Genomic DNA, 108,435 nt, shown 5'->3' with positions numbered 1-108,435 from the left:
CGGGCAGGTGAGAATGTTGTTACCTGAGCTGCAGATATAGAAAATCTTAGTAAAATTAGACTGATAGAACTCATAAACGCTAAATACAGTATGCATCTTGGCACAACAATAAGACGGACATGGATTCAAGTCCCAGTATCAACCTCTTTCAAAGAACGAAAAAAAAGTGATGAAGATATAATCAGTTATCACCCATTTCAATACAAAAATAACATGATGAAGATAAGATGTTAGGATAAGATAAGCAGGAGAGAAGCTGAAGACCGTACCTCTTACTGTTGGAAGCAGCAGCATGCTGATGCTGTACACTAATAGCCAACATTCAATGATGTACCCATAGTACTAAATTGTGTTGCGGCCAATGCGTCGCGGTTTCCGTTGTTGCGGACGTTACAGCATCCTGCAAACCGCAGGAAATGGAAATTTGAAGGTCACCGCGACAAGCACTTCTCTGGAAATTTGATATTCGGGAGATGACGTCCTAAAACTATTCATTGCAAATGTTAAACTGTTTTTTTAAGAATTTCTAAATATGTAAACTCTCGGCCAGTCAACCTTTAGCATAATCAAGAGAATGTGAAATAGCATCGTCGTGTTTATGCTGCTTTAACCTCTTAAACTTAAAATGCATAATTTACTCCCATGAACTTGACATTAAAGACTAAATTATGCTATTGGCCTAATATGAATATATGATATACAAATGAGCAGCCTCCTATTAACGTTTCTATAAAAGGTTATAGTTAGCACGCAAACACAAACACCACAAATGGATTTAGATTCAAATATGGCGAAAGGAAATGGAAATTTGAAACTGTCAAAAGGCCTTGAAGAAACTTCTCTGGAGAAAACGTTATGATGGAGTTGCAGAAGTGAGTTGTGCCGTGGTGGCATGGAAACAAAAATTATCCTTAAAAACCTAAGAAATATTGGAAGTTAGAAAGTTTGTGGGTAAATTAGATATAAAATCATTGTTCAATAATTTATTTGATGTTTTAGCAGTAGTTTAGAGGTAAAATTAAATATTAACATTTTTGTTAATGTTTACGTCATCAATTTAACAGAGATGACGGTGGAATAACCATTTTTTACGAACTGATAATATTAATGACTAATTTGTTACTTTAAAAATTTAGTAGAACAAACGAAAATTTACTCAATATTAATGACCATTAGTGTAGTTTACCCTAAAAAAAATTATTCTCAATCATTAAATTAATCATTAAATTTATTTAATCTCACAATTTAAAAATAATTAAATTTATTTAATCTAACAATTTAAAATGTGTAAAACTTATCTATATAGTGATTTTAATTCTATCTGTATATATAGAGTGATTTAGCTCGTGGATGACTAACGATGGTTTGGTCCTCTTAACAGGTTCAACGATTGCATTCTCCTAGTTACGCTGTTCCAACTCACGAGATGAATTTTTTTATAAATATAAAATAATTTTCTTACAGAAATTAAGTACCAATGACGCATTATAAATATAAAAAGATGATAATTATTTTTAAAATTACTTATCTAAAAATTAGAATATAAGAAAAAATATTTTTAATTCTAGATTTTTTATTGTAAGATAGTATTTATAATTATATTTTTAATTATAAAATTAGAATTTTAGATAATGGTTTTTGTATTTGAAATTAGAATTAGTTAATAAGATATAATTATATTATATATTTGAATTTGAATTTAAATTTAAATTAAATTATATATATATATATATATATCAATAAATATAATATGCGAATATTTTACTTTTTTATAGTGAAACTTTATGTTTAAGTTTGCATGATTGGGGAACTATGGCTATGGAGATTTGGTAATGATTCATGGAGTTTGTGGAGGAAAGTAATCTTGGGAAAATATGGATATGAGCGTAGCTTTGATTCCCAAATCAGTTAATCCTAAAAAGTCCTCTTGGATTTGGCGTAATATTTACAGCCGATACTTGAAGCTGATGATATGTACATGCGTAATATTTGGTGCGAGTTAGGGGATGGGTGTGCAATAGATTTTTAGGAGGACCATTGGACAGATTGTAAATCGCTTAAAGTGGGTTTTCCTCGGATTTTTGCTTTGGTAAAAAAGAAAGTCGGAAAGGTGTGTGGCTTCGGTGTTAAGGCGAATGGGAGGTGGATTTGGAACATTGAACTGCGTAGGGCCTTTTTGATTGGGAGAGAAACATGTGAGAGGATTTTGTGAGGACTATTTTGAATGTTGGTGAAGGTGGAAGAGATATTGATAAGTTGGGCTGGCTGGCTTCGAATTGTAAGCAATATAGTCCATCAATTTCTGTGAATAGGTTGTTTGTTTGGGTGGTGAGAAAGACCGAATTTGGGAGCTAGTATGGGCTAATTTGCCCCCACCTAAGGTGGAGGCATTCGTCTGGAGAGTTATTCTTGGTAGAATCTCCACATTTGTAGAGTTAGCAAAAAGAGGAGTAAAGAACCTTGAGCCATTCCTTTGTGTGTTGTGTGAGAGGAGAGTGAGACGATTGACCACTTTTGTAGACGATTGACCACTTGTTGTCTTTGTAAAGTGGCGTGGAAGCTTTGGCAAAGTGGTGCTGGTGTGGGAACGTTAAGTTAGTGATCCCAAGTAATGTAAAAAGCCTACTTTAGGTATGGGAGAGTCAAAGATTGAGAAGTGGGGTCAAAACAAATTTGGACCTTGGCTTTCTTGGAATTATCTGGTCTATTTGGTTATATAGAAACGGTAGTATTTAACAAGAAAACTTGTTGTGAGAATCAATTAGTTGAAATCTCTTTGCTTAAGATCGAGTTGTGGTGCAAAAGCAAATGGCCATCTTCCTTTCCAAGTGTTCTTGATTTCATTAGATGTCTAAATTTCTTTGTTGTGCCTAAGTAATTTCTGTTGCTAGTGTTTAGTGTTTGTTGGTTGGGGATATTGCTGGTGTGGTTGTTTTGGTTTTCAGGGCTAGGTTGTTGGAATTGTGCATGTCTTTTGGGTTCTTTTTTGTCAGGGTTGTTGTGTGTAATGCTGTTTTGGTTGTGATATTTCCGGATTTCTTGTTGGTATGTTTGCAGGTGATCTGGTTTGGTTGTTAGCAATGATGTAGGCCTCTGTGGGTTGCTGTGTGATGTGATGGTTCGTTGGGTTTATTGTTTGCTTCTAGTGTTGTAGTAATTTTGTTTTTGCGGGGTGCGGTGTGGGTAGGTGTTGTTGGCTGTGGTCAATTCTGGTTTTCTTTTTTTCTTCTGGTTTGTTTCTTGGATTAACGCAGGGGTGTGGGCTGGTCGTCAAGCGAAGCGTTGCGTAAGGCTGTGTGGTAGACCTTGGAGGGGCTGGTGTGCGTGCTGTGGTGCTGGAACGTTGCCCTGTCCTGTCCAGCAATCGGCGGTGTCTTGTGCCTCCTGTCTGCTCTTGGAAGAGCTTGGTGATGCGGTTCGTGCGAGGGTAAACTGATCGGGCTAAACTGATCCCTTTCTTTCTGTTCTGTGCATTTTGTTGTAATGTCCTGGATGATGTGAGTTGTTGATAGTGTTCTTCTCTTTGACTATTATTGTGAGCGGATCGGGCTAAACTGATCCCTTCTTTTCTGTTCTGTGCATTTTGTTGTAATGTCCTGGATTGATGTGAGTGTTGTGATAGTGTTCTTCTCTTGACTATTGTGAGCGGTTTTTGTCTTGCATTATCGTCGTATAGGTGCATTCTTTTCTTCTAATTAGGAATAGAGAGATTTTTTAAGGAGGTCCGTTTTATTTTGTATGATTTGACAATAAAATTCATATAAAACCTTTTAAAAAAGTTTGTATGATTTAATTTGGGCTTTTTCATATCTATTTATAATTATGCAAATGTTATTTGTTACTTTAATTGATGATGTATTAATAATTATAAAAGCGTTATTTGTTACTATTTAATGATGATGTGAATTATTTTTATTATATTGATATATAAATTTATTATTAATTTGACATGATTAATTAAATTTTCATAATTTTGATTATGCAAAAGTTCACATTATCAATATTATGATTTTACACATCCTTTCTTTCCATTTCGTTTTGTTATTTTCATTTTAATTTTTTTTTTCTCGAGTGCCTTATATTAGATCTCTATCGCTGCTTTCTTTATTTCTTTTCCTCATTTCTTCAACGAAATTCAATCTTCGAGATTTTCAACTGTTCTTAATCTCTGAATCAGATCTCCTTAGCATAATTTTTTTGCTCGTTTCTTTCTCAGTTTTTCATTTCTACTTGCAATTCTAAAAGACTCAATCTCTGTCGTAAGATCTGCTTCTAATTCGTGAATCTTCAACCGTCGATCTGAGCCACCATGGCGGCCGCCAACGCTCCCATCTCCATGAAGGAGATCACGCTCCCATCTCCATGAAGGAGATCTTGACTGTAAGTCTTCACACTCACTCACTCCTCGTTTCGATTCAATTGATTTTTATAGCGAATTCATTTCACTTAGCGAATTTTTGGTTGTTAAGCTGAATCTAATACTATGTTTAAGCCTTGTTAGGCCTGATATCTGTAAGACCTACTTAGATCTGTATGGAACTTTCTATTTTTGTTTTGAAATAGTGAGGATTTTGAGTGACCTGAAACGATTTCGTGTTTTGCAGTTGCCGAGCATTGGTATTAGTCCTCAATTTATCACATTCACGAATGTTACTATGGAATCTGAGAAGTTTATTGTGTGAGAGAAAACGGCGCCGCAAATAGTGTTGTGATCATTGACATGAGCAGCCGATGCAGCCGCGAGACGACCTATTACGGCAGACTCTGCTCTTATGAATCCGAATTCTAGAATCCTCGCTTTGAAAGGTTGATTTTCTGACTATAAGCAGAAGTTTAGTTAATCTGGATCATGTGAATTTGATCTTTTAATTGATTGTCTTATTTATTGGATGGATGTATCTCAATGTCTGTTCTGTGTAGTGCGTTTTGTATCGATCTTGTTAACTTTTTCCTTATGCGCACTCTAGTTGTATAGGAGTGGTTTTCCATTGTGGGGACTTGCTTGAATTATACATAAAGAGTCCTTTGGGTTGTTGGTTTGCTACTTGCTTTTTGGTTTCTGAATTGAACAATGAATGTGATAGGAGTTAACTGTAAGGACCCTGCTTATGACATTCGGTGTTGTGACTACAGTGTTTTAGTTGCTTAAATTTTTTATTTGACTGTTTTATGTATATGTTGCTTGCATTTCTGCATTTTCCCAACTTTTTGTTTAAGTTTCAGCAACAGCTAGCTAGCAACTTAGCACTTAGCAGTGATAAGTGCACTTAGTTTCTTCCCACTGCAGAAATTGCTTCAATTTCTGTCCAATGAAACCCAAAAAAAAATACTTGAAATTCTAGTCATGTGCTTAGCATACTTGTAGAGATAGTATTTTCAGTAGGAAAAAAGTTCATTATCTTTCTTTTCTTAATTATTATTTTTGTATCCTTGATTTTTGTTCTTTATCTATTGCTTATACTCATTTGCTTTGACATTTCTTTATAGCTCAACTTCCAGGAACAACTCAAGATCACTTGCAAATATTTAACATAGATGAAAGCAAAAATGAAATCACATCAGAGCCTGAACAGGTGAACTTTTCTGCTGTCTCTTTTTTTCTTCTTCTTTTAATGGTTCCATTTTCTGTCATTTTCTCTCAACCTTGTTGTTCCTCAATGATAGTTGATAGTGAACTTGATTGCATGAGCTTAGCAAACTGTTGTTGGTTCATGCTCAGGTTGTATTTTGGAAATGGATTAGCCCCAAAATGCTTGGCCTGGTCACACAGACCTCTGTGTATTGGTCAATTGAAGGTTAGATGTTATTCTATTGCCTATCTAGTATCACAGACAGCTGTGCTTTATCAGTTCTAAAAATTCATCTTTTTTTTTAGTGTTCTTTTATCTATTGTATAAAATTTCTTTGGTGTTATTTATCTCATTGCATCTTACTCACAGGTGATTCTGAGCCAGTTAGATGTTTGAGAGGACAGCTAATTTGGTGAACAATCAGATAATAAACTATAAATGTGATCCTTCAGAGAAATGGTTGGTTTTGATTGGAATTGCCCCTGGTGCACCTGAGGTATGTGGTTGCCCTATTAATTCTTTTTTAGGATGATTATTTTTTGATGTGACGAGGTTGTTTCATTATAAGTTTTAGGAATTTGAAATTGTGAAATGTGTATTACGTTTTGTAGTATGCGAGAATAAAGAGCTTTGGAGTATTATTTTCATGATATCCATAAACTAAGTTTGTGTTGTTGTTATGTTTTCTATGGTTCAAACTGCTGTAGCGAAATCCGTGAATCAGTTTCTTTTGTCTGTTGTGGTATCCTTTTGGGTTTGCACCTTAACTACCCTTTTTATTTTTCTTTTCCTTTCTTAATTCTCATTCTGTCTCTCTACTTTTGGAAATATTATTTTTATTTGCAGTTATTATTAGTTATAAATTCTCTCTTTCAAAAACTACCTCTGCTGCCACTGTAAAGTTCAGATTTGACTTGTGTGTATTGTTTCATTTAGAGGCCACAATTGGTTAAGGGGAACATGCAACTTTTCTCTGTTGATCAGCAGCGTAGCCAAGCTCTTGAAGCACATGCTGCTTCATTTGCAAAATTTAAGGTAAGGGGATTTCTTGTACTTTACTCTATTTCACCACATACTATACGCTGATCTGACAAGAACCTTATCATATATGCTTGGTTCTTCTGAGCAGGTCCCAGGAAATGAAAATCCTTCTATTCTTATTTCGTTTGCAACCAAGAGTTTTAATGCTGGGCAGGTTACATCTAAGTTGCATGTAATCGAGCTGGGTGCCCAGCCAGGTCAGTTTGCTATTCTTTCTGTTGTAATTTGCTTTCTTGTTATATACGAGAGTAAACTGAAGCATTTTTAATGAATAATAAAGAGTAAAAGGATTTTCCATAATTCTTTTCCAATGATGGAAAAATCAAAAGTCCAATTGGAATATGCTTCAAGTTCTGGCAAGTTAAGTTGGGACTACTTTGTAATATTTAAAATCTTAACTCAGAAATTGAATCTTGCATCTTTATTTAGTTTTAAACCATGATCAAGGCTATTCTTAGTTAGAATTTTTAATGGTTTTCTGTTTAAGCATTGGTTATACATTCTCAAATCAACATAGTAGTTATAATATTTTTTTTGTGTCTTTCAGTGATATTTCCAATCTTCTAATAGAATGTATATATTACAGGTAACCCGTCGTTTTCAAAGAAACAGGCAGATCTATTCTTTCCACCAGATTTTCAAGATGATTTTCCAGTTGCAATGCAGGTAGCATAAGATCCAATATTTGTTTATATTTTTTTCATTTGATTATTTGTGCCAATAATAACACAAGTTTCTGTTATTTTGCAGATATCCCACAATACAGTTTGATTTACGTCATCACCAAACATGGGCTGCTGTTTGTTTATGATCTAGAGACAGCGACTGCTGTATACAGAAATAGAATCAGCCAGACCCAATATTTTTACCTCTGAAGCTTCAGCAGTCGGAGGATTTTATGCCATCAACAGGCGAGGTCAGGTGTTGCGGCTACTGTAAATGAAGCAACAATAATACCATTTGTCAGCAGTCAGTATGTTTTGTGTTTCTTCTTCTTTTCTGTTTTCTGGTTTCACTAGAACGGGACATGCTGGCTAATGACTTGATGTGGTTGTTTTTCTATTCAGTTAAACAATTTGGAGCTTGCTGTCAATCTGGCTAAAAGGGGAAACCTTCCTGGTGCAGAGAACTTGGTAAGTGGATTGATTTATATATTTGCTGGTCCATGGTTTGTGAGTGCTTTTGCATAGGGATGATAATCAAGGAGTAAGAGCCTGATATTATCAAATTTTAGTTGACATACATTAATATCCAAAAGAAGTATTCTATTTTAACTGGGAGGGATACTTTGTGATAATTTTCTTTATGCATGTGGGATTTCTTCAATAGCTGAGACTGAAAACATGCAGTCTTTTGTCTTGATTCGCCCAAATTTTTTATTACATTATATTGCATGATTAGATTTGTGTTGCTGCATATTTGTTAACTGTAATGTCTGTATAAGGTAATTAATTTATCTGTTAATTTGTTTAGATCCCAGTTCTAGATGATTTTGTTCTTTCTGTAGACTAGGATGTTGACTCTTTGGTTTTTGATGTCTCAGGTTGTCCAACGTTTTCAAGAATTGTTTGCTCAGACCAAGTATAAAGAAGCTGCTGAGCTTGCTGCAGAGTCTCCACAAGGGATCCTTCGCACTCCAGATACAGTTTGTGAAGTTTCAGGTCATTTTTCTTTCTTAATCATGTAGATACTTGTTTCTGTGTTGTGTTGATTTTGTGTAAAGCAGAACCGTTTACCCGAAATCTGCAGAGTGTTCCTGTGCAAGCTGGGCAGACTCCACCACTGTTACAGTACTTTGGTACACTTCTAACAAAGGGAAGCTCAATGCATTTGAATCTTTAGAGTTATCCCGGCTTGTGGTAAACCAAAACAAGAAGAATCTTCTGGAAAATTGGTTGGCTGAGGATAAATTGGAATGCAGTGAAGAACTGGGAGACCTTGTGAAGGTTCGATCTGTACCCACTAAAATATTGAGATGATTTGACATCTTTTCTTTTTGCCTTTTTCTAATTATCACTTTGTTTTTGTTGTAGACTGTGGAAATGATCTTGCCCTGAAAATATATATTAAAGCTCGGGCAACTCCAAAAGTTGTCGCAGCTTTCGCTGAACGTCGGGAGTTTTGACAAGATCTTGATTTACTCAAAACAGGTGGCTGTTACTTTTTCTCTCTCTCTCTCTTTTGCATTGGCATTTTCTAGTGCGATGCTCTCCGATCTCCCTTTTCACTGCCCCCTATCAAGAGGGGGAGTATTTCCTCAACTTGTTCTTTACATTTTGGTCAATGCATGTATCAAATATTCACAACTAAACTGTTTCCATAGGTTGGGTACACTCCTGACTACTTGTTCCTTCTACAAACAATTCTTTCGGACAGATCCACAGGTTCGTTTCCGTTTTCTGCAGTCTATAGTGTTGGAGGTGTTAAAAACATGTAAATCATATGAGCAATTGATAATATTGTCAAATGTGTTAAACCCCTTCATTAAAACCTATTAGGTCAATGTTTATGAATATTATGGTTTCTTATTACATCAGAAGTTTTTGTTGTTGTTTGCCTACCAATAGATATTATATGGACATTTTGATGTGATCGGATCTGTATAATTTTCAAGTAGTAAACTACCTTTTCGAAGGGGGGTCAGTTAGCAATTTTTTTTAATTGCAGGGAGCTGTTAATTTTGCATTGATGATGTCTCAAATGGAGGGTTGTCCGGTTGATTATAACCCATCACTGATCTTTTTCTTCAGGTTTGATGCTTATGGAATTGTTTGAAAAAAAATAACACTATATTTTCCATTCAAATATATGAGATTGTTTTCTTTGGGTTTCTCCCTTTTATCTCCAGAGGAACTTGATACGGGAAGCTACTGCTTTTCTGTTAGATGTTTTGAAACCAAATCTGCCAGAGCATGCTTTTCTTCAACGAAGGTTATTTCTTTAAAATGCTGGTTAAGCTAATCTAATTTTGTTTGTTTTAAATAATATACTTATTTTACTAACATTCTTTTCTGCAGGTCTTGGAAATCAATCTAGTAACATTTCCAAATGTTGCTGATGCCATTTTAGCAAATGGAATGTCAGCCACTATGACCGCCCCCGAATTGCACAACTTTGTGAGAAAGCTGGTCTGTTTGTGCGAGCTCTACAGGTGATCATCTTATTAAATTAATACCTTCTGTATTGTCTGATTATCTACACTGAATTAATTGTATATCCTCAATTTAATGTAATGCCTTTTCTGCAGCATTACACTGAGTTGCCAGATATTAAACGTGTCATCGTGAATACACATGCTATTGAGCCACAGGTATGTCCACTATCTTCATCTCTTTGTAAAATTAGTGCAGAAACTCCTGACATGTGTTAATAATACTTCTGTTCCAGTCGCTTGTTGAATATTTGGTACTCTTTCACGTGAATGGGCTTTGGAGTGCATGAAGGACCTTCTGATGGTTAATCTTAGAGGCAACCTTCAAATATTGTGCAGGTAAAGGTGTTGTCTGATTGCATGCTATTTCTTTATATATCACCAAAGGCTAAGTTCTGTGTCTGTGCAGGTTGCTAAGGAGTATTGTGAGCATTGGGTGTTGATGCTTGCATAAAATTTTTGAGCAGTTTAAGTCTTATGAAGGATTGTACTTTTTCCTGGGCTCTTATTTGAGCTCAAGGTAAGTTATTCAGTAAACTTGATTTTCTTTGTTTGATGGCTAATAGCAGTCATTTCTGAACTCACTAAGCTTATTTCTGATTATGGACAGCGAGGACCCTGATATACACTTTAAGTACATTGAGGCAGCCGCCAACTGGACAAATAAAGGAGGTTTTTCTTGTTTGATGGCTAATAGCAGTCATTTCTGAACTCACTAAGATGCTTATTTCTGATTATGGACAGCGAGGACCCTGATATACACTTTAAGTACATTGAGGCAGCCGCCAAACTGGACAAATAAAGGAGTTGAGCGCGGACCAGGGAATCAAACTTTTATGATGCTGAAAGACGAAGAACTTCTTGATGGAGGCCAAGCTTCCGGGATGCTAGCCACTTATTAATGTTTGTGATCGATTTGGTTTTGTTCCAGATCTCACTCACTACCTCTACAAATAATATGCTCCGTTTACATTGAAGGTTATGTGCAGAAGGTTTGTGATATTCTGCCTTATTTATATATTGGTATACTGCATGAATTTAATTTAAACTCAAGTAATTGAGAGCTTGTTTTCTTCTTTTGATAGGTGAACCCAGGGAATGGTTATTTCTTTTCCTGTATTCTTGACCTTCTTTCATTACTATGTGATTCTCATTTTTCGGCTTTTGGTTTCCAGAAATCGACTTCGTTTACTACACAGTTCTGGAGCATCTTGTGAGTGAGGGAAGCCAAGATGTGCATGTCCACAATGCTCTGGGTAAAATTATCATTGATAGCAATAACATCCAGAGCACTTCCTCACAACCAACCCTTACTATGATTCTCGGGTTGTTGGTAAGTACTGTGAGAAGCGTGATCCCACCTGGCAGTTGTGGCTTACCGAAGAGGCCAATGTGATGATGAGCTTATAAATGTCACAAATAAGAACTCCTTGTTTAAATTGCAGGCTAGGTATGTAATTTGATAATGTATTTATGATAATTTGATAATGTATTCGATATTATTTCTTAAAGTGGCTTATCTGTCTATCATCCTTTGATCTCAGGTATGTTGTTGAAAGGATGGATGGTGATCTTTGGGAGAAGGTTCTCAATCCTGAGAATGAATAGAAGGCAGCTAATTGATCAGGTAGTATCGACTGCTTTGCCAGAAAGCAAGAGTCCCGAACAAGTCTCTGCAGCTGTTAAAGCTTTCATGACAGCTGACCTTCCGCATGAACTGATTGAACTTCTTGAGAAGATTGTACTCCAAACTCTGCATTCAGTGGGAACTTCAATCTGCAAAATCTACTTATTTTGACAGCTATAAGGCAGATCCTTCTAGAGTATATTAGAAGTATTGATCGGGCTGTGGAATTTGCATTCAGAGTCGAAGAAGATGCTGTTTGGAGTCAGGTTGCAAAGGCTCAACTGAGGGAGGGGCTGGTGAGCGACGCAATTGAATCATTTATTCGTGCGGATGAGCTACCCAGTTCCTCGATGTTATCCGAGCTTCTGAGGATGCTGATATCTATGATGATTTGGTGAGGTATCTTCTGATGGTTAGAAGGTCAAGGAGCCCAAGGTGGACAGTGAACTTATTTATGCCTATGCAAAGATTGATAGACTTGGTGAAATAGAAGAATTTATTCTCATGCCAAATGTTGCTAATCTTCAAAACGTCGGTGACCGTTGTTTGATGAAGCCCTATATGAAGCTGCAAAAATAATATTTACATTTATATCTAACTGGGCCAAATTGGCTGTTACATTGGTGAGGCTTAAACAATTCCAAGGTGCTGTTGATGCAGCGCGCAAAGCAACAGTGCAAAGACATGGAAGGAGTTTGCTTTGCTTGTGTTGATGCGGAGGAGTTCCGACTGGCACAGATATGTGGTCTTAACATCATTGTACAGGTGAGTTTACTTTTATGATGAATTACAAGTTTTAGGAACAGTTGATATTTTTGCACATTCAGTTCCCTTTTTCTTCTTATGTTGTGTATTGAAGACCATTTGTCCATGGTTATTTTGATGTTGTGTTGTTGCTTTTTTTAGGTGGATGACTTAGAAGAAGTCAGTGAGTACTATCAGAACAGAGGATGCTTCAATGAGTTAATCTCTCTCATGGAGAGTGGTTTAGGACTCGAACGTGCACATATGGGGATCTTTACTGAGTTGGAGTTGTATGCCAGATATCGTCCAGAGAAGCTTATGGAGCACATTAAATTGTTCTCTACTCGTCTTAATATTCCCAAGCTGATAAGAGCTTGTGATGAACAGCAACATTGGAAAGAACTTACCTACTTATACATCCAATATGATGTTCGATAACGCTGCAACTACTGTTATGAACCACTCTCCTGAAGCATGGGATCATATGCAGTTCAAAGATATCATCGTCAAAGTTGCTAGTGTTGAACTTTATTACAAGGCTGTCCACTTCTACCTGCAGAACACCCTGATCTCATAAATGACATGTTGAACGTGCTTGCACTTCGTGTGGACCACGCTCGCGTTGTCGATATTATGAGAAAGTTCAATTTTGTCTGGATGTTGTGATCTTTTTCTGAATATAAATAGAATTGACTTACTTTAGTATTATTTTAATGTATTTTGGGTTGACAATTGTTTCCTGGGATTTCAGGCTGGTCATCTACGACTTGTGAAGCCATACATGGTTGCTGTTCAAAGCACAATGTGTCAGCTGTAAATGAGGCTTTGAATGAGATTTATGTAGAGGAAGAAGATTATGATAGATTGAGAGAATCTATTGACTTGCATGATAACTTTGATCAGATTGGCCTTGCACAGAAGGTGAAGTACTTTCTTACGTTGTTTGTTTACTGTTAGGTCGGCTTCTGATTCTGTTTACAAATTGCTTGTGTAGATTGAGAAACATGAACTGCTTGAGATGAGGCGTGTTGCTGCATATTTACAAGAAGGCGGGCAGATGGAAGCAATCCATTGCCTTGTCAAAGAAAGACAACCATTACAGAGATGCAATGGAAACAGCTTCACAGTCTGGTGATCGTGAACTTGCCGAGGAGTTACTTGTTTACTTCATTGAACAGGTATCAGAACTCATTATGGCATTGCACCTTGTTGGTCAACTAGTTGACCTAATTACTAGACCTAATTACAGTTTGCTCGATTCCACCTGTATGACTTGGAAAGTGAAATTCTTAACAGATGATTTCCTAGTGCGATATGGTGGTGCTCTTCTGTTGTTTTGGTATTGTTGTTTTTCTCTGAATTGGATGTAATTTCTAAAGTTGATGTTCATTTTACAGGGAAAGAAGGAATGCTTGCATCATGCCTCTTTGTTTGTTACGACTTGATTCGAGCAGATGTTGTTCTTGAGCTAGCCTGGATTCACAATATGATCGACTTCGCATTCCCATATCTGTTGCAGGTGATTGCTTTGATGCTTCTTTCACTTATCTAACATCATTTAATTGGGGATTTTATTAGCTAGGCCTAGGTTTTTACAAGGCTTCTTTGACTGATCTTAATGTGCCTTCTATTTGGTTTTGAATTGTTTCTTATGAGTCCGTATTTTTTCCAGTTTATTCGTGAATATACCGGCAAAGTTGACGAACTTATCAAGGATAAGATCGAGGCTCAAAAGGAAGTAAAGGCTAAAGAGCAAGAAGAGAAGGAAGTGATTGCACAGCAGGTAGCAGAAACATTAAAGTCGAAATGATAACCATGTTTTGGCAAAGATGATTTTATCTACCCTTTCTCGGATTACCTAGAACTTCAAAATAAATACCTTTGTTTTTATTGCAGAACATGTATGCTCAGTTGCTACCTCTAGCCTTACCCGCACCACCAATACCGGGTATGGGAGGAGGTTTTGCTCCACCACCGCCGTCGTCCATGGGAGGAATGGGAATGCCTCCAATGCCACCTTATGGCATGCCACCAATGGGCAGCTATTGAGTCGTACTAGGTTTGTTCTGATTGAAGATCTTTATTTGCCCAAACCATATTTGTTGCTCTGAAGGGGTAAAGTGGGGGACGTACTATTATTAGCGAGCATTTCATTAGGCTTGGACACCTTCGAATTATAAATTACTATTAGTGTTATGAATTTGGAATTATGGTATTTCTGTGTTTTTAAAAGGGTGTGATAATGTTCTGTAATTTTGTAGCAGAAGAGGCATTTTTGGGGTGCTGGTACACTACTAAAGACAGGGGGATGGTCGTGCTTAGTTTGTATTTTGGTTTCCTTCATTACCATCTTGGAATTGACCTCAGTATATATATGCAAAGGAAAACACTCTATCATGCCCATCGTCAAATTAGTTTGATATATGAATATTGGTTTATGATACAGAAATTCTAAATTAACCGATTTTTTTCAAGGTCTTCGATGTACTCCAAAAAGATAATTTTTTGGGTTATTAATCATACAATTCATTCTTTATACTTTAGAATTTCAATTTTGATACAAATAATTAGTTATTCATATGATTAACTTACTACTTGAAGTGATCAGAATAAACTTATAATTTAAGCACAGTAAGATTAATTGTAGAATTGATTTATTTAATATATAGGTTAATGTTTTGGTTAGAGTATGAAATTTTAAAAATATAAATATTAATAACCATTAAATTATAATAGTAACTAATTTCATCAAAGACCGGACTAATAAAAAATTGTGAACATGATCATATTATTTCAAAAATTTACGTGTATACTTGTATATTCGATCAGAATAAAATTAATTTTAAATTTTGTTCACATTTTTAATTATATGATGAAAATTGTCGAAATGGTTCTTAAGGTGTTAATTCGAGTAAAACTGTCATAAACCTTTTTGTCTAAGTAAAGTTGCGACTCGTCAGTAAATCTATTAATCTGAGTAAAGTACTTGAAATAATATCAATCTAAATGAACCACATCTTGGGTAACTTGATTCATAGAAAATGCTACATTTTTTATGATTTTTTTTCTATTTTAAATAGTATAATAATTGTTTGCATTCGGATTCTAGAGTGGATACTTATCCATCCTCACACCTTAATAGTTCTGCCACTGATAGTAAGTGAAATGTTCATTACATGTTTTGTGTGGTCACATGCCATCTTTACAAGAATCATGGAGCAAAAGATTGGTAGCTGCCGAAAGGGGGCAAATTATATCTATCTAGGCCACCTTGCTGGTCCGGAAGGCGCAAAAGAAGGCGATTGCCGGTGCCAAAAGGCATGGAATAGCTGACTCGGTTGCCTTTCTCCTTGGTCTGCTTGCAATTCTAGCCTCCATTCCACGTAAATACATGAACACCACATTCCTTTACCATGATACAATCGTTGTTGATGTGGAATTCAAATAATTCTTCATCATAATCCTCGTCTATTACAATCAGATCCTCACTAAACAGAATCGTCACATGATCACCCTTGTAGGCGCATGGGTTCTTATCAACAATGCTGCACCTGCCAGTGAACTTTGTGCCGCTGGCAGCTCTCAGTAGGTAATTACAGAAAAATACAACACATTGGTTTCCAGGCGTGAGATGAGCCACAAGATTAATAGCAAAAGCCAAGAATCTGCTCCCACTACACTCATTTTGAGCTAGCTTTAAGGTTAATGAAGAATTAACACTTGGATGCTCAAAACTCATGTGCTGCAATTCATTTCCCGGGAAACACAAGACAATTGATTTCGACAGAAAAACCTATTATAATCCTGTCCACGTCTCCCTGTCCTCTTTATCCTCCCCTCTTCCCTCCTTGCCCATCTCTGTGCTAAAGATTGAATTTGAAGCACCGCATTTGCCTCTATGCTTTTAATTGAATCTTGATTCAAGCTTTTGCAATTACAGAATAACAAGAAACCGCCACCATCACCATCATCCTCATCTAAAGAATCAAATCGATATAAGTTATGATCATGAACGATACTTTTTTCTAATGATGTGCAATGACTTGCATCCAATAACCACTATATCGTGGAGGCTTTTGCAACTACCAAGATCCAGCTCACGAATAGATTCCAACTTGAAATATAGCTCGATACATTTTTTACCTTTGAGTTCCTCAACTTCAACATTTTAAGTCCGACCTGATGCTCGATCGAATCAGGCACCTCTTCTAAACCCATGTCTGATAAATCTAACTCGGAAATGACATTTGGGAGCTCAGGAAACTTCTTGAGTTTATAACATCCCCAAAGTTAAACCCTTTAAGTGATTTCAAAGGATTGAGGCAAGGAAGTTCAATTAAACTTTACACCCTATACACACAAGGCCTTCAAGGTTGATAGCTCTTGATAGATTAGGGATCTTCCTTAATTGCTTGCAACAAATAAGGTCAATTGTCCTTAAATTAACAAGATCCTGCATAATGAAAATGTAAAATAACCACATTATTTCATGGCATTATCTACTTATTTTCAGTCGTATAAAATATAATATACCTGATTTTCTTCATTCCAAAGTGTTCCATGTGACCATATGGTAATCTCGACACAATAAGATTCTTTGGATTAAAACTCGGTGATAAAGATTGAAGGGGTAATATTGCCAACAAAGACACCTTAGCTCATCAGGACGTGATGCACTATCAACAGCGTCATCTGCATGTATCTTCTCGTTCCAATCACACGACAAAACCCCATTAACATAGTAGTATATCTAAGATTAAGCATGTTGTCAAAAACAAAAGGTCATAACCATAGGTTTTAATTCTGGTCATGTCTAACTTCATTCCTTCAATTAAATCTGTCCCCTTATAACAAAAAATATTTTACCGAAATTCATAGGCATTCCATTAAATCACTCAGCATATCTGAGAACTAGATACCATTAGCACTTACTTATATTTGAGCACTTGATACACATCTTTGGGACTCCATAACCTACTGTGCTTTCTAGGGTCTTTAGATTCTAGACGAATAATGCTCTTGCCCATCTCTTCAAGCATATCATGCATAGAAATACTTCCAAAATATCCGATATCAAGTAGGCACTTGTCGACCAAATTGTTTATTCCACTTGCTGCACCTTTATAGTAACCAATTAGAATTGCTTCTACAGTACCCTTATGTTCCCAGTTAAAGAAGCATGCTATATCAAGAAATATATTCTTGTCTAGCTCATTTAGCCCGTCATAGCAAAATCTATGAAATCTTTGGCTGTGCATACTCCTTTAGTTTATGTACCTCGCTTTCCCAATATTTCCTGCACTTTTTGTACAGTTTAGAACCCAAGATTTTAAGAGCAAGTGGACTGGCTTGGGCGTACTGAACAAACTTGTACGATAGATCTTGGAAATCAGCAGCAGGATTCAACATCTTGAATGCAAATGAAGTAAACAGTCCAAGAGAATCATTCTTGTTTAACTGTTTGCATCGTGTATTTCGTCGGCTCCTCCGCTCTTAAGCACTTGTCTATCTCTGGATGTTACAATAATTTTACTTTCTTGGGCAAAATGTTTAACACCATGAGATCTTTTTGGTCTGAATCATTAACATCATCAAGGACTACAATTGCTTTTATGTGTTGAGCCTATGTTGGGTTAAATTGACCCTATGGAGGGGTCGTTATACAAGTTTCTGAGTTTAATAGTTTGGAAAGAAGTTCATTTCGTAAAGGTTGTTTCTCTATTTTCTCTCTAACATTTTGCAGGAAGAAACAACCTTGAAATGTAGGAGAGATTTCATTATAGACAGCCGATGATTAAAATAAAATTGGAATTCATAGATTTGATATGAAATATCATACACAATCCCAATTTTCATTCGAGATACAAACGATGGCATAAACATAAATATATCCAAATAGAGCATCTAACTTCATTGTACCAAAAATAAAGAAAAAATGGTTCATAGATAAGGGTACATAAAGCAAAAACAGGGCATGTTCCACCGCCCCCAACTTCTTACAAATTATATCAATTAGATCACTATTAAACATTGAATCCATGATTGAATAGTAGGAGCTCCCAACAATCAATTTTTTCCACATGTATCTCCGCACAATCCTCTTGTTGTCCGTTTCCAACAAGCATTGCACTTAATGCTTATGCCAAAGGATGCTCCTTTTCCAAAAATCGGATCCAGCACAGATTTTGTGAAAGACAAAGTCGGATTTATAATAAAGAGAATCATCGATCTAACTAAATACTGATTATATTATTATTATGTACTTTATATATTTAATAATAATTACTATAATACTTTTCTCTATATAATTTTAATCATCTCCCTGTCTTATCCAAAGAAAAAATTAAATATTTGTATGTATCTTACCAAATCATTTTTTACCCAAACATTCAAAGTAAGTAGAACAACATAAAACATCAAAATCAAATAAAGTTTTCTTTAATTTTTAAATCATGATCAATGTGCTGACCCGTTTCATCCATGTCCAACATCGTACCTATAAAAGATTAAAGGTCAAAAGAAAATTGAAATCCTTGTTGAAATGACAGCCGTCAAATGTCCAACACATGACTTTGGTTTGACCAAAAAAAGTTAAAAGAAGAAATCACAGCAATCAGCATCTTGAATATGAACATCACAACCATTATTAGCTCAACCAACAGTGCCTCAATCATAGACGTGCCTAATAAAAATCGACCCACATCTCCGCATTGTTGCTTCATTAGCCTAAATGGAGAATTGTTACCAAACCTTGCCTTGCTCTGCTTTCAATGATGCAATAACTTATCAATCTTCTTCTTCCATAGTCCCATGGCCAATTGACCCTCGTTTCTCGCCTTCAAGCTCACCCAGTGCCACGGTTTCTCTTCGTCGGCGATAACTGATAAAGCTACAATTGTTTCCAAGAGCCATAGCAAAGCTGAGAAGCGGCGGAGGGATCAGATTAATTCACAGCTTGCAGCTCTGAGGAAACTGATCCCCAAGTCTAACAAGGTATGGTTTGCAGTAAATTTTGCCTATTTGGAATATTGGAAACTGATACTTAGATCAATTCTTTGTTGTTGGTCAATTTTTGTTTTTGGTCCCTATACTATGCTCAATTTTGTAATTTAGTCTATTTAATTGAGTTTTTTGTACTTTTATAGTATCATAAGTTAGTCCAAATAGTTAATATTGTTATTAGAATACTAAATATTATTATTTTTATTTATTAACTATTTGGACTAACAAATGAAACAATAAAATAGAGAGGACAAATTAAAATATATGGATAGAATATCAAATTTGAGCATAGTAGAGTAACTAAAAGCATAATTTGATATTCTTTTAATGTGCAGATGGATAAGGCAGCGTTATTAGGAAGCGCAATAGAGCAAGTGAAGGATTTAAAGAGGAAAGCAGCCGAAATCACAAAGTCTTCACTATACCGACCGAAAGCGATGAAGTAACCGTCGACTGCAACGTCCCCGAAGACAAGATGTTAATGAGGATGAGGGTGTCGGTTTGTTGCGATGATCGGCCGGAAGTGCTTGCGGAGCTCATCCGAGTGCTCAAAGGGCAGAGGTTAAGCATTGTTAATGCTGAGATTTCAAGTGTACGTGGAAGAATCAAGAGTGATTTGATCGTTTGTGATAATAACAGTGATAAAGAGGATGTTTCGGCTTCCATGAGTACTTTAAAACAGCCGTTGAATGTGGTTGTAAACAGGATTCATGCTTTATCATCGGATGCATCGAGATCCAACTGTCCGATAAGAAGCAAACGACAAAGGTTGTTCTTGCCTTCTCAGTTTTCTCGATGAACAATATATATAACGATGGTAACAAACTTCGAACCCGATAACTTCCGACTTGATCTATTTCTATAGGATACGGTTTTTCTTAAAAAAAAATGATTTGAGTCGTGTGTGGTAAAAAGGTGAGATCGTATTGAGTTCACAATAAAAATATCATCGATTCGACCCAAATAATAATAATTTTTTTTATATATTAGAATAATTATTATAATACTCCTACATATTTTATTTTTAATTAAATCTCTATTTTATCAAATAAAAAATTATTAAACAAATATTTTTATCCTAAATTTCAAGTCAGATTTCGAGTAGAATAATCTCCATGAACTTGAATTGAATGGAGATTGTATGCTTCTCATTCACCAGTTGCCATTCCTACGTATGCACACATTCCATTCCCAGATAACATCAATGCAAGTTTGTTCTTTTCTGTTCATTTTGATGATTTGTTCTTGTGTTGATTAGTTTGTAGGTTCAATGTTAGTTTCAATTGTATATAAAGTATGGAGTACATTTTATATGAATTATAATTGCAAAAAGTCCCACATCCCTAGTTATTGTTTGGCTTAATTACAAACGATACTTAACTATGCCCTTTTTTTATATTGGTACTTTAACATTCCATATGAAGAATTATTCAATGATTTTACCAAGCAATTGCAACTAGCAATCAAAAAGGCCATCAAAAACACAAATCTTCAAGCAATAAAGCTCCGCGCTTATCAATAAAATGAAAAGTTCAACAAAGATACAAGAAAACTAAGGTATGAAAATGAAAAAGGCACCATTGATCCATTAAAACAAAAACCACCCATCAAACAAGCAGCTGTGACGACAAAAATTAAAAGGACTACTTAGATCTTTGCCTCATCTTTCTCCTCTTCCTCTTCAACCTCCTCATACGCTTCTTCTTCCACTGCCAATGACACAAAACAGAAAACATTTATCAATATCTCAATAAAAATAATTAATAAATGTGGTGATGTTTTCTTTTACCTTAGCTCTCATGGCTAAAATGCTCCCAAATTGGTTTCTTTGCAGTTCTGATATATGGGTTTCTGTTCTTCTACAGGGACAGCGGCGAGAATGATGTTGAATTAAAATTTTAGCTTTCAGCTCTATGTATATCGGCGTAAAACCCTAAGGCTTAAAGGCCTCTACACAATTGGCAAAACCTTAACACTTGGGCCACTAATTTATTTTAGGTTAAGCTAGCTTAGGTCCAATACCTTTTTTTTTATCCAATTTCATTGATTTTTCGAAATTGGTTATGCAAATTAAAATAATTTTAATACATCAAATTATATTATTAGTCGATCTATTATGCTTAAGTGATGAATTAATTCTCTATATTCATTATTTTTTTAATTTAAATTTGTATTTTTGACACAATTAGTTCATAAATAATATAAATAAATTATTAGGACTTAAAATAGTTAAATTAGTGAACAAAAACTAAATGAAAAGTTTATACATGATTAATAGTATAATTTAACTTAATAAATTTAATAATTACAATTTCAATCAGAACTACAAAAATAATTAAAATTAAATACATAAATTAAATTTATAATTTATACATAATAAAATAAATTAATTTTTTTAACAGCATATTAAGGTTGTAGTGACTATGCCTATTCGTGTTCGAAGATGGACTGGTTTCGGCAGCCAAAAACTATTAGTGTAGCAAGAGGGACCTGCCCTCAATTTTTTTTTTTTTGCGTAATTACCTTTTAAGTTCCAACAATTTTCAAGTTAATTAACTTAAGCTTTCTCATCTTCATTTTTTTTTTTACAAAAAGATATAAATATTAAAAATATTAGAAAGCCAACAGTAGATTGAGATGGCCAATGTATCATAGAAATTAATTGTCCAAAAAAGAGTTGAGAATCAAAACAATGACCACAAGTTTCTTGTCTACGAATAGGGGACACATTTTAATGGGCTGCATAGGATTCTCACTTCTTTAATTTATAACATCTCCCACGTGTACTAAAAGTATTGCTTAATGGTTAAGTGTTTAAATTATTATTATTTTTTATTTTATACATGTAGTAAAGTGCTTCTCAAGCTTCAAGTGTGCTAGTCATTTTCATTTTAACAAATATTATTTTGAAAGGAAGAATAAGACTATCAAAATCAGAATTTAATGTTAATATTATAAGTTTAATGGATAAAATAAAAAATTATTTGTATTAATTATTAAACTAAATTTAATATAATAAATTAATCAAATATCAATTAAATTACTAAAAATTTAATTTGAGTTAATTGTGTGATTAAAGGCAAAGTTTTGGTTCTACTTTAGTAAAACAAAGATTAAAAGAGTTGAATATTTTAAGATTGCCAAATCAGAACTCCACCATGCTCCGTGTGTTGTTGAAAAACTGAAAAGAAAAGAAAGCAGTCTACTCTCTTTGTTGAATGCTTGATGAATTAATAATCAGATAAGACATGTATCGGTCCAATAGATGTTTGAACTACCCAAAAATGACATTGTCTTCCTTTTTATGTCTTCTGTTCGTGTCCAATGTCAACAATTAATGGACAACTTTTTCATTTATATTTGCTTTTTAGTTTTTATTTGTTAGTGATATTTTATTATTTGATCCATTAATAGGATGGTTAAATATTAATAGATAAAATAATAAGACAATTAATAGTTTAGATATCAAAACAAAACAAAAAAAATACCAATATCGAAAAACAGAGATGATTAAGAAAGCACTTGCCACACAACAATTAGTGTGAATAGGTGCCTTACAACAAGGACCGGCCTCATTTACAAATACAATTAGGACAAAAAAGTATTAATTTAATCTTTTTGGCGCTGTTGTTGTTATTGAGTTACAATAACTTGAAGCTGATCGGACTCAACTCGGAGGGAAGCTCTACAAAGCGGGCAACTGGACTCACTGCTGAGCCAATGATCAACACACTCGGGGTGATACGAATGGTTACAGTGCGGTAAAACCTTAACTTTCTCCCCATCTTCGAACACTCCAAGGCAGATACAGCACTCGTCTGAACATCCCATCGAGCGTGAACATAGTTACCGGCAAGGAATTGATGGTAGCAGGGTCGAGACCTCGAGCTGAGGATCTGGAAGCTCGTGGGACGTAGGGGACGGCGCGTTTACGATTGAATCTGCATGCCCATCGGGCGTAAACGAAGACGAGGGCGACAATAAGTGTGACGAGGACGAGGACGACGATGAAGAAGAGGGTTCGGCCATGGATTGGAAGTGATGGTCTTCGAGCTCGGCATAGTGCCAGTGGAAGGGTGGGAGTGTTGGGAGAAGCCATTAAGGAGAAGGAGAAAGTTTTGCTTTTTTTCCCCGGTGTTTTATAACGGTGGAGGTTGAAGCATGTCTGGTAGTTGGGGGGAGTTGAGGGGGAGGATCTTTGTCCCAAATCTTGGTTTTATAGTTGTGCTTCTGGTTTTTTACGGCTGACCTAAATTAGTAAATTTCAGTAAGGAAAAAGTTAACGAAACCATGTAATGCCCCCTTTATCTCTCAAAAGTTTAATACAAATATATAAATCCTCTCTATTTAAATACAAAGATACTTATATTTTATTATTGTGTGTGTTTTAAATTACAAAATAATAAAACTTTAATTAATTAAAATTAGGGGGAAATATTTAAGAAAAAATTATTAGGAAAGAAGTAAAAAATATAAAATATAATGTTGGTCCCTAATTTTGTCCATAAGCATAGTAGAAGAAAAAATATATATAAATTCAGTTGGGCAAAAGTACATATGTAACACAATCCACCAGAAGAATTGATTTGGTACTCATTTAGTAGGCATGAAACTAAAGGAAGAAAGACACTTTAATCCTTGATTAATGAGATAACATCATGTTAATCCCTACTAATATTAAAGTTCTAATTTAAACTATTTAATGCATTAGTTAAATAAAAATGAAACTTTTAATTAAGATGAAAATGAACAGAACGTTCGATGAATTATGCGTGAACCATTATTTAATGTTTGTTTATTTTCATTTAATAAGTCAAATAAACGAGTATGAAAATATTTTATGTTTATTTAATAAATAAATACAACAAAAATATATTCAATTCATTTATATTCAAGAATAAGCTCATTTATAAACCTATTTATATGTTGTTTATATGATTCTTATTTTTTTCTTTTTTTATATTTAAATATTGATAAAGGTAGAAACTAAATTGAACAAGGTAAATTTGAAGTTATAAAAATTATAAGCTTAAGGACTGTGGCATAGTTCACTATTTTTCTTTGATTTGCAAGTAAAAGAGTAGAAGTACGGGTGAGCAAAATTGGACTCGATTCATAAAATCATTTTTTTTCAATTTCGATTTATTCAAGTTAAATTACTCGAATTATCAATTTAGTTTTCAAGTTCGAGCAAAGTTAAAATTAAAATTTTCGAGTAACTCGAAAAACTAAAAATTTGGATGAGTTTTGACATATTGAGATTTAGTCCCTGATTTCCTATTCCTCCCTCATTTTAAGTCAAATTTTAACTAAATTTGAACCACATGCTCTTAAACCATCATAGAAAACATATGAATTTTCATTTACACTTTTTAATAATTTTTTATTTTTTTCAATTTAGTCCCTCAATTTTGCATAATTTCGTATTTCTTCAATTCATCCTTTATTTTAATTACATTTTTGACCAAATTTAAATCACATGCTCCACTACCACTATAAAATACCAATGTAACTTCAATTCCTATTTTTTAACTAAAAATGTACTCTCTTTTTTAATTTTCCCCCTTAACTTTGCATTTTATTCAATTTAATCTTTTAATTACAATTGTTTACAAATTTATTCACTTCAATTCTTAGTCTCCTTTATACTTCCATCAATCTTTTATCCTCAAAATACATTCTTTGAAATATAATATTGTAAATATATTTTATAATTTTAGATTGTATGTGATATAGTAAATAACATTATAATGTAAAAAGAATATGAAGATACGTACATATATATATATATATATATATATATATATATATATGCTTAGAGAAAGTTGAAAGTTTAAATCAATCCGTGCTATAATACGATGAATAATTACAAATAAATTTTGTATAGAAACTCAAACAACTCGACTCGAATTTCTTAAACTCGGCTAAAAAAATTTTAAGTTTAGTTCGAGTTATAAAATACAACTTGTAAACTCGAATAATTCAAAAAAAATTACTTGACTCGACTAGAATCAATCAAATGCTCACCTCTAAGTAGAAGGAGAGTATTGGTTGTTGGACGCTAAACAAATATATTTAATAATGTTAAACAAATATGTTTACGAGAGATAAAACAAGACATTAGGAAAATTTCCGGTCAAGGCAAATTTTCCTTGAAATTTAGCAAGACTGCATAAAGGCCGAAAGTTAAGTGCTTTCCAAGTCCAGGTAAATTTTCCTGGTGCAGCCGAGAGCTTAAAATAACACAAGTCATATGAGAAGGTATGAAATATACAAGAAAATAGAAGTGAATCTATATTCACAACTCCCGTATAAATGATATTGAGTATGAAACGAATCTAAACAATAAGATTTCAAAATGAAATCACTAAGATAACATGAATTTATTAAATATCAAATAAATCAATCTTTTAGTTAAGCAAATAAGATTAAAAACTGTACAAAATGAAATATCAAACGAATCACAGAATAAGATTACAAAATGACTCTAAACAATTCCAGCAAATGTTGAGTTTAGTAGTATATCACATCGAAAATTCAATATTCAAAGCTTAAAGGATAACATTATTAGAAAAATTAATCACAGCTCCATCTAAATGATACTAGATTTTTTTTTTTAAAAAAACTGAAGTTAAAATTAAATCATAAAATAATCTTGTATCCAATTGATAAGAAGGTTAAGAAATTAGAAATCTCACGCCCAACTTTATTGAATTAGGGTTAAACCCTAAATGAAAACTCTTCAACTTACCTTGCACCAAAATCCCACAATAAAATATAACCTGGCTTTTGCCTTGTATACCTTGAAAATCTCTCAAACTAACATCCAACATTTTTCCTCAACATGCAACTGTTTAATATAATGAAAATAAAAGACAAATCTTTTCCTTGATCTTTGCTCTTTGGGTAGTATTGTAGTTATATAGGAGAAACCCTAGATATTCATATTACCCAGACAATCAATTCTGCTCCTTCGGATCTTCATCTTTCAAAAGAGTCCAACTCTTGAGGATACATTGAAACTATGGAGAAAAACTTGCATGCATAATTGCAAGAAAGTCCCTCAAAAATCAAGAATGAAACTAGGATCCATGTAATCCCAAATGAAAGGTGGCGGATATTCATCGATATCATCTGTTAAGGGCCCTATTGATGGAGATCCGGGTCCAACTGTCAAACCCGTATCCGGACCCGCTGATGCAACCGATGACAATGACAAGCTCGAACCAACAGAACCCACCAGGGAGTTGAAATATTCGTACAAGGAACCTTGTTGGTGATGATCATGGTGTTGTAGTTGTTGATATGTGTACGAGGTTTTCAGTGTCGGGTCACCAGTGTTGACAACGACACTTGGTTCGGTTTCTTGCACGGTGTGAAACCCTTGCTGTGGATTTTGCACCATGGATGGATAAACCCCATACGGCAAAACCCTAGATGGAACACTTAAAGAAGCTTGGTGAGTAGTACTAGGGTTCGAATAACTAAACGAAAACCCGGAAGGAAAAGGAAGCAAAGGCCTTAAAGTTTGAGTCGACGATGACGATGAAGAGACCAAGGGTTGAAGATTGAGCTGAGCCTTGGAACCGTAGAGTATGATAGCTGCACGATCATAGGCTCTAGCTGCTTCCTCCGCCGAAGCGAAAGTGCCGAGCCATTTCCTAGAATGTTTCCAAGGCTCACGGATCTCAACCACCCATTTACCCCAACCCCTTTGCCTCACACCTCTATATCTAAACTTGTTATTACCCGGGCCATCTTTGCCTTTACACTTCCTCGTAGTGGAACTATTTTTGTTGACCCCCCGGTGGGTTGGTATTGGTGTTTTCAGACTCGGAGCTTTTGGAGTCGTGGTCAGTGATGGTGGTTTTAGCGGTGGCAATTATATCTTGGGGAAGGCGAGACAAAGAAGAGTGGTCCATAGAGAGATGATTTAATGGAAAGAAAAATCCTGCCTCGTTCTTTGGTGTTGATTGGTCGAGCAGTGAGAAAGAGCTAAGCCTGTGGTTTGGTTTGAATGTGAAGGCTGTTAATGGTGGATGAGGGCGGTGGCTCTTTATATGCTTAAATATTTGGGGGGGGGGGGAGAGAAAGATTGCTCATTAGTGAAGGAAGTAGGGCATACGTTTTTTTGTTTGGGAAATCGGAATCATTTAATTTGATTTTTTATTTAGGGATTTCTCTCTCTTCTTTTTGCAGGTTTCATTTTAGGGGAAAATATTGAGTTTTTGGTTAAGTTTAGAAAGCCTTCTTCAATGAACTTTCTTGGAATAATATATCGTTGATTCTTGGGTTGACTAATAGTTACGAGCTAGGTCTCTTTGTTTCCTTGTTATCTTTTCTGAAAAGTATTTCCTTTATTTTTCTAATATTTAGTTTAAATAAAATAAATAATTACTATAAAATTCATTATAAATCAACGGAAAAAAGGTTAACTTATGTTATTGTAATATAATTTATATATTTTTGATAACTCATTTTTTCAATTTATTCATTATATTTCTCAATTAACTTATATTATTGTAAATAAGTATGAGGGAAAAAAAAGACTATTTTACATCATTATAAGTAAGTTAATAATATTTTGCGTAAGCTATATGTATGATCACTTCGTTATTATTATTTTTATTTTGACTATTAATTTTTAAATCTTATCTATTTAAATGATATTAATCAAATAACTTACTATTAATGTTTAACAAAACGGTGCATCTCAGTTATATGGGCCTCGAGGTGAGGCGTGACCTGCTCCTGTTGACACGACTCTTCAATGTTGGATTAGAGGTCATGCATGCATGTTTTATTCTTCAAGATCAATGTTTATGGTATTCTAATTGAGGAAATTGCCTACAAAGGTTGTCAAAAGCTCCATAAAACATCAGGAATGATTGATAATTTATTGGGTTGTTGATGTCTTGAGGCGCCTCTTCGTTATAAATGGATTCAAGATATCTTTGTCCCGAGAGGGTCATTGCCCCCTCTATTTAGGACTTTAAATTTTAATTTAGTTTGATTTTACTTCTCTTAATTTTTATAGTTAATTTTACTTTATTCCCTTATTTTTTATAATTAATTGTACTTTACTCCTTGAGTTGGAATTATGGCTGTCTCTAGATTCAAGGAATGGTACATTTGAAGTATTCAGGGGGAAATGGGAAAAAAAGTGATCTTGGTCGTTTTGATTGTGGGGATCCATATTTGATTGATATTTGAAGATCAAAAGTAATCCATGTTCACTGCTTTAATTGTTGATGGGAACAAATTTGGTTCATCGATTGTGAAGGGTTCACCCCTTCTGATTATGGCGGAGAGTCGTAGTCGATGAGGAAACGATCGTTAACTGATCTTATTTTGTAAAAGATAAGGAAACATCGAGTGTAGAAGAACAAGAAGAAACACCCTCTTAGTCGAGACTAAGAATATTTATAATGACTCTAGTTGATTGTGTCATGCATAAGATAATTATGATTATTTGTAGACTAAACAAATTTGATAATTTAATCTTTGGATCTCGTTTCGATAAGTTATTTAACCTGTCATTCTCTTATTAACCCACTATAGTTGATTTGAAAAGTTGTTGAGAACTCTAATGAGAGGAGATATAAAATATGAAGTCCTAGGAGGAGGAGGATTGATAACCTCCGGAGATTATCTTCGAAGATATATATAATAAACTTAAAGTAATTGGTCAACGAATTAAATAAATACCTAATAATTATGATTTTTAAGAAAATAAAACTACAAGCTTGGCCCTAATCAGCTGCTAGCAAACTAGAAACCAAATTAAATAGTGTGGGAGTGGTGGTTTGTGGTCCTTGTTAATATATATAGTGTGAGGGATTTTAGAGTGTTAAAAAGGTTTGATCCTGGATGGACCTAAGGTACTTGCTTCTTCATGAAGTAATCCTTCACATCGATGCAGTATATAATTGGATGAATTAGCGTCATCTTGCTTGTATGCGGCAGATAAATGCTTAAAAACACACTTCCAAGATGGGAGGAACAGTTTGGTCACAAATATTGATATTATATATTATGCTTAAAACCAGCTATATAAATTTGATGCACGTTGTGAAGTAATTGAAAGAAGCTTATTTAATTGATAATATATAATTTGAAAAGTAAGTTAAAGAGGACTTGGTTGGTATGGCGGCAGAAAAGTAGAATGAATGTAGAGGTCGAGCATTGATAAAAAAAAAATAGAACTTTTCATGAGAGTTATGAGGTGTCTTCACGCAAGACGACCAAAGAGTAGCGGTTGAGTTGATCAGTGTTTAACATGTTTGTTAAAAATTTATTATTTGACTCGACTCGTTAAATTCGTTAAAATTTTATTCGATTAGTTACTTGTTAAGCCCATTATAATTTTTGGATAGGATAATTAGGGTTTGATTTTTAAATTTAATAAATAATTTAATATTTTCTTATTATTTAGTATAAAATTATTATATTAGTAAATTAATAGTAATTATTAATTAATAATTTACATATTTCTTATTATATTTATGTAAATTAGTAATTGCGGTTGAGTTGATCAGTGTTACTGTTTGTTAAAATTTATTATTTGACTCGACTCGTTAAATTCGTTAAAATTTTATTCGATTAGTTACTTGTTAAGCCCATTATAATTTTTGGATAGGATAATTAGGGTTTGATTTTTAAATTTAATAAATAATTAATATTTCTTATTATTTAGTATAAAATTATTATATTAGTAATTAATAGTAATTATTAATTAATAATTTACATATTTCTTATTATATATTTATGTAAATTAGTAATATTTAGATTTTTTAAATGTATACTTTTTAAGGTAATTACTAAAAAAATTAATGAACTACTCGTGAATTTTTGAGTTGAGTTGGATTTTGTCGACTCAACTTGTTAAGGTCTTAGTCGAGCTCAAGTTCAAATTAAGTAAATCAAATCGATTTGAGTTTGAATTACTCACAACAACTCAACTAATTCACTCATAAGTACTCCCAAGTGAAGAAGTGCTTTCAAAGCAAAGCATGTGGTGGGGTATTCTACTCTAATTAAGTTTTGGTGAGTGATTGTTAGAGGTTGTGGAGGGTTTTACTTTGATCTTGAGTTTTTCTTGGCTTTAAGAGGAGCTGGAGTAGTTGTTTTTTAGCATTTAGTGTTAGGTTTTTAGTAGGTTGTTTTTGTTAATCTGTATTTCTGTGGCTCTAGTCTTATCGGTTGCCAATCTGTTTTTTGGGAATTCTTCAGTTATTTGTTTTCTGGTTGGTGGTGGTTGTCCAGTGGTCTGTGCTTTGTGGGTAGTTTTGTCTCTTGTTTTCGGTGATCTGCTGGTTTGTTCGTGTGTTGTTGCTACGAAGAGGCAATAGTTATGGCCAGTTAACAGAAGGGGTGTGTCCAGTTAATAGAAGAATGTGATAGTTTTGGTAGGACGGAGCTTGAAAATGTTGCGGTGGCAATGTTTTGTGTGGGGTAAGGCAGAGGACGATATGCAGTGATTCAAGTTCAGGTGATTGAGCTCTCGAGCTAGCTTTCTTTTGAGAAATAAGGAGGTTGTCGGAGATGGTGCTCTGACATGTTGGTCCTCGCGTGATGCTCTTCTTGTGGAAATTAGGAGTTTGACTGCAAGCTCCTATTCGAGCTTCAAGGCTACTTTTTTTTGTTATGGTAACATGTCATGTGGCTGATTTTAATATGGTTATTCCATTGCTTCGCTATGCCAGATGAACGTTAAAGCTAGTGTATTGGAGACATCTTGTATGGGTAAGTGGAATGTGAGGTGAAGGGTGATGTTGCCATATATAATATATATATATATATACCATTTTATATTGTATTGGTCCTATATATATATACCATTTTATATTGTATTGGTCCTAATTTCCAGCTTGTGATGATTGTGGTGGGCTCCAGGTGCTTAACGGTGTAGTGCACGAGGATTTGGTTTTTGTGTGTGAGGAACTAGGGTTTGTTTCGAAAGTGATGGTGTTGTATAGTTTGGAGCAGATTGAGCTTTCGGATTTAAAAATATTGTTATAGGCTTAGATCAATCTTGGTACGGGTGGTTACCAACGACTATTTTTTGGTGCATTTCCTTTATTTCGTTGCTCGTTGCGTCTGTCCCAATTCGTATGCTTCCCCATGTCCCAGTGTTGGTTCTTCGTTTCATGTTCTGGGTGTTGTTGAGTTTTTCTTATGTACTGGTTTGGGAATTACTGAAGGCTGGGGTTTGGTGTGTATGTTATAAGAGTTTATGTGTTCTATGTTCCTACCACCTCAAGGTGCACTCTTTTTCCTCCATTTAGGATTAGAAGTTTTTTTAATGAGGTCCTTGAGGTGGTGTACTTTGTTCCTCTTAATACAAAGTACCGGTTCCAAATGTAACATCTAGCACTTGATTCATATACATTAGTAGATGATAGATAATGACCTTGACCCCTAAAATAAAAAAAAGTATTAAAAATATTATATATTTATAATTTAATCCAATGTGCAACTGAATATCAACCTCTAAATATATATAATTTTATTATAATTTCTTTTTAATACAAACCCTGACCCCGTTATTATATATAAAATATTTGTGATTTGTTTTAGTGGTTGCATGTATGAGTTCTTCCATTATTCAGAAATAAGTGTGTTTTCCATCGTTTGCATTAATCAAGTGCCTCAGGCTTCAACTCTTACATTTGTTAATCCAACACCAATTCATTCACTAAATTTTCTTTAGAGTTATTAATCGACTATGTAAAGGTTTGATTTCTTTTAATATTTAAAGATTTATTGGGCGTAAAGAGATATGTTAGGCGTATGTATCCCCACAGCACATTCTAGACCTTCTATTGGGCTTTAAGTCTAGAGATTTTCCTATGAGATTGGTTCCATTTTCTTTATTGGAAATGTTCATAGGCCTCGTCCTATTGGCAACTAAGATTTTTTCCTTTGATGCCATTTTTTTTAATAAGGTAAACTACACTCAATTATGGAGTTAGTAACAATCATGACACTCTTCCTTTAAAAGTTATAAACATGCCTTTCAATTAAAATATTATTACAAACATATCACTGCAACGTTAAACTTGAAACAAGTGTTTATTATGACATGTTATAATAATATTTTTATTGCCTAAACTTATACATTCTATCAATTTTGTCATAATTAAAAAAAAATAAATTTAACCTTTCGTATTTAAATATTCCATCAATTTATTCTTTTTTACGATATTATCAAACCAAATGAGCCCATTAGATTAAAGCAGTGGTTGGATGTATTCTTCCAAAAACAGTAACAATTTATTGTTAAACTATTATTATACTAAGAAAATAACAGGAAAAAAATACAATATTTCTGAAAGAAACAACAATTTAAAAGAAGAAAAATGACTATTTTTTAAAATATAAATGCTTAAATTTATTTAATTATTTCTAATTACACCAGACTACGGGTTGTTTGTTTGACTCTTAATGCAACCATTCAACGCTGAATGTCAGCGTGTTTGTTTCGCACCTCTGAATGATTCAATGCTGACTGATTCAACAAAACAGTGTTGAATGATTCAACACAGAAGTACATTCTGAATGATTCAGAGCTATTATCAAACATCATGTCACATTCAGAGTCTCTGAATCATTTTGAAGTAAACAAACAGCCCCTACATCAATATACTCGTCTAATATTTAACGGCCAACGACATTTTTGTAATAATATTTAATTCGGTGACATGTTTGTAACTTTTAGAAGAGAAGTGACATTTTTGGTATCAAACCTATAATTAAGTAATATTGGGCGTAGTTTACCATTTAAAACTATTATTATTATTATTTTGAATTAATCACTGGTGTCTGATCTATTAACCGACTAGTTTTGAATTAAAATTATTTTAATATAGGGTTACCACATGTAATAAATGATTAAAAATTAAAAATAAATTATTTTAGAAAATTATAAAAAACCATTTATTTTTTAAAGTATTAATTATGCTTTATTTATTTTAAAAAATTAAAAATTATAAAAAAATATTATATATTTTTTTGGATAAGTAAAAATTTTATTATCCAAAATAGCAAAGTTTTGCTACAATCCAATCAACCAAACAACAAAAGAACACTATGCACAACTATACAAAAAACAGTGATTGGAAGAACTATAAGCCCCAAGCATTACAAAGGATTAGATTAGTATTATCAAGTCTATTGAAGTTTTTCCCCCTAAGACTAAACCGAACAACATCAATGATTTCAATAAGTAAAATTTCAGCATGTCTTGATCGTTTTTGAAAATATAAAATATTAATTATGCTTATTTTTTAAAAATACTGAAGTTTGTTGAAAATTATGAATTTTGAGGATGAAATTGATTTTTACTAAAGTTTATTTTTAAAAGATTTTAAACTTTGATGAAGCTGAATCTTTTCTTCTAGATCCATTGTTTTAACTTACTCTAAAGATAGATCATTACCTCAAAAAAATGATATTTGAATAAAACATTCTAACCGATAAAATATTTTCGACTTTAGAGATATTAAATTCGAGTTTTAAATTAGGTCATAGTTAATCATTTTTCTTACATCATAATTAGATTGGGAAGGTGTTTGAAAATTGAAGGGCAGTTTCCTAGTCTACACCAAGGGAGAGAGATGTGGGAGTTAGAGTTAGGTAATGATGATGTGCTTACCATTTTTCAAATGTTTCATTCCAAATCTCTCACAAAGATATTCCTTGGAGAATATTTAGGTGAAAAAATGTCAAATAACCTTGTTTATTGGAGCAAATCAAGGGGATAGTCACACTTATAAGAAATAAACAAAGAGAATCAATTCCATCATTAACTCATTTTGTTCAGTGTTTGATTATGGTATACCACTCCATAACATGATTGATGTACTTTATTTATACAATAGAGCCTCTCCCACGTTCCTTTTATACTTGTGTCAGACATGGTGATCTAAAAGGATTTGAATGCAACATTTGCATATCTAATAATTATACAATTAAAAGGTTAAAAGTGCTATATATAAGTCAGCTGCCAAATAGAATTATGTTTGAAATGCTTATCGTGTGTTAATGAAAATAATTTATGTGAATGAAGACTACTACTCCAACCTAAGGTCAAAACATACCATCGATCTAATAATAGAGTGCTAAATGTAGCGTGACCAAATCACACATCGAATGAGATAATTGACGATGTTTGAATCTAAGTACCTTTTAGTATGAGCAGAGTTATTAAGGGCATGAGAAGAATTTGTCTCTCTTAAATGTTTTCTCTAATAATAATTTATCTTTATTAATTTAAATATTTATCAAATAAAACTTTATTTCCCCCTAAATTTTTATTGATTTTTTTAAATTCCTATTAATTTTAAAATTAAATGATTTAACCCCTTGTATCATGTGATTCTTACTTATATTGGCTGGTAAGGATGTGAAAAATAGGCGTAATGTACAAGATTGAGATTTGAGGCATTAAGGCATAAAGGTTGAATTGTCGTGTTCAAAGGGCTAGAATTTTGAATTTCAGAATTAATTGTAAAAAACAACGACAGGTCTTTGCACATGGGAAATCCAGAGGATCGTATGGTCCTCATTTGTTGTAGCTTCCCCCCAAATATTCCATTAACATTGGAAGGGGACCTTGCCCTATGTTCAAGGGTGTAAATAAAAACAAAATTGAATTCCACTAAACTTCCAAATTTGAAACCTCACCATTCGACTATTTCTTTTTTCCTTTTTTAAAAACATGTTAGTGTTGCTGTATTCATGGCATATATATGTAGGCTGGAATTGATTTGAAACACAAAGCTTCAAATTTATTTTAATCACTTTTGATTTAAGTTCGGGTTGAGATAAGGATTAATTTATTTAAATTTAATTAAATATATAAATAAATTTAAAGATTATACTATTTAAAGTTGAATACTATAATTTTTTAAAATATATATATATAATAGAGATCATTGAATTATGTTTAAATAATAATTTCAACTCTCAAATATTTAAAAATGGTAGAATAATAGTTAAATTTATTAAATTATTATGAAATGATTATCACAATATTATATTGGGCATAAAATTTTAATAAATTTTATGATCATTTTATGATAATTTAATAAATTCAATGATTATTTAAAAGTTTAGATCAAAATAATTATTTAAACATAAGTTAGTGATTTTTTAATTTTTTTACCTTTTATTCTTTTATACAGTATATAGATTGTAAATTATCTATATTCATCACACTTTTAAATTAACAACATGATATTTAAATACATTCAAATATCTAACTTTTAATATAGAGCATTTGAATTTAGAGTAATCGTATAAAGGTAAATTATTTTGTTAAATGAAGAAAATGGTTTTTATTTCTTATTGAAATAACTAAAGTCAGTTAAAAAGAAAATTAATAAAAAAAAGTCAAAACTTAATTTTGGAGAAGGAAAGGAAAGGGCCAAAATGCAGTGGTCATCAAGAGCTGAGACTCCTGACCAGATGTTCATACCTCTGGGCGGCACTTGTGGGGACCGCCACCATCGCCTTCACCGCATCCGTCTGATTAAAAACCGGCAGAAGCAGACAGTACCGATCACAGCAAATCGGTCCCACGTTAACCGGCTTAGCCAACCCAAAGTCAACCTTCTCTAGCCCCAGCCTTGACCATTGCGACAGTATCAAAACTCCAACCGAGTCCGGACTCGCTCGACTCCGGCTCACCGATTCCACCACCGATATAACGAACTCGCTATCAACTCGTTCTTTCGCTCTCTTCACCAGCATTGCTGCGTACCCCAAACCTCTCTCCGTTAAATCTTTGACGCTGGTTTGAGCGCAGCCTAACACGAATGCGTTGCCGTAGAACCCACTGGGTAGACTCGGTTTGACTCGGTCTCTAACGTTGATGCTGAAAAGGAGTTTTAGTGTTTGATTTGAAGGGAGGTTTAAGGCTCGTGCCCAGCTCCTCCATATATGCGCTGAGAGAAATTCGAAAGATGTGTAGCTTGACTCACCGGCTCTGCTCGTTGAAAATGCTACCTTTTTTAACTCGTCGAGGCTAGCTTTGTTGAAAATGAACGAGGTGGGAACGAGTCTTTCATTGGAGAAACGAGACAGAAACCCGCAAAGGTCTGGAACTCGGTTGAACTCTGGGTGGTGATTCGGCGAGTTGTAGTTGTTACAGTTTCTCGATGGATGGAATGGTGGAGGGTTTAAAAGGTGACGATCCCAAACGGGTTTGGGTTTAAACTTGAACTCAGCCAACTTGGTTTGACTCGTTACGGAGGCTAACTCAGCGAACGAGTTTAAGAACTCAGCGCTGCCGATACCGTCGCAAAGGCAATGATTAAACCCGACACCAAGCGCAGCATTGCCGTCTTTTAGCCACGTCAGCTGGACTATAAGCGGTGGGGCCCCTTTCAAGACATCCGCCACGTGGACCGACAAGAGCTTCCTCCATTGAGTAACGAACCGCGGAGCTCTCTCCAACTCGTTAGCCTCGTGATCGGAGACAGCCTCGATGAACAAAACACCCTGCCCTCGACAAACAACCTCCAGGCCGCCGTCGGGCTTTGCCCTAACCCGACCCGCAAGTGGGTAGTACGGAACCAATGCCTTGGCCAACGCAGCCTTGACCCGAGCCACGGTGGCGCGTGGGTCTAAACCAGTAGGATTTGGTGGTTTATAAACCAGGAGGTATTCAATGGTGAAACGTAGAAAAAGCTGTGAGTCGAGAGCGGACAGAGAAAGAAGACGAGTTGGAGTCGGGTCAGATGGAGTAACAATAACAGCTTCTTTGACATGAACTAACGATCCCATGTTTTTCTTCTTTAAGCTCTTTGAGTTTTTCTAGTTAGGTTAGGGAAGCATGTGAGGCTGGTTATTGGTTTATATATAACTCTCGCCAACTCTCTCTTCGTATTCTCTCTTGATCCATTTACTTTTCTTCAATGCTTTCTTAGCACATCAAAAGAATATTCTTTTATATATTAAAAACTCAAATTTATTTTTTATATATTGTATAAATCAAACGATCTCGGTGGTTATAATAATGATTGTTATCTAGGTCTCGAGTTCGAACACATCGTATGTATGAGTGTTTGAGCGTTCATCGTCAAATTATTAATAGTCTTCCAAACATATGTTGTCTTATAATCAACTCAAACTAATATTAATAATAATAATAATAAAAACACTCGACAAATTCTAATATGAATTATACATAATGATGTTAACTGAGTTAAACTAATAGATAAATAAACAAGTTGATATTTTGATTATTTTAGGTTTAAGTGATTCGGGTTCAAATTATTTTAGATTTAATATTTTTGTTTGAGTTTTGGACTCGAACTTTTTAGGCCCAAATAACTTGTTCAAATCCTTCTAGACTCAAGTTATTTCAAATTTTAGTTAATTTTGAATTTGAATTATCAATTTGTTTTTTTCAAATCCTAAATCTAATCTTAATTCTATTGGAGGGAGAGAGAAAACTATAGGGTAAGTAAATTGAATGCTCTAAGCAGATCTAGAAGCCGTGACCTAAAGAAAATAACGAGATAAAGATGAGCAGATTAACTAACCATATCAATATATTTGCTCAATTCAAATTATCAACTTAATTTTGTGATTAAAATAATTTGTTGATAACGTTCAAAATTAATACATTATGAATGCAACAGATACAATAACGTGTATTACATAGACATGTGGATCTTTTTTTTTGTTTTGTGTCTTAACTGTGAAAGATTTTGTGACAAGATTCTGCGGGCATCACTTAATAGAAAAATAATCAAAACAAAATGTTAACAGCTTGGCTTTGCTTTCTGTCTGTTGGGGTCTTAACTGGGAACTGATAGCCATCACTTTCTTTTCCATCATCTTTTCTATTAATTTTTAATTAATTTTTTTCTTCTAAATTTGATGGGGAAATGTTCCTTTCACTCCTCCTAAAGGGGTTTCAACCAAACTCGGGACAATTTCAACAATAAGACAAGTTCTAAGATTATTGCCCAAATCTTGTAATAAATTATGATCATATCTTGGACAACAATGATTTCACTTCATGTTACTTATTTGAGTAGTCAAATTTTGTTTTATCTAGTTACTGTTTTCTCCGACATTCCAGTAGTTCATTCAAGTTATTGATGCAGCTATCGTTTTTGGTAACATTCTGTAATTAGTCCCTCTATTATACATAAATTAAAAATCCAATTTTTATACTCTAGCTTGTTTAATTTCATGTTCATATAGGAGGAGAAGTGGTTTTTGGTAGGGGTGGCAAATGCAAATGCAAGTGCAGAGGAACAATGGGTGGAGCCCAAAATTATTATGAAAGATTTGGAACGTTATTTTAAGAAGATGCATATATGTGTAATAAAAAGCTTTGGTGCAAGATAAAAGGCATGTGAAAAAAAAGTAGTGCCTGCATGTCTAACCATTTTGGACATCCATCCAGTTTTCAGTCCACACTGTTTTTGAATGGACAATTCTTTGTCCACCCATCAACCTTTGTCCCTCTGCTTTCTTTCTTTTCTTCACTTTATTTTTGTAGAGGGATTCTTCAAGAGAATAATGTAAAATATTGTTCATTAGGAAATCAGATTAATTTTTAATAATACATATTGTTTCGGGTTGAAAATTTCTCTCTTATATCCCCTATTGAGAGTCATTGTAGAATTCATAGAATACGAAATGCCTTGATGCTTGGAGAGAAATGTTCCCGTACAAATCGTTAGTATTTGCACACTACATATAGTTACAAACTGACTTTTTTTATTTAAATGTTTCGTTAATGATTACAAAATAATATATGTTAAAATTTTTTATTAGTTATTGACAATACACTTATGTACACATCTTACAGGCACATCTACTCCAACCTAATATTTCTAGGGAGAACAATAATATCTTTTATCATTGAAGTCACTTAATGGATTCTATGAAGTTATAGCATATATTCCATAAGATAGGGTACAAATCCAAATACTCGCATTTTGTATAGGTTAAACCACTTTAGATATTAGAACAATCTTAACCACATCAATTAGGAATCTTTTAGAATTATATTTCTTTAAAAGTTCTATTCTCTATTTATAGAGTTAATATCTAACAACAAACTGCAAATGAATTGTTTTCATTCTCCTAAGCAAAATTGAGAAAAATTACAAAGAATACAAAGGTTATAGTGTCAATGTCATTGTTAGTCGAGAAAGAGAAACGCTAGTCATTCTATCCTCCTTTTAATCTTTTAGGGTTTAGCAATCTTGTTTGGTTATGTCATTGATTATATTCTTCCCTAAACATGTGAAAGGGTTTGCTTTAACAAATTAAGCCTAAAACCTTTTTGTGTCGGTGCCTATGGAGAAAAGCAACGTATTGTCTCGCAGATTTGTGGCAAACAATTCGAATAAAAAGGATCATATGGTATATATAGGGTTTGGAGATACGTGCCAACCACAGCCAAGGCAGCCCTTTATTCTTCCTGTTGATATGGACTATATCTTTGGGATAATCGTTTGCCGAAATCTCCTATGATTTGGTGTTCATACATCTGTCACATTTTCAGCATAGCATATGAATTTGTCTATTCTTTTTCTTTTAATAAATTGAGGTGATTATAAGATGATATCTATTCAGAAATTTCTTAATTAATTAACAACACATACACCTTATAGACGTAACTGCTAAACTCAAGACCTCTAGAGATAACAACATTATCTTTTACCATTTAGGTCATTTTATAAGTTCAAATGCCACTATTCTTTTCCTAACATTTTTTTCTACTTCCAAATTAACACACTTCTCATGTCAAATTATAAAGTTTTTATATATAAATAACTTTTACCATCTGAACTTGATATCTTTGTTTAATTTAGTCGTTTGAACTACTTTTCGATTCATATAACTAATAACTTCATAAATTTAATCTTAAAGTATTATATTAATAAAAGGATTAAAAATGAAAACGAATATGTAATTCAATAGCTCATGTGGACAAACAAAAATTCATGGACCAAATTGATCTTGATTTTGATCTGTCCCATAAACACTTCTATATGTGTATAAATATAACATCATTGTCAAAGGTTATGTGTATTCATGTGTATAAAGCTGTATCGATGCATGCATTGTATGTAAAATTATTAAACATCAATGTCAAAGATCATGTATATGCATGTGTATAGTTTCATATATCTATTCGTATATTCTATGAAAATTTGATTAATAAGCGCATAATGCAGGAGGTCCATCTATATCTTATTCTTATCCAAAAGGGAAAAGTCCAAAAAATCATTAATACTAAAGAAAAAGAGATAACAGATGAAGAATATGTTTTTGTGCACTTTAGATGGAAAATAAGGCATGACCAAACTCTATCACTAAAAGATTGTAGGGCCTGAATTGCAAGGTACTAGTTGTAATGTACTCACCAATAATAATTATAATAAATTACAAATTTACTCACTAAATTTACTCTCTCTCCTATTTTACTCATTGTACTTTTAATTTTTTCAATTTAATCATTAAATTTTAGAGATTAAATTTCTTTGGCCACTAGATCATTTTTCACTAACAATGTGATGATGTGGATTGATGATGATGATGATGATGATGATAATAATAATAATAAAATACTTAAATTTCTACTACTAATAATAATATTAATTTGGGGTAAATACAAGATAGTATATGTTTAAAGATAACTCTCAATCATTTGACATTTAACTCTTATACCCCTGATATTCATGGTGCTCGAACTATAGACTTCAAAGAACAACGACAATTCTTTTACTATTGATGTTGCTTGGTTTGTAAAATAATTATTTATATTATATTATTGCGCAATAAATTGCTTTCTTTGTTACCGAAAAATCATAAAGAGATGATTGTTGGATGGTCCAAAGACATGATCTACCCGAATTTTATAGCTATTTATTTGGGCTTCAAGCCTTCAACCGCTTTTAATTGTTTTGCGCATTCGAAATCAATAAACAATAAAGCATTTGGAATAAGTAATCAACACATAATTAACGAAATTCTCACACCATGTCCTTTTAATTTAAGAATTATTATCCTATACATAGGTAGTAACAAAAATTGATTCCACTAGCGAGAAAATATTGATATTATTTATCATATTTTGAGGTTAGAATTTAGTATTTAAGTATTTGAGTTTAAAATGTTTAAATATATCAGATAACATAAAATAGACGTAATTATGAAGTTTAAATTTTACACAATCTATATATCAAATAATTCCCATCAATTTAAAACTTTGTTTATACGTGATATGATGTTGGAGGGTTAAGAGCGGTTTACACAAAATGTTAAGAGTCGCTGATGATGATTCTGTGAGAATGGGGAAAATGGACAGAAGTGGAACTAGAACACAGTTTTAGGGACAAAAATTGTAATTTATAGCGTCAAAGTGTAATCTAAGCATTTTATTGTTTACAATTTCATATCGTCAAGGGATTAAAGTGTAGTCAATCACTCCTTAACTTAAGACTTGAGGAGTTGTAAAGATTAGAATGCAATGAGATTTAAAGTTATAATGATATGATCATAGGATTCATGTGTCTAATCAAGACAAGATGGAAAGATTTAATTAAGGCTTGATGTCGCCAATAATAGGGGCATTGTGTGAATTAATTAAGACTAGAGAATTCATTTAGACAGCTCGCTAGGCTGTCTTTAAATTTGAGGATAATGTATATCTTAGCTTTGCTTAGCTGGGAAATATCAAGTGGACAGAACATGCAAACCAAGAGATGCCCTTTGCATGTCAAATCCATCAATTAAATTAGCTCTGCATATATACTGTAATTATTACCATTAACTTATAAGACAAGCGAATAATTTATGCATTTAACCCTTTAATTAATAGGGTAAGGTCAAACAATGATGCAAATCTCACCTAAAAGCAACGTAATCTCCATTAAGTTTTACTTTTCTAATTTTCATGCATGCTTAGCTTCTTTAGTTATTCGAATTATATTCTTCAAGGAATCAACCCATCACGTCTTTTCACATAATCTAAATTAAATAAGCACAGATAAATGTTTTGCTTTCTAAACTTAATTTTCTTCTTTTAGGTTCTGATACCGAATATTACTTCTAATTTTACCTTTATTTTCCTTTTCTTATATATAGAAAAAACATATGTTTGGATTATTGTTCTCTAATCCACCAATCAAGTGAATTTGGAAATTTGGATTTTAGAATGATATGATTAGACTTGATTTGCTTTCTACACATATGTTTGGATTATTGTTCTCTCATCCACAAAAGTGATAGTCAGGTACTAAATGTAATTTACCCATTAGAAAAATATAGATTTGATGTAACGAAGTCAGAAAAAAATTGAATTATAAAATTTCATGTGGGCTGAAATAGTGATTTTACCATTCATTGTGCTAAAACTTCATGCACTCGAGCAATAATGTATGGGTTTTTTTGCATTTAGGGTGGTTTCACATGAGAATTTATGTTGTCAAGTATATTGTTTCACCGTCTACAAGATCACTCATTTCCGTCAAAACGAATGAAATAATGGCGCTTAAAACATGAGTGACCCGAACTTTTGAAAAGGGAAAAAAGTCATAATCAATCTTAATCCAACTCAATTTATGAATATCGGTGATTACCAGATAAATCTCTCCAATAAGTAAAGTTTTGTAGTATATGTATAAAATCCCACCAATTTTGGTTGGATAAATAACAGGGCAGCAACAAAACATGGCAAAAGACACCAAGCAAGGAATAGTTTCTTTGGCTCAGCTCCCAAACAAAGCTAATAGTGATCATATAACATGAAAATCTTCTACTTTAGTTTTTCTCATCAACAACAGATCCACGATTAACACATATTCCATCTCCCATCTTATCTTCAAAGTTTCTCTCATCAACTTTTCAATACGAAAACTCATAATCGAAATGACAGGGAGAAACGGAAGAAAAAGCAAACATTTGCACCTTTCTATCCCCATAACACCACTTTATTGTTTTCCCTTCATTTTTCCGAAGACGCATACACCATGGCCTCTGCGGTTGTCACCTTGAAAACTAAACTTCCTCCACGGTCCTCATTGTCCGTATGCAACTCGTTACATGTTTCACCTTCTTCACTTGTCTACATCGACTCTCGATTCCATCTCTTAGTCTTTTATGCAGCTCATCATCAATCAAATTGGTTGCCCCTGCTGAATTCAGTGCATCACAGATTAACTTATATGTATACTCTCTTGGGATAGAGCCCCCAGCAATCAACTCACAAAGAAAATCCTTAGCTTCCAACACTCTTCCAGCTTCACACAGAGCATGTATAATCGGAGTATGCAAACTGTTTGTTGCTACCCCATGATTCATCCGTTGCATCTTCCGGAGCATCTCGATACCTTTATCAATCTCGTTAACAACACAATAGTACCTAATGAAAGAATTATACGTGATCCGGTTTGGAACACAATTTCTTTTATTCATGTCTTCAAAAAGTTCCAAAGCCCTTTCGATTCGATTCGTCTTACAACAACCATCGATCAAACAATTATAAGTCACAACATCAGGAACAAAACCCTTAAACAACATCTCACGAACAAGTGATTCGCCTCATAAAGCCTCCTTCGAATTGCCTTTCGACATCCGGTTTGCATACCGAACTTACAATAAGAACTTATCAAAATCGTGTAAGTATACACATCTGGTGGACATTTAAAACCAGGTAGCTCCATTTGTTCCAACAAGAACCTTGCTTTATTAAAATTTCCCACTCTACAAAGAGCATGAATAATCACATTATACGAGACAACATCGGGTTTGCAATGAAACTGCTTCATTCTATAAAAGCAAGCCAGTCCTTCATTAACCAACCCTTCTTCTCCTAGGACTTTAATCAAACAGGTGATGGTCGAAGTAGTAACTAGCCTCTCATTTTCAATCCTAGACATTTCCTTTAGAAACTGCCATAGACCGTTCAAATTATTACCTTTAGCTAAAACCAAGGCCATTTCTTTGCAAGTTTTCTCATCATGGGAAAACACGAAAAAGTTTTCTACCCAGAGATAGAACTCCATTGCTTTATGTAATCCCAAGGCTACTCTTTCTGGGTTTCTATAAGCAGCAGGTCCAAGGACAAGAATATTGTGGGAAACCTTAAATTTCTCTTGTTTAAGGTTTCTTTGCTTTAAAGGAGCACGGTGGCGAAAACCCCTTTGGCGGCCGATGGAACGAGGGGATTGAAAAAAGAACCTTGGAACGGATCTTAAGATGTCTGAAACTGAATCAGTTGTCCATGGATTTGAGATTGTTGAAGAAGCAAGTTGAGCATCAAAGGGTCGGTTTTGAAGCATAACTGATATTACTTGGTGTACTATGCCTTGCAATGGCTTTGTTGGAAACATCTTTTGGACGGGTGCCTGAGGTTTTCTGTCTTCCTTCACATATCAGATAAAGAAGGAAAAACCTTAAGCATAGCAATCCGGCGTGTGTATTCGATTGAGATTTGCGAGGGACCAAATTGTATATTTTCAAAACTGTGAGGGGCCAAAGTGATTGGCCCTTTCTTTCAGACCCCAGACTTATATGACTTAACTGACATAAAAACGGTTTAAAAAGGCTGCGAATTTGTTCCAAAATTCCAAAAAGTAACGCAATGGCGAGTTTCTTCATCATCACCTCACTCCCTCTCCGTTCTCCGATCAGTCGGACACCCTCCACGTGACTTCTCCGACGATAGTTGCATTCTCCGCCCACCTATCTCACCGGAAAACGAGAGTTCCTTCTCTATCCCTCTATCCAAAATACACACTTCATGCATCTCCACGTGCTTACTCCCGCGGTCTTTGCATTCTCCGACGACTTATCTAACAGGAAAAGGAGGGGATTGGAGGTGGTGACACGCGCGGGTGGCAGCACCAACAGCTACGTGTTCGCGGCGGTGTTACCATCTTCACTTCTATCAAGATTGCTGATAAGCTCGACAAAGACTTCCTTGAAGATGTAAGAATCTAAAAAAAACATTTCTTTTCCCTCGTTATTATGTGGGTTTTTTTATGGGGTTTCCGAATTATCCTACTTTTTTGAATTGAATGCTTAGTTCTTTGGAAATTTTGAGCTTTTATTAAAGCAGCGGTCGTATTCGGATTGTTTAAAATATGTTCTTTTAATCAAATTGTTAAGTTGCAAGAATTTAGAATCTCTCGAGTATGTAATTGCAATGGCCATTAGGTGTTTGATAAAAGTTCGCAATGGTGTAATACATATCGGCTTTCTCAATTTCTGCTTTGAACAATGCCTCTCTTATACTTTTATTGTTATAAGTATTTGTTCTACTCATAATAATTTTCTTAAATCTTAATCTTACGTTTCATGGTTTTCGTGTTACAGCTCGCTATAAATCAGGCAGCAAGGGAAGCAGAGGAAGATGACGAGGGTGATTATGTCATTTCATTGGACGAAATAGTTCAAGAACCTTTGCTTCCACGTACTAGAAACCGGCCCAAGAGGGAAGTGTAGGCATACAGTTTCCTGATTTGCTTCATTTGTATTTGGTATTAATTGTATAATTCATTATCAGAGCGTGTGTAAACTCATAGAAAGAGCCATCGAACAATCTAAATTTGCTTTCTGAAAATAGAAAAAACAAAGAAGGGTTTTCATAGAGCTCTTTTTGTTTGTTCTTGGGAATTATGTTACATAGCTTGTGAATGAATCATGATAGAAAATTTTAACCATTTGGTGACAAAAGTTTCAACTCCTTGAAGAAATGGCTGTCAGTGAAAGAGAAGAATATTGCAGTATACGGTCTTCTTAAGCTTGGTAAGCAACACAGTCAGTGTTTGAGTAAGGAGGATGAAGCTTTGGAGGTGGATGACGATGAGAAACACTGAAAGGATGAAGTGGAAGTGGTGAAAGTTCGGGCCATGGAATGTATCGTTGAAAAGAAAGACCCTGATGCTGTTTTCTTACGTGAAACAAACGAGATATGATCGAATGCGTTACGGTAGATTGATATTTGAAAATGTTATGGAAGGAAGGTTTTGAGCTGAACTTGTTATCCTTCTCTTCTAATCAGATAAATATGTAGAATGGATTGAACACGGAGGTTTTTATGAGATTTGTGATAATGGGTGTAGGCAATCATCCTGGGCATTACTTGGGTCAGTAAAGAATGAAGGTAATCTTGGATAGTTTGTGTTGATTTTAATGAGCTTTTATCGGATTCCGACAGGTGGAAGGGTGTGATGTCGGACCTTAATGAGACTTTAGATGAAGCGGGATCATGGATTTAGGGTCGAATACGGGTTGTTTACCTAGCCTACTTACACTCATAAATTTGTGGCTAACGGGGGATAACTCAAAAGGTAATGTTAATAGAGGTCTGCGTGTTCATGTACCACTTAGAAATTGTTTCTTTTTTATTTTTTTTTTTGTTACAAACGGAAAAATAAACAACGATAAGTCTAGAAATTAACTCACTACAAAGCCTCTGGGGAAGGAAACATCCCTGGAATCAGCGTCTAAAAAATGCAAGATCTTTGTCGGCGGTGAGTCGAAAATCACAAGCTCTTCTTATGTACTGCATCCTATCTTAGAGAGAACATCAACACAAAAACTTCCTTCTCGATAACTATGTTGGAAATTGATTTCCTAATCAAGTGCTTTCAAGCTCCGGATATCATTGATAATGGTACCCAAAGGATGGAAATATTTGTCCCCAACATTTGTCAGTTGTAAAACCACAAGAGCATCTACCTCACATTCAATCGCTCTATAACCATACTTCCATGCAATCGATAATCCAATTCTTATAGCATGAAGTTCAGCAGCCACACTCGAGCAGATATCCAAATGTGTCGAGAACCCCAAATCCACTCACCACCTGCGCTTCTCATAATGCCACCAGCACCTGATATGCCCTGATTTCCTTTGGCTTCCATTTGTAGGAGATATCCACGCCAATGTGAGTATTTGGCTTCAGAGTTGGTTCCTTATAAGTTAGCAAAATGTCCTTCGTTATAGAGATAATATTGCGCCAAAGCCTGATATCATCATAATCGTTATCATCGGGTTCAAAGATTCTTTTGCACCGCACAGTCTTAAATCATTTCGCATGCTGTTTCTCATTATGTTTTAGCAGTAAATTTCGTATCATTTTTAACCTAAGTTGAACCAACCAAATGTGTCCATACTAAAGTTGTTTTTATGATGATACTATAGAGTTTCCATAGCTGCCATGTTAATGTTGTCATATAGATGCTTGCTTGGCATGTAATTTTGTCTCTGAAAATGACTGAAGCTTTTGCCCTGTCTTGGCCTATCTTTTTATATGTTCATAAACACACAGTATGCACGTGAAATGTTTTCTTATGGTGTACTGCTATTATATTGGATCTTTTACTAGATAGAGTAATCAAAGAAGGGTGAGTTCAATTCATCATTTCTTGCACATAAATCAGTTTGCTGTAAATGTTTTATTGGAGCATCATGTTGATAGCACGAATGTATTATCTTTATCGGTCCCTCGGCTCTGAAGAGAGTTGGGAGGACCACTTAGTGCCTGAACCGACGAAACCATGGTCATTGAGAAACAAGCGTATTGAAAGGCTCAAACTATCTGAATTATGTCATGCTTTCGGTCTTCAACAGCCATGGTTTCGCTTGTTGAGGCACTAAAAAGTGTCGTTCGACTGCTATGGTTTTGCCTGTTGTTAATCTACAATAACTCGTATTAATCACTTGGGTCATGCTTAAGATTCCAAATTTTGTTTGGCACAATGGAAAGCTAATAATCACTTGCATTGTTGAATTACAATTGAAAAGATTCTCTGAGACTTTCTTGCTGTCAAAAACTCTCTAGGAAAATTACCAGAGAGGCGAGAAAGGACAAGGTTACAATGAGTGGGGGACGTTAGTCATAATTAATGCTGGGAAAGAATTAGAAATACTGAAAAACACCATGTGAAACTTTACTAATATTTTTGGGGATTGCCAAAGCTGTTTGTAAAATTTATAATTTCACCTGTCCTTTGAAATGACAATTCTTCTGAGAAAATTTACTAATATTTGCTTTGCGTTTTTTTTTACCTTATACTAGAGGAACCCCCCGGAAAACTCGAGCTTGATGATGATATCTGAACAAAGATTTAAAGCCAAGTTCTTCATAGATAATATTAATATACAAGGGAGAGACAATAGGAAAGATGCTATTTAGATATACGGAATTTGGGTTAAATATGTGCATCTTGATTCACTTCATTACAAGTCTGGCTAAAACTATCCATGAATCCACCGCAAGCAACCGGGAATTCGCCTAAAGCTACCGTCCTAAACCGATGGGACTCGGGATTACTGATACCTGCCGAATAGGTAGTGGCATACAGAGACAAACGAGCTCTTGCGAGGGCCAAATCGTGTTGAAGTTGGATCATCTTCCTCTGCAACAAAGCTATGGCACCAATGCAACCGTAGACGGGGTCTCGAAGCCTCGCTTCGGCTTCGTAGGCCAAGGAATTCACGATGTCTTCTCGTTGCTCTTCGGTGACTTCAATCAGGATCTTGCTGACGTTGCTGGCCCCGAAGACTTTGTGGACTTTGGCGAATTTCTTAGGCTCATCGGATCGAAAATGAGGGGCGAAGATACAGTTGGGAGTGCATCTTCTTTTCCAGAGCTTGCAAGCTGCACAAGATGACGTGGAACGTGCCTCCTGACTCCTCATGCCTTCATATCAAACACTTGTTTTTCCTATTATCTAACTTCAATATCTTTCTCATACATCCTTTTAAATAGCCTCATCAAACCTACCTATTATAATATCTCCCTCTGTTACCTCACTTGGATACACACGTGCTAATAATGATAGATTAACCTTCAAATCAAAATAAGCTCTTAAAAGAAAATGAATGTGTATATATATGGCGAAAGTGGGGGCTAGAAATAATTGCAGATGTGGGCACCATTATAAATATTCATGGGTGAGGTTTGGTCGAGAAATGACATGATAGTCCCTAAGATAAAAGATAATATTTTGGTGTGATTCGAAAGAAAATAGCTTTCACAACAAAAGCATTCAGCCCTAGATTGCTTCCTACCCCTTTCTTATTCCCCATATTGGAACTCAACTCACATGCATTCTCACTCAATTCTCCTTATATTATATGATATGGTATTAGAAATAAAATTGTTAAAAGCAACAATCACGAATTTTGAATATAAATTATATAAATGTATAAAATATTTTTAAAAATTTGATATATAAGCAAAATTAGTGTTAGAACATCATTTAATATATTTTCTTTGATGTTAACTCATTTTTTATATAATTCATTCACTAATAACTAATCAATTTAATTTACTGTAAAACCAAATTAATTATCCGAATTGAATTATTTAGAGTTTTTAACAATCAATGTACGTAGGAATGAGTCAAGAAAATGTCATTTCAACAACTTATGTGACAGGTAGAGGATAGGAAGAAAAGAGAAGAGATACGATAATGCTTGGCAGTGAGCCCACTTAGTTTTAATGAATGTCCTTTTCTCAAAAAACTCAAAAAGGAAAATTAAACTACAATTGGAAACAAAGCCTAAATGGGAGCCACACGAGCCGTCCGATCGGAGCATAATCCCTGACATCGGGTGACTCTTGAAAAAGGCTTGTTTTTCCAATAGGTGAAATGTAAAATAGGTCGGTCTAAGATTTATGATTGGTTGGAGATAGAGATGAAGTAAATTTTAGTCTTAAATGTCTGAATTTTTTAAATTTAATTCCTAAATTTGTTTTTAGTTTATATTAATATCTTAATTTATTTTTAGTTATTTTAGTGATGTGACATATTAAAGGTATAGCATGTAACACAATTTTATAGTACATGTCATTAGGGAGACTAAAATGAAAAAAAAACATATTAAAGGTATGTCATGTAACACAATTGTTAGGTATGACTCATAAATATACCGGTAAAGAAGACAGGGATGAAACGGAGTGAGTGAAATGAACATTAACTGTCATTACGAAGAAAGTCTCGTAGTGGGGTTACGATTATTAATTTTGTAATTATGTACCAGATTTTTTGTATTATAAATAGAGATATAACCTAAACCTAAGTGATATTGAATAAAACTTCTACTGTCGCCTAGGCACTGAGGACGTAAACAAATTATTGAAATTTGTTAAAATTCTTGTATTTTTTCGTTTTTCTTTACCCGATTCATCAATAACAATTTTATAGTACATGTCATTAGGGAGACTAAAGTGAAAAAAAAAATACCAAGTTAATGGACTAACATAATCCATTTGTGAAAGAAAAAACACAACTCTTTCTTTAAATGAACATTAACTAAAATCTTTAGATGGGACTTATATTCAATTCAAAATTCACATTTTTACTTTAATCTATATGTTTCTTATATGGTAAATACAAAATTTTATTTATTTGATAAAAAATATGAACATTTTAATATACATAATAATGAATAAAATTTACATAAAAGCAATTTCATTATATTGTTATCTATATTTTTCTAACTATCTTTCGACTTTTCTTTGGAAAAAAAAATTATAAAATGACATTTATTACATAGTTGATCGAATCCAATAATAATGTATATTATAATGAGATGAGATTTTGTCTCTAACTCACCGAATTAAAAGTAATACAATAAAATGATGTTTTTATTTTTTTTATAGGCGGTTTGACCCTTTTTTCCTATCCTTTATAATATTTTTAGGATTGAATTTAACGTAATCACGACTGATTAATATGATATTTATTTATTATTTTGTAAATATCTTCTGCTCTAGATCCTTGAGTTGGACTTAAATACACAACTTGTATTTATAGATAGTTTTTTCACGACACTCAATTTTAATTTGTGATTGTTGGTGGGCTTTTAATAGTTTAATTCCTATTGTGGTTCCTTTGCCAATCCAGACATATTTGTTTGTATCTATCTTTTGTCGAGTATTTTAGATAGATTTTAACATGTCTTTGTATAATTTTTCTATGATCTCGAATGACTAATTATCTTATGTTATTGGTCATAAAAATATCCTAATTATGTTTAATTTCTAAATTTTATTATAATTTCAAATATTTTAATAAAATTGACGATTATATATAAAAAAAGTAATACAATAAAAACAAGGGTAAAGTATAGTAATGATCACTGAACTTTTCTAAATCTTTCATTTAGGTCCCCCAACTTTTAAAATTACAATATAATCCTCTAACATTTAGTCCGTTTGCAATATAGCCCCTCAGCACTTAGTCCGTTTGCAATATGGTCCCCGGCGTAACTATTGGGGACCATATTGCAAACGGACTAAATGTTGGGAGACTGTATTGCAAGTTTTAAAAGTTGAGGGACTTAAATGAAAGATTTAGAAAAGTTTAGTGACCATTACTATACTTTACCCAAGAAATAATTAGAACTATTAGGTGGTTTGATTATGATCTCAGTCCCTGGACTCCTCAACATTTAAATTTTAATTTATTACTCATATTTTCTAATTTTTTTATCTCAAAGCTTCATGTTTCATGCATCGACAAAACAACAATCTTGGTTATTCATGTTTGTATCGAACTAGCGATCCATATTTCAATGATGGACATATATGAAAGAGTTGTAACATACGATGGAACAATCTTTGATTGAACTTGAACGCGTGTAATTCTCTAAATCGACACGGAAAGGGATGATGGGAGCACCGACGATCTTAAGCAATGTCAAGAACTCGTTGTCGGAATTAGCGGGGATAGACGTTGAGCTCTCGAGAGATGATTGAGCTTTCATGAAATTGCGCATGTTTTGCCATCTTAAAATCTCATTGCTGCCCATCTTGGTGTACATTTCCTCGGGTATAGGCACTTCCAGGACGGTGTCCAGGCCTTCTTCGTTATCAAGGTTAGGCTAAAGCTTCATAATCATAATTGAAAATCAATTCTCCGAACGCTCCGATTTTTTTTTACCAAGAATGAAACAGGTTATCAGGTTTTAGAATTTTGGGAAGATTTTTATAACTATTATTTCTATTTAATTATGAGATTCACATGTATTAGTATATATATATATTAAGGTTCTTTGGTTATTATCTTTTTACTATTTGTTAACTTTAATTTTTGTTTTGAATTTAGCTAAAAATATACCAAAAAGAAAAAAAAATCGAATCTTCTAAACTGTAAAACGCAGATGAATGAAAATCTCATGGGTGGAATATGAAAATTTAAGTATTAGCATATGTTTCAGAGTAAGTTTAACAGTCGGGATATACGGATTCTAACCACTTACCTTCATCAGAATCATTACCGTAAACATCAATGTTAATTAACTAATAATTTGCTTCCAACATTTTCATAACAAAACTACACAACTAGAAATCAAATTACCCTGAAAATTTTAATTATTTTTCATATATGGAAAGGAAAAACAAATGTCCTTATTTTATGATATTCCTTTCTGTTTTCTGTTTATCTAATTCTATTGGTATACATTGAGTATTGTATAGCAGTGAAATTCACTAGGACTCTCAGTAATTAATTGTGTTCTTTACTATTTATGGGTTTGAAGTTTATAGGAATACTACATAAAATTTAGATGTGATTACAGATAGATAGATTTAAGGGGATGAGTGAGGATATCTGTTCCTTTAAAAATTTTAATTTATAAGTAAGATAATTCATTTTATATGTTATTCAAATAATTATTATATATTCAAAATACTAAATTAGGCAATCACATTTTCAAACAATCATTAACACAATAAGTATTAATTTTAGGGTTAATATGTATGAACATAAACTTCTAACATAAATTATGGTTAATTATTTTAAGGGTAAAAGTATAGTAATGGTCACTGAACTTTTCAAAAGCTTTCATTTAGGTCCACCAACTTTTAAAACTTGCAATATAATCCCCCCAACATTTAGTCCGTTTGCAATATGGTCCCTCAACATTTAGTCCATTTGCAATATGTTCCCCGACGTAACTGTTGGGTGACCATATTGCAAACGGACTAAATGTTGGGGACTTTATTATAAGTTTTAAAAGTTTGGAGACCTAAATAAAAGCTTTAAAAAAATTTAGTGACCATTACTATACTTTACCCTAAAAACAAAGCAGTTGGAAAAGTAGAAAACAAGAAACCTAAGAGTTGATTAAAATAAATGTTTGGTCTGATTTGACTCAAGACAATTGAGTCCTTCCAGAATTAGTAGGTGGCTCAATTACTTTGTCCAAATTTACAAAGCCTTTTTTGTTTTATTCTTTTTCCCAATCTGCTAATCGTAAAAACAATTCAAATTATGACTTACACATTCCATGTCTGATTTGATCTCAAACATTAGCAAAAAGCTTTCAAGAAACTATGCATGATAAATTTGACTTTTACAGTCTTTTTATTTGGGTTTAATTGTATTCTTACCCTTAAAACTATATCTTATTATTCATTTGATACCTGAAAAACTTATTTAAGTTTGGCTTTGGAGCTTTCCTTCCTTTAAGCTATGTTTCTATTTTTCATTACAAAAAAAGTTATAGTATGACATAACATGTCACGTGACATACAATATATATATTATGTATGGGGACTAAATTTTAAACTTTCAAATAGTTTAGGGACGTGAGATATAGTTAAACCTAATGACTATTGTTTGGCTTAGAACCAAATTAGAGTATATGAACTAAATCCCACTGCTTACGTTTAGTACAGAGAGTATTACAAGAATTTCACCATCTTAAAAGCTAGCCAACAAACACAAGAATTGAGCAGTGTCGTTAAATAATTGAGTTTTGTGAATAATAAAAATGGTGGGGAATATAACTAACCCTTCAAACCAGGGGAACCCTCCAAGTGGCAGCAGCCTAGGAAGACATCCACTGGCATCGACCTTGTTGTCTTTTTCTTCTTTGTACAGCCAGAAACAGTCAAAATTTCAGACAACTTGTTTAACAATTTCCTTATGTCAAAGCCCAAGTTGTGTCTAAGCTTGTAATAAAGCCTTTTTGACAATGAAAATCATGGCGATGATTATAGAAACCGAGTCAGGAAGATTAAAAAACAATGATGGGATCTTCTGGTTTTTTGCCATCTGGGTCTTTGTTGGAATCATTGATTCATTTGTCCAATGAAGTGTCTTCAATCGAAAAGCTTCCGTTTGTACAAGGAAGGAACATTTCGACAATGATAAGGAGGATCAAAGTTCTTACATCTTTGTTCGAAGAAATTAAGGAAACCAGCAGTACTACTACTACACAACTCCCTCCATCATCGGTGTTGTGTCTCACCGAGCTTTTCTCGGTGATCCGTCGAGTTAAAGTGTTGATGGAAGGTTGCAAAGATAGTAGTTCCCTTTGGGGACTGATTCAGACAGAGACCACATCGAATCAGTTCTTTGTGTTGGTGAAGGAGATTGGTCGGGCATTGGATATTTTGCCTTTGAGTTTGCTTAATGTAACTGCGGATATCAGAGAACAAGTCGAGCTTCTTCATAAGCAAGCGAAACAGGTCGAATTGTTCGTCGATCCAAGGGAGGTCCAACGAAGGGATGAGCTTCTCAGATTAATGGCTTCCAACAATGATAAGAACAACCGATGTTCGATCGACTTCAAAGTGGTGAAACACGTATTTAGCAGCATTGGTATGAGAGGTTCGTTGGATTACGAGGAGGAAATATCGAAGCTTGAGGCTGAAGCACAGAAGCAGGCCGGTACCGGTGGATTGATCGTTGTTTCCAACATAAACAATCTCCTATCACTCGTTTCTTATTCAAAATCCATGATTTTTTGTGAAGAAATCGAGAAACATGACAACAAACAGCCTAGCGTTTCCGTAAGTAGAAATATCGATCGGTCTTCGTCTTCTCAATCCATGTTGTTTAATATCCCCGACGAGTTTCGCTGTCCGATCTCACTCGATTTGATGAAAGATCCTGTGATTGTATCGTCGGGGCATACATATGATCGGAACTCAATAGCGCAATGGATCAACACCGGACACCATACATGTCCGAAAAGCGGGCAGAGGTTGATTCATATGGCCCTCATACCCAACTATGCACTCAAGAGCTTAGTGCATCAATGGTGTCAAGAGAACAATATTCCACTAACAGAATGCTCCTCGAATGTGTCGGAGTCGGAGATTAATAGCAAGCAAAAAGCATCTGAGAAAGCCATTGATCACATTTCTGCTACGAAAGTGGCCATCTATTCTGTCAAAATGACCGCCGAGTTCTTGGTCGGGAAGTTAGCTATGGGTTCCCTTGATATCCAAAGGCAGGCAGCTTATGAGCTGAGGTTGCTTGCGAAAACCGGAATGAATAATCGCAGGATAATCGCAGAAGCAGGAGCTATACCGTTTCTCATGACAATGCTAACTTCCAATGATCCGAGAATCCAGGAAAATGCTGTCACTGCCTTGCTTAATCTTTCCATTTTCGATAACAATAAAATCTTAATAATGGCAGCCGGTGCTATTGGCAACATAGTCGAAGTGTTGGAATTGGGGAAAACCATGGAGGCAAGAGAGAATGCAGCAGCTGCAATTTTTAGCCTGTCAATCATAGATGACTTCAAGGTAGCCATCGGAGCTCATGCTCGAGCGATTCCAGCCCTCATCTGCCTCCTCAAAGAAGGGACGACGACCGGAAAAAGGGACGCCGCAACAGCATTGTCCAACCTCGCACTTTATGGTGCTAACAAAGCAAACATTGCGGTTGCCGGGGCAGTTCCTTTGCTGATTGAATTGTTGATGGATGACAAAGCAGGCATAACAGATGATGCCTTGGGAGTGTTGGCTCTACTCTTGAGTTGTCCTCAAGGGCTTGAAGATATTAAAAACAGTAGAGCTTTGGTGCCTCTTCTTATCGATCTCCTGAGATTCGGATCAGCCAAAGGGAAGGAGAACTCAATAACACTTTTGCTCGGGTTGTGCAAAGACGGTGGAGATGAAGTCGCGAGACGGCTTTTGATAAATCCACGAAGCATTCCTTCACTACAAAGCTTGGCTGCTGATGGATCTCCGAAAGCTCGAAGAAAGGCCGATGCACTGCTTAGATTACTCAACAGATGCTGCTCGCAATCTCACAATCCTGTCTGATGACATGACAAACTTCTCAGAGTGTAAATCTGTCAATTTCGGATGAACAACATGAAAAACATATTTACTGTAAATGAATCTCAAAGCTATAGCTTGATTCAAATCATCTTGATTCTTCAAAACTACAACTTTCTCAATAAATAAAAAACAGGTAAGCAGATCGAAATGAATACACGAATATATTGATAGAACTTTTACAGTGTTTGCTTACATCTTACATTATACGAGTAACGCAACTACGGTAAGGAAAAAGAATGTATGTGCTTAGAACTAAGGCCGGGAATTCATAATTTTCTCGACGAATTGAATATTTACTATAACGGAACATTCTAGTATAAAAAGGTTAAACTTATGTTCAACCAATGTGAACTAAAGTGGTCGAAGCTCAGTATTCGTGAACCATGATTCACATAAAGCAACGCAATGACTTTCACAAGACCAATTCGAAAAAATTCTGAGTGCCATTAATATTGTATTTCCAGAACCAGCTTCTGCTATCCATCAAATTCGGTGGGATAGGGTCCAACTGAACAGCAACACCGAACGAAAACGGAGGATAATAGAGGTGACAGTTTGCAAAATCCGGAATACACTTTCTGCCTGGTAACCTCCCAAACTGGTCCAAGTGCCGGATGAAGAAAGATGAGAAATGGAGGACCAGAGTCTACATACTTATCATTACTTTCAACCTGCATGATTAACAAATTTATTGCCCATCATAATGAACAAATTTAGAAAATGGAGTAAATAGATATGCCAAATGTGACAATCCAACTCAGTAGATTCAAAAAGATTCCGGCAATATGGGAAATACCTTGAGAATATCAATACCAGGCATTCTGCATGATATCCAACAGTGAACCGTCAGGAATTTGCACTTGAAATCAAACAAATATGTTTCTATAGAAAACGAGGGTGCTTATGAAGAATATACAAAAAACTACCTGGTGAAGCGATGTGTCCATAGGTTTTCTTTTCTTCTTAGCAGATGATGTAACCCTTCTCCGTTCGTTATAAACAATAAAGGTGTCCAATTTATCTGTATACACACACACATGTAACTGTGATGTTAACCAAATGATAATGTACAACCAACACGAGAAGTCACAGTTGAACTCAACTAATACTGTACCTTCGACATCCTTGTAACATCTAGATGGATATGCATTAAGAAAATTATCTGCAATGTTTGCATAGTGCACTCCAGCCTGCCACCGGGGACACTGCAATAAAGGAATCCAAGTGATGTTACATGTTTTGGTTTTAGAATACGATCCATGAATGGCACTAAAACTATCTATCCAAGCAAAAGGATACATGCCAAGCACCTGTGCCTGTTTCCGAATTAATCCATATATACAATAGACTTCTTTGTATTAAAAACTATGCCAGGTAAACTTCGTTCATTTCTTGCCGATCCAACCAACTCCGCAGAAGGTAAATCCACATAAAGAATGTTGGTATTGGCTGGGAACTCTGCCTGCAAACTTGACACAAAAATGAGAGATTTCTGACTTAGTTGTTTGAAAGTAAGTGTTTGAAAAATGATAAGTGATAACCGCGAGACCAGATAATAGCAAACATAATAGTGTACCTATTAGGTGAAGGACGTCCACTTGTGATTCCGAACTTATTGAACTCAGTGTATTCAATGCATGAAAGACCATATGCCCACTTCTCATCGAGATTCTTCTTCTCGATTAGAACATTGATTCCTTCTGTAGCCCCAATGATCCTCTTGCAGGACACAAACCTGAGTTTCTGTTATAACTAGAGTCAGTACAATAGAAGAATAGCAAAACACCTAAATATATCGGTGTTTCTTATCATGAGCATACCTTCCCATAATGTAAATCGATCCCTGCCAATGCCAAGATCACATCCGTAGCAGCCACATTACTGCAAACACATCGATGCGATTCTCAAATTCAGCAACTAATACATATCCTATCTGCTGCGAACAAGTTTCAAAATATAGTAATTATGCCAAACCTGACTTGCCAAGCAGTAGCACCTTTCCTTCTGTGATCATAAAACCATTGAAAGATACCTTTGTCATAAGCAAGTTTCCATATTACGCCATGCCCACCGGGTTTGCATACGGGCACAAATGGTTTTCTGACCAGCCATTGCCGTCTTCCGCACTTACAGTAGGGACTAGAGGCTGACAAATTTAGACATCAAATTATTAATGAGCACGATATTCACTAATGATCATCTAATAGTTTCTACTGCAAACTTGTTCAAAGAGTCGAAAATTCTCGTGGCCTCGTCCAAACCATTCAAGTCTTTAGCAAAGTGACGTGATATGCTTGTGGTTGTTCTTAGCTGAACTTGTCATGATCGCAACCGGAGTGATGCATTGTTTACCATACAGCTTGAAATACAGAAACTCCCTAGCCTTGCAATCATGCAACAAAAAAAAAAGACAACCAAAGTCATAAATATAACATACCTGAAGATCTCTTATAAGACCTTCCAACAATGTCCTCCCGCAATACGGAAGCATCGCAGCCGGAAGACATTCATCGGTTTCAGAATCAACCAAGCCGAGCCTATCAGCTGAACCTCCCAAAGGATATTTTTCACCCAAGTCTGGCAAACACTAAAACAGAAAAAAAAATCTTATTATTCAAGCAAAATTTGTACATAATCAAAGACACTCGCATTGGCACTAACCTCAATCCCCCATAAAGCTGCTTGAGATGCATATTCAGTGTTTGAAGAAAGGTCACATCCAGTAGGTGGATGAATTTCCAAAAACTGGCATTCCTTTGATTCATGAATTGTTGTCTGAATTTGGGGAAAGGAGCTCAAGCACCATTATCTGATATCTGTAGTAAAGAATTATACTTGAAAACTCCTTATAACACTCCAAAACAATTAGAATAACTTACCCTATGATTCCACCAATGCAATCGTAAAACTCCTCAACTTCTCCTAAAACCTTCAACAAGTTTTTAAGTCTTGAGTTTCATCATGAACCAAAACACTATCGTTTCGACCATCGTCCGAGTCCCATTTTTCAATCATTTCGACCAACGAATAGAGCGCAGTCTTCACCGGACTTTCCACTGAATTCCCTTGTCTTTCTTCGAAACCAAAACAATGTGGAGAACATGGTCTTGACCGGCTGCAATCAAACATATAACGAGAAACAACTCGTTTAAACCCAAACCGAGTGAACCATTAAACATTTTACAACCTAGGGACTGCGGAGAAAAACAAACAGGAGAGCTGAAATACTCAACTGTCAAACATGTTCCGTTCCTACGTGTCTTTTCTTTGTGGGACTGCGGGGCTCAATAGGCAAAATTTATAGGCTTTGATTACTACCTTGGGCTTACCTTTCTTTCAACTCCACAATTAACTTTTGGATCTCAAGTCTAGCTTTCATTAACCCATCCTTTGTTTTATATATAAATTTCATGATCCGACAAATATGAAATAGAGATGATAATTTATTTTTTAGTATAATTATTGATATTTAACTTATAAATTGATTCACAAACTCCAAGTCTCCTTTGACTTGGAGTTAAAATAATTATTGTTATTTTTTGAAGTCTTAACTTTGAGCATCGGCAATGCTAAGAGTACGAGTTGATAAATGTCAAATGGTTAAAAAGTATTTATGAATAGATACTATCGTGTAGTTACCTAAATTAATAGAAAAACTTCTAATTTTTATTATTATTATTTAATAGAAAGAGATAATAAGAGCTAATTAAAAAACATCCATGGGATGAACAACAAGGGAGCAGCATCCTGATCCAGCAAGGCGTGAATGGACTCTGGGGGTTCGTCATGAATGAAGAGATCATAAAGATGGTAGGAACCGAGCTTAGCCATAAGGTTGTTGGCATGGCGAGGGATCCAGGTGATATCAGTTACCCACCCACGGCGTCAGAAGGAGTCAATATAATTCTTATTATTTAATACTTATACTTTAAATAACTTAAATTGATTAGAGAAAAATCTTATTACCATGATATGTGATAACACCAATTTTGAGACAACAATTTATGCTTGACATGTAACAACTTTAAGATGTACAAAATTTATTTATCTTTAAATACGTGGATGTATCGAGGGAAGCGGGTTGGAGCAATCATTCTCTTACAAATTTTAAATTTATATATATATTTAAATTATTTTATTTTTTATTGAAAATATGTTTTTAACCCTCTAAAATTTTATAAATTCGTCATTTCTTATAATTTTATAAATTCTCCCCATTAACATAAAATTATACATTTGTTTATGTAAATCAAATATATTCGTTGGTTTTTAAGGTGAAATTACTATTATGATTTACTATATTATACTTAAAATGTAGAATTTATTGGTTTTTCCACTTTAATCATTTTATATAATTGATGAGATGTTGATATGTTTTTGGGCTATGGATTCAGACTTTAAAGAGTAGGATGGAAATTAATTGTACATGAGAAATAAATAAATGAAGTGTTCTCACAAGACTTTGGTTTGGCATGAAGGCCAAAATTGACGGTGAAATTTGGACAAATTCAATCTGTGATATTAATACAACACAAAAAGGCTGTAACGAACATTTGCTATAAATGCATGCATAGCATGGCTCCCCTATACACACAACACGATACCACCTGTCGGAGAAAGTCTAGGTTGGGAAGGCGTCTTCAAGTGCTTGTAGGAGTTAACACTTGCTCCTGATACTCGTATGAAACGATTCTAACAAGTTGTATTATCAGTCAATGGATTATAGCAGCAAAAGCATCGTTGTGGGCTTATAATAACTTGGTTTTTTCAGTTAATGTCATCTAATGTTTTAAAACTATCCAGTTTTTAAAGTATTAATCAGGTTTTTCTATCAATCTAATATAAATCATGTGTTCATTCAGCTAACAACTTGAGTGTCACTCTAGCAAAAGGACAGACAACAAATAAAAAAGAAGAAGCTGCAGCAGGGATCTCTCCTTGATTCCCTCTAACACAGTTCAAAGTCTGTCCTTGAAATTATAATATTTTCTTAACCACTCTTAATTTTATTATCCTGTTTTCACAACACCATGACACTGCTGTCTTTTCCTTACAGTGGCAACCAAGTTTCAAAGATGCAACTAGCTCTCCAACGAGCATATCTAGCAATGCTAAATTTTATTATTTTTTCTCGGAATCCATGCACAAACAAACAATGGAAACTACAAAAAGAAGAAAAATGAAACGAAGTGGGGTATTGATTTGATTGATATTGACCTTTTGTATTTCGACAATGATTCACAATTGATTTTAATATAATATCGAAACAATATATCTATATGAACATTTGATTTTATAGCGTGGAATTCAGACACAAGTACTTCAAGATCTCACTCAGAATTGTCTCATTCATAAAGTGAGATCTAGAGTACTTGCTATTGTCGTCCTCGCCTGTTTCTTACCATCACCACCACTGAGCCTTGAGAACGATGAAGAAGAAGAAGCCAACGAAAGAGAGAAAGTGCTATCATCGAACCCTTTTTCAACTCCATCATTGTTTGCTGTCGTTGCTAGTTTCAAGGATAGGTTCAAATCTATGTCTTGGTTAATGTTGTTGCTCTCCGTTGTCTTCCTCTTTAGTGTGCCTCGATGCGTGAAAAAAATTGAGCACATTGTTCTGCTTGGCCTGATTGCTTGTGTTGAACTAAAGCTAAGTGAATTGTTGTTGTTGCAGCTTTGAAATAGCTTCTCTGCAACTGAACTATACACATTTTGACCATCCCTAAATAATTAGAACGAAAACTACCGATTAATTGACCCTACATAGCATTATATATAATCAGTACATCAGATATTATCTCGGTAACATCTTTTCATACCGCGAACTTGAAGGATTCCAATTATTGAAACCGTGGCTCATGGGAAGATAGCTGAATTTGTATAAATGGTGATGATCTCCACCTTCAAAACGAAGCCCTCGATCCGACATAGCTGCAATATTTATAAATTCTCATAAACCTTGAAGAAAACCCTATGGATTGAACGAATTAAGCTTTTACTTGCCTTGATTTGGGTCATCAATCTTCTTGCTTCTATACATCTACCCAAATAAATTCGAAAGGAAATCGAGATATTTAGTTAAAAAAGGATCTCTCTAAATTCAAAAGAGTCAATGAAACAATTTAGTGAGATGACAGAGAAAAAAAACCTGTAGATGACTCTTCACATGAGCTATGCTAAGGCCTTTGATGTTCATCAATTGAAGTACCAACTTGGGTGTTGCTCCTGTGCCAATAAAATCACACTTTTTTAGTGCATAAATCAGCAAGAAAATTCTGGGTTTGTCAGGCTTAATCATCTTACTCTCTTGTCCTCCTAGGCTTTCAACTGCATGAACAAAGCGAAGATGGAGATCGGGAGTCCACCGGAGTCTCGGTGTTTTTGAACGGTTATACGGCCTTACGGATCCGGAAATAGTCTTCTTTCCATTTTCTTCAACTGAGCCATTGCTCCAGCTCTCTCCGTTTCTCGGCTTGTAACAGTCGTTCTTGTCATCTTTATCTTTGTTGTTGCTGTTCAGGCTGGTCCTGGAATCTTCGAAGCTATCGAAACTTACCATATTTCAACAAACTTGAGCTCTCTTTGTTTGCAAGTGGATGATCGAAGAAGACTTAGGGTTTGAAAGTCATTCAGAGTTTACCCAGATCAAGCAAAGAAGGGAATGAATATTTAGACTATTATTCTTTAGAAAAAAGAACTCTAAGCCCCACTTGCTTACTATATATATTCATATGACCTCCATGTAAGTAATTAATATTTCATATTAATAATTAATATTTGCTTGCTTCATGGTGACCAAACTAAACTAATTATAATGATGATGAAGAAGAAGAAGATGGTGCCAAGTTTACCAAAAGAAGACCGTTGTCGTTCAATGGAAATTAATTAATTACATAAATATTTTAATATTAAAATATATTTATGTTAATTCCATATTATACGATAAATAGTTTGTGATATTAAGCTCTTGATTAGAGGGTGATTAGATAAGGGTTAATTAATGAAGGCGGACCCTATAAATGCGCATTATAAGAACATCCTGTAGACTGTTGGTTGGCTCTAAAAGAAATGGTTAGGGCTTCTCAGCTCGTGACTTCTCTAATAATAATATACACCGATATACATAACATATTGAACGAATAGGTCAAATTATGGTCACAATCCTTTTACTCTTTGCATATTCAAAATTTAATCCTCTACTTTTAATTCCAGGAGCTTAGACTCTTTGAAAACACCAGCGAAGGAATCTGCTGCTAAATAAGAAGTGTTGAATGTGGAATTGTAAGATTCGTTAGTATTGTTTCATAGAAATACAATGAAAGTCCATATCTTTTACATATTAGTTTAACACTTTACAAATTTCTAAGGACTATATCATAAATCTATTATGTTGGAGACCAAGGCCCAAGTACGGAACTAAAGAAGTGGTGGGAGAGGTCATGCCCCAAAATTTTTAGATATTGTGACAATTTAATATCTATAAGACGAAGCCAGATTCGAGTGGGAGCGATGGCTGCAGACGAAAGGAATGTGAAAATTGAGAAGTTGAATGGTGCGCTCACGACCTTCTTAGAAGGACTTAGACCAGGGGCAATGCTCGGGGGAGAGCAAGGTGATGCCCATAGACTTTCGGAGGCCATAGTTGTAGATGGAAAGCTGACTGAGCTTGCAGGTGTCAACCCAAGTAGCGATGTGTCGTCCAGGCCCATGCCCAGAGATAGTGGCAATAATGGGGGAGACCGGAAAAAGGTGCAGCGGGGAGATGGTAGAGGAAGCTCTTCGAATAGCCAATGTGACCCATCGACTGTTCGTAGCCAAGGAAAGCCATCGGGAAAGAATGAAAAGGCTAAGCCCGGTGTGAAGAAGAAGGGGAGCAAGGAAAAATTGAAGTGCTACTTCTGTGATGGTCCTCATTTGATTAGAGGATGTCCCTAGAAACATCGTCTTACAACTATCATGAAGAGGATGGGAGAATGAGAAGTAGCGGGAATTGGCGTTGTTGCAAGTGTTAAAGCTGCCAAGCCAGGGAAAAGACTTGATCCGATTGAGGGGATCAATGCACCCAAGCAAGGAACAAGACATGGTGCGACTACAAGTTCTCAAGTAGTCAATCCAAGATTGAGACGTGACGAGACTGTGGGTATCAAAACAGTCGAGCATAATAAGGGACCCGTTGCGATAGCGAGAGACAAAGTCGTCAAGCCGAGGGTACAAAGTGAACAGGTTCGTTCACAATATGCCAGGATGGAGGCGTGGTCCAAGTTGAGGCATCTCAAGCATAAAGGGACACTTAAGGAGTATGTGAGTCGATTCAGAAAACTCATGCTCAAAGTCCCAAGTATGACAGAAGAAGATGGGTTATTCACCTTCATGTTCGGATTGAAGCCATGGGCGAAGAAAATGTTGGAGCGAAGGGAAGTCAAGGAGCTGTCTAAATCCTTGAAAACCGTCAAGTCCATCAAAGAATTTGGAGTCAAGAAGAACAAGACTTCTAAAGCAAAGCTGAAAGCCGAGGGTAGCGGCAAGAGATTTTGTAATGAAGGCAAGTCAGATGATAAGGAATGTTGTTCCTCGAATGGCAGAGAAAGTCAACTCAATGATGAACCAGATGGTGGATCTGGAGAAGATGTGTGCAGTCTTGACACAAGTTCAAGTGTCAAAGATGCTAAGCCGAGGGTAAGAGTCGAGCAAACGAGAGGGCGCAGACTTAAGATGCCAGAAGTTTTGCAAGATTACCTGAGGGGAGCCGAGTCATCCAAGGTGATGGATGAGCTTAGGATCGAGTTGTCTAGAGAAGAGGACGAACCCAGGATCGAGGAGGCGTTGAGAGTTGGCTCAATACGGTTCATTTCTTCCAAGACAAGTAGAAGCCAAGTGCAGGAGGAGTTAGCCATGTCCAAGGAGTTTGCCGAGCATGTTCGAGTAGAGAACATGGATTCAGAGACCATCATAAGAGAAGGGTCGAAGCAAGGGCTTGCCGAGGATGTTCAAGTGAGGAACAATCCTTCAAAGACTAGTGGACAAGAGTCGAAGGGAGCCAAGACGTTGAGGGACAAGGCAACCACGAAGAAACTGCCCATTTTACAAGGTGGGATGTGAACTCCAACCTTCGTGTTGAAGGGAGGAGGCAAGAAGAGGCATCAGACTTTGCCGTGAGAAAGTGCCGATGCATGATGGCATAAAGAACTCCAATGACAACGGTTCAATGCGAGGAGTGTCAGACTTCAAGAAGTAAGAAGGGTTGACGCAGATCTAGAGTAACAAGACTATAAATGTTGTTGTATCGATCGAGGTGTAAAGACAGATTAAAATCAGTCTTCCAGTAGGAGATTGTTGGAAAAGTCAAAGTTTAGTGCAGTTCAAAAGTCCTAATTTGCTGCACATTTGATTTTTAATTTTGGCAGCCGGTTGGTGAAGCCCACTTCTGTGGAAAATAGAAATAGGGTTAATCATATTTTAGTTCCTATACACTTTAGGGTATTTACAAGATTAGTCCTTAAGCTTCAACTATAAATACCCTAACTCATTTAGCTTCATGCTCATCCCAAATCATTTCTTTCTCCCAATACTAGAGAGCTTCCTTGTGAGTAGTGAGTGTTTTGTAAACACCTATAAATTTTCTCTCTTAGTAAAAGATCTGCAGCAGTCCGGAGACGTATGCATTATTGGCTGGACTTCGTTATCAATTTCGGGTATTATTTTCTGCATTTATTTCGCATTCTCACTAATCTGGTTATAGGAAAATTACTTATTATCGTTTATTTCCCAACAATGGACCACTCATCACTCCCCTATTTTAAATGTTTAACCTATTAGCTTTTTTATTCTAAGAATAAGGAAATAATCATAATATCATAGATAATCAATTTTTTTATATACAAACACCCTAAACAGTATTTAAGACTATATATTATATATTGTATGGTATAATATGATAATGTTAATAAAGATTGAATTTAAACTTTGAAGACGATGTTATTAAAAAAAATTCCAATTACAAACTTTAAATATAGATTATAAGATAATATAACATAGAGAGGAAAATGATGTAATATGAAGATGTATATCCTTGCTGTTTATTCACATGATTTGATGAAATAATGCCCAAACTTTTGACAAAAAGGTTGTTTAGGTGGACGTAACATTAAATATTTCTGCATGAAATGAAAAAACCTTATATTCCGATTCCATCCTCGTGTGTCCTTTCTTTAATTAATTTCTCCCATGCATCTTCTTCTTGCATGACCATAGCAGATAGCTGCAATTCAACTTCTTAAATACTCTAAAACTGAAAAAAGGTTGTTCTTAGGGTGCACGGGCATCTCGGGGGGGGGGGGGAGAAAATCACAGCCGTCCAACCTATGTTTTCCCCTGGGAAACCAATATTATTATAAGGGGTAAAGCAAAGTTTAGCCCTTAAATTAAGCAACTCGAAGATGTACTACTCTAGGACTATGATATGTCACATATTTATAGTGTCTTATGTCATCAAAATGATAAAAAATCTTAATCTCGAGACTAACATGAAATCATGAATGAAAAACAGTTCATGGACTAAACTGAAAAAATTGTAAAGTTCATAGACTAAAAGTTAAGTTTATCCCTTATTATAGTTATTAGTTGGTGATTATAGTAGGAGCTGAACGTTGTCATAGAAATGTATATATATAATATAATATTATATTTAGTAGTAGAATTTATGTTTGGCCAGTTGGGGAAGAACAATTACACGCAATTTGTTGCGCATTGACTGGTGGGAAGTATTTACCCTATGCTTTGGGGAATTAAAGTTAAATTATATGTGGGTATGCTTTTAAGTTTTAAGCTTTTAATATGGCGCACGGTATGTAGGATTGTGAATGGAAATTTTACTCTTTTTTTGGGTTATATAATTCTGTTGATAATATGATATTATTAATAACATAAGATTCGATGATATAATCATCTGACCTTTGGATTAATTGACATTAATTATTTCAGTTTGATAAAGATTTATCGTTAGAAACCTTGAGAATATAACAACTTTAGATATTTGATGAAAAATCAAATTAATCTTTACTTAAATCATTAAATAAATAGATGAAAACACTTATAATTTTAAAAAATAATAATATTTTATTAAAAGTGAAATTATGCTTTGATTGTCTTTATCTAATAATCTATCATTTTTTTGAAAAAAAAACCCGAAACAAAACAATGTTCATCAATTCTCTAACATGAAGATACGAGTATTTTTCTAGTTTGTCCAAAGGTGAGTATTAAAATGAATTGAAAAGTTGAAACAAAGAAAACAGTGACAGGAGAGGGCAAAGGCGGTTGGTGTTATAGCTTGTGAAAATTATTATAGAAGGGTTTGGTTTTTCTGACAGATTCTGCTGCAATTTCCCAACCTGTAAAGTAAACCGTGGTGGTTACCTTTGTTTTTCTATGTAAATTTTGAACGTGCATGAGAAGACGTGAACCTGTTAATGCGGATCTACCATCGGGAGGATCAGAATATATAGGATGTTTATTTATCTTAAAGAAAACAGGATATCTGTCTTTGGATTCAATATTTACTTTTTAAAAGTTCTAGACCTGTTGTGCTTATGTATATATGTGTATAACTACTATATAATAAATGTTTAGGTTTCGAGTGTCACCATTTCAAATCTCAAGGATCCTTCAACTTGCATCAATTCTATCACGATTCCCCTATTTAAACTTAAACTATAATCCTAAAATTAAACTATACCATATGATATATACTTTATTCACTATTTAACCTAACTATACTCATTTTATCAATTTAATAACTAAACCTTTTATAACCCACTTCAAAACCTTATGATTTAATTACATTTTTTGTCGAACCCATCTAATGACATTAGTAGTTAAAGTGAATGTTATTCTCCTTAGAGGTTTTGCGTTCGAGCAACTATATATGTTTGTAGAGTATGTGTATTGTCAATTACTGAAAACAAAGTTATCAACAAATACTACTTTTTGATCACTTTAGACTTTTAAAAAAATAATTTACATGTTTTAGTCATTTTTAAAGTCATTAAAGAAAAAAAATAAGATGTTTAATCGATTAAAATACGACATGGACATTTTTTATTCATTTTCATCGATGAACCAATCTATTGTATTTTTTTCAATTTTCACATGATTTTTCTTTTATGTTATTTTTTAATATTTTTATTTAATTGATAAGGTGATCACATGTGATATTATTTTATTAATTAAATAAAATCAAAGAAAAATGTTCTACCTAGGTTAAGAAAATGTATTGAACCCTAAACCCGTTATATAAAAGTCTGAATGCTCAACCATTAAGCTAGATTAATATTTTATTGTAATTTACTAAAATTAATATTTAAATTAAATTGTGTTGGGGCGGACACTCGTCCCACATAGATTGCGAGCATTGACCGCTCATCATATCTTATTTACTACAAGAAGGATGATTTAAATCTAGGGATATAAATGAATAAAGTGTTCAATGAATTATTCGTGAGTCGTTTGTAGATGTTCGTTTATTAAACTAAATAAACGAAAATGAACAAATTTGTTATATTTATTTAATAAATGAATGAACACGAATAGAGATGTTTTCGGTTCGTTTATGTTCACGAACAAGTTCATTTATAAGATCGTTTCTCGACTTGTTTATAAGCTTGTTTATTGGTTCGTTTACAAGCTCGTTTATCGACTCGTTTACTCATTTTCTTTTTTCCTTTTTATTTATTGACATTTTAAATATTGGTGAAGTTAGAGACTAAATTGAACATAGGTGAACTTTGGAGTTCAAACTATAAAGCCTAAGAAAATTAAGGCTTAGTAGTGTAATTTCACCATTTTTTTAGCTTGCAAATAATGGGATAAAAAGAGAATGTTGGTCGTCGAACATTAAACAATTATGTTTGTGAACGTTAAACGAACATATTTGCTAACGCTAAATGAACGAACACGAACACCATAAAAAATAAATAAACGAACACGATACTTAACATTTAAACGGACATGAATGCTTTCGAAAAAAATAAAAATATAACTATGTTCGTTCAAGCTCGAGTAATTTACCCCTATTTAAACCTAAGATTTTTTTTTTTTACATTGGAGTCTAAATATTTAACCATTGAAATAGGGTAGGAATATTTGTAATATCCCGATTTCGTTAATTTTAAATGACATTTAATAAGTGGTAGTGGGTATTCTAAAGCCTAACCCTTTCTTATAAAGTTATAATTTTCATTATCAATACTAGTCCAGTCATGCACAGCATTGCCATTTCTCCTCAAGTCAAACTACGAATTCTTGAACACATTAATAGACTAATAACATGCATTGCCGGCTCAATTCCGAATTAATTTAGTAATTTTTGTTTTGATATCAATGTAATATAGCAGCAATTGACACAAATATTTATATAAATTTCATGATAATTCAATATGTTACATTGCTTTTAATAAGTTAATATATATTTATATTTCACATTTTAATAATATTACCATAATTATATTTTCATAATATCATATAAAATTGTATATTTTCATAATATCATATAAAATTGTATATTCACAATTTATACAGAAGAATAAAGTGTATAATTAGTGTTATATTGGCATTTGACTATCAAAGGCATCATACTAGTCTTTGTGATGAAAATAATTCCAAACTAAAACCTAAAAAAATTAGCATCACCAAAAGAAATTGCTAGTACGTACTCCAAACTTCACCATAGCATCAGCTAATATCCCAACCGGCTTAGGCTTATTTTAAAAAAGGCTTAATACCTAGAATGCCCTATCTACTTTAGTGAAAATCTCGCTTTGGTCCTTTTACTATTTTTTGGTCAGTTTGGTCTTTTAACTTTTAATTTATTATCACTTAAATCCTTTAACATTTTCTAATAAAAATATAGTGTGACTCAATTAGGTTATGTCAAGTGTAATAGATTTTTTTTATAAAAAAAATTACATACAACAGAACCTGATTGGGTCATATCATCAGTTTTAAAGAGAAGAATCCAAAAAATAAAATGATAATAGATTCAAAATTGAGGGGTTAAACTAATAAAAAAAAAACCAATGTGAAGGGAGATATTTTACATTTGTGTCAATTGCAGCGATCGGTGGGGACTTGGAGTCAAGAAGTCTCATAGGCAATGTTCGTATGAGGCTTATGATAAAACAAGGAGGTATAAATAATAAACTTTGTATTGCTTGGGGTATAGAAGTTGAGGATTACAAGTTTTCTATTTTCTTTCTTCTTTGGTTACATGAGGGAGGTTAAGCTGGTTTTTGTTGCTTAATTCTATGTGTCGTAACCGGTTTTCGTCCGGGCACGAAATATTATACTTGGCGGGGAAATTGATGTGAATAAATAGTTTTGAAAATAATTTGGGAGTCGCCATCGGCCTTTTGGATCAGGTAGGTCGAATACCTAAAAATTATTATTATTTTTTTTAAAAGAATTTTAAGAAAACATCAATTAAAAAAAATAATCTGATCTGCGTTTATAACCAAAAATTCATTCTTTTTAATAATAAAAAGGGATTCGTGGTCGATTACGTTTAGGGAAGGATTAGCACCCCTACAACGCCCAAAATTGGTACTTTTTAATTATAAATTGTCTCTATTGTTAAAATTAAAAAATTAAAAAATATATTTAGTTTATAATCCTATTATTTCAAAATTATATAAAAATATTTATTTATTTAAAAAATATCAGAAAAGAACTTCTAGGTGCCTTAAGACAGCTCTTTTCTTTGATATTGATAAATATTAATTTAAATAATATTGTTTAATTTTTAATTTTAAAATATCAGAATAGGACATCCAGTTGTATTAAGACTGTCCTTTTCTTCGATATTAAAAAAAATATTTAAAAATTACTATTTATTATATATATATTTATGAATACATAAATATATAAACAAATAAAATAAAAATACCACTAAAATAATATATTTTAAAAGCAGTAAAATAAATGAAAACATATGACTAAATTATAGTAAAAATAAAATTTAAAAATCTAATTTATAATTAATCAAAATTATAGGGATTAAACATGCTATTTCTTTATTTTATTTATTTAATGACTAAAATAAAATTATCTAAAATTCGGATATTAGAATAAAATAAATTAAAAATATAAACTAAGGATTAAAATCTTATTTATTAAAATTAAGGGATTAAATCTGTTATTTATCCTAAATATATTATTTTAATATAAAGGATTAAAATAAAAGAAATTAAAATTCGAAGACTGAATTAAAAATATTATAAATTCAATTTAGTGGCTAAAATGTAAAGTTTACAAGTTCGGAGGACTGCGGACGGGGTTTAACTATTGTTTAATTACACGAATAGCCCTCCCCAAAACGGCGTCGTTTGAGAAGGGCTATTTATGCCCAAAACGGCTGGCCCGAAGGGCCAGCTATCTCATTTCTCATTTCACTCTCTCTCTCTAAACTGAGAGAGTTTTAAAACTCTCTCGCCTCTCTCTAGCTTCCCTCATCGGAGGGAAGCCGGTCACCGGACGACAACCGTGTGCCGCCGTGAATGTCACCGCCGGCCACCGCATTTGGTGGCCGGAAAAATTTATTTTCACACTAATAGATAGATCGGACCGTCCTAAGGACGGTCCCGGTGTTCTTTTCCCTTAAAAAGCTCCTAATCGGAGCGAATCTACAAAAATACCTTCGGTATTTCGAAGGTTCTGACGAGATCTGGTGGTCGAGGCTTCCTCGGTAAGTTTCTTTCCTTCCTTTTCCTTTCTTTTCTGTTTATTTGCTGAATGGTTGTTGAGATCGTTGGTAGTTTTTAGTATCTAGTTTCTTTGTATCTCTCTCGATCTCCTGTTTCCTCGTCTATCTCTGTTTTTTTTTCTGTCCCTGTTTCTCTTCTTTTTTTTTCAGGTTGGGGTGGTGGTTTTTATAGCCACCACCGGTGTGGCTATCGGACTGGTCCGAAGAGGGGGTCTCGGTGAGTCACCGGACTACCAGTGGTGACTCAACCCGTAGCCATGGCGTGGACGGCTGGCGTTGGAGCTTCTGGAGCCTTCGGTTGGGACGTGGCAGCGGCGGAGGCGGCGAGATAGCAGCAGCACCTGCGTGTCCCTAGGGTATCAGACCCTAGGGTTTTCATCTGGAGCAATCTGGACCGTTGGATCTCTCATATCCAACGGCTGTGATGAGGCGGCCGACTAGATTAGGGTTAGGAAACCCTAACTGGAACCCCAAATGTTTAGGGTTTCTGGTTTGATCTGGACCGGTTTTGGTTTGTTTGTAACTGGGTCGGTCCAGTTGTAATTGGTCTGTAATTATTTATTTATATATATTTATTTAATATATATTAATAATAATAATAATAATGATATAATAATAATAATAATAATAGTAATAATAATAATAATAATAATAATATGGGTAAAAAATTTAGTATCTTCAGCTGCCCCTCTTTGCTCATTCTTGTGTTAACAAGAATAGGGCAAAGATGAAAAGATAATAAAATTTTTTATCCATTTGGCTTCACTTGATTATAATGGAGATATTGAATAAATTCTTCTCTTTCTTCAGATGAGTTCTTCTCATTATGAACTTTCTGCTGGGGATGATGATCCATCAAATGATGAATTCAAGCAAAAGATTGAACAAGTTCTTCTCATTATGAACTTCTTCTTCCTTTTTCAGATGACGAGTTCTTCTCATTATGAACTCTACCTGGCAATGTTGATCCATCAAATGATGAATTCAAGCAAAAGATTGAACAAGTTCTTCTCATTATGAACTTCTTCTTCCTTCTTCAGATGAGTTCTTCTCATTATGAACCTTCTCTGGAAAAGATAATCCATCAATTTGATGAATTCAGAAAAAAGGTTGAACAAATTCTTCTCATTATGAACTTCTTCTTCCTTCTTCAGATGAGTTCTTCTCATTATGAACCTTCTCTGGAAAAGATAATCCATCAAGTGATGAATTCAGGTAACAGGTTGAACAAATTCTTCTCATTATGAATTTCTTCTTCCTTCTTCAGATGAGTTCTTCTCATTATGAACCTTCTCTGGAAAAGCTAATCCATCAAGTGATAGAATTAGGCAGAAGGTTGAACAAATTCTTCTCATTATGAATTTCTTCTTCCTTCTTCAGATGAGTTCTTCTCATTATGAACCTTCTCTTGAAATGTCAATCCATCAAATGATAGATTTGAATCTTTGCTAAAATCTTTGAAATTCCTGTTAAAAATTCAACAGGAATAAAAATGAATGAAAATGCATCTATTTTTGCAAATGCCTAAATATGATGCATGAATGTTAAGTTGTTTGATTTCAGATTGGTGAATTGAGTATTTCTTCAATTGTAAAAACCCAATAGATCTTTCTTCTTCAAAACAAAGAATCTATCATCTTTGACAAATATAGATGTAGATATAATGTCACAAAACCTCTTGAGAATAAAACTCAATAGTATAGGCTCTTGAAAAGCTTGTATTCAGGCAACATGTTGATTCTGATAACAATTCATCTGATTATGAAGTGACCTTTCAAGATGATTTCACAGATATCGATAGTTCTTCTAATACCGAGAAATCTTGACTTCTGATTCTGATGAAGAGAATAAACTGTTATACTTGACAAAAATGTGATTCTCAGAGGCTGAAACTTCAAATAGCTTTCTTCCGGTAAAAGATGGGAAGCCATTATGTGATGATCCCAGTTACAAGCAAAGGCGAAACTTGTGCTATGATTTTTGGGAAAGGAATAAGCAAAAGAAGCTTGAAAAGAAACTTCTTAATGAAGACGATCATGCAGTTCATCTTTTAATTCTAATGATTGGTTCTGTAGTTCTTACCAAACCAGATCAGATAACTCAAAGAACACTTCCAGAAGATGCTATGAGCACATTCATCTTCCAAATTCAATGATTGGTTCTGCCAAACCAGATCAGATAACTCAAAGAACACTTCCAGAAGATGCTATGAGCATATTCATCTTCCCAATTCAATGATTGGTTCTGCTAAACCAGATCAGATAACTCAAAGAACACTTCCAGAAGATGCTATGAGCATATTCATCTTCCCAATTCAATGATTGGTTCTGCTAAACCAGATCAGATAACTCAAAGAACACTTCTAGAAGATGCTATGAGCATATTCATCTTCCCAATTCAATGATTGGTTCTGCTAAACCAGATCAGATAACTCAAAGAACACTTCCAGAAGATGCTATTAACAAATTCATCTTCTAAATTCAATGATTGGTTTTGTCCAACCATATCAGATAACTCAAAGAACACTTCCAGAAGATGCTATGAGCATATTCATCTTCCCAATTCAATGATTGGTTCTGCTAAACCAGATCAGATAACTCAAAGAACACTTCCAGAAGATGCTATTAACAAATTCATCTTCTAAATTCAATGATTGGTTCTGTCCAACCAGATCAGATAACTCAAAGAACACTTCCAGAAGATGCTATGAGCATATTTATCTTCCCAATTCAATGATTGGTTCTGCTAAACCAGATCAGATAACTCAAAGAACACTTCCAGAAGATGCTATTAACAAATTCATCTTCTAAATTCAATGATTGGTTCTGTCCAACCAGATCAGATAACTCAAAGAACACTTCCAGAAGATGCTATGAGCACATTCATTTTCCCAATTCAATGATTGGTTCTGCTAAACCAAATCAGATAACTCAAAGAACACTTCCAGAAGATGCTATTAACAAATTCATCTTCTAAATTCAATGATTGTTCTGTCCAACCAGATCAGATAACTCAAAGAACACTTCCAGAAGATGCTATTGGCAAATTCATCTTTCAGTTGATGTTTGGACTAGGATATCACAATACTTATTTGATGTAGAGCCAGAATTTGTAGATTCGAAGTATTTCCATGCTACCACACTGAAAAGGGCTATATTCATAATTCTGCCAATTAAGAACATATTTTCTCTTATTTTGCTTCCTCCATGTGCTGATGCTTTTCCATTGACAAAGAAATGATGGCTTTCATGTGATCCAAGAACAAAGTTGAACTGTTTATAAACATGTACAGGACGTCTCAAATTGACAGAAAGGATCTATAAGGTTCTTGAAGCTTATGACAAAGAGCCACATTCGAGTGTCCAGAAGTATGTTCTTGATGAGTGCTGAAAATGGAATCTAGTATGGGTCGGAAGGAATAAAGTTACTCCACTTGAACCTGATGAGGTGGAAATGCTTCTAGGTTTCCTTAAAAACAATACACAAGGATCTGTATAGAGACATGTTTCCCAGTGATATCAATGTCTTGTTTCTTTTTGCTGGAATCAAAGCTACAAAGGTTGCCTTCTACTGTCTTAGTATATTTTTGAAAACAGATGTGCAAGACCTAAATGGTGATCGATTGGAGCAATTGATGAGTAGAATTGTCAAATTCGACCTTGTTCAAGATGGTGATGATTTGCTTACTTTGTATTCCACGTATTTAAAAGTATTAACATAAAGTGATATTCAGAAATCTTTAATTTATTTCAAAATTATGTTAAATCATAGAAGAATAAATTGAATTTCCAAAAATAAATTGAATCTCAAATAAATTGAACTTGAAATAAATAGAATTGTATTCAAAGTTATGGCAAACATAAGAATGATAAAAATTCAAATGTCTCAACAAATTATAAGCATAAGTATTTCTAAATTAATCAAATTGACATAATTTAGAGATGATGTAAGCTTTTGTCTGGAAGATCTCAAACGTTGTTGAAATGCTTGTAGATGTGAAGTTTCTTCCAAACTATCAAAATCTTAAGAGAGTTCAATTGCCAAATGCCTAATATCAACCTGCATTTGAGCCGCCTTTTCAGGTTTTCAACTCAAATCCTTCTTTTGGTTACAAGATGCTCTTTGCGAGTTTTCACCTTGACCCCTCTTTTTTCTCTTTTTTTTTCTTTTTCTTTTTTTTTTCAAGCATAATATTTCTTGACAGAATCCGAGTTTATTGGATTTCTCAGAATTTTTCCATCCATTTCTGCTAAGATCAATGCTCCTCCGGAAAAGGCCTTTTTTACAACGTATGGCCCTTCCCAATTAGGCATCCATTTCCCACGGAAATCTTTATGTATAGGTAAGATCTTTTTTAGTACTAGATCACCCTCTTGGAATTCTCTTGGATGTACTTTTTTGTCATGAGACTTCATCATCCGTTTCTTATACATCTGTCCATGGCAAATAGCTTTCAATCTTTTCTCCTCAATAAGGTTCAATTGATCAACTCTAGCTTGGATCCATTCAGATTCATCCAATTTTGTTTCTCTCAATATTCGAAGTGATGGAATCTCAACTTCAATTGGTAAGACTGCTTCCATCCCATATACTAAAGAAAAAGGCGTTGCCCCAGTAGATGTTCGAATAGTAGTTCGGTATGCATATAGAGCAAAAAGTAACTTCTCGTGCCAATCTTTGTAAGTTTCAGTAGTCTTTGTAATGATTCTCTTGATGTTCTTATTTGCTGCTTCAACTGCCCCATTCATCTTTGGACGATATGCCACTGAATTTGCATGTTTGATCTTAAACTGTGCACAAAGTTCGGTCATCATTTTGTTATTCAGGTTCAGAGCATTATCTGTAATGATCCTCTGGTAGGCCATATCGGCAAACTATCTCTTTCTTTATGAACTTGCAGACTGTGGACCTCTTAATATTGGTATATGAAGCAGCTTCAACCCATTTGGTAAAATAATCAATTGCCACAAGGATGAAACAATGTCCATTCGATGCTTTTGGTGTAATTGCTCCAATGACATCTATTCCCCACATAGAAAATGGCCAGGGTGCTGTCATTACATGTAAAGGAGATGGGGGTACATGAATTTTGTCTGCATATATCTGGCATTTATGACATTTCCTTGCATAATCAATGCAATCTGTGTACATAGTAGCCCAATAGTATCCATATCTCATTATCTTTCTGGCCATGGAAAGACCATTTGCATGTGTTCCACATATTCCACTGTGTACTTCTTCAATGATGCTTCTAGCTTCGCTGGTATTTAAACATCTCAATAGCATTTGATCATTGCTTCTTCTATACATAATCTCGCCATCAAGAAAATATCCAGCAGCCATTCTTCTCAAGGTTCTTTTATCAATTTCCGATGCATTTGGTGGATAACTTTGATTTTTGATATATTGCAGGATATCATGATACCATGGTTTACCATCTACCTCTTCTTCCACACTATAACAATATGCAGGAATTTCATATACTTGCATTTTGATTGGCATCATATCAACTTTCTTAGTTGCCTGAAACATAGCAGCTAATGTAGCCAAAGCATCTGCCATTTGATTTTCTTCTCGAGGGAGATAATTGAAGGTAACTCTCTCAAATTCTTTCACTAATTCGAGGGTAAAATTTCGGTATTCCAACAATTTGGGATCTTTTGTTTCCCATTCTCCTCGCAATTGATACACCACTAACGATGAATCTCCATATATCTTGAGAAATTTGATTTTTCTTTCTATAGCTGCTTTCAACCCATGATACAAGCTTCATATTCCGCCATGTTATTGGTGCAAAAGAACTCCAGTCTACTTGTAAAGGGATAATAAACATTTTCTGGAGAAATTAACACTGCCCCAATTCCTCGTCCCAAAGCATTAGATGCTCCGTCAAAATAAAGCTTCCAAGTTGCAAATTCATCATTTGTTCTGACTTCTTCATTCATGGATATGCACAACAGATCTTCATCGGGAAAATTAAAGTTCAAAGGCTGATAATCATTTGATACACGACTGGCCAGAAAATCAGCTATGACACTTCCTTTATCGCTTTTTGGTTGACATACATATCAAACTCAGATAATAACATCTGCCATCTAGCCATTCTGCCTGTCAAAGCTGGTGATTCCATTAAGAACTTTAAAGGATCAAGTTTGGATATCAACCAAGTAGTATGGTATAACATATATTGTCTGAGTCTTCGAGTAGTCCACACCAAAGCACAACATAATTTTTGTATTGGTGGATATCGAATTTCACCATCAGTAAATTTCTTGCTCAGATAATAAATAGCTTTTTCTTTCCTTCCTGATTCATCATGCTGTCCTAGTACACATCCCATCGAATTTTCGAAGACCGTCAAGTAGAGAATTAATGGTCTATCAGGCATTGGTGATACTAAAATTGGGGCATTGGATAAATATTTCTTAATAATATCCAAAGTTTCTTGACATTCTTCATTCCAGACTTCAGGATTGTTCTTTCGAAGTAATTTGAACACTGGATCACATTTGTCAGTTAATTGAGAAATGAACCGAGATATATAATTTAATCTTCCCAAAAATCCTCGAACTTCTTTTTTTGTATTGGGTGGTGGAAGATCTTGAATTGCTTTGACTTTATCTGGATCAATCTCGATTCCTTTTTTGCTGACTACAAATCCCAAAAGTTTCCCGGAAGTTACCCCAAAAGTGCATTTAGCGGGTTGATACTTCCTCAATCTTTGGAAAAGCTTCCTCAAATTTTGAATATGTTCTTCTTCAGTTCGGGATTTGGCAATCATGTCATCTACGTATACTTCAATCTCTTTGTGCATCATGTCATGAAACAAAGTTACCATGGCTCTTTGATATGTTGCCCCTGCATTTTTCAATCCAAATGGCATTACTTTATAACAGAATGTGCCCCACATGGTTATAAATGTTGTTTTTTCCAAGTCTTAAGGATTCATTTTTATCTGATTATATCCTGAAAATCCATCCATAAATGAAAACCATGCGTGCCCTGCAGTATTGTCCACCAGTGTGTCTATGTGGGGTAATGGAAAGCTATCTTTCGGACTAGCTTTGTTGAGATCTCTGTAATCCACACACATTCGAACTTTCCCATTTTTCTTTGGTACGGGAACAATGTTCGCTACCCATTCTGGGTATTTAGATGCCTGTAGGAAACCTGCATTGATTTGTTTCATCACTTCTTCTTTGATTTGCAACAACATTTCTGGCCTCATTCGTCTGAGCTTTTGTTGGACCGGTTTATATTTTGGATTGATTGGAAGCTTGTGTATCACTATATCTGTGCTTAAACCAGGCATATCTTGATAAGACCAGGCAAAGATATCTTTGAACTCTTGAAGGAGATTTATCAATTCTTGCTTTATCTGGATGGTCAGAGTAGTACCAATTTTCACCTCTTTTATTTCTTCATCTGTTCCCAAATTCACAGTCTCAACCTTTTCTTTGTGGGGTAGAATTTGTTTGTCTTCTTTTTCTACCAATCTTAATAGTTCAGTAGGAACATCACATTCCAGTTCATCCTCACACCCATTGATTTCTTCCAGACATATGGGCTGCTCTAAATTTATCAATGGATTAAATTTAGGAATACACATGCTATTAACACGGTGACACCTGCAAATTTAAGTCGGACATATTTCCGAAAGAATATAGTAAATTTATGAAATAAATAAATGTAAAAAATGTAAAAAAAAATGTAAAGAATGATTGCCATATGAAAATTTTAAAGAAAATTTCTTATATTTACCATAATTTCTTTTACAAGATAACAAAAAGTTTTCATATTTTTGAACTAAACATAAAGATTAGTTCTGAATATTACTCTGCGTTAATATTAAAAACTATAGGAATATCTTCAGTAGTCCAATTGGTGAGTGTTTCTCCAGGAAGACATGGTCGAATCCTATCCAAGTATTTGCCAGTTTTGTTGTCATTCATGATCATGTTGATAAATAATCCATTCATAGCTTCTTCGACTATGTCTTGATCTTTCGTCAACTTTTCTTCTTTAAAGGCTTCAACAAGCTGCTGTTCTACATTAATTGTTCCCCCTGATCTGAATATGGTCTTCAACTGTGGGAAAGACATGTGTTTCCAAAGGATTTCACCTCCTTTCAATTTTGCCTTTCTGTCTTCACATCTTCTTTTCATCTCTTTGTTCTTTTGCTGAAAATTGGGCTTAAACCCTAGCCCAAAACGATCTTTTTTCATCTTTATACTGATAGGAACTGAAATCCCTTGAAGATTCTTTCCTAGACCTTTCCCAGCTTTAGCTCTGATGCCTAAAGTTTGTTGTACTGTCATCTTGGTGCAATCAGACAATCTGGGATATGGAATTTTGCTTCCTTCTGCAATAAAGGTTGCATTTACAAATTCAAGAGCTCGGAAAGAGCATTCAAGAGCATCATCATTGGTGTCGATATATGGAACATCACTTGTTACCGATGCAATGATTTCTTCTTCAGCTCCTACGCATATTAGTGTCCATCAACAACAAATTTTAATTTCTGATGTAATGAAGAAGGAACGGCTCCTGCTGAATGAATCCATGGCCTCCCTAATAGACAATTATATGTGGGGTGGATGTCCATCACCACAAAGTCAATATTGTACACGACTGGGCCAATTAACAACGGTTTTTCCATTTTCCCAAGCACTTCTTTTTTAGTACCATCAAATGCTCGTACTACATTCTGATAACTCTTAATGTGTGATTGATCCAGAGGCATTCTTTGAAGTGTGACTAGAGGCATCAAGTTGAGAGCGGATCCATTGTCAATCAATACTCCTGGCAACACATGACCATGACAATGTGTCGTGATGTTCAAAGCTTTTACTGACCCCATTCCGCCTTCCGGTATTTCATCATCTGTGAATGTTATGTAATTGGCAGCGGCTATATGTCCCACAATTCTGTCAAGTTATTGAGGATATATCTTCGGGGATAAATGTTTGATTGAGGATTTTCATCAAAGCATTTCTATGTGCTCTGAATTCATCAAGAGATCAAGAATAGAAATTCTCGCTTGTTGTTTGTGTAGTTGTTCAACCACACTATACTCACTATGTTTCAAGAATTTCAAAAATTCTTGGGCTTGTTTTTCTGTCACAGGCTCATTAAATGCTAGAAGGGATTCATCCTCAAATACCTTCTGAGGTATTGCCATGGTTTTTCCTTTTGCTTTCACTTGTTCTGAAGCATTGGATGTTTCGGGAGAGTAACATCTCCCACTTCTCGTAAAGAAACCGACCTCGCTCACTGCTTCAGACGTCGATGTTGTACTCAGACTTTGTATTTTCTCTTCTGTTTTTTTCTAGAGAAACAGATCCTCCTACCAAAACATTGGTAGTATAATTCCAAGGTACCCTGCGGGTATCTTTGTATGGAAATGGTAGAGGAGTGGTGATAACTACTTTCGGCTTTATTGGTGCAGGAATCGCCGTAGATGATTTCACATTTATGATCACAGGATCATTTATTCTTTGATTAGGTTTAGAATCCTCTGATGAGCAAACATCATCTTCTTTTTTTCCTAGTTCTTCTTCAAAGAATTCTATTTCTCTGTTGTTCATCAATTTTTGCACCAAATCCCTAAACTCAAGACATAGTTGAATTTTATGCCCCTTCTCTTGATGATATTCACAATAATTCCTGCCTTCATTTTGCTTTGGTCTGAATTGTTGTGGAATTATACCGGCTAAAGAGAGTTGTTGGAATACCCAAACAAACGGAGATTTAATTTCAGAAATGTCAGTTTTTGCTTTCTTTCTGTTCTCTTCCTGAATTGCATTCGTTTTTATCTCCATGATTTGGCAATGGATGATTGATGCAGATGGTGTATTGAATTCCAATTTCCCAGTGTTGATCAAATTTTGAACCACCCTTTTGAATGCTAAACAGTTTTCAATGGAATGACCCGTAATTCCTTCATGGTAAACACAGTGTGCCTTTGTATCATACCAAGGAAGGAATGGTGGTTGCATGGGAACCAAAGGATAAGGCCTTATGACATCTGCTTTTAACAGTGAATCATAGATCTCCGCATATGGTACTGGTAATGGTGTAAAAGACAACCTTTCATTTTCTTTTCGAGATCCTCTGGACTCTGTTCGATTAGTGTTTGTTTCCTCTTTCTTAACCCTTGGCTTGGTTATTGTAACACTTTTCGATGAATCCTTGCTGTAAGAATTTGCATTGTTGACTTCATTCTCCTTTTTCCGGTACGTAGGTCTTTTGGAACTAGATCCATCATTTGATTCAATCTTACCACTTTTCAAAACATTTTCAATGAGTTCTCCAGAAATGACCAAATCTGCAAAATTTCTGGTTGCATTCCCCATTAGATGATTTAAATAAGGAGCCTTCAAGGTATGAACAAATATTACTGTGGCCTCTTTTTCTGACAAAGGTGGTTGAACTTGGGCCGCAGTGTCACGCCATCTCTGGGCATACTGTCTGAATGTTTCATTATTCTTTTTCTCCAAATTTTAGAGAGTCCATCTATCAGGGACCATGTCTGTTACATGGCGATACTGCTCTAAAAATGCTTTAGCCAAATCTTTCCAGGATCTAATGTTGGCTTTGGTCAATTGAGTATACCATTTTAAAGCCGGTCCTGTCAAACTATCTGGAAGCAGTGAATTAACAAACAATTTCTCGACCTTCACATATCCCTGCCATTCTTCGACAAAACATAGTAATGTGGGATGAAGGGTCTGGTCAGTTCTTCATTTACTTTTTGTTTCTCATTCAGCTCATTCAAATCTGGGATCAAATGCTCAGTATTAATATCCCCTATTTCACATCGGATATAAGCGGATTTTTGCTTGAAGATGCAGGATCCACTTGTTGGTTTTCATGTGGTTTAGCTTCTTGAAATGCAGATGTACGAGCATTGATTTGTATAGGTGTAGTACCAGAATGATAAATTGGTTCTGGTGGAAAACCTAGAGGATATATGGGTCTTGGTCGAAAGATACAGGATTTTCATGCATTTTTCCACTGATAGCCTGCCTTTTAAACAAGTCCTCTATTTTCTTCATCATACTGTCTTGTGAATTTGCAATACGGCTTCAATTTTTTCTAGCTTCATTCTCATTTCTTCTTGTTCTTTGATGTTGTTCCTCAATACGCTGTATTTATCCTCCATAATTCTCTTAGTAGCTTGTCTAGTACGTAGTGATGTTGTATTTCTCTTTTGGCCAGAATAACTGCGATTGAAAAATCTTTTAATATTATTTTTTCCAAATTTTAATTAATGAATTTTATCTTAATAAAATAAAATAATAAAATTATTCATAAAGAAAATTATGAAATGAATGATGAATGTATGCAAATGTATGTATGCAAAAAAGGCATTGATCCCAAAAAGTTAACTGTCATAGAACAACTTTCATCGGCATACAAAAGTTTCTTTATAATAGTTCATAACTACAGATAAGGCATAGCTTTCCTATTAAGCTCTATAATTTCTTTCATTAACCATGACACCTTCTTTCCGTACTTAGAAACTGGATCAACTGATGCTCAATTATTTTGGCTTCAACAGTAGTTCCCCAACTATCTAGCAACTTCACTCATTTGAACCATGGCCTCGAACACCATATTTGCTTCTTTCTTCACTTCTTTCCACATAGAACTCAGTTGACTTTTGCCACTGTTTATTCATTCTCCAAGAGTTTGCTCTAACTCAGTGATTCTGACTTGACAATTGTGCAGAATTTTTTCAAGATCTCTAATGCGTCTTCGCAGTGAAGCATTTTCCTCAGTACTTTCTTGAGGTCATTAGGCCCTAGACGAACCTTTTCTTGAAAACGATTCCTCAAGTTGCAAAAGTAGCATTAAACTCTGAGTTTTTTCTAGACTGATCAGATCTTCTTCAAGTTTTGTTCGTGCTTCTTGTGTTCTTGATTAGCTTCTGGATCTGCACATCTTTGTTTCTGCATCTTCGCATCCAATTTCTAGCCACTTCCTGTTCTACCTCAAGTCTGGTGTTGAAATTTTTTCTTTCCAGCTCCCATTTTTCTTTTTCAACATTGGATTCTTCCATCTTTTGGCCTCTGACTTCAAGTTCAGCAATCAATGGTTCATTTCAGATTCAAATCCCTTGAACATGATATTTTTCTCACCTTCAAATTTATTAAAGATGTCATTCTTCATTTCTTCTACATCTTTGACTCGATCTCTTTCTCTTTGCATTTCATTCATGATCTCGCGTGCTCAGCCTTGTTTTATAATTCGCTCTCTTCTGTCGACCTCAAAAATCTTCCATTTTTGTTTCCTTTCTCAAGGCTTTGAGTAGACGGCTATTCTTTCCTTTCAGATCTTTAACTCGTCTTTTCTCGATGTTCAACTCTTATTCATCTGTATTGTTGCTTGGCTTGATCCTGATGCTTTCCCGGGATTATATAACTCCTGGTAATTTTCTGTAAGGCTCTGTACTCATCCTCACCTTTTTCTTTATCTTTTCTCAACATTGCACATTGTGATGAATGAAATTCAATGTCAACCCCCAGGAATATTTTTGTTTTTCCTGACAGATCTCATTCTTCATAATCAGGAGTTAGCATTTCTTTTGCTGCTTTAGCTCGGATACAAAAATTGTTTTCCAAGCTGTAACGGCTTCCATAATACTTCTTTTATAATTTTGCTGTGGAATGTGAATTCAGATGACTGTAATCCAGCAGTGACAGGTACAAATTGACGACCTTACTGTCTTATGACCAGAAGTGGTGCATATCCAATTCCTCCCCATAATCCGAGCAACATTATCCAGTTGTAATTTCCACATTTGTAAATGAATTCCTTGTATTTGCCACGGGGCTCGCCAAACAATGTCATTGCTTTGCAGATTTCGAAGGCATTAATCCACATATCTTTCTTAATTTCTTTCGGCCATTCCTGCTCCAGAAATTCTTTTAATGGTGAGTAATCCGTATTAAAGCGTCGGTATGAAACCTTTTCTGTCCTCCAAAAATGACTACGGATCCAAACATATAACAACTGGGTACACCCTGAGAATCGTCCACCTCCTAACCTTTTACAAGCATTTAACGATCTGAAGGTCTCTGCTAGGATTGCAGAAGCAGGATTAATCTTTTTCGGTAGCTGTTCAAACAAATCTACCACTGCAGCTTCAACATATCCCAATACTTTTGGGAAAATGACGATACCATACATACCAGAGCAAAAAATCGAATCGACTTTAATATCTGGATGACTCTGAATAAGTTCTTTAATGTTGGTCCAGCGATGCCTTCACTTTCGCCTTTTGTTTTGTACGGGATGCCACCCATTCTTCTCGTACCCCGGCAATCTTTGCTAATTTAACTCGAAAGGGTTGAGTTTTAATTGACTTTGAATAGATTCGATTCTCCAAAACCCCATCTATATGTAGCAAAGTTGTGTACTCTTCAATAGTAGGGACCAAGTCTACTTTATTGAGAGTGAAGCAATTGTACCCTGGATTCCAGAATTGAATTAGGGCTCTAAGTAATTCATCATCAACTTCTACATAGAGCAAATATGGGATGTCTCCGTAAGTCTGATAAAACTGCAATTTTTTGTTTGAATCCCAACTTTCCCAAATGCTTCGCAAATCTTGCATATCATTTCTTTTAGTGAAATGGAGCATAACTGGCCAAGTCAGATACATATCCTGCAGGCTGTCTCCTTCTCGTCTTTGTAAGTCCTCAGCCCACTGTCTTACTTCTGAGTTTAGAATTACTTGATTTGAACACTTTTTATCCATAGATGAAGGCTTTCCAATGAGACAATTAACACAAGGATCAACGTCTTTATCCTGTATGATGCAACTTCAGGATTATATGAATTACAGAATGGATGTTCAACATGTTCATTCACAGTCGTAACTTCCTCTCATTATCATCATCAATACATTCTTCGGCAACGGCTGTTTCATCATCAAAATTCGGGTATTGACCAATATCAAAATCATTACACGCAGGGTCGTTCATTCACATTGACCAATATCAAAATCATTACACGCAGGGTCTGTTTCTTCTTCTGAAACATCATCAAAATCCGTGTATGACCAATATCAAGTCCGGATATTGACCAAGACCAAATTTCGAATACTGACTAGTACTCACAATTTTTTCTGTTGGCTCATCATCGTCTAACTGGTCAATACGAAAAACCGGAATTTGGTGCTGAAAGTTGATTGGGATTTGGATTAGAGAAAGGTTGTGGGTTTTGAGAAAACTTAGTTGATTACTACCCCTACTGACCCAACAATACTACTTCTAGTTCAACACATACAATGTAACATCATCTTGTGAAACACTAATGTAAGCAATGAATCGTTCAACATCTTCATTGTCGTTAACAAATAAACTTTACCATTTCTCTGATAAGATAGCCTAAATCCACTTAGGGCTCTAAATTCAATTTATTTGAAACACGTAGCATTAGAGTTTCATAAGTTAACTTTTGTAAAGACAATTTTAGTTGAAGATTCATGGGTAAAGGCATATATTGTAAAACACCATTAACATTATCCCATGACCTCCAAAACACAAATCTATCCAAACATGATCAACATTAGATGATTTCATGGTTGTAAATTAATTTACTAAACAGACGAGCTGCGAAACTAAAACTGTGCCGGATGGAAGGATGTCGTTGGATATAGGAACGGATGTCGCCGGATGCCCTACCGGATTTACAGATTCTCGTTGCGATTTACGGATTATCGTGCGATTTACGGATTATCGTTGCGATTTACAGATTCTCGTTGTGATTTACGGATTATCGTTGCGATTTACGGATACGCGTTGCGATATACGGATACGCATTGCGATTTACCCATACGCGTTGCGATTTACGGATACACGTTGCGATTTACGGATACGCGTTGCGATTTATGTGTTCGCGTTGCGATTTTCATATTCGCGTTGCGATTTTGGAAAATCGCAATGCGAATTTGTACTATCGCATTGCGATTTTCAAGAATCGCGTTGCGATTTTGGAAACTGATTTGCGATTCTGGGGATCGCGTTGCGATTTTTATTTCGCGTTGCGATTTTATTGGTCATTTTGGCAAATCCAAAAAAAGTTGGTTAAAATCGTATATTATAACTTTTTTTTGGTCACTGAGGCGATTTTCTCTTTAAATATTGGTGAAGTTAGAGACTAAATTGAACATAGGTGAACTTTGGAGTTCAAACTATAAAGCCTAAGAAAATTAAGGCTTAGTAGTGTAATTTCACCATTTTTTTAGCTTGCAAATAATGGGATAAAAGGAGAATGTTGGTCGTCGAACATTAAACAATTATGTTCATGAACGTTAAACGAACATATTTGCTAACGCTAAATGAACGAACACGAACACCATAAAAAATAAATAACGAACACGATACTTACATTTAAACGACATGAATGCTTTCGAAAAATAAAATATAACTATGTTCGTTCAGCTCGAGTAATTTACCCCTATTTAAACTAAGATTTTTTTTTTTTTTTTTACATTGGAGTCTAAATATTTAACCATTGAAATAGGGTAGGAATATTTGTAATATCCCGACTTCGTTAATTTTAAATGACATTTAATAAGTGGTAGTGGGTATTCTAAAGCCTAACCCTTTCTTATCAAGTTATAATTTTCATTATCAATACTAGTCCAGTCATGCATAGCATTGCCATTTCTCCTCAAGTCAAACTACGAATTCTTGAACACATTAATAGACTAATAACATGCATTGCCGGCTCAATTCCGATTAATTTAGTATTTTTGTTTTGATATCAATGTAATATAGCAGCAATTGACACAAATATTTATAAATTTCATGATAATTCAATATGGTTACATTGCTTTTAATAAGTTAATATATATTTATATTTCACATTTTAATAATATTACCATAATTATATTTTCATAATATCATATAAAATTGTATATTCACAATTTATACAGAAGAATAAAGTGTATAATTAGTGTTATATTGGCATTTGACTATCAAAGGCATCATACTAGTCTTTGTGATGAAAATAATTCCAAACTAAAACCTAAAAAAATTAGCATCACCAAAAGAAATTGCTAGTACGTACTCCAAACTTCACCATAGCATCAGCTAATATCCCAACCGGCTTAGGATTATTCTAAAAAAGGCTTAATACCTAGAATGCCCTATCTACTTTAGTGAAAATCTCGCTTTGGTCCTTTTACTATTTTTTGGTCAGTTTGGTCTTTTAACTTTTAATTTATTATCACTTAAATCCTTTAACATTTTCTAATAAAATATCGTGTGACTCAATTAGGTTATGTCAAGTGTAATAGTTTTTTTTTATAAAAAAATTTACATACAACAGAACCTGATTGGGTCATATCATCAGTTTTACAGAGAAGAATCCAAAAAATAAAATGATAATAGATTCAAAATTGAGGGGTTAAACTAATCAAGTAATAATAATAAAACCAATGTGAAGGGAGATATTTTACATTTGTGTCAATTGCAGCGATCGGTGGGGACTTGGAGTCAAGAAGTCTCATAGGAAGTGTTCGTATGAGGCTTATGATAAAACAAGGAGGTATAAATAATAAACTTTGTATTGTTTGGGGTATAGCAGTTGAGGATTACAAGTTTTCTATTTTCTTTCTTCTTTGGTTACATGAGGGAGGTTAAGCTGGCTTTTGTTGCTTAATTCTCTGATTGGTTGCTGGTTTGTTACTGTTATGTACAAGACATTCAACTTTCTCGAGTTATAAAATTTATTGATTATCCAAAAAAATACCGATCTTAAAATTTCACTAAAATAGATATTAAACCTTTAGCATGGACTGCCATTGCCCAGTTGGTTAGATTCAAAGTGGGCGTGGAATAGTTGAGGAAAAAGCCCAAACCCAAAACCCAAACATTTAACATACATAATCTATGTTCCAGATTCGTAGCTGTTCCATGCGGTAATCATATATATCGGGGAAAAAACAAGCAATCCGCATTGCAAAAGAGTTCAATTTATTGAAGAAATAGAACAGTGCACCAACGTAGATGGATAAAACATTGTTAACACAAGAATCTAAATGAAAATGTAAGCTTAATCCATTTAGGATCGGAAGATAAATCAGTAGTGAGTTGGGGCAGGGCAATTCGCCGGTCGGAAAGCTAATGGCCCAGCAGCATATATCACAACATCATAATCCTTCCTATACAGCCTCTTGCTCTCGTAACGCAGTGGAGAGCCGTAGAGCCCGTAGTTGACGTTCGACATCACGTTGCAGCTCTCGAGAGGCGATCCGACGAGCTTGACGACACATGATTGGAGAGGATGGTCCAAGAGAGAGTGACTCATTTTGTACCCTTGGAGCTCAGCAAAGAAGTAACCCTTGGGGTCCGTTTCAAACGCCTTGTAGAAGCTGACCTGCCCCCTTTGGTTCTTGCACACGACACTAACTTTAGCAGAGGCGATCGGTTCGGCTTTTGACAACGACCATGATCCATAATTGTCGCAGCTTTGGCAGTACACAATTCCTTCGACAACTACATCAGTTTTCTTCTCTTGTGGGATGGGTTCGTATGCGGCTAACGCTAATGGGAAGCAACAATAATGAGAGCAAAACCGTTAGGTAAGTGGTAGCCATTTTTGAAGGACTTGAAGGGAAAATTTGGGGGAAACAAGGTTGCAAGAATTGTGGGTCGGAAATGTACTTTATGGAATGGAATTATATATATAGGTTGGGGGAATGTTTTGAAACATTGATAGACGTGGAGGCTACTTTGTCCCAAGCACAGGCCACGTTTTTTTTATTCATTAACGTGATGGCTATTTTTGTATTAACAATGAAGTTGGAACAATAATATAAAAATGGGAAAGGAGATTTGGTTTGTAGGATCTCTTTGGCTTTTGATTATGGCGTTAAACTTCATATATCCAGTAGCTTATCCATGGGATTGGTCACATTTTCAAGTTCCTGGACATCAATGAACTTTGTTCATTTAGGGTTGAGTTTTTAAATGTTTAAATTAGAACTCGACACAGATCCAATTATCTGTCTAAATTTATAGATTCATTCGATATTTGGACATGGATGACAAAAAAATAACATGAAACAATGGATTCCCAAACTATTATTCAAAGCTATTACACAGCTCCGCAGCATTTAACCAAAGGAAACAGTCATAAAATGTCGATGGATCGACACAGTTTCTAAACTATTCATATAATTCAAACAAGTAAACTGCCGATACAGGCCCTTATAGATCGACCCTCTGATACCAAAAGCGAGCACCAATTTTTATTTTTTTATTTTTTCGGATTTCAGGCAACAGCTCCCTCGTGGAGAAGCATCTGATCAAAGTGCCACACCCCTGAATATACGGTTATCCGATGACAAAAGTAAGTTTACGGAACGAATAGCATATTGTGAGACGACAACAACAACAAAAAAATATAAGTTCAGATTCATACCATGTCCTTTGCCAACTCTTCTCAGCTGAGCCACATATTCCGATATTTTCTTGATGGCCTCCACCTGCAGAGAAAGGAAGCCGGGATCATGATCATCTGTTCTAATATTGGAAAACGTAAATGAAAAAGGCTTAAGCGTTGTATGCTTACCTGCTCGGCTAAGAACTTGCCTTCGACGAAATCGGTCAACTGCACATCATGGTTCCGCTCAGCCACCTGTTTGGGAAAAGCAATAAGACCTTAGACTTCATTAACATGTGGAGAAATCGAAAGGCTCAACTGCGTGCAATTCAGAACAGGAAAGTCTTACACTGTGCAAGTTCAATAGCTTTTCATTCGTTAATTTCTCCAGCGACAATGCAAGCTCCATTGCTGAACCAAGGAATTAAAATCGACTTATTAGACATTATTATGCAGTCAAATTCAACGTTGAGAAAGAAGACCAAATGATATATCTCGCAAAATCCAAACGTTCCATGGAATTAACAAGTGAACGTTGAAGCAACATGAATCTATAGTTCATTGCTTTGTTTATGTGTATGCATAATATAATATCAGCGAGTAATGAAGCCAATATCGACTTATTAGACATTATCGTACATAAAAATTCACAAACATAAATAATTTCATCTCACCGTATAATGCATCTCCTTTCTCTACATGATCAAACTCAGAAAATGGCATCAATATCGACTGCAGCTTCACTTTTCCACCTCGTTTGTTCTGTGAATAAACGATTCTGAATAAGGAAAACAATTGACAGACTAAAAGAAATCATATTAGGTGAAAAATAATAATAGCAACAGCAGCATAGATGAACAACCTGGTATTCCATCAATTTCTCAGCATGCTCTCTTTCTTCTAAGCTAGATTCCTTAAAGAACCTATACAAACAGAAGCCTAAGTTAGCTCAGTTTCACCAAAAAGGTACCGAAACGAGAATTTTAGTGAAGAATTACTTGGCAAGACCCTTAAGAGCAACGTTGTCCCTATCCAAGTAGGCGAACATGGCATGGTACACATAGGAAACGTTGTATTCCATACTGTCATATTCCAAAAGAAATGCCTCCAAAAACATATTAGAACATAAGCACGTACATATGTAAATCATTTAAGATCTGAGACCAAACAGAAACACACATCAAAGAATCCATGGTAAAAGAAACAAAAATGCAGATCAAATCATAAAAAAGAACCATCCTTTTTCAAGGATCCTAAAGCGGACATCATATGGAAATGTAAAAAAGAAACCTTTTTTAAACATAAAGATTGATTTAAAATCTGAAGGAAAAAGAACCCCACTTGATTTGCTCATTGATAGCAGCTTCACATTCATCCGTATACTTCTGACGTGCCAGAGACACCTGAGGCAGAGATGGGACAAGATCAAGCTCCTTCTTCACTTCCTCAAAGGGCTCAAAAATGACACCGGTAAGTGGCTGGCTGTTGGCTCTTTTGGTAGCAGAAACAACAACAGAACCAGACCCAGATTTGTTTTTTGGACAAGAAAGAGAACAAAACATGGGAACCCGATGATCCAGTTGATGACTCTTCAACACAGAAAAAGCAGGGGAAGCTTTCAACAACATGGCTACAAGAAAAGAAATGAAGTTTTTTGATGAAAAGGGCAACGGAAAAACAGAGACTTTTAACAAACAATTGAAGGAGATGAAGATGGGGTATGAGGAAAGGCTGATCAGCAGAGGAATAAAAAGGATGGTAGGGATGGGTCTGATCATTTGATGGAAGACACGTGGACGATGAAGATGAGTAGGTGGAAGGTGGGAGTGTGGCAGGCTCGTGAATATATCCCATATGTAATCCTAAAAGCGGTTCCTTTATTTGCTGCTTGTAATTATTTATCATTGATTCTCCGTCTTTTTGTCTTTATTGCCCCATAAACGGAACGAAGAAGACAGTGAAGATGGAATATTGTTAATGATGGAATTCTTTTTTTTTTCTTTTGTAAATTTTAATTAAAAATTGTTCTTTTATTTGCGGTTATATATTAAATATAGCGTCTAAACAAACACACGAATATGAAACTATAAATACAAAACTATTGTCGTAAATCGACATCAAATCGGATTATACAATTTGGTGCTTTAGATCTATCTACATCAAACTAATCAACCTTGAAGAACATGAGAGAAAAACTGAAAAACAATCACCTATCTACAATTAACTAATCTACCTTTAAGAACATGATAAAACACAACCAAGTCCAAAAGTTTCCCTACACCTAAAGCTGGTCAAAAAATTCAGATTTAACGGGTTTTGATACATTTTGATTTGATAAGATTATATATATATGTTTATAAAATTTAATTTTTTTTATAAAACAATCACTATCTACAATTAACTAATCTACCTTTAAGAACATGATAAACACACAACCAAGTCCAAAAGTTTCCCTACACCTAAAGCTGGTCAAAAAATTCAGATTTAACGGGTTTTGATACATTTTGATTTGATAAGATTATATATATATGTTTATAAAATTTAATTTTTTTTATCAGATTTAGATTTAAGAAGAATTAATTTTATTTCAACTTAAGATAATCATAAGAATGCCTTTTTGTCTACAAGCAGTTAAATTTTAATAAAATATATGTAGAACTCTCTTCCCACATGAGAAATGCTTGAAATTCCATTGATTGTCAAAAGTACAATATGGGATATTTCCTTTTGGACTATTTTATTAAGGCCTTTTGTGAGCCCAATCTATGCTCTGGCGTCACTTCCACATTCAATTGTAGGCCCAATAATTGTACATTTGCCTTGTCATTTTGTTAAAATAATAAATTATGTATTTTGAATTGATAATTAACAATGAGAAATTTTTATAAATTATTGATGAATGAAACAATGTCATTTTATTGAAAATATAATTATTATTGAGATGGCATTATTTGATTTATTAAAAATATATAAAAATAACATTTGAAAAGGACATAAAAACGCCTTGAAAACAAAAGCATGTTATTAAAAATCTCAAACATTTTTTTCCTAAGAATGATTTAGAATATTATTTAAGCTTAGCTATTAGAATAATAACATTTTATTATTTAAGGTTTTTTCATAACACTCGTTAGTAAAATTTTAAAATATATTATTTTATCTTTTATGAATTTTGGATTTCATATATTATTCCGTTTAATAGTAAGGTATATAAAGTCACTAGAACGAAAATATTTATCATTAAAAATTTAATGATGGTATATTTCTAAAGATTAAAACTTGAAATATTTGAATAAATATGGTTAATGTTATTTTTTTAATTATGTCAATTATAATGTATTTTATAATTTTGAAGATGACGAAGAAAATATATTTAATTTATAAATTCCTAACTAGTTCTAAGTTGACCGATATTAGATCATTTTCACCCTAACTAGAGCCAATATAGAACGATGGTAAGTTTGAATTTGAGTTTGATTCAATATTTAGAGGTCAATATTCGACTGGAATTCAAATAAATATTAAAATATAAATTTAAGTTTGATTATTAATTATTTAACTTATTTATTTACTCAAACTCAATTAAACTCATTTGTATTTAAGTTTAATTTTGAGTTTGAACTCGAACTAATATTAAGTATATTTTACATATAAAAGTATTTAAGATAAACGATTCAATTGAGTTGTAAATTACTATGGTGTTTAAATTGGAGTGGATCCAGAATTTAATTATTACATTAGATCGTATATTCGAGTGTCACTCTCCCATTCCCTCACCAACATATATATATATATATATACATATTATGCAAGGGAGGGAAGGGATAAAGATTGCACAAGACCCCAAGAGCGAGATGATCAATGTTAGAAAGACAATGAACATTAATTACCACCGAATCACGACAGGTTTGAAAACAAAGCATCTCGAAACTGAACCAATTTAATTCATTGGCAATGCCCAGGCCAGGAACCTCATTTAATGCACATGCATGGAGCCTCTCATGTTCTTTGTTTTCCTCCTCCCAAAGTGCTCATCAACTGAAGATGTCTGTTTTTTCTTCATTAATTATTTGCTCCCTTCAGACAACCCTAATATCAACAGCCTTTGTTTATCTGCTCTCTCCTCCCGACACCTAATCAGCTTATTATTCACAAAAACAATGCTGATAATGTATGAGGAACTTCATCAACTGTCACGAAATATCAACTCATTCAAAATGTAGAACAAGAGTAAAAGGCTCTAATTTGGTTTTGGCCCCTTTAGATATTCAAGTTTGGGATTTAGTCCATATACATGAATATGACATTATTTGATCCTCTATTTTATAATAATATTGGCCAGTTAACACCGACAATTATTTTACATTGAAGCAATGAAGAGTCGATATTAAATTATATTTTTTTAGGAGGATCAAAGAATAGATTTATCATCTCATTAACTAAAAACAGTTCAAAAAACAGAATGAAAAAGAGAGCCTTTTGTTGTGTTTTGTTTTTGAAGACACAAAAGGAAGCGTGGAATCATGTGATGGGGCCATTAAATGCTACAAATTTCAATACCATTTTCTGTTTTTTTAATTAAAAAAATCCCTTAACTATATCTAATTTTTCATGTCAGGGTCTCATTAATTTCATGGTGAGGTAGTGTTCAAATATCTTCAGTATTAAATTTCAGGCTGATCAGAATAGTTTAATTTAACCAGCAAAAAAGAAAGAAAGAAAAAATAGCATCTGATAGTTTCTTATTCTCAGTTCGTTGATGAAAGAATCATTGATCTGACAAATAATAAACTCTTGTGAAGCGAGTTCTACATCTTGTGTGCTATATTTTTGTTTTGTTAAAGAAAATTCAAAAAAAATTAATTACACCATATATTCTCAAGCTATTATTCGTATTTTAATTTGATACTAAATTTTAGAACATTCTATTCGAGCCTTCAAAGTATCAATAACATATCAATTAGATTCATTTGTCAATTCGAGTATTTAATAGAAGCTCGAACTCAATATAGAAATTGGGTCAAATTTTAAACACCTATGAGACTATTTGATTATTAGTTTGGATATGGTACGTGAAAAAATAACCCTCGTAATTTTGAGTTACACCACCTTTTTTAATACGTTGAATTCAAATTGTTTATGTAGTACATGGTTAAATTGTCATTAATTCATATATAGTGTATAAGTTGTGAATTTAGTTAAGTTAATTTTAGTCCTTATACTTTTAAAATTTAAAATTTTAGTATTGATTTAATCAATAAAAGGATGATCTACCTCAATTATAATGACTCAAAATGATCAAACTATAGAACATGAATTAAATCTATAAGTTACACATAATTTAGGCTTAAAAGTTAAATTTGACTTTATAAATTTAAAAATTATTATTTGAATTAAGAATAAAATTTGAAAATTTGAAAAGTACAATAAATAAATTGACCAAATTACTAGAGTACACAAATTAACTACACAAGTTACATATAGTATAAGGACTAACATAAAATCTTGATACACAATATGTACACATATTTTGAATAACATGATTGAGATTATACTAATATTAATTAATATAATACTTTGAGAACATAATTAGAACGATTTAAAATTTGAGGATCAATTCATACTAATATATTCTTAGTAATTAAACTCAAATTTAAGTATGAAAGATAATAATATTGACAGGGATAAACACGAACCTTAAATATTAAAGATAATTATTTGAATTAAATGTATAAGTTCCATTCAACATCAATTACACTCTTAATGACCAAATTCGAATTTAAACATTTGAAAATGATAATATTAACAGAGATAAACATGAATCATGGATATTGATATAAATCAAACATGAATGATGTAACATCCCAAAAAGAGGGCTAGTGACCAAAATACAAATTTTGAAAGTTTGAGTATCAAAGTAGAAAATTGGGAAACATTTAAAGTCATAAATGGTATTTTTCCCAAAAAAATAATTTTATTCCATAAATGGATTTATTTAGTGACCAAATTATAAATTTAGTAAAGTTTGGTGACCAAAGTATAAACTTTAAAAAGTTTAGGAACCAAAATGTAATTTTAAAAAGTTACATATGGGTCACGAAAATAAAAAAATAAAAAAAATGATTTTCGCATTTTTAAAATGTTGGAAAATAATATTTAATGATTTTATTTCATGTTTAATTTGAACCTTTGGATTAAAGTGATTGAATTGTAATTTTTGGAAATTACAAGGGAAAAATAGTAAAGTGGGAAACTATTTTGTCCATCTTTGACTATTGGAAGATGATAAAGTTACTGTAGCTTGGTATTAATGTAAATATCAAGTTCATTAATGGTAAATTAGTATGAATATTTTAATTTCAAGGGTAAATTAGTAATTTAGTATTTAATGAATTTTTAATTCATTAAATATTAAAAAAAGATGATGAATTATCAAAGCTTCTTCATCTTCTCCAGCATCTTCACGTGAGTTCTCTTCCAAGGTAAGAAAATATTTCTTTTCCATTTTTGAGCCAATTTCCTTGGAATTTGAGTTATGTCGTGAACTAGGAAAGTGATCTACGTGGAAAACGCTATCATTTGATACCAATATTTCTTTCTAATCTTGTTGGATTTCAAAGATCTCAAATCTAAGGGTTTATGTTCATGATATGATTCATAAAATTGATGATAAATCTTGATGAATTAGAGGTTGTAGATTCATTTTCAAGTTTGATTTATAGTTAAAACATGTTCGATCTTTCTAGAAATTATTATGTAAAATTCGACCAAATTATAAGTTGGAGAACTTTGTGTTCTGATGAGAGTTGATTAGGAATATGATTGTAAAGATGTTATAAGGTTGATTGAAAGTTGATTTCATGATTGAATCGAATCAAAATCGAGTAAAATCATGAAAAATCTAGTTTTGGAACTTTAAACCATTAAGCTTTGGTCTTAAAGGATAAGAAAAATAATGGAAAAATTATATAAGATCTGGAAATGATGTAAGAAGAATTTTGTAATTTTTGAAGAAAAAAAACTTTGGGGACCATTCTATAATTTTTGAAAAGTTTAGGGACCAATTTGGTAATTTTGGAAAAGTTGAGAATGATTATATAATTGTCTAATAGTTGATGTACTATGCTGAAAATTGTTGTTTTGAGATTGAAATTAGCATTTAGATGTGAAATATGACCATTTTGGAAGTTTAAAAGAATTGTTGATTTAAATGCAATAATTACATAGTTGGGGTGCTTAAAGAAAATTGTATCTTTTTAAAAGTAATTGGTTAGTAAAAATTCCATTACTGGAATTTCTGGTATTTAAAATTTAAGTGATAAAATGGTGAATGACCATTTTGTGTAAATTGGAAAAGTTGGTGCCAAATATTAAAAGGAATTATTAAGTGTTAAGTATTTTGACAGAAAATGAGTTTCAAGTATCTTAAGGATTTTGTTTTGGGGATGTATTTATGTTAGTACAATACTAACATATGTATCGTTATGAAATTGTGATTGTACAGATCGTGATTGAATTGTGACTAAAACAAGTCAAGTATAAAAGGATTGTTGAGGATTATAGTGAGGAACATCTTTTGGATATATAAAGTGTCAAGGTGAGTGCAAGCTTAATTTATACTTATGTTATAGAATAAACATTGGCTTGCGATTACTGTGGTAAGAAGTGACTCCTAAAATGTTATTTGATTATAAGGTATGCAAAACATTATATATGGATATTTTATACATCATTGGGTAAGATTTGTGATAAGTCTATTTCCCATATTGGAATGCATGATTTCATAAGTCCAAGCATGTGATTGATATGATGCTTATGTGTGCATGAGTACATGAAAGTGGGTATATGTGGCATATGTTATTATATGTGACACGATTTACATGATTACATATATATGCGATATGTGATACTAAATTACATGAATATATGAAAATATGATATCAACTATGTGATATGTCTGACATGTTATTTTATGTGACATGATTGATGTGAACATATGAGAATAAAATATGACATACGTGTTTATATGAAAACATGAGAAATGATATAAGCTATATGATACGATCTACATGATTACATGCACATATGATATATGGGATATGATATGAACCTATGTGATATGGGTTAAATGACAAGGATTTATGAGATCATACAAGAATGTTACACAATGATCAATGAGATCATACAAGAATGATACAAGTGATGTGAACAGTAATAAATTATAATGCCCATGTTATGTGATATGAGAGCTAGTGGTATAGTTGGCATGCCAAGAGTTGAGGGTTCTACGTGGTCCTTCGGGATATATATGTAATCCTCTGGAACATATACGTGGTACTTTGATACACTTATTTGGTCAATTGGAATATGTATGTGGTTCTTAAGGAGTGGTCCTACGGGACACAGATGACATTCTTCGGGATGATAGGTCCTTCGGGACATACAAGAGTAAAGAGTTATATGTGGTCATTCGGGATATATATGTAATCTTTTGGAAAATATATGCGGTTCTTCGGGACACATATTTGGTCCTTTGGAATATATATGTGATTCTTAAGGAGTGGTCATTCGGGACATATACGAGATCCTTCGGGATAATTTTTACGTGCCCTAATGGGACACTATATAAGTTGTGGAGCCAGCATATGTGTGCACAACCTCAGAGTACTCACATACCTTAAGTTCTCAATACTATACATGGGTTAATACATGGGCTTATAAAAGATCTCAATATTAATACCTGGGATTATAAAAGATATCAGTATTGTATATGTGCCTACAAAAGATATCAAAAGTATACATGGAATAATACATGGACTATTAAAGTGATAACATAAATACACTGCATGTGATGTATATGCTTGGTTATATGAAATACATTACATGATTTATATGTGATATTGTGTGCATTGTTGGGTGAAATGTATTTTACGATATGTTACAATTGGTAAGTACAAGATAATATGTTTTAAATGAGTTAATGATAATGATAGAGATCATGATATTGATGTTAATGATTATGGTATCATGATAATGATGGCATATGTACATGTATGCATTATGTTATATAAAATGTTCTATGGTTTCTATTATATGCTTTATATGCCTCACTAAGTCAACGACTTAGCGTGTGATTGTTTCAGACGTAGGTTTCGAGAAGAAGTAGAATGATAAAAGTTAAGCAAGACATGTCAGCTTCTCATTTCCAAAGATCAGTTCAGAAAAAAATTGAATAATAAGTATTTTGTAATACTGATTGTAGTTGGCATATAAATAAAAAATCTGAATCCGCTATGCGCTAAATAATTTATGTAAATTATCCAATCTTATTTGGTGAAAGTTTTAAAATTATTCACTATTTTGTACAAGTAAATGTTTTGAAAAGTCAATGTGACACATCGGACTTGTATCCGAGTAGGGTACGAGTTTGGGGTGTTACATTTAATGATATAAAAGCTATGGTTTAGTCGATTCTAGGCTTAAACTGAAGTCAAAAGTGTTTTTAAAAAGTATATATGCCAACACAAAGTGAAAAGTTTTCTGATATGATAGTGTGTTGTCTTGCTAATAGAGAATATTTTTCATAATGTTGAATGATATTCTGATGTGTTTTCAATTTTATGATTCTTTAACTTATAGTATGAATGTATCGAAAGAGTTAAAAGGGTGCTCTTAACACGAGTTCAAGGGTGAATTTGAGGAAGGTTTTGATGTTATAGACCTTTGGTTAAATGATATGAAGATAATGTTAGAAGGATTTCATTACTCCAAAGTGGAGAAATTAAAGGGAGTAGTTTCATTATTACGTGGACAAGTTAGAGTATGGTGGATGAATGTCACCATGAAAATGTTAAAAGATTCAGTGATGTGGTTATTATTTGTAGAAGAGTTCAAGAATAAGTACATCGATGACCAGTTTATAAGACAAATGAAGTTAGAATATATGAGCTTAAAGCAAGGGAATTACACGTGCATGTGTATGAATGTAAGCTTAATAAGTTAAGCATATTTGTGGCTGAGTTATTAATGAATCAATTGATTATGAGTTTGATTGAAAAAAGATATCAAGTCCATAAAACTTGATAAAGTTACCATTTGGAAGGAAAATTTACGAAAATGGATTGTATACCATTCCATGTGGCAATGAATTATTGTTTAGATTGAGATGGAATCTCAAGAACTTGAAAAGTGTCAAGTTCGTAATGATAAGAAAAAGAGTAAATTTGTTTACTAGTGTGATTTTAGCATTAATTGCTAAAAATTGTCAATTCTTATTTTTGAACAATGTGGACATTTAGAGTTTCATTTGATATGGAAAATGTTTCAACTGTTCGAGAATAATTTCTATGGATCTGGAAAAGTTATACAAATTACCATAGGAATGAAATAAGGAATTCTAAATTAGAGATATTCAATTCAACTTGATAAAAAGTGTTATTATGGCGGAAGACCCATAAGTCATGATACAAGTGTTAGTTAGACAAATAGTAAATGTTCGATAAAGATTCAAGAGCTTATGTTACCGATGAATCTTATGAGATTATCATTAACGAGTTTTAGATCATTTTGATCATAAGTTGGTTGTCTCTGCATTAAGGTTGGGTTAATGGTCGCAAGAAGCGATTAATTTAGAAAGATGCATAGAAATTAAAAATTTTAATGCTTGATGAAAAAGTGAAATCATCACTAACGTGATATCAACAATGGTTGCGATTAAGATGATGTAAAATGATGCATAGTTTTCTAGCTAAGGTGATAGATAATCAAGTATCTGAAATAAGATCATATGATATTTTCATAACTCGGGAATTTCCATATGTCTTTTTAGATTTATTATTTGGGTTACTTCCAGATTGAGAGGTAGAATTCAATATTTATAATTATCAAGTCATTGATCTTGTATCTATTGGTTCGTATTAAATGGTTGTGATTGAGTTAAGAGAATAAAGAACTCATTGCAAGAACTGCTAGATTGAGGATTATTTAGACCGGGTTTTTTACCTTGGGGTGCACCAGTGTTGTTTGTGAAAAAGAAAGATGGATTTATGCGATTATGCATAGATTATCGATAGTTAAATAAAGTAACTATCAAGAACAAATGTTCTATTTTGAGGATTGATGACATTCTGGTATACTCAAAGACAAAGATAGAGCATGATGCTTATCTTTGTACTATACTCGAGATACTTAAGGGTAAAAAGTTATATGCCAAACTGTCAAAGTGTGAGTTTTGGCTGTCAGAAGTTGTTTTTTTATAATCATGTTGTCTCTGCAGAAGGCATAAGAGCTAGAAAAAAGAAAAAGAAAAAAAGAAAGAAATAAGAAAAAGAATAAAAAAATAAAAAAAAATGAAAATGAAAAAAAAGATGAGAGATGTTTAAAAAAATATTTCATTTGTGAAAAAAATGAGACTAAAGACTTGGAAGTCAAGTCTGATGGTTTCTATTTTACTGAGGAAGAATTTGTATTCCTCATAATGATGAGTTGAAGAAAGATATTTTTTCTGAGCCACATTATAGTTCTCTAACTATACATCCAGGTGGAAAAAATGTATCAGATGTAAAGAATCATTTTGGTGGTCGTTTATGAAAAGAAATATTACTGAGTTTGTTGCTAGATGTTTGACGTGTCAACAAGTTAAAGCTGAACATCAAGTTCATTTAGGATTGTTGCAACCAATCTCTATTCTCCAGTGGAAAAAAGAGAAGTTTAACAATGGACTTTATGACGGGGTTACCTCAAACTCCGAATAAAAGAGTTTGTTCGATTGTATGGTGTGTCTATTTCAATAATTTCTTAAAGAGATCTTCGATTTACATCGAGATTTTGGAAATCTTTACATGAAGCGCTAGGAACTTGATTGAATTTCAGTACAGCCTTTCATCCTCAGACAGATAAACACTCTGAGCGAACTATTCAAATTTTAGAAGACATGCTGAGAGCATGTGTAATTGAGTTCAAAAGATCTTGGAAGAAATATTTGCTATTTACGAAATTCTCTCACAACAATAACTATCAATCAAGAATTAGAATGACTCCCTATGAGGCTTTATACAGAAGAAAATGTTGTACGCCATTGAACTGGTATGAACTCAAAGATTAGAGTATTGTTGGTCCGGATTTTATTCAAGATGTAGAAGAGAATGTTTGGGAGATTCAACATAATCTCAAAGTGGCACACGATAGACAGAAGTCGTATGTTGATCTTAAAAGAAAAGAAATTAAATTTCAAGTCAGAGATAAAGTATTTCTGAAAGTTTTGCCTTGGGAAAAAGATTTTTCATTTTTGGCAAAAAAAAGAAACCAATACCTATATTCATTTGACCTTATGAGATCTTTAAAAGATGTGGATCTCTAATATAACACGGAAATGCAAATAAGATATGAGTAGTCAGTTTCTCATCTCTTTGTGCAGTGAAAATTAGAGGACGAATTTTCTTAAGGGGGAGAGATTTGTAGCATCCCAAAAAGAGGGCTAGTGACTAAAATATAAATTTTGAAAGTTTGAGGATCAAAGTAGAAAATTGGGAAAAGTTTAAAGTCATAAATGGTATTTTTCCTAAAAAATAATTTTATTCCATAAATGGATTTATTTAGTGACCAAATTATAAATTTAGTAAAGTTTAATGACTAGAGTATAAATTTTAAAAAGTTTAGGGACCAAAATATAATTTTAAAAAGTTATATACGGGTCACTATAATAATAAAATAAAAATATTATTTTTTTCATTTTTAAAATGTTTGAAAATAATATTTAATGATTTTATTTCATGTTTAATTTGAACCTTTGGATTAAGGTGACTGAATTGTAATTTTTGGAAATTGCAAGGGTAAAATAGTAAAGTGGGAAAATATTTTGTCCATCTTTGACTATTGGAAGATGATAAGGTTACTGTAGCTTGGTATTAATATAAATATCAAGTTCATTAAGGGTAAATTAGTATGGAAATTTTAATTTCAATGGTAAATTAGTAATTTAGTATTTAATGAATTTTTAATTCATTAAATATTAAAAAAAGATGATGAATTATCAAAGTTTCATCATCTTCTCCAGCATTTTCACGTGAGTTCTCTTCCAAGGTAAGAAAATATTTCTTTTCCATTTTTGAGTCAATTTCCTTGGAATTTGAGTTATATCGTGAACTAGGAAAGTGATCTACGCGGAAAATACTATCATTTGGTACCAATATTTCTTTCTAATCTTGCTGGATTTCAAAGATCCCAAATCTAAGGGTTTATGTTCATGATATGATTCATGAAATTGATGATAAATCTTTATGAATAAGAGGTTTTAGATTCATTTTCAAGCTTGATTTATAGTTAAAACATGTTCGATCTTTCTAGAAATTATTATGTAAAATTCGGCCAAATTATAAGTTGGAGAACTTTGTGTTCTGATGAGATTTGATTAGGAATATGATTGTAAAGATGTTATAAGGTTGATTGAAAGTTGATTTCATGATTGAATCGAATCGAAATCGAGTAAAATCTTGAAAAACCTAGTTTTGGAACTTTAAACCATTAGGCTTTGGTCCTAAAGGATGAGAAAATTTATAGAAAAATTATGGAAAAATTATATAAGGTCTGGAAATGATGTAGGAAGTATTATGTAATTTTTGAAAAAAAATCAGGGACCATTCTGTTATTTTTGAAAAGTTGGGGGACCAATTTGTTAATTTTGGAAAATTTGGGAATGGTTGTATAATTGTCTAATAGTTGATGTACTACGGTGGAAATTGTTGTTTTGGGATTGAAATGAGCATTTATATGTGCAATATGACCATTTTGAAAGTTTAAAAGAATTGTTGATTTAAATGCGATATGTGATACTAAATTACATGAATATATGAAAATATGATATCAACTATGTGATATGTCTGACATATTATTTTATGTGACATTATTGATGTGAACATATAAGAATAAAATATGACATACGTGTTTATATGAAAACATGATAAATGATATAAGCTATATGATACGATCTATATGATGGGCGGGCGATATGACGAGTGTACCAGCCTACATCATCGTGTCCGAATCGTAGACCAGTGATTAAGCAGAACTCCTTCCGCCCAAAGCAAGTATACACTGGTGGAAAATGAAACCATATCTCTTCCTCACCACGTTGTATACTGTCGGGTAGATTTGATGTCATGGTCTGAAGCCACAAATGGGTCAAATTAGCATCTCCACCCGGATGCTGTACTCTCAGCCATGGCCCGAAGCAGGTTTCCTCAAACAATTGTCTTTGAGCAGGTGAAAGCTTCTTTGCAATTGTAGTGGCCAGGCTGACTTTATTTCTCAAGGTCAATTGAGCCGAAAAAAATTTCTACAAAAACAATAAACATACCAAGTTAGATATACCAAAAACTACACTGTGAAGATATACCAAAAACAATAAACATAAAAAGTAGTAGTTTATTCTTGAAACTAAAATTTGCAACACTGTTTTGTCTTTTGGTTGAAATGAAAATCGCAACGAGAGAATCGCAACGCGAGATGACAATCGCAACGAGAGAATCGCAACGCGAAATGAAAATCGCAACGAGAGAATCGCAACGCGAAATGAAAATCGCAATGCGATTTTGGTTTCGCGTTGCGATTCTCTCGTTGCGATTTTCATTTCGCGTTGCGATTCTTTCGTTGCGATTGTCATTCTCTCGTTGCGATTTTCATTTATCTCGTTGCGACTCTTCTGCAAATTGAAACTTGAATGGATTGCATTACTTCAACCAAAAGACAGAACAAAGACAAAGACAAATACTAACTTGAAAATCGCAACGAGAGAATAGCAACGCGAAATGAAAATCGCAACGACAGAATCGTAACGCGAAATGAAATCTAAGTGAAATGGTTAATCTATTATTGAAATGACCAGTAAACTTATCATCAGTTTCAATATGAAAAACCTACAATAATGCAAACATTTCAAAATAAAAATAATTAAAAAAACTAACCCTCGGAGGTTGATTTTCCATTTCTGAATATTGTGAGGGATTTCTGACCGTGAATGGTTGTGAGGGATTTCGCCGGAGATGGGGACGGAAATCTTCGGAGATGGGGACGGATTTCTTCGCCGTAGAGAGTGAGAGATGGAGATGGGACTGAGTTGTGATTTTAGGTTTTTAGGTTATGAGTTGCGATTACGGGATTTTGTCTTAATATTCTTTTTGTAATTTGAAAATAAAATACGCGTAGCGATTATAATGGCGCTTTAAATATCGCGTTGCGATTTACGGATACGCGTTGCGATTTTATGTATTATCGTTGCGATTTACGGATACGCGTTGCGATATACGGATACGCATTGCGATTTACCCATACGCGTTGCGATTTACGGATACACGTTGCGATTTACGGATACGCGTTGCGATTTATGTGTTTGCGTTGCGATTTTCATATTCGCGTTGCGATTATGGAAAATCGCAATGCGAATTTGTACTATCGCATCGCGATTTTCAAGAATCGCGTTGCGATTTTGGAAACTGATTTGCGATTCTGGAAACTGATTTGCGATTCTGGGGATCGCGTTGCGATTTTTATTTCGCGTTGCGATTTTGTTGGTCATTTTGGCAAATCCAAAAAAAGTTGGTTAAAATCGTATATTATAACTTTTTTTTTGGTCACTGAGGCGATTTTCTCTATGATATTAACCTATGTGATATGGTTTATATGACAAGGATTTATGAGATCATACAAGAATGTTACATAATGATCTATGAGATCATACAAGAATGATACAAGTGATGTGAACAGTAATAAATGATAATGCCCATGTTATGTGATATGAGAGCTAGTGGTATAGTTGGCATGCCAAGTGTCCAGGGTTCTACGTGGTCCTTCGGGATATATATGTAATCCTCTGAAACATATATGCGGTACTTTGATATTCTTATTTGGTCCATTGAAATATGTATATGGTTCTTAAGGAGTGATCCTACGGGACACAGATAACATCCTTTGGGATGATAGGTCCTTCGGGACATACAAGAGTAAATAGTTCTATGTGGTCATTCGGGATATATATGTAATCCTTTGGAAAATATATGTGGTTCTTCGGGACACATATTTGGTCCTTTGGAATATATATGTGATTCTTAAGGAGTGGTCCTTCGGGACATATACGAGATCCTTCGGGATAATTTTTACGTGCCCTAATGGGACACTATATAAGATGTGGAGCCAGCATATGTGTGCACAACCTCAGAGTACTCACATACCTTAAGTTATCAGTACTGTACATGGGTTAATACATGGGCGTATAAAAGATCTCAATATTAATACATGTGATTATAAAAGATATCAGTACTGTATATGGGCCTACAAAAGATATCAAAAGTATACATGGAATAATACATTGACTATTAAAGTGATAACATAAATACACTGCATGTGATGTATATGCTTGGTTATATGAAATACATTACATGATTTATATGTGATACTGTGTGTATTGTTGGATGAAATGTATTATACGATATGTTACAATTGGTAAGTACAAGATAACATGTTTTAAATGAGTTAATGATAATGATAGAGATCATGATATTGATGTTGATGTTAATGATTATGGTATCATGATAATGATGTTGATGTTGATAATGATAGCATATGTACATGTATGCATTATGTTATATGAAATGTTCTATGATTTCTATTATATGTTTTATATGCCTCACTAAGTCAACGACTTAGAGTGTGATTGTTTCACACGTAGGTTTCGAGAAGAAGTAGAATTATAAAAGTTAAGCAAGACATGTCAGTTTCTTCTTTCCAAAGATCAGATCAGAAAAGAATTGAATAGTAAGTATTTTGTAATACTGATTGTAGTTGGCATGTAAATAAAAAATTTGAATCCGCTATGCGCTAAATAATTTATGTAAATTATCCAGTCTTATTTGGTGAAAGTTTTAAAATTATTCACTATTTTGTACAAGTAAATGTTTTGAAAAGTTAATGTGACATATCAGACTTGTATCCGAATAGGGTACGGGTTTGGGGTGATACAAATTATATAAAGAAAAATTATCACAAGTTAATTGACTAGGTCAACACAGGCATGACCTAACCAAATTGAACTTGTATTTCTTTTAAATAATGGACCAATAGATATGGCAAAGCCGGCTAGACTATTGTGTGATAACGATTGATGAATACTTTGCTCACGGGCTCTCTTTTATATTGTGATATATCGATTTTCTTGTCATATGAATATATAGAGAATCGTTGAAGAATGATCTTCATGTGGAATAATTCGTCATGAAGTATATATGATGTTACATTTTCGAAGGATTACGCTAATAACACAATTGTATTATATGCACACACTTGCTCATAGAGATTTGATCTTATACTTTATTTTCTTTCGGATTTTGTAATGTCAATTTTAACTCCCAAATGATAAAATAATAATATGACTACTTTACAAGAATTTAAAATGACTAAATTAGAAAAAGAAAATTAAATGTATAGCTTTCAATTTGATCTTAATTAAGTCACCGACCATTAACTGTTAATGGAATTATTACATGTCAGTTAATCAAATTTTTATAATGACATATTTAGTGCTCGTTACTTACATATTCTATCAGTTTGGTTCACCTCTGACATCAGTTCTGCAGCAGCAACCTTTAGAGTCTCCAGTTCGTTCCGAGAGCATGTAATGATGCTGCAGATCGTCTTGCTAAGGCTGGTATTGGTTGATTGATTCCCTGCTTCTTGTTCCATTCCTCTTGTGCTTGAGTGTTTGGTTTTTAGTGAACTGTTTTGCCTTGCTTTGTTCTCGTTTGCTGGTTTACATTTTGTTAGCAGCTCTGGTTTGCATTTTGTTGGCTGCTTCCTTCGTGTGGTTGTGTTTAGGATTTATTCCCGTTTTGACATTAGTAAATAGCACTCTTTTTTCTCCATCTAAGAATAGGAAGGTTTTATAACGAGGCTTTTGCTAATGTCCGTGTTTTGTATAATGTTCCTCTATCAATGATATTTTGATCTTTCAAAAAATAAATAAAATATATGATCTTTCAAAAAAAATAAAAAAAATAAAAATACATTTGATCCTTA

The 108,435-nt window shown here is 33.9% G+C and overlaps 9 protein-coding genes and 4 pseudogenes across 10 annotated transcripts; 4 read left to right on the top strand and 9 right to left on the bottom strand.

Annotated features, from left to right (window-relative positions):
* Positions 1 to 5,958: 5,958 nt before the first annotated feature.
* LOC120139714 lies at positions 5,959 to 36,061 on the top strand (annotated as a pseudogene).
* Positions 18,857 to 20,382, top strand: LOC120139727 (annotated as a pseudogene).
* Positions 22,713 to 23,233, bottom strand: LOC120139713 (annotated as a pseudogene).
* Positions 26,199 to 27,057, bottom strand: LOC120139712 (ethylene-responsive transcription factor ABI4-like). The gene is made up of 2 exons (XM_039154862.1): positions 26,969 to 27,057; positions 26,199 to 26,868 (listed from the first exon to the last, which is right to left on the bottom strand). Exons 1-2 carry the CDS (start codon positions 27,055 to 27,057, stop codon positions 26,199 to 26,201), a joined length of 759 nt encoding a protein of 252 aa, XP_039010793.1.
* Positions 35,569 to 36,944, bottom strand: LOC120139724 (alcohol acyltransferase 9-like). The gene has a single exon (XM_039154870.1). The coding sequence runs from the start codon at positions 36,923 to 36,925 to the stop codon at positions 35,582 to 35,584; it is 1,344 nt and encodes a 447-aa protein (XP_039010801.1). The 5' UTR covers positions 36,926 to 36,944; the 3' UTR covers positions 35,569 to 35,581.
* Positions 36,143 to 44,566, bottom strand: LOC120139726 (pentatricopeptide repeat-containing protein At1g77405-like). The gene is given in 3 exon segments (XM_039154871.1): positions 36,143 to 36,154; positions 43,164 to 43,698; positions 43,701 to 44,566. Coding segments are annotated over 2 exon segments (1,332 nt in total). The 5' UTR covers positions 44,506 to 44,566; the 3' UTR covers positions 36,143 to 36,154; positions 43,164 to 43,171.
* A 349-nt stretch (positions 44,567 to 44,915) lies between these two features.
* LOC120139711 lies at positions 44,916 to 45,982 on the top strand. Its single transcript, XM_039154861.1, has 3 exons — positions 44,916 to 44,927; positions 44,975 to 45,103; positions 45,491 to 45,982. The coding sequence occupies exons 1-3, from the start codon at positions 44,916 to 44,918 to the stop codon at positions 45,617 to 45,619; spliced, it is 270 nt and encodes an 89-aa protein (XP_039010792.1). The 3' UTR covers positions 45,620 to 45,982.
* A 2,343-nt stretch (positions 45,983 to 48,325) lies between these two features.
* On the bottom strand, positions 48,326 to 48,851 carry LOC120139691 (LOB domain-containing protein 21-like). Its single transcript, XM_039154850.1, has one exon. The coding sequence runs from the start codon at positions 48,820 to 48,822 to the stop codon at positions 48,334 to 48,336; it is 489 nt and encodes a 162-aa protein (XP_039010781.1). The 5' UTR covers positions 48,823 to 48,851; the 3' UTR covers positions 48,326 to 48,333.
* A 5,294-nt stretch (positions 48,852 to 54,145) lies between these two features.
* LOC120139721 (U-box domain-containing protein 1-like) lies at positions 54,146 to 56,198 on the top strand. The gene has a single exon (XM_039154868.1). It carries the CDS (start codon positions 54,165 to 54,167, stop codon positions 56,196 to 56,198), a length of 2,034 nt encoding a protein of 677 aa, XP_039010799.1. The 5' UTR covers positions 54,146 to 54,164.
* An 842-nt stretch (positions 56,199 to 57,040) lies between these two features.
* LOC120139710 lies at positions 57,041 to 59,395 on the bottom strand (annotated as a pseudogene).
* A 2,110-nt stretch (positions 59,396 to 61,505) lies between these two features.
* On the bottom strand, positions 61,506 to 62,923 carry LOC120139693 (putative Myb family transcription factor At1g14600). 2 transcript variants are annotated; one of them, XM_039154853.1, is made up of 5 exons: positions 62,520 to 62,923; positions 62,365 to 62,441; positions 62,220 to 62,256; positions 62,036 to 62,147; positions 61,506 to 61,938 (listed from the first exon to the last, which is right to left on the bottom strand). In XM_039154853.1, the coding sequence occupies exons 1-5, from the start codon at positions 62,773 to 62,775 to the stop codon at positions 61,566 to 61,568; spliced, it is 855 nt and encodes a 284-aa protein (XP_039010784.1). In that variant the 5' UTR covers positions 62,776 to 62,923; the 3' UTR covers positions 61,506 to 61,565. The 2 variants fall into 2 exon arrangements, with proteins under 2 accessions (XP_039010784.1, XP_039010783.1); XM_039154852.1 differs by having other exon boundaries at positions 62,365 to 62,923.
* Positions 62,924 to 89,067: 26,144 nt separating this feature from the next.
* On the bottom strand, positions 89,068 to 89,755 carry LOC120139709 (non-classical arabinogalactan protein 30-like). Its single transcript, XM_039154860.1, has 2 exons — positions 89,734 to 89,755; positions 89,068 to 89,531 (listed from the first exon to the last, which is right to left on the bottom strand). The coding sequence occupies exons 1-2, from the start codon at positions 89,753 to 89,755 to the stop codon at positions 89,068 to 89,070; spliced, it is 486 nt and encodes a 161-aa protein (XP_039010791.1).
* Positions 89,756 to 90,241: 486 nt separating this feature from the next.
* LOC120139700 (ferritin-3, chloroplastic-like) lies at positions 90,242 to 92,096 on the bottom strand. Its single transcript, XM_039154855.1, has 8 exons — positions 91,714 to 92,096; positions 91,371 to 91,454; positions 91,235 to 91,295; positions 91,047 to 91,134; positions 90,722 to 90,783; positions 90,562 to 90,627; positions 90,412 to 90,475; positions 90,242 to 90,311 (listed from the first exon to the last, which is right to left on the bottom strand). The coding sequence occupies exons 1-8, from the start codon at positions 91,998 to 92,000 to the stop codon at positions 90,262 to 90,264; spliced, it is 762 nt and encodes a 253-aa protein (XP_039010786.1). The 5' UTR covers positions 92,001 to 92,096; the 3' UTR covers positions 90,242 to 90,261.
* Between the last annotated feature and the right edge of the window lie 16,339 nt (positions 92,097 to 108,435).

Source organism: Hibiscus syriacus, unplaced genomic scaffold, assembly GCF_006381635.1.
Source record: "Hibiscus syriacus cultivar Baekdansim isolate YM2019G1 unplaced genomic scaffold, ASM638163v2 tig00110770_pilon, whole genome shotgun sequence".
NCBI lineage: Eukaryota > Viridiplantae > Streptophyta > Magnoliopsida > Malvales > Malvaceae > Hibiscus > Hibiscus syriacus.
The sequence above is the reverse complement of the archived record's forward strand: the minus strand, read 5'-3'. Positions and strand labels throughout refer to the sequence as shown.

Coding starts and splice junctions, on each gene's coding strand:
- LOC120139700 (XM_039154855.1), bottom strand. CDS start 92,000: ATGTTGTTGAAAGCTTCCCCTGCTTTTTCTGTGTTGAAGAGTCATCAA. Junction 91,455..91,713: donor GCTATCAATGAGCAAATCAA/GTGGGGTTCTTT, acceptor GGAATATGACAG/TATGGAATACAACGTTTCCT. Junction 90,784..91,046: donor GAAAGGAGATGCATTATACG/GTGAGATGAAAT, acceptor TCCTTGGTTCAG/CAATGGAGCTTGCATTGTCG.
- LOC120139724 (XM_039154870.1), bottom strand. CDS start 36,925: ATGGGATCGTTAGTTCATGTCAAAGAAGCTGTTATTGTTACTCCATCT.
- LOC120139691 (XM_039154850.1), bottom strand. CDS start 48,822: ATGAGGAGTCAGGAGGCACGTTCCACGTCATCTTGTGCAGCTTGCAAG.
- LOC120139711 (XM_039154861.1), top strand. Junction 45,104..45,490: donor ACAAAGACTTCCTTGAAGAT/GTAAGAATCTAA, acceptor TTCGTGTTACAG/CTCGCTATAAATCAGGCAGC.
- LOC120139709 (XM_039154860.1), bottom strand. CDS start 89,755: ATGAATAAAAAAAACGTGGCCT. Junction 89,532..89,733: donor GAATAAAAAAAACGTGGCCT/GTGCTTGGGACA, acceptor GCTTCCCATTAG/CGTTAGCCGCATACGAACCC.
- LOC120139693 (XM_039154852.1), bottom strand. CDS start 62,775: ATGGTAAGTTTCGATAGCTTCGAAGATTCCAGGACCAGCCTGAACAGC. Junction 62,257..62,364: donor ATGTGAAGAGTCATCTACAG/GTTTTTTTTCTC, acceptor TTATTTGGGTAG/ATGTATAGAAGCAAGAAGAT. Junction 62,148..62,219: donor GATTGATGACCCAAATCAAG/GCAAGTAAAAGC, acceptor TAAATATTGCAG/CTATGTCGGATCGAGGGCTT.
- LOC120139712 (XM_039154862.1), bottom strand. CDS start 27,057: ATGGACCACTCTTCTTTGTCTCGCCTTCCCCAAGATATAATTGCCACC. Junction 26,869..26,968: donor CACGACTCCAAAAGCTCCGA/GTCTGAAAACAC, acceptor TAACAAGTTTAG/ATATAGAGGTGTGAGGCAAA.
- LOC120139721 (XM_039154868.1), top strand. CDS start 54,165: ATGATGGGATCTTCTGGTTTTTTGCCATCTGGGTCTTTGTTGGAATCA.